This window comes from Tachysurus fulvidraco, chromosome 14 (assembly GCF_022655615.1).
Source record: "Tachysurus fulvidraco isolate hzauxx_2018 chromosome 14, HZAU_PFXX_2.0, whole genome shotgun sequence".
NCBI lineage: Eukaryota > Metazoa > Chordata > Actinopteri > Siluriformes > Bagridae > Tachysurus > Tachysurus fulvidraco.
In genome coordinates, this window is record NC_062531.1 from 10,455,232 (window position 1) to 10,599,410 (window position 144,179).

Sequence of the window (144,179 nt, forward strand, 5' to 3'; positions counted from 1 at the left end):
ATTCAAACATTTCTATGTTATTTGATATGGTTTTAAGGTAAATACAGTAGTCTCAAAAATACATATTTTTGTTTTAACACCCAAAGGTTTTTTTTCCCATTACTACCATACACAAATCAGACAAAAAATTAAAACTGTCTGTCTAATATTGTGAAGGTCTCCTTTAAGCTGCCAAAACAGCTCTGACTAGTCAGGCTCCACAAGACCTCTGAAGATGTGTTGTGGTATCTGGCACCAAAGCTTTTATCAGCAGATCCTTTAAGTCCTGTATGTTGTGAGGTAGGCTCTCAATGGATTGGTCTTGTTTGTCCAGAACATCCCACATATGCTTGATCAGACTGAGATCTGGGGAATGTGAAGCCCAAGCCAACTCTTGTCCAGACTCTCAAACCATTGTTTACAGCATGGCAGGGCACATTATCCTGCCAAAAGAGGCAACTGCTATTGAGGAATACCACTGTCGGGAAGAGGTGTGCTTAGTCTGCAGCAATGTTTAGGTAGGTGGTAGGTGTCAGAGTAACATCCACATGAATGCCAGGACATTTGGCATTTCCCAGCAGAACATTGCCCAGAGCATCAAACTGTCTCCACCAGCTTGCCCTCTGCTCACAGTGCTGATGCTATGTCATCTTAGTAAGTGATGTACATATACCTTGCTGTCCATATGACATAAAAGAAATTGAGATTTATCAGATCAGGCCACTGTATTCCATTTCTCCATGGCCCAGTTCTGATGCTCATAATACCCATTAACTGTTTCAGCAATTTGTGCTACAGTAGATCTTCTGCAGGATTGGACCAGATCAGACAGGACCAGACAGGATAGCCTTCTCTCCCCATGCACATTGGATGCCTTGGATGCCCATGATCTTGTCAACAGTTCACCAGGTGTCATTCCAGATGTACTTCCTACTATTGGTAGGTACTAATTACTGCATACTGGGAAGACTACAAAAGATCCAGCCATAACAATTTGGCCCTAGTCAGAGTTGCTCAAATCCTTATGTTTTTTCTATTTAGCCTCCAACACATAAAATTCAAGAACTGACTGTTCACTTGTTGCATTTTAAGGTTATCACTTATCTGTGAATGAAATCCTGTTCATTTACTGTTTACTGAATCACCTATTGACCGAACCGTTGATATTCAACTTGATTTAATCCTCTCACCGAGTAGGTACAATGAAAAAGGTCTAGTCAAATAAAGTTGTACTTTCAATCAACAGCTTTATATTCAAATTATGAATTCATGCATGTAACAAAATGGCAGGCTTCATTTATTCTTTTTTTTTATTTTTTATTTTTTTGCTTCTTGCTGTTACTCATCAGTGCATTCTGCTGAAATGTACTGTTTGCAATATGCAATTAATGAGTTGTTGAACGCTTTGAACGAATCCCATTCTAAATGTAATTGTCTCTGTTCCCCAGAGGCATAGGGACAAGTCTGGAGATGAAGCTGGCAGTGAAACGGGGCTGTCTTTAATCTTCATTTGATGACTTTTACTCATATTCACAAGCCATGCTATAATTTAACACAATAGAGAGGTTGGGGGGTGTGGGTGTTATTGTGTGTGTGGGGGGGGGGGGGTTAGTTTGTGCATATGTGTGAAAAAGAGTGAGGGAAGGATACAGAGTAGGCTATAACCAGGGAAGATGTTGTGTTTCAGACAGACCTACTTCTGTCAATCATGCCCCTCCTGCCTCTCACACGAGTAGTGTGGAAAGGAATGGTTCATTCTGAAAGAGACACTAACTTGTCTTTACATCATACATTATCTAGAGGTGGGATGTAGCTGAATATGATCATCATTCAGAACGATTATCCCAAACCTTTTATTAGAGGGCTTGCCTTTATGTTTCTCAGAGAACTGATTAATGCCAGAGGTGTACATCAGGTCAGGGATCCCACAGCAAAAATATAACACGTTTGTATGTTCACAAGAAAGCAGTCAGACATTTGAAGAAACTTGTGGGACAAAGAAAGACAAAGTGCACAACAAAGTGTTCACTTAGTTCCTTTATTCATCCTTAGTAACAGCCTGGTCAGACTGGTTTGTTCACATTTTTAATAATAAATTAAAGAAAATATTACTGTCAGGATACAAACAAAACTAAAAATGTGCTAGAGCAGGATTAAACAGAACAGTCCCATGTAGAGCCCTGCGCGGGACTGTTTTTATAAACCCGCACCCGCCCGCTCCCGCTGAATTTCTGACCAGGACCGCCCGCGCCCGCAAGCTGCGTGTTCCACTCCCGCCCAGGACCCGCAATGTTTGTGTCCACTCCCGCCCACTCCCACGGATTTTTTCTTGAGAGCTTGTGAAAATTTTGATTGTATACAAATGATCAGACTAATTATTAGTTCAGGCTAATGTCCAGAATAACAGAATTAAACATGATTGCATTTAAATAAGATAAATTAATACTAATGCTAATACTAATCTTCTTCTCAACGTCATGTGTTGACTCCATTATTATTAGGCTACACACCAAATCCCGCGGATCTCCCGCTAAATTTTATTTATTTTCATTTATTCCAGTGATCATTGTGCTGCAGTGTTAATTGTGCTGCAACTCTCAGACTAAAGATATGTGTTCAGTTTCTCTCTACCATTCTGTGCAAACTAGGAGGACCTAATGCTGTGTACAGTATAATAGAGAAAGAGCACAGATGAATGAGGATGTCAGTTTAATATAATATAATATTATGTAATATTAATGTTTAATATAAAATCTGTCATTTTTAAATACTCTACTCCAATAAACCATAACATTAAAACCGTCTGCCTAATATTGTGAAGATATCCCTTGTGCAGCCAAAGCAGCTCTGACCAGCCAGACCAGTATGGTGTGATAGAGAAAAAGCACGGATGAATGAGGATGTCAGGAAGGAATGTAAGGACACACTACATTCTTGTGTATCTCACTGGTAGGACCTTCATCCCTTTAAGCAAGCATTAAGACGCACACAAACAATCATATACACATACACACACATCTCCTTATCGGCACCCACACAGTTGACAGTGGTCTCACTCTTGGAGTGAATTAATAACCTCATGCAGCACAGTCACAGCATGTCGCCCATTTAATCCCAAAACTCCAAGCAGCCTTGTTGCTTATGCCTACAGCCTTCCATATCCAACCCAATGCTGATTTTATGACATTTAGATGGGGTCTGGATTCACAAGGCTTAAAAAAATACTCCAGTAAAGTAAGCATATAAATCCTGCAAAAAATATGATGAAACATAGCAATGAAATAGCTTCACATTTTGTACTGTGCCTTAGGTGCTAAGGTATAAAACTACTCTTGCATGTGAGCGACTCTGGTTCCAGCTAAAACAACTCACATGACAATAAAATGTTAGTATGTTTCACTGTGAATTACCAAAATTTCGATTAATTGTCTGGTTATTTTGGCATTCTTGTCTGCACTGTGTTTATGTTTATGCAAAAGCACAGTGACAATGCAAGCAGCTCCAAAAGCCCCCACGCTGGGAAGTGACAGGGAGAAGCAGACAGAACTTGTGAAAAGACTCTGACTATGAGACCGTGATTCATTCATGTAAGACTGAGTGGGAGACAAAAAGATGGATCTCTGCCCTCCTACTTCTGACAGTCTACAAGACCAAAGAATTAAAATTCCACCACTGGTTCTCTGAGGACAAGACTAAAAACCATTTTTATTTTGAACAAATTGCAGTGCAGTACGGTTTAATATTCTAACCCATGTACTTCTATTGATTTTTATCAGATAGTAGTTTGTAAATTTGTCACTGCACTGCAGGGGCTACCAGGTATAAATGGGTTAGAAGGGTTAAGGCTGTTCCTCTTCCTTTCATTAAATAAATAAATAAATAAATAAATAAATAAATAAATAAATAAATGCCATTCACATCATCATATTTGCTGTTAACAAATGGCTCATGGGGGATATGCTTTCATTTTGTAGAAACACACACAACACAGCCCGCAGTTGTAAAGAAAAGATACATATATGGGGCTGATTCTTTGTAGCTTAGACAGACTGCAGATTGAGCATCCTTAGGGACTAATGTATTTTAGGACACATTTGTGCCATGTCCATAATCTGTCATACACACACTTTAGGAGGAAATAACATACTAAGCACATATTGTCCAACAAATTACAACAAAGGACGAAAGAACAGTAAGTTTTGTATTGCTTAGTTTAAACGATAGATCTGGCTAATGGCAAACACAGCTTTTCTGTTTACTATGCTTGCTAATTGATAACACTGTGTTATAAGGCTCAACTCTAGCATCTACAAGTTCCCAATGTTAAATAAAATTCATTTTAGTTCGTAATACCAACCAAACTGCTTCCTTGGATATATCATTTCAATCAAAGGTTTATATTGTATGTATGAGGTACAGCAACATACACAATGAACTGCACCATACATCAGCAAATGACTGCACTGTATATCAGCCAAAAGAACAACGTGACAATTGTTTCTGTTGCATTGCTGAAGGCTTTGATTAAGCAGGCCATATAGTGTGAGTGCAATCAACAGCTCAAGGCAAACAGCCATGCAAACAGCAGATGCACTGGTGTAATGTTGACCCTACTGAACCTACAGGAAACCATTGGGCAGGGATGATACAATGTATAGCCAGAAACAGTCTGAAAGCAAACAAGTGAGAGAAAGAAAGATCCAACAAACACTTTCCCAGAGGCTGCACTGAATAACTCCCTTAATCCAATCTATCAAATTACACTCCTCAATCAATATATGTCAAGGTGTTCCTATAAAAAGACCCAATGTGCTGCCCTCTGTTCACTCCTACTTTCTGATCATTCACACAGCCTCTCTCCATAACTTTTCTCTACCTCTAGCAGAAACGACGGTAATAGACACTGACAAAACTCAGCTAAGACCTAAAGCCCTGCTCCCAGTGGGAACTGCAAAGTCTCAGGCCTGCACACAGCCACCCTGTCCCTGGGGACATGATCCACTTTTCCACTACTCCCCATCAAGGAGGGTGAAAAGTAATTGTGTTCTTTTTGTTTGTTTGTGTGTTATCTGTTTGTTATTCAGCATGGACAGTAAAGGCAGCTCTTAGAGTGAAAATGGGTTTTATGTAAGGAGTAATAACCTAAATGGATTTCCTCAGCACCAGCAAGGCCTTTGGCTATTTATCTCCCCCCTACACTAATTATTCATTACAGCTCTGCCGGAGGAAAATAGGCAAAAACCCACAGCCAGATAACGGCACAAACAGCTTGCAAAAATTACTTTCTGCTTTTGCCTCTTAAAAAGATTCGCGCACTTCAGCGCCTTTCGTTCCAGAAGAGCTTTCTCAAGGAACGCCCACAGTTGATAACTCTAACTTCTTTTCTCTACGCTGAGGGAACCAGATTTGCATTTATCACACAGACGCATAGGGGGAGAGACACAGTGCTATTCATGATCGTTACCAGTAGGCTTAATGTGAAATGCGCACATGCTAATTGCCATCAAGCAAAGAGATGATTTGTTTAACTGTGTACAAGCATCAGCCTACAGTGCAGCCTGAAGACAGTGACAGTGTGCTATCAATCTCCAACCAGAGGGTGGGGCTGCAGCTCTGCTTTCAGTGTGTTGACTTGCTCCAACAGAATGATTAACCTTCACCTGCTGGGCCAGCGTGTTACTGCTCTAACACTTATGTCTGGTTGTGTCCTTTGACCCTTATCTAACCTTTTCTGCAACCCATAGAAGGTCTGCTGTACCAGATACTGTGCTGCAGTGTTGTCAGGGTGACAAATGGACATTAAAGGCTGAGACTCGGGCACAGGTCAAAACTCTACAACGGGTTATAAGCCTACTGTATAAAGATGTGCCTTATGATTTGTCATTTATGTCAAAGTATACATTCATTCATTCATTCATTTTCTACCGCTTATTCTAAATTCAGAATTTTATTAACTGTATTTGGAGAACGTACCAGATCGTAAACATTAACATAAAAGAGCTTTATTTTTTTTTTTACTTTTTTAAAATAAAAAAAAGACAGAAGGAAACTCAATCAGTGCTCAGTCAATGACAACAGCATTGATGCCTATTCTGGCTCAAGCCTATCAAACACAAAGTGAATGATCGCATCCTGAAGTATTAAGCTGAACATTTAAAAGAAGTCTAAACAAACTGTGTTTTTAACTCGGAGAGAACTGACAACAAGAACAAGGAAAATGTTCTGACAGTCTGGGTGCTTGATCAAAGTCCATGAAGCAATGAACCACAGGTATGTTTGCTGAAAACGAGGTTGGGTTTGACCTTGTCTCAAACCTTCTCAGCCAGGATCAGTGCAGCTCTGTAGTGGATGCCGAGTCTTCAGACTGTTCTCATGTAGCAAGACTGCCATCCAGTGTTAAACAACTGACTTACAACCACAGCCAGTATGGCAGCTCTTTTTTATCTCAGTTTCTCTCAGATGCATCAAGACACATTAAATGTAATCAATATCTTTGATTTACTCATTCAAAAGTCATAACAGAAGTACATTTGGCAATATATTATTCTTCCTCTTCTGATTCACTAAAAGCCATCTGTGAAGATGTTTTCAAAAAGGTTAAGGAAATCTGAGACATTTTATATGGTCATTTCCCACATACAATTTTAATATGATTCTCTGTACTGAGAAATGAACTCAAATATTTGCGGGCAGTAGTTAAGCTAAGAGTATTTTGATGGTCTCTTATATTTTTTCCTAAGCTGCAATGAGTCTCCCTGGAAATCCTACAACATTAATCTTAAAGGAATTCAGTCAGGTTCAAATTGGCACCTTGACAGAAAGCAGACAAGGACCAGACCCAAATTTCTGGTATGGTTTAAACATTTATCTTTGAGAAAAAAATATTGTCTTTGAGAAAAATATCTCATAACTCAAAGATTAAAAATCTTATTTTCATTTTTATTGCATCTTAGTTTTTGCTGACATTTTTAAGACTCCATTTTTTTAATATGATGAAAGTCTCCATGTAATGCTCCAAAATCTAGTGGAAAGCCTTCCCAGAGGAGTGAAGGTTAATATAACATGAAAGGAAATTAAAATCTGGGCTGGGATGTTCAAAAAGCAAGTGTCCACAACTAAAATGTGTCTGAACTGTGTCTTAAATAGAACAGCCAAAGAGGAAAAAAAATCACCTCGTCCTTTTCCAGTATTCGGTTGCCCAGTTTGGGTGAGTCTGTGCCCGTGACAACCTCAGACCTTTATTCTTTGACAGGAGTGGAACTTGATGTGTTTGTTATTCGTTCCATTCAACCATGTCACAAACAAACTCTATAGACTGTGTGCAACATCAGTAGTTTCTGAAATATTCAAACCAGCTCATTTCCCATCTACAACCATGCTATGTTATCACTTTTTGACTTTGTTTCATAGTTTGATGTGAAAATTCACTAAAGCGCTTGACCTGTATCTTCCAGATTTTTTGCATTGTGCTGCTGATACACTGACTCACTCATTTTCTACCGCTTATCCGAATTACCTCGGGTTACGGGGAGCCTGTGCCTATCTCAGGCGTCATCGGGCATCAAGGCAGGATACACCCTGGACGGAGTGCCAACCCAACGCAGTGCACTCACACAATACGGACAATTTTCCAGAGATGCCAATCAACCTACCATGCATGTCTTTGGACCGGGGTAGGAAAACCCCGAGGGGGAAAACCCCGAGGCACGAACATGCAAACTCCGCAAACACAAGGCGGAGGCGGGAATCGAACCCCGACCCTGGAGGTGTGAGGCGAACGTGCTAACCAGGTGTGCCAGGTGTACAGGTGTTCCTAATAAAATGGATATTCAGGGTATATCTATTTTTTTTTTAACTGAAACTATTATCGTACATGAATTATTTTCTAAATATATTCATGGCTTCATATGTACAGAAAAAATAAGTTAGAAGAAAGTATTAAAACGTTACTTCTGTTAACCCACAGATAATGACAGTTTTCTACCAAAGACGGCAAAATTCTAAAAATTTGACATCCTGTAGCTTAAAGTACTGAGAACAAAATCAAAAAGATTGTTACACGCATAAGCCTGTCCTGGACATAAGCCTGCCCTGGATTACACAATAGCAACCGTTAATTCTACTCTTCTATTCAGAGAACGCTTTAGACTTAGAGGAATTAAGAGTTATGTGCATGGAATTACATAAGGGTTTGATTCAGTTCAACACGACCTGCCCTGAGCCCCTGGTGTAATCTATTCTATGAGCAAAATGCATCCTTTGAATTAAAAATTAAAACACTATGTTATATGCTGCTCTTACTAGGCATAAGGTTAAACAAGCACTAGACAATATTGTATGCATAGTCGATGTTTGTGTCATGGCGCATTGTGTTAAAACAATCTATTTTAAGCCTCATAGTTCCCGTTCATACACTACAGTAGCTGATACTTATGCTTTATTCTATTTCGTCCTAGCTTACAGCAGGCCTACCCTATTGCAGTCACTGATGGCAACACTGTTATTTATTCATTACTGTATTCATTGCAATCCTGCACAACAGCACTGGATTTCATTAGAAAGGCACTACAGCTCTCCGTGCACAGAACTCAATAGTGTACATTTGGATTACAGTTTAATTTAGGAAAGCCACAAGGCCTAGACACATGCTTCTGAAGGTATATGGTGCAGGCAGTAATTGAACAGCAATACAATTTTAGTTCTGTTCTACACTCCAGCACATTGTATTCTAAATGAAACAATAACTATGAAGTTAATGTGCAAAATGTCAGCTTTAAATTGAGAGTCTATATACAAAATGTGCACCGAACCTACTCTGGCTTCCAGCAGTTGATTATACAGCTCCTGAATCAAACACATCCAGCCCAAGTTCTGTTAAACGTATATCCTTTAATTTAAAACCATTTGTTTATCTTTATGTAGGGGGAAAAGTGACATTTTTATTCAATTAATTATTCATTTCAGTTTTTCCTCTCTGAATTGTGTCGGTGATCTGTGCACTACTACATGCAGTAACAGCAATGCTGATCTGAGAATGACAGCCTCTGCATAGAAGCGTATGATGTCTGCCTCCACATTTTTGTAGAGGCAGACAGAACTGTCAAGTACCTCACTGAGTTTGGAGGAGGAGACAGAAAACCGTCACAACTATGTCAATTACCAACATATTCATTCATCATGTAGGAGTAGGACACCAGGACTCCAAACTGTAAGAGTTTGTGATTCGCTGTATCTGTATCGAACCCTATTCACAGACAAATTTCACACTTAAATCGTATATTCACTTTAGCACCACAACACGGAGTCTAACTGAGTGTACAGAACAAAGAAATATCCAACTGTATGATATAATAGACTCAATAGTATGCATTCTTTTGTGGTTGTTATATGTAGCTATTATTAAGCAGCACATTATAGCAACAGAAGACAACAAATACTACAAATACTACAAATACTACAAAGTTACTACAAATAACGATGATTTCATGAGAAAATCTAACAACTTGGAATGGGAAAGTATGGTGTGGCAGGATTATGTTGGCTTTAATATAAATGAAGCTCATATTATGGAAAAGTATGAACAGTCACAGCCTAAGCCTTTATACAAACTGTTATATGAATGTTAAAATTAAAAATTGAAAACTGTACTTTTATTTTACAGTAGTACAATGTGATAATATAAATGGTTTAGTAATAATTTTGGTAAAATCTAAATAAAAAAAGTCTTCAGATGGTCAACAGAAGGTCAACAGTCTTCAGATGATTCGACAGATACACAGATTCAGCCTACTGAGAAAAAAGAAGGCTTTACTCTTTAGTAAGGTTAAAAGCTTACTAAAAGAAGTTTATCCAGAACCTTTTCTAATTGTGAAACATTTTGCTGTTTTGGTTTTCCGTCAGAGGAAAACCCAAAGTGTCCATTCGAGTTCTTGAGTGTATCTTTGTTTCTGTGTAGCAATGGGTGGCAGTTTTCTCCTCAATTTGGTTACCTGCCCATTCTCAACAACCAGCCAGCTCTCAGCTACCAACTGAGGAGACTGGGGGCTCCTCCAAGTGCTTTTCAAGTGCTTCCTCCAAGACACATAAAGCAGGCCATCTTTTCAAACTGCTGCTAATGCTATGTCACAGGGCACCTTAAGACACTCTGGGGAAGTGCGTCTACATGCAATAACAGATACCCATGCTTGGCTAGAGTAATTCTGACTGACAGAGCAACTTTGGAGATGTTGGAGAGGTAGAGTATGACAACAATAACATACACAATGCCAAATCAAAAGCTCTCTGGATTTATTCTGGTCTTTTTCTTAGTGTGCAGAGAGATGATATACAAAATGATTTCTGCTTTTTAATTTAAACACATTTATTTGTTTGTTTGTTTGTTTTTCTTCTTTCAGCTGCTCCATGTTCGGGGTCACTACAGCGGATCATGTGGTTCCCATATAAGATTTTGAACAGGTTTTATGCCAGATGCCCTTAGCGCAACCCTCCTATTTTATCCATGCTCGGGACCGGCACTGAGAGCTAACTCCACAATGGCTGGGTTAGCTCCCTGCCAGGGGATCGAACGGCAGTGAGAGCACAGAATCCTTCCGGCCCTTTTTTTGTGTAAACAAATATTATTCTTATTTATGTTCATTACATGAACTAATACTGAACATGCAGCATCACCTGTAATTGTCTATAGTGTATAGCAGATGTTGCTAGGAAATAAAGGAGGTTGATTATCTGGTGGTTTGACACGCAGATAGGAAGAATAGCATGAAAATGTTACGCTCATGGACAGCCAAATACTATCTATATAATGGTGCTAGTAAAATCACACATGAACTGTTTGGGCTATTGTGTTTTGGGAGGATAACCACTAAGCTATCAGTGTAGCAGCAAAGTTAACCGAAAACTAATTTGTACTTTGTAAATAAATTTTTATGTCAGGGATCAGATGAGGATGTAAACACAGGTACAGGTACTAAAGTTTAAGTAGTAAAAAGATGAAAATGTCTGCCTTCTGTATAATCTATAACAATGTCAATAAACAGGCAGGGGTCAGGCACTGAGCAAAGAATAGGAAACTATATGATACTATGTAGGATTACAAAATGAGAAAACTAGATCTACCTGACAGACAAACAACAATGAAAAGGTTTGGTATTGACTGGTACTAAATAACACCGAGTGTGTACATCATAATGCATGTATGAACTAAAAGTCCTTTGAAACTGTGAGCATGTGTTGTGAATTTAGTCCAGGTGTATAATCATAAATGTGGTGAGTGTGACCATGAGAGAGGTGTTGGGTGTTGTAGTCCTCTTTGGCCACGTTTTTAATGTAAGCACATCATTTTCTACATAATAACTTTCAACCATGTTCATAAGATCCTGCATTGTTATGTTGAGTGGAAAAATGCAACCTCGTTCCTACAATCACATACAAGATTTGACCAGAAATTAACACTATAGTTTATTCTCTGTTACAAAATAGTAATGAGACAGTGAGACGAGCTGAAATATGCATGTTATGTTTTGCTTGTCAATGAAAGAGTAACCCCAAAGGTATTGTCGCAAGCTATTTTAAATACTAATAAAAAGTTAACATGCTTTTAAATTTGTTTCTCATGTTTGATACATAGCACAAAAATAGATAAAAATGAATTTACATGCAGTATAACAAGCAATGCTCTGGTGTACTGTGCATTGTCTTTTATATCTTGTTTGCTCTAATCTCCAAATGCCAACCAAAGGTGAGAGATGCAGCGTGTGGCCTAGATCAAGCTAGCTTAGATCTTGCTTGTTAGCTACACTGTGAGACTTTTAGCAAGCCAAGATACCTAACCCTAACCCTAACCCTGACCCTGACCAGGGCTTCCTATGGCAGTTTGGGTGTGAGTGTTTCTCTCTCACAGAAGCTTACCAGTACCTTATTCCTCACTGAGCACAGTACTATATTTACTCATTTATCAGTAACATTATAGCAGCCATATCAGAATCAGTACAGAAAGAACTGGTACGCTAATACGTCTTGAGTGAATGTGTAGTTTAATTAAAACACTTTAACATAGAACACAACCATATATTAATAGCAAACATGCTATATTGCACACCAGCGTATTAATGCGCCTATGTATTCATGCTAAAAATCACATTCTAAAACTATGGGCATTAATAAGGAGTAATTTTTCCATGTGTTGCTATAAGAGATTAATTCTTCTGTAGTAACTCTAGGCTTTACACTAAATCTTGGAGTGTGGCTGTGGGGATTTGCTCATTCAGCCAAAAAAAAAAGCATGAGTGAGCTCAGGTGAGGAGGCTTGGTGTTCCAGTTCATCCCAAAGGGTTCAGTGGGGTTGAGGTCAGGGATCTGTGCAGGACACACAAGTTCTTCCACTCCATTGGCAAATCATGTTTTTGTGCACAGGGGCACTGCTATGTTAGAACAGGTTTGAATTAAGTGCTTCAGCTACAATGAAAGGAAACTGTAATGCTACAGCATATAAAGACTTTACAGACAACAGAAAATTTCTATTTGGTGGTAACACTGTGAGGAATATTCACAGATAAGTGTGATGTTTATTTGTCCACATGCTTTTGCCCATTTTAGTACATGCAATGGGCAACAAAACAGAAGTAGTCTGATTATAATTTCTTTGCAACAAAATGAAACCTTAACCTTTGGGATCATTTTCATTTATTGAAAGTCTCTTATATTCACTGCAGCATGTTTGGTTTGTCTTATTGATGTCACATAACTTGGTTGATGTCTTATGTTATCATCTATCATCATTTATGAAGAGTTACTAGTGACATATAAATTAAAATACTCAGTGCCGACAGTTTCGTATCTTTAGACTTATTAGCAAACTGACACACCATAAATGTGGCATTATTTGGATTGCATGCTAGCTAGCTTGCTACAGGGCTAACTGATTGACAAGATACCGCTAGCCAACCAAATGATACAAAATAAAAATAAACTTTATTGAGGTTGAGTTCATGTTTTTCCTGCTATAGAAGGATAAATCTGACACTCACTAAAAAATCTCAGTGCACAGAGCTGCAGTTCAGTTCACCTGATATATATCTGGCACAATCATGATTCATGCCCAGGAATAAAAGCTGCGTGTCGTGCTGTTGCAACAGACACAATGCTATTATTGTTAGATTATTCTTCATCTTTGAAGACGCTGTGTCCTAGCCTTAGGCAGACATGAAGTACTTGATTTCAAAAGTTTTTTACTTAAACTTGAGGAGAAAGAAAGAAAGAAAGAAAGAAAGAAAGAAAGAAAGAAAGAAAGAAAGAAAGAAAGAAAGAAAGAAAGAAAGAAAAATGTGTACAGCAGAACAAGAAGAAATACACTAATTTAAATAATCAAAGATAGAAGAGCAATACTATAAGAATAATATTAAGAACATTATTATTATTATTATTATTATTATTATTATTACTACTACTACTACTACTACTACTACTACTTTTTTGTATTCTCAAGACATCACTGGAGCTTCCTTGCATCCTTTTCTTGATATTCAGTTCATTCTTTTAATCTAATCATGTCATAGAATTAGAGCAGATTTGTAATATGGTTTTAAAAGTGTAGATCTAGCAGTTCAATTTAATTGGGAAATGACTGGCTGAAATTCTTAAATGATTCATTCATTCATTCATTTTCTACCGCTTTATCCGAACTACCTCGGGTCACGGGGAGCCTGTGCCTATCTCAGGCGTCATCGGGCATCAAGGCAGGATACACCCTGGACGGAGTGCCAACCCATCGCAGGGCACACACACACTCTCATTCACTCACGCATTCACACACTACGGACAATTTTCCAGAGATGCCAATTAACCTACCATGCATGTCTTTGGACTGGGGGAGGAAACCGGAGTACCCGGAGGAAACCCCCGAGGCACGGGGAGAACATGCAAACTCCGCACACACAAGGCGGAGGCGGGAATCGAACCCCGACCCTGGAGGTGTGAGGCGAACGTGCTACCCACTAAGCCACCGTGCCCCCCATTCTTAAATGATAACACACTATTTTTGTTTAATTACATATTGACTGCTTCATTTCAAATCCATTATATTGTTGTACATTGACAAAATTCAAAATTGTGCCACTTTATGGACCCAATTGTAAATTAACATTGCAAAAAAATGTGAGGTGAAAGTGAAAAGACAAAGGATCAGAGAGTAAAAAAACAAAATCTTTTCATAATCCATGAATCCACACACACACACACACACACACACACACACACACACACACACACACACACACACACACACACACACACACACACACACACAAACTCGCGGAAAACTTTGTTAAGTATATAGGTAGTCCAGCAGGTGGTGCTGCTACTAACAAACAGCATATTTAAGATTATGAATTAGATCCATAACAAGAGAAAAATGATTCTGTAGGCAAAAAGTCTTGGCGATCAGGATGTACTCTCTTATAATCACATGTGTAGTAATACACCTTGTAATGTTTTACAAGTTTCATTTTTTCTTTTGCCTGTTTCACTATTATTATATATTTAATGGAGTGAATCAAAAATAGATAATATTAGCCAAATTGTACCTGAATATAAACACAAAACACAAATGTACATTTCAAATTAGTATTTCAGTATTATTTCATATAATTATATTTATGGAAATAACAAAGTGATCAGACAGAATATGTAAATCTATGCTGGTCTCTAAGCTCAGTCTTCAGCTCAGCCCATGTTCTGCCAGTTTTCCCTAATTCGCAAATTTTCCAATCAATCTAAAGTTTAATAGTTGACAAAAGAAGCACCGAAGCAATAAACAAACACATGCAACTGTGTAAAGTGAAACTGCATTTATTTTAAATGAGTTTTAGGGGAATTCAGACACTAAAGTAGACACTCAAATGGAGATTATGTAGGAAAATTATATATTTTTGACAACTATGTTAAAAAAATTAAAATAAGGGCTTTGTTTGACTCACACTCATTAAAAAAGTGGAGTACTTAAAGTGAGAGCAGGATGTGAAATGTAAAGAGAAAAGTAAAACCAAGCACCAGACTATCTGTAAAGACAAAATACTTTAAGATTGCTTGTTAGTAGTCTCATGTAATTAGTACCAGCAGTTAAGGCACCTTAATTAAGCAAAACAACCTCAATGAAGGTTGTTTTAAAAAGTACCAAGCCTCATTTTTATTGCACATACAGAGTTTTTAGAGGAACAGTAATCATCTAAGGCAGATTCCGATTCATATTTTAAGATTTCATGCTTCAACAATAGCAAATCGTTGGATTTTTTTTCTTATGGACTGCAAAGAGGGCAACAGTTCTCTTCATGATCTTCTGGGATGTTGTTAAGTCGTGAATGAACCGTTGCTGTGTCCTTGGGAAAATGTATAATCACATAATCACTGTGCGTATGTGCATATGGTCAGCAACACAATAATAATTTAGAGTAGGTGTGAGTAATAGCTATCTTTCAGCACAAGGTGGCAGAATTAACAAAGAAAACCCAAGACTTACAACAGGGACACAGCTACACTCAGCTCGTATCTGATCTAAATGTTCAGGTAGGTTTATTTGTCAGTATTTTTCTATAATTACCAGCGTTTATCTCATTTAATCAGTACTACTATAGAGAAAAAAAGCAAATGAGTTTAATTGAAAAGTAAAATGATTTACTATAGAGAGCCAATGTTTTCTTCCCTCCAGAAGGGAAAACAAGTCTTTTGTGACATTGTTTAGAATATCTATAGAATACTAAAGTGGTGTAGTGTTTATTTTGTATATAGTATCATTAATGGATCACGCATTTATGAAATACTGAATTAATGAAATAGTGTGTGTGTCTGCGTGCAAAGATAAATGTATTTATATATATATATTGAATTTTGAATTTGCATTTATATATATTTATTATATTTGGATCTTAAATATTTGTATGTCACTGCTGGCTTTAGGTTCAATTTGTCAGACCATTAACTCAAGGGTCAGATATAAAAAAAAATATATATATTTTATTTTATTAAAGCCATAGCATTGTTTATGGACTGCATAAAGCATATCCTGTCAAAAAAATTAAGTCTATCTAATGTTAAATGAATAAAATAGGCCTACTTTTTTACTACTTTAATTGCTCTGGATGAAGTGTGGGTTGCAGAACCTCTCTGGTATGATAGAACTGTATATATTAAAGTAAGTGTAAGTTTTCTCGCTTATCTGCACTGAAATGTTAATTAAAATTAAGTAAGAATTATGAAATGTGCAAAAAAGTAATTACTAAAAAATAAACTCCTATGTGGTGAAATTGCCAACATTATATTTAACGAATAGGCTGTTCTTTAAAAAAAAACTTTTAAACTTTACGCTTTATTGTGCTCGGATTTACGACAATGTAGTAATAGTTATACACCGTGTTATTATTATTATTATTATTATTATTATTATTATTATTATTATTATTATTATTATTATTATTATTATTATCGTTGTTGTTGTTAATAATAACAAGTATTTATTATTGTTGTTGTTATTTATTATTATTATTGTTATTATTATTATTTATTGTTGTTGTTTAACATAATAATAACACTACTACTACTACTACTACTACTACTACTACTACTGCTAATAATAATAATAACAATAATAATAATTATTATTATTGTTATTATTATTATTATTATTATTATTATTATTATTATTATTATATTACTGTTGTTGTTGTTATCATTATTTTTATTATTTTTATTATTTTTATTATTATTATACTTTATTTTCAACAACGTTAGAATAAATTATTTAAATTAATAATGGTTTCATATATAAATAAAAACACAAGTTCAGAATCTAAGTATAAAATAACATTTATTTCTATCAAAATTCACATAGATAAATGTACAGCAGTAACAATGAAACAAGATTTCATTCACCACGAACATGTTTTTTTCCACGGTTTTCTGCGCATATGACGTTGAAATTGATGTGATATTGTTTCGGGATGTAACATATTTTTGTGTAAGTACAACATATCAACATAGCACAAAAAGAGTCAGAGAATCTACTTTAGTCAAGATCTTTAACAATAATCTTAACAGAAGTGTTTATGTCTTGGTCATTTAACATGGCACAATTTCACAGAGCGTCAGCTAAAATAATGACGTTTGAAGATCGTATAATAATATTAGTATAGTCTCTCTTTTTTAACGACGAAAAAAAATTCCTCAATTGCACCATTATCGCACTGAGACTTGATCCGTTCAGTAAATAAACTAATAGCATTGTAACAGATATATCAAGAATTCAAAATACGCAATTTACATGAAAATACTGGTTACTCTTTAAATTGAACTCCATGTGATTAGTTTGATCCAGCAAGCGAGATCTGTTTAAATTAGAGCTTTTTGTAACCATTATCAGCACAAACGGCGACATAAACCCTTAACACTAGATATGTGTTACTTTATGCCAGTCGAATAATTTCGTCACGTGAGTAAATCAGAAATCTCTATGTACAGAGAATGTCATTAGGGTAAGTATATAAGGGGTTTAAGTCTTTTTTAGACACAGAACACTTCTCTCAAAATGGGCTAAATTAGCCTTTTCACCTTTTTTTCAGTCCTGTTTTTATTCAGTGAAATAGCCGCTCACTGTTTTTCTGGAGTGTTGTTAATCAGAGGACCATAAAGTCCATTTGTGTAGCTCTGGTCCTTATGAAGGAGAGTCCTGTCTCTGATCAGGTCACTGAAAGCATAGTCCATTGGTGGCCTAAATCCCAAAGTGGGCATCAGGCCGGTTGTGGAGTAAGGAGTCATGAAGGTGAGCCCTCGGCCATGTGCCGAGTAGGCCAGGCGAAGTGGGTTAAGGCCCAGAGGAGTGCCAAGAGGGTACGTGCCAGGGTCAGCGCCAAAGTGTGGACCATTGGGCTGCAGAGGGGAGAAGGCTGACCTGTTGCTCAGCGTCATGGTTCCAGGTAACACAGGCCGTGGAGCAGTAGACAAGGGCTGTTGGACGCTCTGAAGAACCCTCTCTGCTGACCAGGTTTCTTCTGGAGGTTTGGCCTGCCCACTGTTGTTAAGGATTTGCTCGATGGCTTGGACAACATCCTTCCCACATCCCTGGAGGACAAGCTCTAGGACACTGCGCTTGTGTGTGGGGAAAACTCTGGTCAAGATGTCAATAGCATTCATGTGACGAGATGAAGCAGAGGAGGGTGATGGCTCTTGTTCATCTTTGTCTGTATCGGAGTCTGAGCCAAGTGGACTTATTGATGGTGGCGTTTCCTCGCCGTCTTTCATGGGTTTGGGAGCTGGAGAGCTGATGTATGACTCTCCGTCACCATTTTCGGACCCAGAGCCATGGTGTGCATCAGGGGATGAGATCCCAGGTACTGATTCGGTATCAGCAGATGCAGACTTTCCAGCTGTAGGCTGTGGGGTCACAGATCCTGATAGTGGAGTCTTGGTGAATAATTCAAACTTCTGCATGTTAGATTCTGGAATAGGAAAAATAAGGAAAGGGGGAAATAAAGACTGTTTAGATTTTTATACTTTACAAAACAAAATTGGGAAAAATAAAAAACTTAAACATCCATAAAAAATCTTCAGGATAATGTTGTATTATTAAGATAACTAAGGTAATGAAGCTACGATTTAGTTTTGCTTACCAGAGCTGCTGTCGTTGCTAACTTGGCTAAACACTTCGTAGTTCTGACGGGGCGGGATGATGCCGTTTGCTGCGGCCAGTGCGAGTCCCTCTGCTGTTCCATAGAGGAGCTGAAGCTCTCGGGCTTCATTTTCTTCCTGCGCCTGCTGTCTGCGCAGCGCCACTTGCGCGGCCATCACTCGTTGCCTTTCGGCTATGAGAGTGCACTTTGCGCACATGCAGTCCTTCCAGCGACAGTAGCGTTTGTGTCCTTTAAGCGCAGACACAACGCCGTGATTACGACAGCGGGCGCACTTGGGTGTGCGAGGATATTTCTCTGCAGGGCGCAGCAGCAGCGGCGGGCCTCTCAACAGACTGCTGGCCATGGACACGGGGATGGAGGCAGCTGCAGTGGCTCCGGGGTGAACCTGCGTGCCCGCCTGAGCGCCAGAAAGCTCCGGACGAAGATCCATGATCTGCCCTCTTATGGACTTGTGATTGATCGTCGAGGTTAAACAGTAGCAATCGATTTCTAAATTCGATCAAGTCGCACTTAAAAAAAATTAACTGAGCAAGCATCCGACAAGAGAGCACAAAAGTGTAAAATTAACAGTGCCCTATTTTTTTTCCAACGTGATTGAATTTTTAAAGCACCTCGGCAATTTTATGTTTGTCCCAATCAGTCCATTAGTTAAAAGTTAATAAATAACTTTTCTGCGCTTCTAGCGTATACAGAATTGTCCAGTTATTGAAAACGATTTTCTCAAACAAGTTTCCAGCTAAAGAAATACCACAGAAGATCGATCATTCTTCGAGCAGAAGAAGTGTAGTAAATGTGAGCTGAGCTTGTTCTCCCTGCTCCAGCGTGAGACACTAACTTCCTCGAGAGATCGCCAGTGGATACAGATCCCTCTCTCTCTATTGTTGCTCTCCTACGTTTTCATTAGACAAATTTGACAACAATGTGGCGCCTGTCATTGGCTAAAGGAGGACGGAGCAATCTGATTGGCTTGTCTGTTTTTCAACTGTGTCCACCTGCGTCTTTTTCTCAAATAACAAGCATCACGCAGAGCAAAGATATAAAACTTTTATCACAGAAATGCCAATACCAATAAACAGGACAGAAAAGCCAGTTGGAGGTTTTTTAGCTGCATGTACACATCAATAAATATCACAGTTTATAACTTCTCGTAAACTAGTGTTTTTTTTTAAAGAAACGAAGTCAAATTCTAACTTGAGCTTCACCCAAAGTCATCGAGCGAATCATTATACGTACATTGAACAAAGACTATTAAAAAATAATAATAATAATTACTCGATGAGCCTAAAGCTAATGACGTCAGAGTCAGAGAGAATAAGGTAAGTTGCCGTCATTATTATTTAAAGTTTGAATTTGCTCATATATCATATTTTGTTTGATTCTGGATGTTTTGCAATTTTCAAATTAAAATGAAACCATTTCTACTTACAGTTTCTTGTTCAATTTTTATCTTGATATTTCTGTGAAACAAATTAAATTACGGCGCGTTAATATGCTGGGGCATTTAACTACACTATTTTTAAAGGTTATTTTTAAATATTTAGCGTTAATACCTTTTCATTAAAATCGACTAAATAACAATAACTGTGGCAGTGGGTTGGGGTTATTGTTGCCACACCACATCATATTGTTGTCATACCACATGTGCTGACTGCACATCCATTAACGGCTTCATCCACCTCACCCTTCTTCATATTCATATTTATTTTTTATAAAAATATATTTTATTTATATTATTATATTTATTATTAAAATTGATGTGGTGGTGGAGGGGGTTGTTTCATAAATTTCCCTGTTACAATAATTGTAATAAAATAGACTAAATTAAAAAAAATGTAATATCAAAACAACACTGTAGATTTATAAATGAAAAAATGAGGGTTAACAGAATTCAGTAACTGTTGTTAATGTCAGTCTTTTTCCATGGAGAAATGAAAACTCAGGTTATATTATGGTATAAAGCGACTGCAAATTAGAAAGTATTTAACCTACGATACCGTTTTCGTCAAGCGTAATTTAGCTGAATAATATTTATAATAAATATAATGGCTTGTATTTAAATTATGGCTTAATTATTTAAAAAAAAATACATTTATGTATTAAAACGAATATAAAACGAATATATTGTTGGTCTGCTAAAACTTTACCTAGGGCGTTTTTGGAAAATTACAGATTGTGTTTGTTGCGTAAAAACTGGAAAATAAGCTTGTTTTGGTAAGAACTAAGTAGGAAGCCTTGAAGATTTTGTTGAAAAAAGTAATATTTCGCAAGCATTAATAAAAAATTATATATATTTTCTGACTCGAGTCATTCTAACTAACGTGCGATATTAAATATTTACCTGGAAGCCGAACACAGGTTGTGCTTTTGGTTGTGCAGCATCTGATGTGCAGCACTGCTTTCTTTAACAGTCTGATGAAACAGTCTGCTCAATTTCCAAAAGTTCTCCAAACAGTTCCCCCTAAATTTTTAATTACTTATTTAATTATATTCTTTGCCATTTTTTTCTTTTTCTTTTTATTAAATTGTATATTAAGTTTATTAAGCTGGTTTCGTAGAATTTTTCCTCTTGTGTATGTTTCTAGAGCTTCTTCATAGTGCATCTCAGTTTGTGCGCTCCCATGCGCCTCCACTCGCTTCTCTGTGTTTACATACGGAATCACAGTAAGCAAATGCCATCTGTCCCACCGCCACTCTCATCCACACCTTTAATTACTGAACCAGCACCACTAATAGAGACGATATTAAACTAAATCTTTTTGACATTCAAAGTAATTATCTCGGCAGCTCTCTCTCAAGGCTGAAAATAGCCATCCGAAGAAGCAATTCGGTGCTCATTACAAAAACCGCACGTAGGTGCTGACTGTTAAATTGAGTCTACCTCAAAGGCAAACTGAGGGCAGATCTGTTTACAAACACTTATTCAAACAAGAGTGTGCATGTATGTATGTATGTATGTATATATGTATGTATGTATGTATGTATGTATGTAAGTATGTATGTTTGTATGTATGTATGTATGTATGTATGTATGTATGTATGTATGTATGTATGTATGTATGTATGTATGTATGTATGTATATATGGATGGATGGATGGACGGATATGTGTATGTAAGTATGTATGTCTATGTGTCTGTATGGATGGATGGATGGATGGATATGTGTATGTAAGTATGTATGTCTATGTGTCTGTATGTATGTATGTATGTATGTATGTATGTATGTATGTATGGATGTATATGTGTATGTATGTATGTCTATGTGTATGTATGTATGTATGTATGTATGTATGTATGTATGTATGTGTGTGTGTGTGTGTGTGTGTGTGTGTGTGTGTGTGTGTGTGTGTGTGTGTGTGTGTATGTATGTATGTATGTATTTGCTTCTGAAGATTCGGATATGGGAACATTCTAAAAAAAATTAGTTACTACTACGTTTTTATTTAGTATTAAGTCATTTTACACTTTTTATTTTATTTTTTTTAATTGCATTTAATTTAGAACACCCACTGAAATTCCCTTCCCAATAACTGTAACTGTATTGCATCGAATAAATCGAGAAAATGCACGAGGATATGTAAACTCAAATAAGCATATTATTTAACAGTCTAGTTAATCAAAACCTACAAAATGTGTTATTTGGATAATTATTTTTTCCAACAAAGTACAGACAAGAAAACACTGTTTTCGGCTTCTATACAGAACCTTTAAGAATTCCCCCAATGGGACAAACAGCCCTAAAGAGTTGTACATTTTCTTATAGAGTACGTGTATGTGTATATAAGAGTCCAACTTACACACACTACTTCAAAACTCTGAACTGAATGGGTATCTTTGAATTCCAATTAAATGCCCCCGGGGCAATTAAAAGTGACTGTGAGCACTTAAGAAATTCAACATTCTTTCAAACAGTTCATCAGACCTGTGCATCAAAAACCCATACAGGCCTTTCATCCCCTTTTATAAACTCCACAGATGACTGAGTTTTACACCTTTTTGAAAGAGGCACAAAAGAGATGCTTGACCCAACATATGTAACAGCATGTCTCTGTTCCTCTAGTATCCCGGCGAGCTTTTGTAGCGACCTTTCTCACCGCCGCTGGCCGGCCCGAGCGCGCCTGGAGATGCATTGGCTCCCGAGAACTCCTGCTGAAACGGTGAGAGTGTGCGAAGCGCAGCAGAGGTTAGAGTAGCAGATCCAGGGGGTACACGAAAAACCGGTGCGCATTTACACGCTTCATCTCATCACCAAGTCCTCATTAGGTTGTTAACCTCTTGTTCACAAGAAAAAAGCAGCCGCTCCGCGCAGGCCTCTCATCCGAGCTCAGGCATCCCCCTCGAGGCACAGCACACAGCCATTAAACCTGCGCAAAATAAGCCTTTACAATGGCTAAGAAGTTAAAGAGCCTGCAAGTACTTTTTTAATGTTATTCAAAGTTTAAAAATACATTCAATTAACGACCAGATCTTTGCAATGTTTGATTTTACATAATAATAAACGGATCTGTGTGATGTAAACAACACGGTCTAAAAGCTTTATTTTAAACGCACACTGACCAGCCTAAACGTAGTAATGTACCTGCTCTGTACAGTTCTCTGTATTGATTTATTCTACGATTGTATGCTATATGAAATAGTAAAAAGTGCGGACGTTTTGAGAGTTTACTAAATTAACAGCAAGAAAGCTTCGCGCCTGCGTGCGCGCGTTTCAGGTACCAGCCAATTAAAACTGTCCAGTCCTCCACATCTGCCTCCCTTTACAAAGCGAACCGAACAGAAAAGAAGGAGCCCGGTGAAAGAACGCTCATTGAGATCACAGATGGAGTATAGGTTTTTGCTAGAAATTTGAGAAACACCATTGTCCTTAAATCCAAACTCAATGTGTTCCTTCACAATGGCTGCTGCTTTGAGCTCTGCCGACTCAATTGCCCTTGTTTTTTAAACTTGAAGTGTTCAGCACAAAGACTGGCCTCCTAAATGTCACAACCGCTCCGAGTGGGGCTCCGCTGTGCGATTCGCTGAAAAAAGGAAAAGAACACAATTATGAAGCAATAATTACTCTGCTTCAGTTCGCACGCCACTGCGTCCATTCAAACCTCTTTAGCCCCATTTAATGCTTTATCCACGCCGCCATAATCCGAATACCACAGCTTGATTTTTTCCCCTTTCCTTCCGCAGAATTTTCTTCTAAGATAAAATTGGGAAAGGAAACTGAGAGGAACTGCAAGAACTAAAGTTTCAACAGCTATTATTTTCCCGCAAATATTAAGTAGATTATATAAAGATTATATAAAAACAATCAGTAAAACTAATTGGAGGGCACCATAATAATAATAATAATAATAATAATAATAATAATAATAATAATAATAATAATAAAAATAATAATAATAATAAACATGCTTGACGTCACAGTATTTTAGGTTTACACTATGTTAATTGTTAATTTTTTCCGTATTAATCTTTTCAACTTAAAGGAAAATTCACAGCATTGAACTGATCTCTTATTTAATTAGTTACTTAATCAACTAACTGATTAATTAATTGATTATCTTTCGTTTTTTTCTGATTTCATGTAGAGTCATTAGAACAAAATGTTACTAGATACGTTTTAAATAACAATATTTTTGATACAGATTTCTGTCAGAAATCTAAATTAGGTGTTAATTTTGTAAATATATAAGAGATTTATTAAATATATAAGATATTCATTAAATAGGGCGTTTTTATAGGACAGTAAGAAATAATTACAATATTAAAATAATATTATACATTTGCCAAAATAATGACAAATGTACATGTTGTACACACATTTGATTTATTGATCATTTAAAAAGAATCCGATTGCTTCCATACTTTCCATAGTTTAAAGAATTTTAAAATAAATCGCAAAAACATCTATTTGTATTTACATTTTCTAACCTACAAAAATATTGCACACTTTAATTTGAGTTATTGACAATAAATTTAGTAAAATATTTAGTATAAAATAGAGTAGCTATAGACTGCTTTATTGATGGGAAATAGGAACATTAAAAAAGTATGAAAACGCTAAGTATTATACGCGGAATTAGGTGAATTTTTTATTTTTATTTTAATCCTGTAAATGTCTGAGTTAATAACGTATACCACATAATGTGAAACTTTGTATGCAGGGCAGGGTTAAGTGAGCTATAATGAATCACCAAACTCACCGTTCCTCTGAAGGAGCACATTATGATTGAGGTCCCAATAGTTTCTTCTTCTTCTTTTTTTTTTTTTTAATCACAAACATTTACTTAATAAGGTGCAATGTGTAAAAGGATGAGTAATTTAAGGAAGGGATTTTTCAGGACGAAGGAAATAGTGCTGCATAGTGTAAACCATGAGTAAGTTAAATGTATTTTAAAAATTTAAATAAACTGAAATGGCCAGTTACTGCTGGAATGGCCAACAACATATTTTCTATGTTTTAGTAATACAAATTTTTACAAACTGTATTATTGTGTACAGTAATTGTATACTTCTCTGTATTACCCTGGGACAACATTATACAGCTCTAGTCACTTGGCATATGTAATGTATGCAGTGATGTTCATTTGTCTAATTTGACTATTGCTTCTCTGCATATTTTAGAGGGCAGATCTGTTTACAAACAGATACTGCCTTAAAAGAGTGAATTATGTTTACTTTTACATTTTAAGGAGATTAACCATTTGAAGACATCACTGTACTTTCTATGTAATTGGTCAATGTTTTACAACAACGACGACGACGATAATAATATTAATAATAATTGTTATTATTGTTATTATTATTAATAATATTATTACTATCGTTATTATTATTATATTTTGTTGTTTATTAATTTATTAAATTATTACTTAATAATAAAATTTGTGTGATTTGCAGAACTGCACGGGCAAATCGAAACAAACAAAAACCTGGTGCCTAAAAGCTTTGTTAAAATAAAACGGGGGGAAATAATGAAACATGCTCAGTTTAACTGTAAGCATCTAGCTGTGTTTTAAGTCAAGATTTTTTTTAAACGACGCAACGCGACAGAGACATGCACCGCTTTGTGCTCTCTCGGCTGTTTAAGCCGCATAGATTCAGTTTCTTTGAGGGCTTTTTTTGAGCCAGCACGTCTGAGAAAGTAAACTTTAAGTGACCCGCCAGGTTAGTTTAGTCTGGGATTTTAGCATGGCGGCTTGCGTGGATGTGAAAGGCGCGATGCTGAGGGATCAGGAAGCCGCATGAAAGGGGGGAGAGCGCCTGCGTTAGGAATTGTGTTCTCCCACCGAGGGCCAGCATTCTTGACCCTTAAAGACTGGTTAAACATTATTGAACGCTTCCCCTTTGTCGTCGGAGCATCGCGCCGCCACCCGAGCTTTAGCAGCGCTCAGTCCATGCTGAAGGAAGCTGTAGTGTGAGACAACACTTGGTCCAGGTAGTAGGCGGGACCTAAAAATGATTGACAGGCGCCTATTCTTCACCGCTGATTGAGATGTCGAAGAGTTTTGACTGCTGATCACTTATAACATGGAACAGAAGATAAAAGGTCACCAGAGTTCAAAGACTGCTTCTCTAAAGCTTGAAGGGACTTGTTGTTCTGCCATTGTGGGTAAAAAAAAGGCAAATAGTTCACCAAGTGTAAATAAGTTTTACTTGATATTGATGGCTATAATGTGAAGCTACAGCAGGTTGTTTATCTTGTGTTAGTTGGCTGATAGCTCTGGCTTAGCACTAAACTATACACTGAAAAGGTGCAAGATCCGTTTGCAGCAGTTCATCAAACTACCGCAGTTAAAAGCTTCATGACTTGAATACATTTGTTTGGCTTTTCCAAAAGTGGCCTAAATGCTTGTTTATATACAAATGTTTTTATTTTAACCATTTCTGATCAATTCCTTGCTACCATTTACACATTAGTCAATGTAATCAGCAAAACCTGTTTACTAAGAATGTCTGGATTCTGTTTTCATTCAGTCATGATGTTCCTATATGCTCATTAAATAGCCCGTGATATGGGATTTAACATCATTAAAGTATATGAACAAATTTATGTTTAATTCTGCTTTAGTGGTTTTTAACACATCATTAAAAAGTAGATTGTGACTTTTAAGCTTATTATTAGAGGTGTGGAAATCTCTGGTCTCTTTTCACTTTGCTCAAAATGCATCCTACCTCCCTCCTTCCCAGTGCGAATAAAAAGACAAGTTGGATCAAGTTGAATGTAACATCACTTTATCCCATTATCAGTACTTCCAACCAACCCATTAAGGCTAGTGTCTGTACAAAGCCCACGTCTGCGCACATTAGTGAAACACTCAGTGATTGAAACAGTAATATAGAGATGCACAGAGACTGCACAATCAGCAATAGTGCCTCAGGTTAAAGGAGTTACCTGTCATTTCTGCACCAGTAAACATCAGTGAAAACTCATCGTGACATGCCGTGTGGCTTACATGCCAACGCCTTTCACTCTGCACGCAGACATGATACTTGGGACAGAAACTCAGGACTCCCTGTAAACCAGCACACAGGACTAACCAAGCAAAATTAGGACAAATGAGTTAAAGCTCAGCTTTTCATTATTTTCAGCATATTTGACCAAGCAAAAATCACATTTCATGCCAAAAAACTCATTCACCATTTTTCAATAGAGAGAAATGGTTATTTACAATGGTCCTCAAGCTTTTCATTCCTTTTTCATCAGATGTGTCTATTATCAGGATTTGATTTCTGCCTCAAATACTGAGAGTATGCTCTAATGCATTCACACCACATTTATAAACTATTTATAAGTTTAAACATAATGCAATTTTTGAGTTTTTCTTGCTCACCAAATATAAACTTGAGGAAAGGTTGAGACATGAGGTAAGTATGTAAAATGCAAAGTAGAAGCCTGATTCATTGAATAAATATTGAAATTCTTTGCTTGGGAACTATGGGTGGAGTTGAAGCAGCTTTGGAATGAGAAAAAAAAAGGTTTAAGAAATGTCTTCTAAATGAAGATACTATAAAAAAAATGGCCATTAGGGGAGAGCAACTAATCTAACAAAGATATTTAGGTTATGACCCAATTATTATTATTTTGCCACTATACATAGTTGCATTTTGTGTATTTTTCTATTTGAAAACATTATTCTCACAAGCCATGCTAAAGTACTGGCACCCTTGATAAGGATGAACAAATATGATGTTGAAAATAAAGTGGTAATTAATAAGAAAAAAAAGTTGTAATAAAGTTCAAATGTCTGACAAAAAAAAAAAAAAAAGCTTTGTAGCATTTCCTGAGTTCAGGTTTCACTGTGGTACAAAAACTGTTTAACATCAAATAGATTTCATCAAATAATTGTGGAAATGCTGGTTAAATTACAAAGCAAGAGCCCAGAGGCATGCTGCCTTACCTGCTGAAGGATCTGATTTTACTGATCCAAAATTAAGAATTAAAAATATATATATCTGGTCACTTAATAAATATCAACAGAGCTACATCTTCACATCCACTTCAACAGACCATTAAGAAGAATTGCCCAAAGAAAGCCTTTATTGAGAGTTACAAATAAACTAAAGTACCTTGATTGCCTAAATGCCGCTGGGACTTTTGGCTTAATGGTTGTAAATTAACATAAACTGAACTCCATTAAAAAAACCCAGACTGGTACACAAAATGATTGTTTTATAATAAATACATTTCAATATATTTGTTTTTCCTCATATTGTGAGTGTAGCTTAATCTGACACACCAGTTTTTGTTCATATTTATCAAGAGTGTCAGTAATGGCCCTTATTGTATGAATCATTTCTTGTAAAGTAGCTCCAGTGTGTAAGAAGGAGCACGCAGGATACACTACATTTTAGAACATTTACTGAACCGTGTGTTGCATGCTAAATAGAAGCATCCCAGCACACAAGCTAATGTGCAGAAGGCCCAAACATGTTTCCCAGACCTCTCTAAGCTCCACACAAGGTCGTTGAGACTGGCTGAGGACTTGAACTTCATTTCTCTCACTCAAACTTCTTCTATTTGGTTGTGTGAGGAACGGCGCTGCAGATGGTACAGTAAGCTTTTAATCTCAGAGCTGAACAGGGAAAATTAGCCTTTGTGGCAGATAATAGACAGAAGTCTGGAAAAACCCAGCTGAAAAACAAGACAATGAATCAATTTTATCCAACCATTTGTTTGACTTTCATATGGGCATATCTGTCTAAACCCTCCAGCATTATTGGGGGGGAAATAAATAAATAAATAATAATAATAAAAAAAAAAAGGGTGTAGAACTCATGTTAGTTATTCCCGATGACAGATCAGTGCAGTCACTGCAATTACAGGTCATAAATAAAACAGCCTTTACTCAAGGTTCTGCTTTATATGATAACCTAATACTTTTTTTCACCAGCTTTAAAACAGACTTATTTTTCAAAAGAAAAATACTGTTGCCTAAACTTGATGAACCAGTAAACTTGCACCTAGGAAGATAGTTGTCAGTGCAAATAGCCTGTTTAAAATACAACAAATGACTTTTGAAAAGATTTTACTTGCTCATTTCCCAAGTGACACTATTCTGATCCAAAGGTCACTGTGTAACTTATGACTGGAATCAAGTTACACAAATGACTAAGCTAAGGCACAATAAACGGCCCAGATTCTTTGCACAACTTCAGCCTCAGATGGCCTCTCAGTGCACACCTTCTTAATATTGATTGGAAGGAAACAACCTTTTTTCTGCATTTCTGAAACCCAAATTAACAGCGATCTCTAGACTCTTTTATTGTTACCAAATCCCACAGTGCCATTAAAAAAATAAGCACCATGAAATTGACATGTTCATATGTACATTTTATAATGTATCCAACTAAAACTAATACAGCATCAAACCTAAAAAGAGGATAGAAATAATGACCATGAAGGATCTTGATTTTTTTGTGTTTGTTTGTTTTAAGGAGCTGAAACCATTTCTTATCATCAGTAAAAAGGAGATGCAGCTAGCTGACTCTCCAAGACCTTGGCCAAAAAAGCAATAAACCAATGGAGTTGGGGGAGGAAAGAAATAGTCCAGAGTTCTCCATGAAACATCTCTTTGCTTGTCACATACCATCATGTTTGGGCATTTATTTATTTACTTATTTTTCTTGCACAAATCAGGTCAGCCATAGTGGATCATCCTCACCTGTGATGCTGTTCTGAGTCTCCACAACTGTAATTTTTTTCTTTTCTTTTTTTTTGGTTACCTTTTCAGTGGGTGGAGAAAAACATGACAGTTCTGTATGTGAGTGTGTCAGTATCTCTGTGCTTGTGAAAGCTTCAGTGTGAATTATAACAAAACACTCATTATTCAATGTACTGTGAGTGTGTTTGCGTGTGGCTGTTCACTGTGGACACCATGCTAAAGTTCTTCATTGTTTGTGTGATTTGTCCAAGTGCAGTCAGTCCTACTCTTTGGCCTCCAGAAAGAGAGTCTCTTGAGGGAAGAGTTTGGCATCCAACAACGTCCATGCCGGGTCTAACTGAGTTATCTGGGTAAGAAAGAAAGAAAGAAAGAAAACAAATAAACAACAACAAAAAACAAACAAACAAACAAAATAAACAATAGACAACGTTTTTCAGCAGTATTGTAAATTGTCAAGTATGCACAAATAAAGTGAATATCCATTCATTTTGGCATGGTCAACTTCTTACTTTAATAGGGAAATGTCATATGTCCGGGTAGGTGATTGCCTGCTGTGTGTGGGCTACGCTGTGCACTGTGTGGGGTCTGTGTCTCTGAAACCATGAACTAGAGTTGCGGTAATCTGATCACATCACCGTGAGCGCTGAGTGCCCCGTTTCCTTCTGAGATAGACCCTGTTTGTTATTACACATGCACCAATCCAAAACAAACACACAGCCAGATGGGGGGGCATGTGGTGGACCTATAACGGTTTAGCCTGTGCTAACCTACATGACAGCAACACTACTGTGGGGTGCCATAATCACTAGGCAAAAGAGTGAAAAGTTCTCAGAACGAGATCTCACAGAGAGAGGGAAAGAGAGAGAGAGACTGAGAGAGAGGAGTTGATTGTAGTGAGCGAATAGCGGGAGGTTCTCCTGTTACATAGGGCCTGTGTTCACACCTGTGTGTCCCAAACTGTGCGGTCACTGACAGCTCATCTCAGGGCATTAACTGCAGCCTGATTAAGACCTCTATTCCAAGCTCACCAGAACTCCTAGTCTTACCCCCACTAGTAATTAACACAGCAACCTTGGAGTGGCAAGAATGTGCAGCGAGCAAAGTGAGAAAGCTGAAGACCGAACTGTACGTTTGGTGTTACCATTCAGTCATTAGCCTCAAGCTGAACCATAAAAAAAACACTGTGTACATTCAATACTACATTAGTCTGCATTAGCAATAGTCTTACTACAGACTACTAGGCTGACTGTTACCAGAGACTTTAACGGAACACTTCACACTTGTTTTCCCAGTTTCACTTTACATTAGATGCTAGCCCTAACCCAAACCTTAAAACTAAAAGCTCTTACCGACTATAACCACAAACTAGAAATACAAATGATTATTGCTAAAAGTTCTCAGTCTGCCCATTTTTTGCAGTTCTGGTTGAAAATGAATGAATAAAGTATGAACAAATGGTTATAAAGTCTACGGGCAGCTGCTGATCTTCTTTAATAAATATTTTAAATAAAACAAAAACCATCCAGTGAGTTTCAGTATAATGTGGAAATGCCTTGTTGATAAGAGGATTGCAAGATAATAGCCAGAATGTTCGGAGCTGACCGATAATTCTTTACAACCAAAAAAGTGGACAAAACGCTGGGTGAAGACCTACCTCTTCCTGAAACGCTTGAATTAGCTCTTATTTCTTTCCTTTTTATTCTGTGTATACATTAAACCCTGAACAGAGCTTTAGGTTTATGGTATCTTAAATCAGATTTAAATCCTAAATGTAAATGTAATAATGTGCCATGTCACAAAGCACATCAGACTGGTTTCCTAAACATGAGAAGGCCAGACTTCAATGGCCAGACCAAAATTTTACAGAGCTTTGGGATGTAGTAGAATGTATAGCTAATAAATCTGTTGCAAATATGTGAAGCAATGAAGTGAAAAGTAGTTCTGCTTCATGCTTTAAAAAAAAAAAAAAAAATAGAACATTTTCTGAAAGGAAACCCTGTATGGTGGTTCTATTGAAGTACAGCCAGATAAATTAAATGATTGTGTCTCTCATTACAAGAATCTACATTTTACATAAACGTTTGCTGACTGCCCCAATAATTGTTTCTCATTGCAGGGACATGCATCAAAATTGCTGACATTATAAATCAGCTCTCTCTCACACACACACACGCACACAAACACACACACTCACTCATTAGTCTGTTGATTGTTTTCTGAACAGCAATAAAAGGAGGCATTCATGTTCATATCAAGGTGTCTCATTAGGACAGGGTTGCAAGCCCTCTGACTGAGCTGCTGTTCTGCACAGACCTGATGAATGTCGGGAAGATCAGAGAGGCTCGCCTAGCAGCTTGCATCTCTCAGGGGACATAAGTGAGGGTACACCAATAACAGCACATTTGCTTTGTTGCCCCCAAAAGTCATCTGAGTGTGTGACTTGTGTAGCTGCCCTTTGTTTCTTAGCATGACCTGAGGGCTCAGTGCGACACGAGGAGGAGGTGGCACTTGACAGCAGGAGAAGGTTGAGACAACACCAGCACAGGCTGGCAAAGAGGGAGAGATGGGTATACAAGACAGAAGAGATAGACAGCTAAGATGGTACTGCAAAAAAATGTATACATATATTTAAAAAAAAAAAAACTCCACACATTTTCTCCCTCCTCCTGCGTACCACTTCACAAATACTGCCTATGTAAATGAACCTGAAATGCTGCTATAACACCCCAGCATCAGGTAGAAGAAAATGAGGGTACAGGGTGGCACAGGTGTGGTGGTGTGTTTTGATGACTGTTCTCTTTAAGAGATGGGGGGAAAGAGAGAAACAAGGTGTCACTCTGTGGCAGGAGACAGATGCCATGGGTGATTGTTTACATTGGTATCCAATTAACAGACCATAAGAGCAGAAGCATCTGTCAACAAACAAAGCTGTTGCTTTCCTCCCCTCTATGTGTCTGGCTCTCTTCATCTCCCTCTCTCCTCTCATCACTTGTTTGTTTCTCCAGAACCTTCTGCTTGCCCTTCACCAATTATATTGGACTATTCTAGGTAACAATGATCATAGCAGGGTCACGCACCACACACACACACACACAGCTCATTTCAGGATGGGCTGATTTATCTTCTCTGTAATCCTGCGAAGGTTTATTAAAAGGAAAGAAGTGGCTGTGTGAGTGAAGAGAGTCTTGCATGGCTGCTGGCTGTTTTCTTTAGGCTCTGATGATGTTGATGGCAGGTAATCCGCCTAAACCTTTAACAAACTCATCCTGAACGGCCCCACACAGGCCAACAAAAACAAGACAGACAGTCACCCTGATGACCCAATAGGCTGAGAAAAATATCAAGGCAGAAGTAAAGACAGAAATAAAGAAGAAAAAAAACAACTAAGAGAACATGACCAGTGGCAGGTTGAATCGGAAGTATAAGATTGGGTTAAGTGCACATACACTAACTCCTACAGAGTTCAATTTACATCGACAGAGTTTAATTAGGTTCAGCCCTGCTGGAGCTAATTCAGTCCTGCTAATTTCACTGTGGAGGCTGTGAGGTTTAATGAAGGCTGTATCTAGAATCTAAACACCAGTGTTAAAAAACATCAAAGAATAAATGAGTGTGAATATTTGCTTTATGGAGAAAGGCAAACAATACACTTTTATTTTCAGGCAGTGATGTAGCTTGCGTGAGGCAGAAACAGGATTTACTACCATCGTCTGCAGCTGCCAAAGTGGCAAAATTAATTTCAGTAAAAGAATGTTTAAGGATTACCATGGAACAAACTAATTAAAATTACAATACAGCTCTTTCACAATAAAGCAGGTGGATGTTATGAAGACGAGTCTACAGAGCAAACCTACACAAGGCAGGCTGAGCAAAAAACAAACTAAATTAGAATGGCACAGTTGAAGTGCACAAAACATTTAAACTAAATTAACAATGAACTCAGCAGCTGAGCTCTCAGTGATGTAATTCTGGCTTTGTTTAGCTCTGCAGCACCACTTCAAAAGGCAGTCAGATAAATATTGCAGTTCATTAGTCTGAATCAAAAGAATTGGCCCATACACTGGAAGGAGTTAAGGGAAAATAAACAGCGCATGGGCAATATACTGGCTTCGAAACGGGGCAAAAACGTGCAGCTGAAACAACGTGTTTGTAATGAAGCCATTTAGGACCCTTCACCATTAATTAAAATCCAATAGCCAGGTCTGACTTAGCACCGTGTTGTGAAGTGTTTATTTGGCCAATTAGGAAAGCAGTGGGGGATCATTATCAGGCTGCAGGAGGGTAGCAAGGGTGTTAGCGTTAGCTGAAGTTGGTGCACGGCTAAAGCGGGGGTCACAGGCAAGAAAACTTGTTCCCTGGCAGAGTGCACAGCCATGCCTCCTGGCTAGCCTTTAGCACGGCTGCGAGAGAAGCTCTACACATCACAGGCGAAGGGCCAATCTAAACACACAAACAGAACCGCACGCCAACATCAGAGACGCCAAACTTAAAACACACATTGAATCGTGCTGGGATGGCTTCACTCTCAGACAGTGACCATAGCAGCTGAAGGCAAAAAGAGTCTGGGGAGAACCTTATGAAAGGCATTAAATAAGTCATCCTGAATGTCAAAAATGAGAACTTGTACCTGATTCTCAACATCAGCCTAGATTGCTGTGCCATGGTATTGAAGACAGTATGAATAGGGTGTGACGGCCTATGGAACTCTGGCATTGCATTAAAGAGCATATGAATAGATGCAGAATGCAGAAGCTAGTGCTAATCCCTCCTCTAGCTCTCCCCCAACGAAGGCAGGTGCTCAAAGAGAAGAAGAGAACAAACAGGACCTGACAAAAGACGAGCTCCAATGCAGCAAGGACGGATAGAGAAACAACAGCGTTCGGCTACTAGGTTCTTCCCCCACCTCACAGACCCCATCTCTGTTTGTTCACTCACTTATTGCTGGCAATTAGCTTGGTTTTTGGGTGTGGAGCCGAGGAAGAGAAAGAGGGTGAGATGAAGTTTAAACATTTGTGCTGAATTACAAATGCAATAGTGCTGCAAGCTCTAATCCTGAGGGAAGGATGGGGAGTCTGTGAAAGAGATGATTTTAATTACAGCAAGGAGAACTAGAGTGAGGGAGAGAGAAGAGGAGGATTAAACTTGGGCACTGTGTTCACAGTGAAAAACACTGCCAGTCTTTCTGCGCTCATCTCTGTAAACTCACTCCAATGCTGGATACACTTTTCGCGACACACAGCTCTCCTCTGGTTCCTAAACAAAAAGCTCATGTGATGCATGAAGTGGTGGTTTACCTTATTTATTTATTTATTTATTTAAAAATAAATATTTGCTCATGGAATATGTAGATCAATGTAAATATTTGTACTAGTGTTCATGTCATGCTATATGATTACACATGTGCCTAATGAGACTGTTTACTTTTCTTCTTTCCATTTATGTGAGTGGGTTTTATTTTCGAGGAGACCGTCCCTCCTGGTCCCCATGGGCTCGGATGGCATGCTGTCTGGGCAGGCCTGCACACTTCTCCTGATTAATGGAAAGCCCATTTCTGTTTCCATGCTGTTAATTAGTCAGGTCGTTAAGGGCAGTGCTTGTTATCTACCTGCCGCAGAGCAAGCAGACCCAGCTCTCTAATGACTGAGCATAGAAAAAAACCCACTCACACGGGAGAAATGTGCTGACTGTATCCTAAGTAGCCAGTGCGCTTTCCTGCATCAAAGACCCTAATTAATATTCTGAAAATTATGTATGCACTTGTGGATAGATGTTTTAAAAAAACATGAAAAATACTAATTAGTGACACGTGAATTTTAATTAACGTGCAGGTGTTTGAGTATTTGTAGAGTCCTACAGTAGAGAAACACATGCCCGAGCGCGCGCGCACACACTAAGGGATTAAAGTCGAGCAACAAACTCTAGCCACATGGTGGAATTAACTAGCCAATTATACACTCTGTTTTTCCTGCTGAGCTGTAACACTCACACACAATGACCCACATACACACACAAAATCTAGTGTCTGTACTTTAATTACGGCCCCACAGGTGGACAAGTATTAAAAGTGATTTAGAATTAAAATTAGACCTTCTAATATCGCCATCATGGATATTATGTATTTTAAGTGGGTTGTATGCAGACTCACGTTTCTACGGGGGAAAGTGGTGAGCAGTTTGAACTCATCTGATGGATAGCCTTTTGAGGCCACAAAGTCGAAAAGGACCTGAAGCTTGCAACTGCCCAGAAAACGCCTCTCCAGGAACTCCCCGCTGGGCGTCCGAATACGCAGTTTACTGATTGGTTCCCCTGCTTCCTCCATGGGCTCTGGCGGTAAGGTCTGCTCCAGTGAAAGACGGATGGCCTGGAGATGGCATGAAGACAAATCATAGTTACTATATACTTAAATATTGCAGCCTATTGCGCACTCAATGGTAAGTAGCCTGTACTAAATAATGTATAGTGGTTTAAACATGGTTATTTACAGCACATGCTTCAGCTGGATAGTGTGCAATTTGCTCAGCATGAAAGATACAAGTTAAGTCAGAAATTAGAGTCTTAGAAAAGGACAACACTAAATAGATGGGTAAAGATGAGAGGAAACATGAGAGTGGGTGAGATAGAGAGAATGGAAGAGGAGTGTAGTTGGGTCTCCTGTGGCTCAGAGCAAGACCTTCGGATCCCTGGGGATTTTCACCTCCAGCTTGTTGTTCCTGTTGTGACACTGGGTAGCATATGCTGTGACAACATGCGCCGCCTTTATTTACCCACCGTAATGCAATTATATTTCATCAAAGTGTACAACAGTAGCTCATTAGCAGCTGCAGGCTTTGTGTTGTGCGCGTGCCGGCCCCGCTCCCTCAGGTAGAGGCCCGCATGGTAAGGGCTCTTTGGGGGACGAGCAGCATCTCTCCCTGGATCTAACCGTGTGTGCGTTTTTGTGCGCGAGAGTGCGCGTGCGCACATATGTGTGTTGTCCACCCAACCTTACACACAAAGAGTGCTTCGGAGCATCTCTTTCAATGCACAAAACAAACAGAGCATATGTGTGTTTGTGTAGCACCTGACATAAGGCAGAATAACGACATCACCACTCCCCTCTTCTTTTTCCTTCTTTCATCCACATCGGACACAAAAGAGTCCCAATCACAGACAGCATTTCCCCTCTCTCCTGCACTACACTGTTTGCCCGAATCCATTGTCAGTGTGCACATGCAGTGAGGGGGCTGCCGTGTGCGAGAGTCCGCATTTGTGTGTGCGAGTGTGTGCCGGCAAGTTTGGAGAGACTCCAGGTGGAGAGCATCATGCTGCTTTTGTTTATTCATGCACAATGTCAAAAAAAAAAAAATGAAGCATTAGGGTAGCCAGAATGCAGACACAAAAACACAGTGCTCTTAAGCAGCTGCTGCCCACTACACGCTACACAGACTCCCTTTAATATCTTCCATCTTTATCTCTTCACAAGAGTTAAACTGAGCGGCAGAGAAACAGATTCTAACACGGCTGGTTTATTTCCATTTGGAGTGAAGCAGGTTAAATGTACACTCCTAGGAGTAGCTTTGGAGCATGTCAGTGTTCACAAGCAGGATTATGATGTCACATGAACAGGATTATGATGTTTCTTGATTATAAGGCCCAGATAGGCGAAGAACAGAAAAAGAATACATGAGATTTCACCTAGGGATTCACATAAAAAAAGCATGAAACTGATGTCATATATGCGTGACAACATGATATTTCACAGAACCTGCATAGAGAATAAATAACTACTGCAGGTGCAGGTGATTTTATCTGTGTGGGCGCACGTGTGTTTCTTCTGTGGTGTGCAGTGTAGTGAGTCCCTTAGGGTTCATTACAGACAGCAGGTGAGCAGCCTCAAAAAGCCTCTCTCATATTAAAGCACATGCACACAAATAAACACAAACAAAAAAAATGACCTGACACAATTACTCCAGTACCATCTTTGTCTACATGCTTTATACATTAAAAGCTAAATCGAAAGAAGGCATAAATCAATCTAATGCAAACCATTGTGAGGTATCATGTATCTGAAAATACACTGTTGCTTACAAGGGGTTGAATACACCATGGCAATAGAGGGAGCACTGAATGTAGAAGAAAAAGAGAGACTGAACTGGACTAAGCTAATTATAAGTCTTTGTGAAAGCCTGTTTAACTAATGTGACAAATCATCTCATATAGCAGGTTCACATCGGCAGACAACACGCTTTATATTACTGAGTAAACAGACAATAAGCAGACCATGGGGAGGGCCAGGAAGTCTGGGTTATCAGCTTTCCCTTTAAACTCAAGTCTGCTTTGTACGTGTCTGTGTGTGTTGTGTTGTGCTGCCATTGTGCAGCAGGGATTTAATATGAACCTGTGTGTTGTGCATTTCAATTCACTAAAGGGACAATAACATTTGTGTGTGCCACAAACAGTAGAATGGTGGCTTTCTTGGTCTACAAGAGCCGCTTTTCCGGCCACAAGCAATTGCCTGAAAATCCTTTTTAAAGTCCCTGCTTTAATATGTACTTTTTTAGTGCTACAGTCTTTAAAAGAAATGTAAACAACTAGAGAATCATACACATTTATGCATACAGAGAATATGCTGTCACAGTATATCCAGTCCTGTACATTTGCCGAATATTTCAATTATCCAAATGTCTCACTGGGTTGACACACACTCATCAGAAACAACTTACTTATACACAATATAAGTACAATAATTTTTTTTTCTTTGTCACCTGTTTGTATATGGTAATATACAGCAGTAGGTGAAATAAAATCGTTATGATGTAAATAGCATTTTGAGAGTCTGTCCCACATTTCCACAGACGCTCTACTTAAAAAACGAAAACACTGATTATTAATTGACCTAATCTAATCGCTATAATCTGTTGTATTAGATTCAGACATGAGTCTGAAACATATTTAGTGTGATTCTCTGACTCCAAATCTCGAAAAATACGCATCACTTAGACCATTGAACACGCTGGAAAAAAGCAGGTGATTGAGCAGAACAGGTGACGGAGCAGAAAGATAAGGGAGATGAGAGACTAATGTACATTCCTAGCAAAGATAAGAATGTGCGAGCTTCTGGAAAAATTTGGCGCCACTGCTTTAAAGATAAGTGCAATGAAAATCAATTCAAACGTATTGTGATCACCTTAATTCTGTGTTGAAATATTTCTATCCTGATTGAGCATGCTAACAATGCCACCATCCATAGAACATGAGGATGCACCAAATGATTTGATGTGAACAAAAAAAGACGATAATTATATGCAAGAGCCTTTAGAGGCACTAGATCTCAAGCCAATTGTACACATATGCGATTTGAAGCAGTGTGTTAGTCGTCACTCTCGAACATTTTCACCATGACAGCAGCTCAGGGAACACACACACACACATACACTGGAAGAAGTGTGTTCATTCCTCAAGGACGGTTCCAGAGAATCTATGCCAAGATGCACTCGTGTTGCTCAGGCAACTTGTGATGGCCAAAAACTTTACTAATACTTTAAACTGATAACTCGACAATTATCTCTGTTTCATTAAACTTCAAAATATGACATATAAATGGGAATGTGACATATAAACAATGACAAGAACATCCTGAACTATGAATCTTTATCTAAACTGCACTAAATCAGTTATCGGCACAAAAGACATTGCAGTAACCTTAATCCTGAGCAAGCCATAATTAAACCTATCTGTGTGGGATGCTATTTCTTCTATAGTGCTAGACATGTGCATCTGGACTGGCATCTTGCTTGACCCAATCGGGAAAGGTGTGAGATCAGCGAACAGAAATTAATATCTCTTATCTATCTATCTTGGTACTGTTCTTTCTTTATAAAAGCATTCCTTCTCCAAACAGAAGCAGGCTTGCTAATTAGTATCCAGTCCGTCTTGTATCCTGTCAGCTTGAACCTTTTGAGGGTCATTCATTTAGAAGGTTAAAGTTCACCTAGGTGGTGAACTCATCACAATACACAATTAACACTGCTAACAGAAGTGAATTCCTCTCCAACAGCTCCTGGTCCATAGAAAAGCACCTTAAGAAAAAAGGCCTTGAAGCCAAGCTCTCAGAACTAAACCTTATTAGAAGAACCTTGAAAAGTTTCTCAAAGTATTCTTGGGTGAATCAACAACCAAACCATGTTTAATGGGTACTGCATGGTGTACCTTATTCCATAGCAATATAATTGAGAGCTAAGATAAGATTTCTCTAAGAATGGCATCTGTGAAACTGAAGCCTGGCCTTACCTCCCGTTCCTCCTCCTGCTCTTTCTTGATTCGTTCTTGACGTACTTGTTCCGCTTCTTCACGCTCCTGTGCTTCTCTCTGTGAAAGGGTAGAATTTATTCGTAGAGTCATATAACTTACACCACCATATAACCACATTCAGATCAAATAAGCTTAACAAGTGCATTCACAAACCTTTTTGCGATCAGCCTCTAAGGACAAGCGATATGCTTCGTCCTGCTCTCGCTTTACCAGTTCTCTAGCTTCACGCTCATCCTGTGGTGAGAAAGAAGGCCTGTTATTTCAGCAAACTAGACAAATTACAGGAAATTCTAATTGTTTATTTCAACACATCACAAACAAAATCATCCCTGATGGCAGAATACATCCAAGCCATAAATTATAACCGAGGTACAAGACAGGATTCAATTGGAGCCTTTGATGTATGAAGCAGCATTGTGTGGTTGTATTGCTCACAATAGAGAAAACATCTGAGTGACAAACTGAAAAACTGAGAAAGACTGAAAGAGTATCATATGGGTTCCACGACATACACTAGAGGGCCCTTTTATTCTATTGTGTGTGTGTGTCTATTGGAAAGATTCCTGTTTGTTAGGGGCCACCCAGCTGTGCGTCGGCCTGCTGAGTTGTAAAGTAGTGGAAACTCTACTGTTGCCTTCATGCGGTCAAGCCCCTGCCATTGTTTCTGGGCTCATGAAAAGCTGGCAGATCTGCTCTTCAGGCCCGACCTTGCAGTGATATGTGAAAGAGTGTGGCTACAGAGGATTGAGAAGGAGGATGGGAGCATGCTGGGTGATCAAAGACAGGGCCAATACTTCCTGACGTTTTACTGAGAGAGTGAACCATGGCATGAGTGGGGGGTTTTTCTGGGGTAATTCAGAAGAGCAGGAGATCACATCATGGAGCAGGTATGGCATGTTGAAGGTGCTTTTTAATGAGTGTAAAATTAAATAAACCTTACTGATTAAAAACGCCCTATGAACAGCCTCAAAAAAGGTGCACGGTCAAATCACTTTTAGAGAAGTCAGTTTTTAAACAGAAGACTCGAAGTATAACTTTCCTACTCAATCACATGTCAAAACCTAGGATGGCAAGCAAGCGAAAAATCCCAAATCAAACAGACTTCAGTGCAACAAGTGAAACAGGTATGTGACCTTTTATCTCATAATAAGCTCTATAAATGGGTGTATTAGCCATTATGTTACATATGTACTGTATTCATGTACCATACTGTCTAATGTGTATCATTCTGTTTTAGGTTCCACCCATCAACACATCAAATAACCTGCTCACATCTCCTTCTCTGGATTTCCTAGTCATCCTTCAACTTCCCTTAAAAGATAAAACATTCACTCACACCACTAGAACACATCTTTTGAAGTGTCTTTTGACAGTCATTATTCACATCCTTACATTTAACCTAATGTAGAGGTTTCTCTTAAGATTGAAAAAAAAAATAGCTGCCCATTAAACTGCACTGGTTTCAAGCAAATCGTAAAATATATGTAACCTCATTTATTCGCACAGATAGTGGCATGCTACAATCGCTCACGCACATATAAACGTCGGAATGCAGTTGTGATTTTATCAGGAAAATAGACGCTGTCAGGTCATGTTTAGCTGGACCTGTTTGAAAAAGACTCTGTGTGTGTGAATATATGAAAGATGTACTTCTAGACATCCTGAGGCAGCTAAGCACCTGTTACTCATGAACACCTATAAAACTAGCTGTCTTGTATAATTAAACACAATTTCCATTTCCAAATATGTGTAGACCAATGTATTCCAACTTTTATTTATTTTACCTACTGTTAAAAGCTGTACTATTTTTCACCTAGAGCGCAAAACTGTCAGACTATAAATGTCATCAGATCACACCCATGGCACTTCAGAGTTCAACTCCCATCTGATGGTGGACTGAATGTGGCAGCTATAGAATGTGCTGGAGGACTCTGCAGTAATTACCTCAGCTCCATTACCCAGATAACACTCCAGCACCCACTCTATCACTTCGCATTCCCTTCCCAGCCAACTGAAGCCATTAATTATACCCGGAGAGACTGTGCTGAGCCTGGGCAAGTGGATCTTGGTGTTTCCATCATAAACCATTTATGTATCAATGTGTGTCGAAATCTAAATGCACTCTGAGGAAGTTCCAATGTGAGCTTTCATTGGCATTGTTGTTAATGGCTTTAATGTTAATGAAGAACATAAATAACTAACTTATTTGTGCTGTAATACTATTTTTTCAGTGTATATATTTGACAACATAACTTTAGTTAACAAAATCTAAGCATTTCAAAACTTCTCTTAGACCTGCAACATAAAGATAAACCTCTATACAAAATGTAAACCATGTAGTGAAAGAATGTAAAACTACAAGAGCAAAACCAAATGCGATTATATTGCCAAGTTTAGACATGCTGTATGATCATATGGTTATAGTTGACTTTCAAAATAACATTAAAATGCATTTCCTCTTCCAGAATGGTTTGCTGACAGCCACTTTCCATTTCAACTTCTAATGACAATGTGATAAATAGTGACAAAAAAATGGCATTGTACTGTGATAAATGTTAGAGATTTTATGGAAATATCCTTCTCAAAAATATATTTTGCTAAACGTTCTGTCACAATATACGTCATATTCTGTTGGAGAGCAAAGAAGACAGTTTTAATAGATAATTTTGTAATATTTATTTTCCTATGCGATGAACTAGAGTCCCATTCAGTGCAAACTCCTGCCTTCTGCCAAGTGTTCCTGGGCTGGGCAACGTTTCCATTTCTACTGAAAGTGGATGATTTATATTACAATACAGTAAACCTGTGTAGATTATCATACCATGAACATTTCAAACCATGTTCCTAAACTTCAGTTGTACAGAATTGGAGTCACAAAGAAAACATGGCTTATGCTACTTTTCATATTTAATGACTAAGAACTCATCCGCTGCTGAGGGGTTTAAGACCGAGAGATGTCATCACAAATCAAATCACCAAACAGCCAGAGGGCATGACTAACCCACGCTTGTCATCTGAACATTTCCCAGTAAACCACAGACAGCTCCAGTCAGCCACATGGTATGCAGTCTGAATGAAAACACCTGTGTGCTTGTGGGTGGAAGCACTTAAATGAACAAGACATTTTAAAACCCACAATGCCCATTTCCAACTGTAGAAATTATGTTTAACACTGATTTAGTATCTTATTAATATTTGCCCTTTTGCTGCATCTCAGATGACAGCAAAATGTGTTGTTGAAAGCTCAATTCTAGTAGTTAATATTGAATGAAGAGAGAAGGGTCACTTTGTAGTTCTCTCATGTGCAATAGACACAAAGGGCAAAACCGGTCCTTTAAAAGCCCTTAACACAGTTTTTTGAATGGACATCCCACACATGCACGTCTTATCTTTTTGTGCAAGTTTGTTTGAACAGTGCCATTGATTTAAAGCACGCGTTGACCATATGCAGCAAATGCATATAGAACTGACATCCTGTTCATTTTGTTAACACTACAGACCTCAACATGATACCAAAGTAGCTAATGCATTGTGCTTCTTAATACTCAGATGAAACACACACGTACGTTTTCAGAGATTGTATTCTTTCCCACTGTAGGACTGGGACAATTCAATTTCTTCAAAACGGTTGGTCTTTGTTCCAACATGTCTATAAAGCTGTCTTCTATATACGCTACTATACGCTTATACGTAAATGCAGAATAAAAGTGTCTGCCTTGTATCCTTCAGTTAAACTAACTTTAAATATAATATAGATTTGGATATATAAAACACTCATATACTATCTTTAACAGGATTTTGCAGGAAGGACATGCTGCCGTGTGTCTCACCTCATCTCGGATGTCCTCCTGCTGCTGGGCTGTGAAGATTTCCATTGCGCCCATCAGTCTCATCATCAGATCATCCACTGTAGTGTTACCTGTAAAGAGAGAGGCACGCGCACAGACACACAAACACACACACATTTAATTTAGGCAAAACTATGCAGCAGTACCATTACAGAACTGTTCAAACTGTGCTTTCCAACGGGACAGTGAGTTACAAATAGTACGTCCGGTTCTATTTCTGCCCTAGTTGAGTTTGTGTAAGTTTCCCACCACACTTCAGGTTAAGTTCTGCTTCACCTTTTACTTAAAATGTAATAAAAATGTAAAATTAATAAATTTAGAGTTTAGTAAATATGTAAACAGACATAACATGGTTGATTAAACAGAACTACAATAATAATCATATAAAACTTTCCTACCGAATATTTCTAAACTGTACTATTAAGTAGGCAGGTGATTCTAACACCAACCCTGACTCTAGAGATATAGCTTAGAAAACCTGTAGCTGTGTCATACAATTATCTCCTCAGCCAATCTTACTGTTCTGCCTGTCTGGCAGTAACAACCATGCAACAGTCTAAATCCACTGATCTCATTTATCCCCAATCCTGAATTTTGATGTGAACATTAATTGAAGCTCTTGAAATACTGTATATCTTTTGTAATATTATGCTGCTGGTACATGAATTATTGAGTGGATAAATAAACAGATGTGTAGGTGTGAACTGTGAGTGTAAGACAATATAACACAGAAAAGTTTACTCTGATGACTTTTCTTTAAATCTTTTTAAAATATTAAAATTGTTAAAAGTTTGTATCCCCTTTCCAGTTTTAAATAATTGATTTGTGCAGATATTAAACACAAGACACAACATTACACACAATTTTAATATTTTAAAAAGATTTAAACAAAAGTCATCAGAGTAAACTTTTCTGTGTTATATTGTGACATCATTGTGATACAGCATATTCTGTATCACAATGATGTCAAGTATCATCACACACACACACACACACACACACACACACACACACACACACACACACACACACATATATATATATGTGTGTGTGTGATGATACTTGACATCATTGTGATACAGAATATGCTGTATCACAATGATGTCACAATATAACACAGAAAAGTTTACTCTGATGACTTTTGTTTAAATCTTTTTAAAATATTAAAATTGTGTGTAATCAAAGAAGAGAAGTATACACACACACACATATATATATATATATATGTGTGTGTGTGTGTGTGTGTGTGTGTGTGTATACTTCTCTTCTTTGATGGAAAAGCATCTTTAGTATCCATTCTTAAATAGTTCAGTTTTATATCACATGGATAAAAATAGAAAATAATTTGCTTGTATGAGATGGCTTTCTGCATCCCCCACAGTGCATAGTTACCTTGGATAACATTTAAAACTTCATTTGATGTCCTTTTGCCCATGACTATCAGTAGCAGAGGGAACTGGTCAATTTTGTATGTCCTTATGGTCTGTGCGACGACACTTCCAAAATGCCGCGTACACATGGTAAGTAGTCTGTAAGGAAAATTGAGAAAGGAACTTGAATATAATTTTGAAATCACTCTTAGATATGTGAAATATAGACCAGCAGCTATATAGCAAGAGGAACACACACAGACACACACAAAAAAATTTTCACACATCTCAAGAAGAGGCCTCATTGTATTAAATAAAACTATTCTGGCTTTTCTCTTGAGTGACATCTCTCTTGCTCTAAATATACCACAGAGCCAAATTAGTATTCCACTCCTGCCATGTTGAATTTGATAGGCCAAGGAGGATTTCTTATTCCATTACAAAGAGAGAACTTTAAATTAACATTTCAGTGAAGAAAAAGGGTAGCGTGCAGGCTCGCAGAGCTCACAGTAAATGTCATAATATTAATGAATTGCTATAGACTGAATGCAAATATAGATTAGATTTTCTCTTCTTCCTTTAATAAGTGCAGCCTTAATAACAAGCTGATAAAATAGACTGATGGAACTGAGAAGGACGAGGGGTCAGGAAAAAACTGAGAGAACGAGCAAAGAGTACTTTATTACGGGAATGAATAGAAAGTCGCACGAAATTATTCAGCAATGCGCTGAAAGGAATTTAAGTGAGAAAAGGAAGATGAAGTGCCCAGTAATGAGGAAAGCGTATCATAAAAAAAGCATTCGATCTATCATTATCTTTCGGTTTCAGTAGGTCACAGGAATGATACTCCATACTTCTCAAACACGCACTGTATTGGTTAGATACAGTTTGTCTCAGAATTGTTTTCACATAGCTAAATAACAAGCCATTATTCAAATACACTTGCAATGTTTCCAGCCATGTCATCCAACACAAATGTTTCATTTTCATGGCAGCGGAAGAAATATGTGAGAACATAAAGAGTTTTCATAGTTCCTCAGGGTGGTGGTTCTTTTTTTTCCCAGCCCTGGCAACACCTGGCATTGTAAATGTCTCATCATGCATGACTTCCTAATGGAAATGACATATTTGTGCTCTCACATGTTCCAATTTCTCAGTTTCAGGTTTGAGTGACAACCGTGTTATGAACACGTTTCTGTATAGTTGCATGACAGGGAGAAGCCAACTGTGTTATATAAAAAAAAAAGGCTACTAATGAGATAAATCAACTGTTCAAAAACATAAGTAATACAAATATAAAACAACTTTCTAATATATCATAACAAGAATTCTGTCTCAGGAGTGTAAATAACACAGGCATACACTCAGCACATTGATGCATAATTAATCTGTGTCTTAAAAGAGACAGGTAGAGAAGCACAGCAGCCGATCATCTTGACAAAGATGAAACACTTGGCATCAGAACGCTTCTTGTATATGTGCGCGCACACACACAGACACAGACAGACACACAGACACCCACACAGACACATTTCCAACAACTGAGAACACTGCCAGGTATCAGTCAGTTAGCCTCAACTTAGGAGCGTGAGAATGTGCAAGTGTGTGTCTTAAGACGTGACTTTGAGTGTGCTAACAAAAATAAACGGTCATGTGTGTGTGTGTGTCACCGTTCCCTTCATGAATAGCCCCAGATGTTGTCCGCCTTTAATCTGCGGTAGAAAGGCTCAGCTGGGGCAAAAAGCACTAGGGGAGAGCGAGAGGAATGAAGGTAGGGGCCTACTGAAGGAGCTCCTGCAGGAGAAGGGTCACTTGCTGCCATTCGGAGACAACCTGCTCCAGGAGGAGGCCTTTGGGGTGAAGCCTAGTGGAAGGAAAAGCTTGGGCCTGCCCCCAGCAAAGCCTGCTGGGGCCAATCAAGACTCCATCTGCTGCCTGACCAGGCCCTCCCTCCCTTTACCTCTCTCACCTTCCTTCTCCTTCGTCATAGGAGAGCAAAATTCCAAAATTATAATACAAATCCGACTACAAGATTATAGAGCCAGTAGCTAGCTGTTAGACATTTAATCTATAATTTAACACTGTAAAGACATGTTTGGGGTTTTTTTAGTATTTGCTGCTAACTCTTTAGACTTTATAGTAAGAAATAAAAAAGGGGTTTTTGTAGCAAGATGTGTAAATGCTCCTTCTACAGAAATATTCCATGTGACAAGCTGGAAGAAAGGTGCGTTTTGGTGGATGTGCCAATAATCGTTTCAGCTCTCTCTCATAGACCACTGGTCTGAATTGCTTGTTGTGCACTAATGAATATAGATCATATTTCGTCTGTGTGTTAACATTCCCAACCCTTAGCTGCAAACCTTAATTTGCAACGCTCTTCCTAAAGATTTTACAACTTGTATTTCCCCCGTGCACACACAATTTATCTGAATTGTTATTTCTGAGAAAGATAAAGAGGTCTGCCATAATTTTAAACATCAAATCCTGTGAACTACACAAGTTAGCTCCTGGTATTAATTCCTGGGTGCTCATAGTGATTATTTCCAAAAACATTTCCAAGGACATATTTGCATAATGAAATATGGGTAGTGACTGTAATCTGTAAACAATTACAAAACAGTGTATCCAGTAAAAATAATGAGGTTTAGGGAACAATACCCTTCATCGACAGCCGCAAAACATTTCCAGTTACAATTTCAGATGTGTGGCGAATGAAAATAACCAAAAAAAATTCAATCATTAAAGATACCAAATCATGTCACCCTCCTCCACCTTTGCCACAATGAAGAGATTCACAGCAGTGCATTGAATAAGACCTAGAAGTATAACTGACCCTTTACTGGGGCAGATTAGTGCAGATTGCCCTGTTGGGGCCTCAGAGAGTAAACAGAAAAAGAAAAAGAAGGGAGAGAGGCGAGAGGATGGGGGAAGGGAAATGTCTCTTATTAAGAGATCATCCATTTTAGGTGTGAAAATGCTTCCGATCTCAATTTTTGAATGGGTCATCGCTTCTGAGGAAGAATGAGGGTGTTACCTGGCTTTGTTGGCTTCTTTAGTGACATCCCAGGCCCATGTGATGAAATTCTGGCTCAGATATGACACTATGGACTCTGCGCACATCATTTGGGAGCAAAAGACATTGCTGAGAACACTGTCGTCGTTGTGGAGGTAGATCGCAAGCAGCTTTCTCTGAGGAACAGAAAAAAAAAACAGAACAATAGAGATTTCTCTTTTATAACAGTCAAGGTGAAGTACTTTCATTTCACTAAAACCCAGCAGAAAGTGCCAACCAATAACAGCCAAAGTCTCAATGGGCCTACGAAGACATTGCTTTCTCTAAGCCCAGCTCAGCGTTCCTCTTATTGTAAAAAGGTTTTAAACAGCATTGCTCAGAACATGGCGCGCTAGCATCCATATGCAGACAGATAACCCCCCAGCACCCACAGAGGCCAAAGAAAGAGTCAAGCTAATACCCAAACCAAATCAAATCAACACGAGGTAAATAAAACTTTCTTCAAAGGGGCAGGCGACAAAACAAAAAGCGAACAAATCACTTTATTTGTTTTGCATCAAATGCCAATGCCCTTCCTCTGCGGCGCAGGTTAGCGAAGAGTGCTGCACACAATATTGACGGACACTGGAATCCGCACATGTTTACACCATCATGCGACAGACTGAGCAACTAATTAAAAAACAAACACCGTCTCAAACATGAAAGGTTTCCCGGGACGATGCAGGGGAATAAAAACCGCCAAATTACAAAACACTGGACGGTTTTCTCTGTCTGACCCCCTGACGTTTCTCTCACTCACCGCTGAGGGATTTCCGAGCGTCTCGGTGTGGAAAACAGGTCTAGCCGAGACACGAGGGAGTGTGAAAGGAGAAGAGAAAGTTGGGGTATACAGTGGTGTGTATGGAGCGAGGGCTAGAGAGTGCTGCTGTGTTTGCACAGCGATTAGTTCTTAGAATAAGCAGCATGGCTCCTAGTGGGAGAGAACTTGGGCCTCTTTCACTTCTTCAATTCATCACCCTGAAAAGATTAAACACTCATGCTGGGCAGACAAGCAAAAGCAGTCTGGATGGAGAGAAAGTTTTTATACACACATACACACACACCAAAAAAAAATATAAATAAATAAAATTACACACTTTGCCTCTTCTCTCACTTGCTGCCTCCAACCAAAAAGAAGTAGGTACAGAGTGTGAGAGAATGTGTTTGCTGAAGATGTTTTGAAATATTGAGACTTCTAAGATTTCCTGAGCGGAGTGAGAAATGGTATTCTCTCTAATAACAGTCTTTAGCTAGCTCCTACATTTCACACCCCACTATTAGGACTGGCCCCTCCTCGTCACTTTCATCACATTGTTGTGCCGCAATCTCCGAGCTCATCTTTTGTGGGGCTTTTCTTAACCAGCAGAAATCAGGGCTCTGTGAAAATTACTAGGTGTGTGCAAGGCTAGAAACTGACCCAAAAGCTCTCGTCCAAAGCCTGACTTCCCTGCACCTGCTCATGATGGCACAGGTAGAGGGGCTGAACGTGATAAAGGAGGGAAGAGGGAAGGAAAAGGGGAGGAGAGGAAAAGAGGAAGTAAACTGATCTGTCTTGTGAGCAGGCGAGCACTCGTTTTCACACACAGCTGCCGTCCGATAGTGTTCACTTCCCAAGGCTCCTTAATGGTGGGCACATTAGAACAGCCAGCGGCAGTTAGGCTGCTCCAAGGATTAAATCTAAAAACAAAAACTCACTGCCAGGAGACTTTGCACCTCAAACACAGCTTATTATTATCTGCAACATGAGAGTGAATTCTCCCATAACGGCACTCCGGCCAGACACATCAAGTGAGCCAGTTAATTTACAAAAAAAAGTGTTTACATGCAAAGGCATTCCAAACGTCCATAGAAAATCCTTTAAAACTTGCTTTATTGTCATTTTAGCACAAAGCTTTAGAGTCAGTCTTGGAAAAAAAAAAAAAAACCCCAAACGTATCAATTTAGCCTTAGCACTAGAAACAATAAAGGGAAAATAAACACTAAATTAAAGACTCGTTTTCACTATTTTCACTATTTTAACACACTGCACACAAGAGTTGAGTCGAGGACATTGTTAATTAGTCAGCACAGTGCAGAGGAAGAAAGTCACTGGGGGGGAAAACGATCAGCCTCTGCAGAAAAGCAAACAGTGGAAATTGAGGAGTTCGTATTACTGCCATCTCATGACCTTAGACCAGTGAGTATACTCTTCCTAATCGATCACACTTTAACAGATGCCACTTGAAGCATTGCAGGAAATTACAACAGTAGACCATTAGTCACTACAGATGCAGATATACACCTCAAAAACGTCAAAATGGTGCAAAGACGCTGTTCATACATTCTATTAATATCGCCATCAAACCAGATATTTAAAAAAACCTGTACAGAGGAATTTATTTTCCCTTCTTCTGCCCTTATAGTGCTGTGAATGCAGAATAATGTCTCAAGTATAACTGAGGCGCTGGAGGAGCAATGAATTTTGATGTGCGTCTTTGTGTAAGCGAGAGTGGGGTTACTGTGATTAGCTGGACGTTAAGGGGATTTGGGAAGAAGCCTGCCTGCTGATGGGTGGCCTGATAGAAGAGCCTTACTGCTGATCCCCAGTGCTGAACTCAAGGGCCCTCAGCATTTTCATTAAGGGCGGATTGGGAGCATCTCAGCCTCTTCAGAAACACTTCATCAAATGTAGTGTTTTACTTAGTGATTAGGTTCACCAGCTTTTGAGAGCTGGAAAAGGACACCCACACGCACAATATATCCGTTTAATGAGCAATCGGAGGAGGACATGGTCTTTTATTGGGGGTGCGGGGGCCAGGATGAAAGTTATTACTAGTTGTCGAGGGAAAGCAAAAGACTAGAGAGGAATGAGAGAGAAAACATTTAAGGATGGAAGACTGACAGGCAAAGAGAGAAAAGAAAAAAAAGGATGAATTTTAAGATATGGTGAAATGAAAAATGATATATAAAGGTTCAGAACGCAATTTTTTCCATGTCTGGTTTTAATTTCATTTACACTGTGAACAGTTTCCTCCGAGAAAGCGGTGGCCATATTGAGGGCACTGCAAGAGTTCAGCTGGGTAGCGGGCAACGCGCCAGTCTAGCCTTCCCCCTTGTGCTCCGAAACCCTCCTAACATCTTGCTGCTTCCTCCCTGTCTAATAAAACTGTAATCCACACAAGCTGTCAGTTGATACAAGCCTCCTTTTGAGACTGCAGCCAGAGAAGCAGCACTGAGCCGCTATAAATAAAGCTTCATCTGTTCAAAAGGGAAACAGGCAAGTTTTAATAGGGAATTATAGCGATGAGAGGGACTCACTGTCAATCAAACTATCAGCGATGTTTATAAACCTTAAAAGGTTAGATAACTCCATATGTGTGAAGTGTAGGGATTTAAAAAGATTTGATCTTTTTTCACTAAAGTTTGTGAAACACAGCATGTGAGTTGGTTTATTTATTTCTTTTTACGCACTCTAATCATCGCTTGACAGGTTTTCTTCATGTCACAATAGCAGAACTCACCCTAAAAATACTGTTGCTGAAAAGAGTAAGATGCCACATAAACATAAAAACTGACCCTTTTCAGTCGCTCTCTCTCTCTCTCTCTCATTGTTTATATATACACACACACACCTTTTCACTGCTAAAGAACTGTACTAATTACAAAAGACCGAACAGGGTAAATGCTGCCTCTTACTCAATATCGTAGCTACATACTGAAGCTATCATTATGTACTCACATCTCTGGCTTTGCCATAAAAGGCCTCTTGAGATGCTGCCTCCAGGGAACCAATGAAGAAGACTGGATGGCATTCTCCATATCTAACACACACACACACAGACACATGCAGACACACACGCAGACACAGACACACACCCATGAGCTTTTAGACTAAAAAAGGTTAGTGAATATAACATTCAACAATAGCGAGACAAACAATGCCTCATGGCAGAATTGTGTCAAATTCACAAGGTTATTCATCTGATATGTTAGTGTTAAATGCCATTTGTATATAATAATAGTAGAAAGTCTCAATCAGGGAGAGCTAAATGGTTTTACTAATTGGCAGCACTTTTTTTTTTTTACATAGTAAATGATGTAAAATAAAAACAAAGTAGGTTTTTAATTAGAATACAAGAAATAAATCCACAACAATAACAAACAAAATTAGATCTAATCTAAAGCTACTCCCTACATACACAAATTTGTATATTACAGCTAATTATATTATTTTTTCTACATTCATAGACATTTAATTACACTTTTTAATCAAATGTATCTGCATACAAATCAAATATTATTACCTAAAAATTTTATAAATATTAAAACAATGAAAAGAAGTCTAATTTGTCTGTTTTGGGGCATCCAAACAGTTAAAATATTGAATTCAAATAGTATCCAAATACAGCGAAATATCATGATTTTCTGAATATCACACCCTGTACAACTAGACACTATACCTCCTCTTCAACATGCTTAAACAGGAACATCAATTACATAAGTATTTTACAAAAAATGCTATCATATTTTAATGGATGCTTTAGAGCATTGAAAATTAGACAATTAAAAGTAAATAAAACAATCGAAATAGGAATAAAACCCCTGATGAAGTTCTTCTTAAATGATAGCTTTTCAAACATATACATTTTATAGCATAATAATATGAATTCATATTAGGTCTAATTTACATTTAAGTACTTGAAATGCCGCTCAATAATAACTCAGATGTTCTGTATTTAAGATCGTTTCTGTTAAACGTTCAAGTCTCCTGCAGACTCACCTTGAAGAGAACTCCGAGGTAAAGTGCAGTAAAGCATCGCCCTCATTTTCACTGTTCTCGGGCACTGACAAAACAAAACAAAAAAAGGATAATTCATCTTACTCTGAAATACATTAAACCTTCAGCACTGATGTTAATCAAAGAGGAACTGATTAATATAATTTACTCATGGGTGACTTTCGACAACTCGAGCTTCCCATGCCAAAGATCTCAGACTCATCCACTCCAAATTCAGGAGCGTCCTCAAAGTCGTCTCCTTCGCTGTCGCTGACCATGTGAACATCTGTGCACTGAAACATAAGCAGGCAATTTTTTTTGCTGTTGTATCCTGTATGCTCTAATCTATTTTAAACCATTAGAAAAAAAAGAAGCTATAATTGTAGTTCATTGACATCCAGTGGGCCACAGAGGAGGTAAATTTTTTTTTACAAGCTTTAAAACTCTTGGGGACTGTGTGTGAAGACAGTGAAACTCATCTGTGATGACATATGTTTTATGCTACCCATACATGCAGTAAACACACTTGTGTTCCCACCATCAGAACTGTGAGGCAGTCTTGGTCCAACCTATGCTAAAACTGGACAAGTTGTGAACAGGCCCATATAATTGTGGGGGGCCTCTTGTTACAGACAAATTTAGACATTCTAATAATCATTCTCTTACCGCCTGGAAATAAACAAGGTGTGATAAAGGTGCAAAAAATAAACAGCTGCTATGGGCAATACCCGTGTTTTCCCGAAGGAATACTTTTGGAACGAGTGAATAATTCTAAAAAATAAAACCAGACAGATAATATTTAACTTACTTAAGAGAGAAGTGACTGTCATCAACAATATCTGCTGCTAGTCAAGTGCCTTTTAACTAATTTCAAACTTTATATACAATGACCAACTTTCAATACCACTATCAGATATTACAAAATACACAGCTATAAAGTAATTCATTCCATCGTAATCTTGAATCTAATGGAAATTTTCACACAAATTCAACATACTCAAGCTCCAGCAATACTATTAAACACAACAGTTATAAAAAAATATGGACATTAATATTTTAAGAGAGACAAGAAAGAATGGTGTGGGTATTAATTTAAGATCTGATGAGCACAATTAATTTTGCAAAAAATATCTATGTAAAAATATGTTTTCTCGGGTAACAAAATCTAATAAACTAATAGGCCAATTATCTTGTTACCTAGCAACCAGAGACTGACTTAGTTTAAGTCAATGTTAATAGAGTAGCACACATAATGTAGTCACAAACATATACCTACTTAATATAAAGCATAGCACAAAGAATGCAAAATTCATAAAGACCACAAGTGGCAATTAGTATGTTGTCAGTGAAACACAGCAGTTAGATCTTACAAACATTTCAACAATGGAGTCACTATACATTTTTTGTTTTGCCTTAAAAATAAAGCCATTGTGCTAGATATTGCTATTATAACAGGCAATCCTGTCTTCTACTTACAATATGAATACATTTTTAAACCAATATTACCAATATACTAATGTTAGGATATGTTAGGATACTAATACTAATAGGTTTTGGTTAGTAAATCTAGTTAAGACTTTAGAAATATTTTCGTACAAAATAATTCTGTAATGTACAAACATATTTACAAAATCTATTTTATTCAACAAATATTTTATATAACAAATAAATCACCCAGTTTTCTTTATAAAAATATACACTCACTTGGCAGTTTTTAGGTACATTTATTGTCTCTTTTATCAGATTTATTTGCTAGATAGGTATATTTGTGGAAGTTTCCCCTTACTCTGTCCATTAGCGGAAAGGGACCACAATTGGACCACAGATAAATAGCATCAGTGTAAACACATCATCATCATCATCATGTGAGAAAATTAACAATCATGCCAATAATTCTAGAGCTAAGTATACAGTATATTGTGCATGCAATCAAAGGCCATATATAAACTAGGACTACCAAACGCCTGGGTGTAAAAGAAACCCAAAGTTAAAACCCAAATGAAATCAATGATGTGCTGCTGAGTGAGTGTTTTTGCATTGCACCTCCTCAGTTGGTTCCAGAGTAGTTGCTGGGGAGGATCTCCTGCACACAGTCAGCCGATGACATGGGTAGCTGATCCCAGAGGAGGCCAACGTCATCTACACACAAACACATCATCACAGTCATTAGCTACACAGAAACGCCAAAATGCATGCATAAGCAATCAAAGCACAAGCCTTGGGATTAGAGACTGGGAATACTGGGGGTAGCCAATCAATGTGTTAGATAACAGGGAGCTGACAACAGGTGGCCAGGGTCAAGTAACCAGAACCATACCCTTTAAGTGAATGTTGCTTACATGCTTGTATGCAGGCTTGGTTTTGATTGAATCGTTTGTATTTAAAACTTTCATTTATGACTGTTCTCCATGGACATGAACAGGAATGATATCTCTGATGATTTAAAGAGCAATATTTCTATCAGCTGGTCTGCCTACAGCTAGAAGATGGAGGGGTGGGGTGGAAGTCTGGTTGTCTCATTAACTCCCCATCTGCAGTGGAAATGTCAGCAGGCCCGTGCACTACAGGGACTCATTAAGACCTGTCTGCCCTGACACCTCCCCAACACTGCGAAACAGAACGCTTCATCCTCTCAGCTGACATCAGCTTTATCAACACTTACCTGCAATTATGGTTTATCGGCTTTAGTGACACTCACCTGCTCGTTTTCGGGAATCACGTCAGCTTTCTCAACACTTATGTGTCTGTGTATCGGAACTACAGAGCAAGGCTAATTAATTATATTGACTCTGAGATCAACTATGCCATTGGGCTGTCATCTAATGACCTACCTGTTCAGAAACATCCACAAACCTACATACTTGACTAAAAAGTCTATGCAATTTAAGCTTGTGGGTTTAACTAGTTAAAAGCTAGCTTAAAAGTTGACTGATTCCCATAGGGAGAGGTCAGATCCAATGGTGCAAATGAGAAAAGAAGGGATGGACCACAGACAGCATGGGGTCGTAATCAGTCCTTTTGAAAAATGGTTCAGCTAACATGGGCCAGCTGGGTACTGCTGAATCAGGAGCTAATTACAGCAAAAGCAAATTAATTGCTGGGTTTAGACTCAAAATATGTGAAATCAACATTGTGATTTAACAGTCATGACCAAAAGTCATCCAACAATACACAAATGCTTTGTATAATATTTTGTTGCTGATGTTCTACTAAGAATAAGTGTATTACCAAACATATTCTGCCATTCAGAGGAAATGTTTAATGTTTCCTGCCTTTCAAGGTAACTAGAATATGTTGCTGTACAGAGAGGTCCTAGACGGTGCAACAAGCTGAATGGGTAAAGTACATGTCTTTAGCACTTCTTTTTCGCATGATAGTCATTGTAGGTACTTGAGTTTATGCCTGAAAGATACACTAAGCAATGATTACACTTGAGTAAAACAGATACAGGGGGGTGTTGCTGTTTCCATATTAAAATTGAACAGACCTTTGCAGAGCTCCAAATGGATGACTGCTCAATAATTACTCTCCTCCCTAAGCAATCAAAAGCCCAAGAACAGTGGCTCTAGCTTCTCAATAGCCAATTCCCCTCCTGCCTTCATAAGAGTTTAAATCAAGTTTCATCACTTCACCACACAATAGGGATTGAAAGAAAGGGCAAAAGGAGCTGGGTATATTGGAGACAGAACATATGAAGTAGTGCTCCATTCCATACTTAGTGTTCCTTTCTTCCTCTTGAGATGCTGTGAGACAAGCACTGCTGCCTTGTTGTGTGCTCAGCAGCCGCAGGCTACAGAGAGAGGTCACCCTCCCACCCCTTTTCCTGAACCCCCGCTCCAGCCGCACACAATGAGCTCGGCTTCTCTTGGATTCTCTTAATTACCACTTGCATCAAAAGCTCATGCACTGGGTTGCATGCAGAAGAAGATTTCTTTCCCTCTCTCCAAACAAACCTTGCAAACTACCTAATTCTTTTACTTTTTTACTTTTCCATTCTTCTCTTTGAGTCTCTCTATCTGGCAGTAAGTATGAGATAATTGCTGTGGACAGCTGCACTTGTCTGATCTTCAGCCCCACAAACACCTCACCTCTGTGTTCTTTCAAAGGAAGGCCACAACAGACCGTGGACAGCAGAGAGAGAGAGAGAGAGAGAGAGAGAGAGAGAGAGAGAGAGAGAGAGAGAGAGAGAGAGAGAGAGAGAGAGAGAGAGAGTGAGAGAGAAAGACTGAGCAACAGGAGAAAGAATGGGTGACGCCCCACCGCAAACACCTGTTGACGCCTTTCATGTTGCCAGTTGTAAAAGCGGTTTTCTTTGATTTCGCTATGAACTAATCTAACTACATTAAGCCCTGCGACACGACTGGGAGCTTTATCTCATCCAATCTTATCAAAAGCCGTTGGCTATTCGGTAACCAGAACTGCAATATGGGCTGAAAATCAAAGCAGCTGTGGTAGATCAGAAAACTCCAGCTTGAAGCTTGGCCTCAGACACCACCACAACATGCAAAAGGACATGTAAAGCCTGTTCAAAGTCACATGGCGCAGGCAAAAAAGTGGCTGATATGGTAGAAAGAACGTGTATGAGGAAGTGTCTATCACCCTGCAGACAGCAATCTCAACTCAGAGCTCTGGGTAGATTAGCGCTGAGCCCTGTCACTAAGGCAACCAACAGGCCCAATAAGCCTCCTACTCGAGTCCACAAGGTGAAGATCCCATAAGAGGAGAGAGGCACATAACCCCTCTGAGAGCAGCCGCAGTAATACATTAGCAAACACCATGAAACACTGGATAAATGTCAGCAATTATGGTGGAAAGTACTCTAATATGGATGTACCAGAGACTGTCAATCATTCCCTCAGGTGTTTCATAAGGCTATCGGTCAGAAGTGATCAGCAGGGAAAACAGCTCAGAAACAGACCTAACCTTGGATCACATTACACTTTGACTTGAAAATGAAAGCTAAAAGTCTGTTAAAAGTGGTAATCATTAGTAGTGTCCTGGAGAAGGGTAGAAGAAAAAAAAACCCATACATTTAACCAACAAACCTTTTCTTTGAAAGAAAAAAGAAAAACCAATCACTTCTTGTTTGGAAATAGTTTGTCTTAAGAACAGCAATAATCAATGTGGCTCAATAACACTGGATTGAAAGTAAACATATGATATACTATGTTTTTCCACTGGTAACAGGCCAACAAAAATGTTTGTAATTTTAACCTATTAGATATTTGAAATAATCATCTGCTGATACATTTCCAAGAATCCAAGAATTAATCTTCACTGACAGTAAGCTAATGGACTGGATTCCTGGAGGAGGAAAAGTCTCGTATCCTATATATTACCACATGGACGTTTGCCATCCTGAAAAATCCCTCTTTTCATTCTATTCCATTTTTCTAAGTATCAACTGCAGATCAAAATTCATTCAATTAATATAACTGAATAAACAGACCAAATGAGTTCAGTTAAAGCTTTATCAAGCAAGTAAATATTTGTTGAGAAGATAAAATGGCACGAGTGCAGATTTCTCTTACTGCCAGTGAAACTTTTTGGAAAATTATCATTTACCTTAAACTTTTTTTTAGCAAGATACAAAATAATACTAAATACAATGACTAGAAAATGGCAATGTTTAAGTATCTACTATATATATATATATATATATATATATATATATATATATATATATATATATATATATATATATAAATATAAATACACACACACACACACACACACACACACACACACACACATACATATATACATATATATATATACACACACACACACACACACACACACACACACACACACACACACACACACACGTATACATATATATATAAATATATATGAGAGAGAGAGAGAGAGAGTACTGATAATCAATTTATAAACAAGTTATCTCCCACATAAGCATGAAAAATAAAGCAAAAAAGCTAGAGACTTGGCAATGGACAGTGAAAGCAAGCAACCACTATTCAGGCTTCAAGTAAATGTAATGCTAAGCCATGGCTGTGCTGTGTATTGGTGCAAATCCTGGGAGATGAGACTGGGTTAATGAGAAACGCACAGATACAGCCTGTCTGCCACACAGGAGCTTTTCATTTTACTACACGGCAGGTTATTTCAATATGAGCCTTGGCCATTATTATTTTTATTATCTTCTCCTAGTCAGTGTGGTGCAAGGTGAACCAGAGATATGGCCAAGCACAAGCCTGCCACACATAACCACTTACCAAACAGAGCTGGCATTAATGGTTAAACATGGCCTAAAGAGTATTCATGAGTGGCAGGCCTCTTCACTCAAGCCAAGCTTGTGGTCTTCAGGCCTTGACTGAGCACACTTTAGCCCCCTGAAGTGGCCAGGTTGAAGTGGGTAGCTTCTGTGGTAAGAGGGTGTATACTAAATGACCTATTTCTGCTGGGCTTTTTGCTACTTGATGACCACTTCAGACACACTTTAACAATGCACAGAAAAAAATACACAGGTAAGGTATGGTGATCGAAAGAAAGGAGATATAAAAATAAACTATTCATTCATTATCATTATTTGAGTGCAAATAAAGGGAAATTCTGAATGAAACCTCAATAAGCAGGGTGTGTTTAGTTGTTGAGCTACACTTTTTTCAGAAAGTGGAAAAATCAGACCCTAAACAAACTATACAGAAAAATGGGCATTTCTTTTTAAGCTAAAGATTAAAATGTCAATGAACTAGGCTTTGCTACATGGGTAAACTATTTATTTTACTAATTATTGTAAGTCTCTCATTTTTGCTGGTATTAAGTATTAATTTCACTGTTACTCATTAAGGCTGTTCTCTACACTTTGCTTAAGTGCAAAATACCAACTGGAACAATTAATGAGGAAAATGTTCCCATGGTGTTATATGGCTGATTGTCTTGGTTTCTCCAAATTTAATGGTAAGGCATCTTCAGATCAGAGGGATTGTTTGAAATTGAAAAGCAGGGAGCAGTGCCCAGGGTGGGAAAGGTCAGTGACACTCTACTACATGAGCTTAAATGTCCACAAGCAGAAGACAACAAGAGGGGAGAAGATCTGTGACATCTTAATTAGTCTCTGCGTTTGGAAGATGCCAAAATCAAAACAGAAAGTTAAAAATACCATTTTAAATGGCATTTTGCTTTATTTTAACAGTAAGGCATAAAATGGATTTAAATAATCTGTCTGATGCTAGTTATGATCATAAAGTCGACATACATTAATCACAAGATTAAGAAAAAAAAAGTCTTACCGAGTCGTCTGAGGCTGAAGCAGGCCAGCCGTCCCACTGCTGATGTCGTACTGGGATGTTTGTCAAATCAGAGATGTTCCTTTTAACCTGAAAATAGTAAGCACAAACAAATCATGTGAAAAATGGTTAACCAACAACAATATAGCCTGGATTGCCTACATTTTTAAACATGGTACTGCATAAGAAGCAAAAAGTAGGTCGCATCCCACAGGGAGGCATGGCATAGTTTGAAAGAAGTAAAGGATTAAATGAACCAGCATTCTGTGGATACATTGCCAAATACCTGACACCAACATCTCAATGTAAAATGGACAGTATTGCTCTTTGGTGTGTATCTGCACTTAATAACATTGCGTGCTTTTAAACAGTTCATGTCTGTTCTCGCCCCAAATGCCACTGTTGGTTTAAGACCCAATGCCAGACTGATGAGCAGTGGGTGAAGGTGATCAAAGCGTGTGTCGCTTGGATGTGGACTAGTGCAAATTTGACTGCATTCCCCCAGAGATCCCACTGTAGAAGCAGAGCAAACTGCCCATTGTGCTGAAAATCCCATGTTGCACATGACCAAATCCCAATGCAGGAACACAGCATGGACAAGGAACATTAGCCAGGACACATACTTGTGTCAGTGGAGGCAGAAAACACATATAATCACATCATGGGCTGGAAAAACAAAACATGAACCAGATTATGGAATGCAGCTGCCTGGAAAATGATCATCTCTGTGCTAACAGAGATTAAAATTTATATATATATATATATATATATATATATATATATATATATATATATATATATATATATATATATATATATATATATATATACATACATACATACACACACACACACACACACCACAGCAAAGCAAAGGCAGACTGACTTTTTATATCAACTCATAATGTACATCATATATGCTCAAAGGCATGAGTCACGAGTATGTTGGTTAGTTATATACACAAAAAGTTCTAAAATTGTGAGCAGCATCTCAAGTTAATGCTGGGCCCACTACAGACACTAAAACAACCAGCAGCCCACACACTAGGCTGTGAGCAATGCTTTATGAAGTGAGCAGAGGTCAGCCAGGTTGGCCAGTGTTATTACAGAGTGTAATATCTGTGTTTGACCAGAGGGCTACAGGGATTTGGCTGCCCAGGCCTGACCGGCAGGCAGCAGTGAACACCCGCGCTCGGCTGTAATGAAGCGTTTGGGGTCAGAGGGCAGCTCAGCCCAGGAGAAAGAAGAAACTAATGCCAAAGCAGAGGTCCTGGCTGAGAGGAGTTTAGCCGTTCAAGAACATAAATTCTCTATGGAGCTCTGCCATTTTACTGCTCACTTATCTAGACCTCTCTTTATGAGTGCTAGCCTATTGTCAATATTGCCTCTACTTCCTCTAGTACAAGCTGATCTATCACGACAAAGATCCAAATAAAAGATGTTTATTAGTGTTTGATTTACGGTTTTAACATGGACGCAGGTGTATCAGATTGCAGGATCACTATGAAAAAGCAAGCTCAAAAGATGTCCACGTGTGGCGTTGATGGCATATTGACTGACAGAGGAATTTTCCAAAGGCTGTGACTTAAAATTAAATTGAATGTGAAAGCCATCTGCCCAAATCTCAAGCTGCAATATCATTAGCTATTCATGAGCAAAGAATTCCAACCTCTTTTACTAGACGAGCGCTTTCGATATAATATAAAAAAAAAAACACGCATTACAGATCTAAATGGGAAAATCTCTTTCCACTCCCTCTTCTCTATCTATATATACAAGGAAAGATAAACAAATCTACGATATTTATTTACCACCAATTCTGAAATTAAAAAGATATCTGAATGAGATATTCTGAGTAGCTGACATTTGTATCATGTCCTAAAGCCTTTTTTTCTGCAGGCCACAATGAGGTTTGATTAAAGCAAAGCAGAAAAGATCCAGACCTATTAAATTCTAGCTGAACTGACATTTCATTTTAAATGTCAAAACAGGCTCTTCAGCAATGGGGGGGAAACACTGCCATGCATTGGGAGGGGGAAATGGATGGATAAATAAAAAAAAAAAAAGAGAGAGAAAAAGGCTGACATTATCTCATAAATACTGTGTGATCTCCTAGAGAAAGACATTTCAGCTGCCATCAAGAAATTCCCTCTTCGTGCTGCATGCAACACCAGGGATTTGTGCTGTACATGTTCACATTTCTATCATTTTAAAATGATGCACTATAAAAGATAATTAACTAAAAAACACTATGTATTCAATCAGGAAATTTTGAAACTCTCTTCAGATGTGTGTAAATGTTTGATGATAAAGTGTGAATGAAAATAGACGTTTTACTAGCATAGCCTCTTATCTTTTACTGCCCCCTAACTGACAGAAGCAAAACTACATTATTTTGTCAATCTTGTTGCACATTATTGGTTTCTTCTCTGTTCTTTATTTCAGTGGAGCAGCATGTGTGTGTAACATAATAATTAACCAAGCCCACTCAATGTACTGCTGCATATCCATATTAAGAAATATAGAATCTAAAATCTTGGAGATAAAACATGAAATTAATTCTTCTAAAAACATATAGGAACATCTAGAATTATAGAAATTCTAATTATACAAAGAGAGGAAATAGAGAAAGAGATAATAACAGTCTAAATTAGTGTACATTTTTGACTCACAGGCAAATAAATGCATCCACGCACGCACACACACACACTACACACACACACTACACACACACACACTACACACACACACTACACACACACACTACACACACACACTACACACACACACACTACACACACACACACACTACACACACACACACACACACACACACACACACACACACACACACATTAATGATCCAATCTCTCTAAATGCCAAGTACTGGTAATCCCTGGCTGGAGAGGAATCAAAGAGAAGAAAAGGTTGCCGTTAAACAGTCACAAGCTCTTCACCACCAGATGCCTTTTATTCACACTCTTTTACTCTCCATCTTTCTTTTCTTCCTCTCAGCTTGTCTCTCCAGCTGCGGGAGGCAAAAAAAAACAGTAGTGACGGAGAAATCCCTGGGATAGCTCGTCTGGTCACGGACTGTGAAGCCCGATCGCCCGGCCCTATTCTCGCCACCACTTTTCTGGCAAACATTTGCTCTGAGGCTTAGCTCGGGCCGGCACTTAGGGTTTGGGAATGCCAATCAGAGTGACTGAGAGGGGCCCGGGGACGAATGGAGGCAGGGAAAGGATGCGTTCCCTGGGAGCCACAAGGCAAAGCAAGAGCCTTTGGCAAAGACAAACAACAGGACACTCTGAGACTCTCTCTCTTGCTATTGATATGCACAAGTAGAAAAGCATCGGCTAGTCTTCAGCAAAAAACAAAAGACCAACAGAGAGAGAAAAGATGGCTCACGGGAGCCTCCATATGTAGCTGTGTTGTAGTGAATAGGCATGAGGGCAAAGCTAGGATTCAGAGAGCTCCGTGTTGCTGTTTTGTTGCTTTTTCACACAGGTCTTTATGGACAGTGACTGTAAAAAAAAAAAAAAATTCCTTCTCTCAAGAGTAACTTCTTAACATCAACAAAATGCTTAACAGGAACATTATGACACCCTGCTAAGCTTTTCTCTTTTTCCTTTTGGTGATTTATTTGTTACTCTATTTTAATTAGCATACAAACTAAATTTCAAACACTTTAATCATTAACATTAAGAGTGGAACATAATGATTGCAAAAACCTAAATCTAGGCAACCACCATAATAACATCCCAAGGCAGTATACACTTCACAGTATACATTATGTGGCCATACTTCATGGTTGCAGTTACATGACAAAAAAGGAATCATTATCACAAGTAAGTTCTGTACATACATGTCCTCTCCTACCCCCATACCTCCCAGCCCTTCTTTCAATGGGCTGCCTGAAGTCTACAGCACAACCCTGGAGCAGCCCATTTGATTTGGCTTTGTCCAGCATAGCCTGGTCCTCCTTTCGCGGCAGGCTGCCCTCCTCAGTTGTTGTAATCCCGGCAGCAACACTTAAGGTTCACAGTGGGTGCTCATCAAAACCATCTGCTGGGGGAAGGGAAGCGTTCTCCGCTCACACTTTAATCTCTTCAATTAGCACCATTACAAACCTGTCAAGTAGTCTGATTACTGCAATGGTGACCAGTACCATCAAGGCGAGCGAGAGATGCTATGAGTACAGAGAGTTTGTTTAAATCTTATAATGGGACGAACCAACACAACAAGTAAGGGCATGACAAGCTGAATCTGTATTGACCAATAGTGTCATCATTGATGTTTTTGCTTAATTATTTCATAGTTAACGCAAGTCTAATATTCTGATTCCAATATTAAAGTGTTGAACAGCAGGACATCACGGATTTAAGCAATGCTACCTACATCTGTTTCCATTTCAATGACTTCTTTAAACTTTTTGAATTTTTAAATGAATATTTGACATTTCTTTGACATTATTTCACAAGATTTCACAGACAAAAACAGCCACCTTATTATCAATATTTTCTTACCACTTCCACATACAACCAAAGCCCAGACCTGTCTCAAATGAAGTTTAACAAAACAAATGAACATCACAAATGTGTGTTTCTTTCTGGCTGCAATGTGTAGGCCCAACGTGACTCCCCCTGCACAGAAGGGGGCTAAAGCAGGCCAGTCAATCTGTGGGGAGCTTGTTACACTTGACGTAGAGCGTGCTACCTGCTGTGAATAATTAATAGAGGTACTGGCTAAGCGCGGCATGCAGGTTACTGGGGCAGGCTGGGGAGAATGTGAGGGAGCCGAGGGTGGGGCTGTGTATTTGGAATGGAGGCAGTCAGGTTTTGTGCTCCTCACACACCAACTTTAAATACTTCACTGCAGTCTGTTAAATGAAGACTATGAAAGACTGTTGTCCATACAGATCCAATGTGAGAAAGAAGGGAGTTGATTAGCCATTGGGAAAGTGGGTTTTATGGTGCGAATCCACCTCCTCCTCTAAGTAGCAGCTCTGGCAATAGCAGCCACAGTGATGAGTGAAAGGCAAACACAGAACTGGAGTGCTCCAACGTATTGATGAATATTTCATCTGCTTCCAAATCCACTGTTTAATTTCACATCGAGAAATTAAGCATCTCCCTTGCAGCCCAACTCCACAAACACATCCCCCCCCCACCCCCCCCAAATGTCTCCCCTATAGGCCAATTTGTCCTGTGATCAAACAGCTTTGGGCCATTTAGGCAGACCGTGGATGTGTGGACAGACTGGAGAGAAAAAGCTGACCAGGAGAGAATCTGCTCAGTCTTATCCACATGGCAGGCAGACATACTGTTCAGAAGTGCCAAACCAAACGAGAATCATGTAGTGACTTTTGGGGGATAAAATTAGATGGGGAGAGTTCCCAATAAAATTTAGGGTTACATTTTATAATTAAACAAAAAATTATGCAAGTCTAATATGTTTATTTGTTTAAATTACATATATATAAGACATGTGCATGATCCTGTGTGAAATAGATGTAGAGATCAGAGAAGTGTGTGTTGTTCTCTCACCTCCTGGATGGTTCTGCTGCCAGGGAAATTGAGGCTGTACTCTCTCTGCGCTTCCCGGTGGCTGATGATCAGCAGGTAGTTTTGATTTAATGACTCCTGCAGGACGCTGCACAGCAGAGGGAAACAAGAGAAAAAAGTGATAGTGAGTTAGAGTCAAGCAGAGGGACGAGTCAGGGCTCGCATACTACTTCTCCCTGCCGTGAGGAGAGCTTGCCTCCAGCTCCCAAGAGCATGTGTGCTCAGACACGCCCCAGGTACCCTGCAGCTCTCGCAACCTCACCACTACAACCACAGATACCTGCTGCCTGTCAGCCCCAGCAGGGGGGTAAAGAGCTAGGGGGCAATGCTATGCCCCAACACACCTCCATCATCAAGGCCATCTGGAGTGCCACACCATTATATTGATCTCAGTTAAGGGGCCTAAACACCTCACAGAGTGCCAAAGGGCCAGAAAGTGAGCCAGAGATTCATGGGGGACTGCTAGTGAGCTCCAACAGAGGTAGAAGGAGAGAGGGTGCACATGGCTAATCACAAACGGTGGAGGTCAAGTAGCATTTGGAGCAAACGCTCTGCTTGTGCGCATGAATATGAATCAACATCTTAAGAGACGTGGTGGCCAGCTAATCATGGTTCAAATGCAAGCAGCAAGCAGAGGAGAGTCGGGAATTAATGTGTGGCACGCACATTAATTATGCAAGCACTGCCTTAATCTGAGGAGCTTTGGACACGCTTATGTTAACAGAGGCTCACATTTACTGTAATGACAGCATATTTACATTGACTAAAACTGTGGAATCAATATGTAAATGTAATGTTTGTTGTAGCTAGCAGGGAAGATTGGAAACTGGCACAGTCAGAGGAGCAAATGCATATGTGATGATGCACAGGCTGTGTAAGAAAGAGCCAAGCGAGGGCTTTTTCAGACAAAGGTATATACCTGAATAGAGGATTTTTTTGTTTTGTTTTGTTTTTTTAAGTGACACATTATCAGGATGTGCTATCTTATAATGAGATATAAAGGGTTTAGCAGCTGATAAACCTTAAAATCATAACTGCACACAATAAAAGAAAGAAAATAATCTCAGCAAAAAAATGTTAACTTGTAACATAGTAAACACTAGGACTATAATTTCATTATTGCAGGAACAGCATATCAGGAATAAATTTGCTATACATATTACTTTGCCTAAACAGTTATAGTCAATATTCAATACATTATACTATTTAAAAAAAGCATCTGTTATACTATCAGGGCCTAAATAAAGTAATATTGAGGTATAATAACTCACTAATAATATATTGATGGAATATTAATGATGTGAAATTACTGATTAATAATTATGTCAGGTCTTTCTGAAAGAAAAAAAAAAACCTATTCAATCACGAGCCGATAAGAACTTTTTAAATTTCTTATTTTATATTTTGCTGTTATATTTTGCTGGGATATTTTGTGTAGATTCATGACCAATTAGATTATATAATATTGGACATAAAACCAATAAAGTCCATTTCAGTTTCAGGCTATAACACTTAAAATGGTGGGAAAACTTAAAAGTGTATAAATCCAAGGAGAATCTGAGGCCACTAGTCAGACAATTTTTCTCAAATCAACTGCTTCACTGTTAAAGCTGGTCTGAATTACCATAGTCTTCCTGTCAGCTCAAACCTTTCTGCTCGTTCACCTCGGACCTTTCATCGACAGGTTTCTATGTAAACTTCACTTCCTGTATTTTAAGGAATATATGAGCCATGAATATACAATACACTGGACGTGTCCTAATACAAGAAACCCACAGATACCTGTCCTAGTCTTTCAGAACTGTTTGCCATAGCGATGGTGTTATCAGATATACAGGACAATATGTTAATTTGTCTCCTCCCAAATGCTCAAGCAGCAGGTTAATCTTTTCAGGCATAACACCGTTCAGCCCTCAGAGCTCCCATTAGCACCTGGTCCTAAAAATAAATTCTACTACTCTTGAACTCTTAGCCCTTACTGTCAAAGGCAATGCTCCTCACAGACCATGCTAGAAATAAAATGTCACTGGCTGTTATAGGCAGAAAACAAAATGAGGAGCGGTCTTAACAGATTTGATTTCCAGATTAAGAGCAGAGCCAGCATCAGTGCTTAGAGTTCCACACAGGAATAGATCTCAGTAAAGCCCATGTCTCTTATTTCCCCATCACACACACTCACAACTCTCATGTACACTGGTAACTTTTTTAAATAAAAGACACAATCATATATTGCATCACATTTCATATGAATTTACCTCCTAAAACATGTCATAGTGCTTCCTTTTTGTAATAAGACAAGTCCAAATACTAACTGGTGTTAAACAGTTTATTTTGTGCCAGACCACCAGCTTGCTCTAGGCCTCCGTATCTCCAAGTTTAAAAATTGAGATAAATACCAAATGTTCAATGACCCATTTGAATAAGAAAAATCTGAAGTTCAAATTAAAATAACCTTAGACACACACATCATCTGGAAGCAACAGAAATAGATAATTTGCTTTAAATTATTCAGCAGGCTCAATTATTTATGCTCGAGATTACCGCTGTGGATAATGCTCTATTTTTTGATATGAGAAAGGGAGGTGCATGTTAGCATGGGCGGGTGTGTTCATTATGCTTGGCTCTTCACTGGATTTCTGTAACTACCTTGGACAGAGTCTCTCCTGAAAGTCTCGCAGCCGGCACTTTATTTGCATTCAAACAGAGGAGAGAAATGAGCAGGCTCATAGATGCATGGATATGTTTGATTAATCTGTTTGGTGATGGCGAACCAAGATGTGCTTTGCGGTAATTGCCTACAGTGGCTTTTATTTGTTAAGTAATGTCCCATTTTCACAGTCTGCACCAAATTATAACAGCGAGACGCCGCTCGTGATGATTAACTCTCAACAAGCTGAAAGAGTAACGGCGAACACCGCATGCCATTACTGTGGATGCGATTGTGGAACGGATAAAACTGACACAAGACGCTTAATGAAACGTATTCAAGCTCATCAACACTATTTAAGCATGTGACTTTTCAATAGGCTCTTGTCTACAAGGTATTATCTGAAAGAGTGCCAGGTAGTAAAGAAAGGCAGTCAACAGCCAGATTTTTGGGTTTAAGCTCCAGCTGCGCCATCTGCTGCCCATGGCCAGACACCCAGGAATAGGAGAAATGAATGATGTGTGTTTACTTCAATCTTTATGACACAGAAAGCTGTTCTCAATGCAGGAATATTGACATCTCAGTATTTTTTGAGTATTTTTTCCACTAGACATCGATGCAGTAGTTTGAATGCATGCTTGGGCATTCTATAAGGAAGTAAGAGCAAAATACCTTTAAAATAGTGAATAATGAGCTTTCAGCACAACATAAAAAGGCAAAACCCTTGGAAATCTTTTGCCTCCAATATACTGGATATATAAAGACCATGCATTAAATACACACATATACTAGTACAAATATTACTTTTTTCAATCACAAAAACTAGACCCAAGTCTTGTGTCAACTCAACTTTATTATGTAGGAAAGTTATGTGCTCCTTACGAATGGTAAAAGACGCAAGTTTTTACTTACACGTCTTTGAGTAAAATATACTCCCTACATAAGCGAATCTTAAAAGAATTATCTATTCAAAAAACTTCTGCAGTAAATGTAACAGAGTCGACACACTTCACCACATTTACCCAACACTCCTGGCTGATGTAATCTCATAAAACAAAAAACAAAAAATTACTTCTAAACTACATGCCTCTACAGTTCTGTACCGAGATTTCCTCACATACATTGTTGCTGCTGCTTCCTACAGCACTGATCATTTGTCAGACTTCCATATAACAACTAAGTGTATGGCAGATCACACTTGCCCACTCCTACACACACTGGGTTGCTGCAGTTCTGTTATTAAGCTGATATCCTGACAGCAATAACTATATGATTAATCTCGTATTAAACTGCAGGTGCATTACAGCCCAGCACATCATAACACCAATGACTCATCACAGATGCTCTGGTCTTAACTGGTTAGTGCCCAATGCTGCAGGTGCTGGTCTGGTGAAGCAGCAGGGGCAAAGCTCTTTCACAGCCCCAGAGGAACATCTCACAGCCTCTCTATCCGGGTGTGACAGTTATTTATAATGGCAGCTAACAGCTTGCCTGCTCACTCGGCTGGAGGTCCTTTCATCACTGTGCCACAAGGCAACACGCTTACTGGTAAGAACAGGGCCACTTACACTTCTAACTCCCGTGTGCACACATACACACAAACTTGTTCTCTCCATGTATCCGAGATCCCACCCTGACTCCACAAAAATAGCGTCTAGGAGATAATGAAGCGCTGAGGCTGGAGACATACAAGGTTGTGGTCACTTGAAAGTATGCCATTTAAAGTGAGAGCAGTGATCTATGAAGATTATGTTCTCAAACAGCTGGGAGGGAATAAAACAGGACAGGATAAGTGCTCTGGTTAACTAAGAAGTTTAAAGCAAAAAAACAACTTTTCAGCATAAGATACAGCATGAGACCAAAATGATGGTATAGAAACATTAAAACCTTAACATTTTAGTAACACTGAACACTGTTGAACCTGTTAAAATGATTTGATGACATCCTCTCAATCATAAAATCATTAAAGATTTTCACCATGTAACATTTGTTTTTGTTCCTGGATATTAAGGGTTTTTTCCCTTTAACTGCTTAAACCACAAAAATACAATGGAAACTGCTATTTTGAATTTATTGAATTTTGAACTCCCTTATTTGTATTAAATGATTTTACATCTTATTATCTACATAAACTCAGAAAAAAACAGGTAGATTTTAAATTTCATTGTAGTTGGACAATATCCCCCCCCAAACAAACAAACAAATAAATAAATCTTGCTCCGTAATCTTCAGCGGTTTCTGTATAATTGTGTACAGTACATTTTTCCATTGACATCTTGTTTATATTCATATCTTTTTTCCCTTGAATGTATGTAAATAAAAAGACAAATTCTCCTGGCTTCTCATGAAAATAAATAAACTTAAAATTTCCAGTATTCTGGTCATAATAATCATTTTCTCTACTGTTGAGGCATAAGCAATTGAAAAAGAACGCTTACTACCCAGGAACAAAAATGATGTTAGACATTAGTTAAATGCTTATTGTTCTAGTGATCTATTGAATGACAGGAAAAAAAAAATGCCACTGCATATGTATTCATACCATCGCTGTTTAACAATAAAAATGGTTTTTACTTGGTTCCGACTTTAAAACAGCATTCTGGGAATTTTTGCGTGTTTGCTGTTAGATTTTTGAAGTATATACATAGAATTCCAACAGCTTTCAAACAAAGGCTTCCAAAAGAGTCCTTCAGCGACTGGTTTGTGTGCATAATCGGGGAAAACTGGTCCAGACATTGTTGTGTTTCTTTACAGAAGAGGGGAAAAATCAAAAATCTGAAGAATTGTGGTTTGCAACAATCTTACATGAGGAAGCCTTTACTTTATCTTTTTTTGTTTGTTTGGTATGAAAGCCCCACTTATTCAACTTATTAATAAGAGTATGAATGATGAAATATGATTTTATTTCTGAATATTAAACCTAGGAAACACGGGAAACAGGCATAGACCTTTCAGTTACTGCGAAATTACTGCAGATTTTGCATGTTAACAATGTAAACATTTAATACATTATGCCTACTAATATTACAAGTAATATTCCTTGCAACAGCTACTACCCTATCGTTTTAAGTTTCTAATATGAATTCGTCAACTAGTGATGACGTCAGGCCTTACTTAATTAGAATAAATTGAAGTTGACTATTCAAACACGTTCCCATGTGTAAATCTAAATGTCTAAATGATTAGATTTAACAACCGACTAACAACCAAGCACCAATATGGGCTGCAATTAAAGTACAGCAACACTCATAAATTATGATCCTGATAGCTCAAGTTCCAACAGCATCAGGATTTAATCAAATGTTTAACACCTGACAAAAGCAGGACAATATGTGAATGCGACTCGTTGACATGTTTTAAACAGAGCATGATTATGAAAACATTATGTTAGAGCGCATTATTAACTTTTTCTCTCGTCTGTTCACACGTCGGAGTACAGTGTCCACACAAGTCGACAGAGACGCCAGTTTACACACAGCCACATGTCGCTACATCGCCAGCCTCTCCCGCTGGGACTAACAGCATCTCTAATCAACATAGATAATTAAACAGACACACGCATACAAATCTGATGTCCTTCTCACACCACTGCTTGTGCTCCTTTAAGTGGCTGGGCTGTTCGTGACGACACTCGCTATTTTCAGTTTGCAAATATTGTGTTTAATGACTGAGTTTCTAACAACTAATAACTGTGATAAATTATGTTAAGATTTTCGAATGCATAAATACCAAAGTTGGAATTTATTAGACCGTATCCGTGCCTGTGATTTATTAGAACCTGAGACTGACCTGAAGATCTGCTATAGCTGATAGATATGCAGGATTGATAAACGGTTCACTTCTAAACAAGATCAATTATTCAGAAATGAATATTTATAACACCATTCAAATTTGAAAATGTTGATAAATATGAATTAAGGGTTGTGCATATGCTATAAATATAAATATTAAATATAATAGTATATACCACAGTGCTATCAGACAGTAGTGCTTATTGGAAGTCGAAACACACATCTACGTTCACGCGCTCTTTCTAATACATCACTGTTTCTATAGTAACAGCTAACTCACAGAGACCTTCCACATAATCTGAGCCTTATAACAAACAGATTTTTGAAAAATGCCCTTGTTTAACAAAGAAAAACGTATAAAGACTGATAACGTGGAGCTTTCTGTAAGGAAATGTTGATTTAACATTTCTCAAGGAGGCTCCAGTGTCAGCGCAACACTCAAAGGTAAAGCCGTTCGTTTAAGCTTCTACTAAAGGAAAATCTTCAGCAGAGAGGACGTGGTGTCCTTTTTGTCTATAAGTAATAACAGGAGTTTCTGCATAGGAGTTTAACAACTTCATATCCGATTATATGTAACTAGATGTTCAGAACTTTTTATCTAACTAATTGTTAAATTAACTAAACTGGTAAGTTTGGCACGTATTCCATAATAAATAAAATAAATGTTTACATTCATTAGCAAACTACTCTGTATACACCACTTTGGGATATGATGATAAATAAAAATATACACTTTTGTATCACAGTATCTCGCTGTTGTATATTTTATTTATTTTTATAACTGCACGTCCTTTCGTTTTTTACAACTATATTATAGAATTTATTATAAAATAATACAAATAAATCTAAATATTTACATTTACAGCATTTGGCATACACCCTTATCCAGAGCACCTTACATGATCTCATTTTTTTTGTACAAGTGAGCAATTGAGGGTTAAGGGTCTTGCCCAGGGGCCCAAATTAGATACTACATTGTTGTATTCCTTTACAGATGAATACAAATCTAAAGCAAGGTGGTTTTCAACTCCTTTTTATCCATCAGGATTTATTTTGTTTGGTATAAAAGCCCCACATAAGTCATTATTTAAAGCACATTCAGCAACAGTAACATTCTCCACAAGGAGACGCTATTAAGACAAATAAGTTTTGTATGTTTTCATCACTGTAATGAAGAAAGCTGATATGACCCAGCAGGATATCACACGTGCAGGCTTCAAACTACCGTATATTCAATCTATACACTTCAGTTATGGAGGTCCAATAATGATGTACAATACAAGGTTGTACAATATCTAGGTGACTCATTAAACGTAAGCACATTTGTGATACTGGCCATGTTAACACCTTTGTACAAAAGGAGTCTTATCTCTTCTATTGAAGCACGTGTTCACACATCATGCTAAGAGATTTGATGTAACATGGATACAAAATGTTAGATTTAGACAATCTTGACACCGTTATACTTATACAATCTTAAACACCGTTACTAATGCAAAATAGTGAGAAAACAAATATTAAAAAACTCTGAAATTCATGTAATTATTTCTAAAATTCTACTTTTCGTTCAAGTTATAGCTGATAAAATAAAATTTAATGAAAACCTTTGCTCTGTATCGATAAAGAATGCCACACTGATGCGTTTTATTTGACATAGATAGATATAGATGTAAATAGATATATCGTAATGTTGCTTTTGATTAATGACTCCGTGTGTCCTTTTGATCAGGGACATTCTAATGAGCACAAATTCCTAGAAATATCTACATAGCTGACTATTATCTACAAACCAATATTTCCTTGGCTTTTGTCCCAGACAGTTTAGTTCAAAACAAACATGATTATGAATAACTGATGGTTCTGTTCTGTGTCTTACTGCAGAAGGAACCGTAGAAATATTCGCTGACGCAACACTGTCGGTCTCTTGCATGGGCATGGACAGAGAGTTTGCAGGATGTGTCGATACAGCACACACTATGTGACTGAGAATTACTTGAAACATTTACCAGTACTGTACCAGTCTGGCCAATTTTCTCTACTCTTCTCATCCAAAACCAATAAAACCTCAGCTGATGTGTGCTACACTTCATTAAATACAAAAAAAAAAAAAAACAGGAAAAAGGATTAGAAGATAGGAGAAAATACTGTTGGAAAGGGTTCAGTTCCTTTAAACTGAGCATCTAGTGCCATCTAGTGTTACAGCACATCCGTTCATCATCCATTGATTAGAAAAGCACATGGATAACTTGATGCTTTCTAAGGAACCACAGCAAAAATTGCAAAGTTTCAACTACATACAATTCCTTGCTTTCAAAAAAACAGGATAAGCAGCTAAGACTTAAAGGAGTCAACCGTTATCCTTAAATCTTCTTCAAATTACCATGACCAGCATCCACTGAAATACTTTTCTGGCTCTGTCAAACTGATGATGACCAAACTAAGGAAAACAATAATAAAAAATATGAATCGATAATATACTCTGACTGTATGAATTGTATTGATGCAGAATATTACTTTTTAGTCAGGTAGCACGCTGTGATCTATAGCTGTGTCATTCAGACTTAAAAGACCTCTCTGATAAACTCAACTGAACTCAACTTGTTTTTTATATTCCATTAGTAAGAAGATTGTTATACTTATTTTATTATAGTTATATTATTCTAAGGAGAAATGATGCCTCGCTGGTGGTGTTTAAGACTTTTTATGATTTTTAAAAGCGTTGTAAAAGCAGAGCAAATCCAGATGATTTGTTTAAAACAGATTGTGAAAAGACATGGAAAAAAATGTTTGTACACTGTGTATTCCTAAACAAAGTGTTATAAAATGAATAGTCCAAAAAAGTAAAATCCAAACAATATTTAAAAGCTGACTAGATTTTGGTGTGGACTTGGGTACGACAAGTTAAAAAAATTAAATAAATAAGCATTATTAACTAAAACAACAATATTGTTTAATTACACTTTTTTCTTCAAGCGAGTCTTTATCGATAGAAAACAATGTACACACAGTACATGCTTCAGTATTCACAGAAAGACTCGTGTCTATATTTTCTTCATGTTTTACCTACCCCACCATACTGCAATTACACCACACTGGCTTTGAGCAGTGTTGAGAGTGTTGCCATGGATAAGAGATAAAACTGGGGCTGCAGATGACCAGATGTAGTACAAGCACATTAGAATATTAGAACAGTGCATTATTTTCTCACATAAATCATTGTAAAAGGTGTACTGTCCAGTACGCTAATGTTTTTATATTCGTTTTAGTATACTTTTAATTGAACGTTAAATTAAGCTGCTCGGTTTTTCAAAACATTTTGCACGTCAGAAACTGTAAAGACTACCATCCCTTTGTTTCGGATAGCCAGTCACACATACTGTATACATACCTGCTCTGGCTGCTGCTGGCAGAGGGAGCTATGTCAGGAGTCAATACATAAAGGCTGTTATTCTTGGGCAGGTGTAAACTCCTCAGCACCGTCTATAAGGGCAAAAAAAGTAAACTGAAACTCACTAAGAACATCAAGAGACCAAACAGTTCTGAAAAGAATAAAGTGTGTGATAGTATAAATAAAAATCAGCATTAAAATAATCCTTAGCTCAGCTCAATGGTTTCGATCTTCATCTGAAATCTAGGTTTGTTATGAGTGGAACGGGTCGTGAACGTTATATAGTTGTATGGATTTATTTAAAAGAAACTTACGCTGTCGGACACATCCGCACTCTTCCAGCCTTTTAACTGCATTTTTGACACGGGAACCTGAAGCTCTGTCTCCAAAAATGTTTTGATCTCTCCTACAAAAAATAAGACATGAAACGGGTGTTAAGTCTCTCACATTCACAAAGAATTACACAACACAACCAGAAGAGGGCAGAGACAACCTTCATGCCTGAGTATAACAACAAAACAATCAGGATGAGCAGTGCAAAGTGTTTATATTTTAAACATGTTCAATATTTTAGATTCAAAATACATTGGTTTGAATTGTTTTACTAATAAAAGTTAATAGTAGATCATAAATAAATATGATTCTTTTAAAAGCTCTCCCCAGTTCGTGTTTATTTATAAACAATATGTGCTAAATATTTACTCTTATTAAATAGAGTTTTTTGGGTTTGAAACGGTCACCGACAAGTCTTTCTATTTTCATGTTTACTAACAGTTTTCATTAAATGATGCCAGTGTGTCGGTGGGAATAAGACCCCATTGGACTCAAAGATGCAACCTATAATTAATAATCCCCAAACACCAAATGAAAACACCCCCTTAACTTGTAATGCATAGACATCAAATTAACGGAAACCTTTTGACAGAGATCTGCCAGTATTTATGGAGTGAGGGCAAGTCGGCATAAATAAAAGAACTAAACAAAGTTGCACTTCTTGCTTTTAAATAATACATGTTGTATATAACACGTATTTACTTATAGATCGATCAACATTCAGATCCATTATTTTGTTACATTTAAAACATTAACTATACAGTTTGCTCAGTGGTGTCTCTGACAATAATAATAGAAAAACTGCATCAAGACACCTAAAAGACTGGTTGTCTTTCCTCCTAATCAGTAAGAGCCTCAAATATATATTTTAAATCAGGCCGACATTAGCGTGCAACATACACAAAGACACACAGAGACATGCTTTAAAGGTGTTTCGGGTGCTTTGAAGGAGATTTGATGCAGGCTGTGCTGTTTGCAGAAAACAGTTTGACTTAATGAGCAAATGATATTACAGTTAGATCTTTGAACGTTTGATTCACTAAAATATTGAATCTCTATTATATATTATATTAATTATATTATATTAATATAATATATTCACTAAAATATTGAAGATTTTTGAGTACCAATGACACTTAAACATTTGAATGCATCACATTTTAATTGTATTTTACAGGAAACCAGGCTCTGCTTTTTGCAGATGATGTTGTCCTGCTGGCTTCCTCAAACCAGGACCTTCAGCGTGCACTGGGACGGTTTGCAGCCGAGTGTGAAGCGGCGGGGATGACAATCAGCACCTCCAAGTCCGAGGCCATGGTTCTCAGTCGGAAAAGGGTGGCTTGCCCCCTTCAGGTTGGTGGAGAGCTCCTGCCTCAAGTGGAGGAGTTTAAGTATCTTGGGGTCTCTTTCACGAGTGAGGGAAGGATGGAGCAGGAGATCGACAGGCGGATTGGTGTATCTTCTGCAGTGATGCGGTCGATATACCGATCTGTTGTGGTGAAGAAAGAGCTGAGCCATAAGGCAAAGCTCTCTATTTACCGGTCGATCTACGTTCCTACCCTCACCTATGGTCATGAGCTTTGGGTCATGACCGAAAGGACGAGATCCCAGATACAGGCGGCCGAAATGAGTTTCCTCCGCAGGGTGGCTGGGCGCTCCCTTAGAGATAGGGTGAGGAGCTCGGTCACTCGGGAGGAGCTCAGAGTAGAGCCGCTGCTCCTCCACATCGAGAGGAGTCAGCTGAGGTGGCTAGGGCATCTGTTTAGGATGCCTCCTGGACGCCTCCCTGGGGAGGTGTTCCGGGCATGTCCAACCGGGAGGAGGCCCCGGGGAAGACCTAGGACACGCTGGAGGGACTATGTCTCTCGGCTGGCCTGGGAACACCTCAGTATTCCCCCGGGAAGAGCTGGAGGAAGTGTCTGGGGAGAGGGAAGTCTGGGCATCCCTGCTTAGACTGCTGCCCCCACAACCCCGGCCCCGGATAAGCGGTAGAAGATGGATGGATGGATGGATGGATGGAGGAAACCAGGCTTCTGATCTATCCTTATAGCAATCATCTGTGATTTCAGTGTTTGTGAAGGAATATACATGATTCATCACAATCAGTTCCTCATTCCAGCCTGTGCAATTCTCACTTAGACACTAAGTCGAATGTAGCCGTAGCCCTTGATTACTATTCACTTAATAAGAGCAATGCAGCAGTGCTTCAGTATCACTTTTCTCACTACTTTAAACCATCATACAGTAGATCACTAACTCTCCAAACCTCTGGAACAGCTACATTGTGTATACGTGTTGCATTTTAAAATCTAAGATTATAATAAGAAAAAAATATGCTTTTATATGATTTTAGGAACTAACAGCAAAACTGAACGTAATGCCTTATGTCGGAGATGGATTAAAAGTTTCCCATTAAAGGCCATTGTAGCTGCACTAGCAATGTCTCTCTGTGGCATCAGTGTGGAACGCAACCTGAAACTTCTCACAAAACAATTAAAATACGACAAAAAGCAAAAAAAACTAGAACCAGAATGACTTCTAGCACATTTTTCTATGTGGAGTCTTCAGCAGCATGTAGTTTAGTGAGTGTATTACATAGCAAACTGGGGCACAAAAACAATATCAAGTTAAAGTTGAATGAATGGCAAGTATACACCATGGGACTGATTATATTTAAATTACAGTTTTATAAATGAATTCTAAAGGATATCTAAATGCCTGAACTCAACTTTTTCAACTCAAGTGAACTCAACTCAACTCAATCCATCAGTGTTTTGCCTAAAACAAACAACAAATTTGCAGCTCAGTAGTCATTAGCAGAATGACTGTACCCTGCTGAAGTCGCTCCAATTCGGAGAAACACACACACTTTGTTGTCTCATTTCACTGTGTACTGCAACAGCTATATATGGTTGAAATGACAATAAAAGCTTGACTTGATTTGCAGTACTCAGACTCACACTAACCCAAAACAAAACTTTAGCTTTGCCAGATAAAGTGGACATGATTTTAAAAAAAGCAATAAGCACTGGATTCAAATGTGGCCACGATGCACCTTTTTTTTTTTTTTTAATCTGAATGGGCCAGAAGTCACACAGCAGTCTGGGTGATTAGTTGATGTAGAGCATCAGATTAGTAGATTTGTATCTAGTGTTGATTAACTAATACTAATGCTGCTGCTGCTACCAACTAGCACTAAATCAGTCCATAATAATCCTTCAGTGATTTCAGTGAACCTATATGCTTCTCTATAAAACCTAGAAAAGCATCACTGTATTGCTTTCTATCAGTTGCGGGATGTCTGTGAAATGTTTGCTTCCAATAAACACTCATTCACCCACCAGCATCTCTTTTTAATTCTTAACAAGCAACATGTACAATAATGAACATTACCAGTCATCCATATTATATTCCACAGCCTAGTCTATACAATACTACTTATTTTTAAATAATAAGTTATTGCTTTTGAGGTGCGAATACTTAGAAAAACCACATGGTATCTGGGTGCTTTCTGAGAATTAAAATTCATTGTATGTGCAGGAAGCCCCTGAAAGCTTTACAGGGTGCATGGACAACAAAAATACAACACGAGCTATTATATCATGAGACTGAGCTAACAGCTTGCAAGAATTTTTAAGAATTAAGAAACGGGTAACCTCAAAATGTGCATACATGCTGTTTACAAAAGGTAGATATTAATAAATATTGGGCATTAAAATGCTACATAAGAGGCTATCATTTTTAAATCATCATGCAACCACATTTGGACTATTAGATCTCAGGAATCTGTTAGATCTATCTCTGTATCTATCTCTATATACAGAGAACACTATTTAAACACATCAGTTTCTGTGTGCGTGCGTGTGTGTGTGTGTGTGTGTTCGCACAAACATTCCTTTACTCACCCACTGTGCAAGTATCCTCTAGTACCACATCTACTGAGCGTGTGCGGTACTCTACGCTGAAGTTGAGCATGCGTGGCTGCCGCTCTACAATTTGCCGGGAGGGCAGGACAGGGCAGAAGGCAGAGGAAGAAGATGATGGTGGTGAGGATGGTGCCGACATGGCTGGAGGTTCCGTGGCTGCTGACTGACTGTCAGCTCCTAACGGGCTCGTCTGAGAGCCCTCACTGCTGAAATTGCTGCAAAGCACACAATTCACATTCAATTATTTCAATGAGAAAGACATTAGTAATTAGTCATAAAAAATTTTTTAAAAATCTCAGAATCAGGTTTATTGGCCAAGTGTGCTGACACACACAAGGAATTTGGTTCCAGCTATTTGTGACTTTCAAAAGTACAGACAAATAAATAAATAACACTATACAAGATAATACAGATTATAGAAGACAATGCAGATGTGATATAATAGATATTATGAGTATTACATATGAATACAGAATATATGACTGATCAGTTATGTACATAAAGTGTGGGAAGTGCAAATTACAATATTGTGCAATATTATGCTTTTTGTACAATATATAGCAGCCGTAATGTGTGTAATATATATAGATGATGTGATGACTGACAGATCTGATAATGCAGTACTTATAGATATAAACAGTGAATATAATTATGGTGAGTTGTTAATCAGGGTGATAAGGAGCCTGTAGCTGTTTTAACCGTGCGTTGCAGTCTGTTCCTGTTCTGTTTTGTTGCTGCACCGTTTTTTTGCTGATGGATGTGCACAGGACAGATTCAATGACTGCAGTGTAGAACAGCATTTACAGCTCCTGTGGCAGACCATACATACTTCCTTAATTGATGTAGTAAGTACATCCTCTGCTGGGCCTTTCTGATGATGGAGTTTATGTTGCACTCCCATTTCAGGTCTTGGGAAATGGTGGTGCCCAGAAACTTGAAGGCCTCCACAGATGACACAGGGCTGTTGAAGGGGGAGTAGTGTTGAGGGGTCTTTCCTAAGGTCCACTATCATCTCCACAGTTTTGAGGGTGTTTAGCTCTAGACTGTTCTGACTGCACCACAGCACCAGCCGCTTCACCTCCTGCCGGTATGTAGACTCATCGCCATCTTGGATGAGACAGATGAGCATTTGTCTTAGGAGTTTATTTGTTTATTTGTTGCAGGAGTTCAGAAATTTCAGGAGTTTAACAGTTTGGTCACTTGAAGTGTAGTCATTAGTGTAGAGGGAGAATAGTAGTGGGGAGAGGACACATCCCTGAGGAGCGCCAGTGCTGATTGTCCGAATGCTGGAGGTGACACCTCCCAGTCTCACCTGTTGTTTCCTGCCTGTCAGGAAGCTGGTGATCCACTGACAGATGGAAGGGGGCATAATGAGCCTCAGGAGTTTGGTGTGGAGGATTTCCGGAATTCTTGTATTCACTTATATACAATATTCACTTAAACTCAATGGAAGCACCTGCATAAGTGCTCTTCCATGCAATTATCCAACTGCTCACTTAAGCAGAAGTACACACACATATATAACAGTGGAATAATATGTTTTAATGTTTAAATATTTCCCTACATCTAATATTTATAGCATAAATGACACGTCTGTGTGTTTCCCTTATTTGGTTTGTCATTAGACATAAAACGTCAGTAACGGACGATCGATGACGAAATGAGCAAAGAGGTATTTGAACAGTACAAAACAGGAGAAAACCACGCTGCACTGCCCCCAACTTCACAATGGCAGCAGCGCAACTATCCAAACAGTATCCAAAGTCAATGTAAACAACCTTTACTGCAACGATAATATGTGCGGGGCTCAACAGAAGCTCAATTGTTGACCATAGAGGAAATCTCTTTCTCTGCCTTTTTTTTCTTAACTCCCTTCTATTCATACTGCTTGTATCTGGAGGCACAAAACAGCTTTTTCTACCTCTCTCTTGCTCTCTCGGTGGCTGATGGTAGAATTCCCCCAAGCCCCCATCCCCCTGTAGCAGTAAATAATGTCTTTTCTGTGGCAGTGGGTAGGACAAAAGCTCTTCTCTTCTCTTCTAGGGTCAGCACATATCGCACTGAGAAAAGGAGCAGGGTGCCAGGAGCAGCTCACAAAGCATGGATTTATTCCACCTTATTATAATACCAAAGGTTAAAGACGTTAGGGTCCCAGGGCAGCCAGGGCACCAAAATATAAACCCACAACAACTGTTTTCCATTATATTAATAACGGTCTTTACATTGTTTGTGACATATTTCTACGAGCACAATTACAAATAAGGCGTCTATGTCTAAGTGTAACTTTATCCAAATCTTACTATTTTTACCATTACTTTACTAACTAGGCTGGAGAACACCGAATTTATCAGCCACTAAACAGTCTGAGAGGGAAGACTTCCAGCACACTATCCCATTTCCTCCACACTTGGCCAAGAAACATCAGCATTTACACACCATGGCCAGCGAAGCCAAGTGTGTAATAAGCGCGCAAGTGCTTGTGAACCTTTTAAACAACTGCGGCACATTCTACACCTCAGATTAGATTGATACCACTGCATCAGTTCACTTAACATCTATAGTATTATTATAGCATCAATAATTTGTACACCATACCATTAGCAGCCCATACCATTAACTGCTCAGATGCTCTTGAAACTATAAATGTTAAAGCATATTTGCTTCTTTAGACTGCATTTCTGCATTTTTCCTACATTACCATAAATAAATAAAGCTTCTGTGCAGATGCATAAGAATTGTTTTCTGCCACAATTGTTAATTCTCTATACAATTAGCAACGTGTTATAGTGAATATCATTTTATCTCAAAGCACTGCTAGCAGTATAGTACATGAGATTAAATGCAGGTTAAGAGCTTAACATTTTTCCTTCAGTCTGATGCTTGATGTGAAAACGAATATGACTGTGACTGGCAAGTTTGCTCAATATAATGTGACACAAAACCAAAACAAAAAACATCCGGTTTGTGAGCAGGGTCCAATCCTTTTAGTTAAGAACAGGAATCTGAGGCTACAGTAGGCAAAGGTTCAGCCAAGCCAGAAGATTGGAAAAACATCACCTGGTCTGAAGAATCTAGATCAACATGGTAATTTTAGGCTCAGAATTTGGCACATACAGTATTAATCCACGGACTCAAACTGCCACATGTCGACGGTTTAGGCTGCTGCTGGTGGTGGTGCTGTAAAGATACAGTGTTTTCTTGACACGGATTGTGCCTCCAGCATTGTTTGAATGCCAAGCAAAGTTGTTGACTGCACCTTTTTGTGGGCACAATTGTTTCATCTTATAATGGCATCTACCAGCATTATAATGCGTCATTTTCCAAGTCATCTTAAACTGGTTCCTGGAGAATGAGGGCCTTTAAAATGTGGCAGAACAGAAGATTCACTGAATGAAAGTGCAGCAGAGAAAGCTTCAACAAATGCATGATACATTACATAAACTCCTTGTGAAATAATTCTCAACACCTGTGGTAATAATGACCTTATTAAATTGCCCAGGCCCATATCAAGCTTGCTTATTGAACACATTTGCCAAGTGCCGGGGTTTTGATGATCCCCCTTTAGTACACTCTGTAATCCATTTTATTTATTAAAAACTGGATCCGTGTGACACTAAGGTAACACTAAGGTGCTGTTGTACTTTCAATAATGATAATCATGCCATTGAATCAGAAAACAGAACTAGAATACAACACAAGGGAACGGTTATTGATTAGATAAAGTCTTCATTATCTTGTCAGTGAGATCCGAGAGCAGAAATCTAGACCATTTTTTCCCTTTTTCTATTCTCCTATACAATAGCTATATATAATATTTTTTAATACATAATAAATATTAAAAAGCAAACCTCACAACAGGCATGATTACAGTAACCCTATTTTTCACAATTGCTTGCAATTCTTTAGATAGTGATCTTTAGTTATTGCTTCATCCACATTAATGAAGGTCAGTCATTAAGACTCATTGAGCAAAACGACAAACGTGTAGCCCATACACAGAAGTGTGATTTCCCCTAAACAGCTTTGTGATGAGTAAACAATCTCCAACTGCCCTCTGCTCAACTGCCCACTCTTGGCTTATCAAAGATTCTATGTAAACGTTTTGCCTTTTTTTTTTTTCCAAAAAAAAAAAAAAAGGAATCCCGGAACGGTTGTTCCATTGTAAGCACCTAGATGGCAGCCTACACCCACCCAACATTTGGCAGTGGAAAGCTTAGGCCTCAGAGAGTCTGGAGCCAGCTGGCAGCTTGCACCTCAATGGGGTCACTTCAGCGAGCCATGCCACCCTCCAGCCTGCAACACTGTGCCAGCCTCCAACTAAAGGAGATGGCTGGACGTCGTGCTGCCAGACTCCATTCATAATTATGGGCCTTAAAGAAAAAACATGTTCCTGTGCCCAGAGACTTTGCGCTCTCTCTTTCTCTCTCTCTCACACACACACACACACGACACACACAAATTAAACCGTCAGGCAGAGTGTGCAGTGCTTGAATATATCTGTTTTTAAAACTCGGCTGCATTCATGAGCACTGACCGTTGGAGAGAGACACAGACTGAGGACACAAGGCCCTCACACAGGCTGCTTTTGTCGCCAATAGTTTCAATTCCTGTTTGTTAGTGCCATTGTCCCTTTCTCTTCTAAAACAAAACTGTAGAGAAATGCTTATTCAGCCTCATACGAAATGCAAAACAAACTGTCAAAACGGCTAAGAAATAGCTTGTTGCATTTCTAATTTCAGGTGTCAGCGGTTATGTTGTTCACGACAGTGCCAGTGTGGGTGCTCACATAACCTTTCAGAGCACAGGGAAGAGTATACAATCATCTTGTCGAGCAACTGACAGAGCCAAGCTTAACGTTTCCACTGACGATGGCCTTGTGGTTCAACCCCAACAGTCATAATGAAAAAGGAAGAAGTTGTAGGGAGCGAATATTTAAATGCAACTGTAAGTTGTATGCTTTTATACAGGACATATTCAAGGCACAGCGGTGCAATAAGCCTTCAGCTGAACACATCCGGTCAAAGTCTGATAAAAGTCTTGCCCCTTTGTAGATCATTCCCCACCATTAACAAGCGTATCAACTAACCATCAAATAAACACCCTCAGCAAATCTGCCATGGGAGATTTCCCTTTATGTTGGTGCTGACATGTTGAAGATGAGGGCAATTAATTTCAGGCTTCTGAAAGGGAAAATGTTGACGAGTTCTGTGGCTCAGGGATAACGCTTCGATTTCCTCTCCTCTTTGCTCTCATGTTTCTGTTTTCTCTACAATATTGCCTGAACGTTTATCCACGTACTTTATATCTGCTGTGCTCGTGCACTCCTACACATGATTCATGTGTTCAAGGACCCGACATAGAGACCAACGTGGAGCTCTAACAAGCACTCTGACTTTAGATCATCTTTAAAGATAACAGCATAGAGCGTCTAGTCCAGTCACTGGAGAAATGTACAGAGTGTACAGAGAACACTGTGAAGTGACTCCTTATTTTTCGTTTAAAGCCTGCAGCTGGACGTTATTACAGTATGAGTTTAAAAAAAGAGAGCAAAAGATATAATGGCTGTCATTTCTAAGAGAAGGACAATTTTATTTCTCATGCACGCAAAATAGTAACCACCTATTTGAATGGTGAGTCACTCCATCTTCTCGTATTAAATTAAATGTTGTTTCTTGCACATTCATGCTCATGCACTGCCTTCATAAACAGACTTTAAACAGACTCTGTGTAATGAAATGGAGACTGGTGCATTAGAAAAAATGTATGATATGTGCTTCAGGATTAAACTCAACAGAATGACGTTTGTCACAGGTACCTTTGCAAGATGCCATTTTCTTGTGGTATCACACCGTTAATGGCCGCCTGTAAAGAAGAAAGAAAGGATGAAAGAAAGAGTAAAAGAATGAACGAAAAAACAATTGTTTAACAACATTGCAGTGTATTTACAGACAGTAAATAAAACATCACAGTTAATAACCAAAAGACTTACAGAATTATAATGGGAAACATTCGTGCTTAAAAACCCAAAGGATAAAATACTGTCATTAAACGCCATTTACTGGAAATTTCTGGGTAACAGAATAAAGTGGCTTTGCAACGGTTATTTGAGCGATTAGAATAAAAACACTTTGCTGCCATGATGAGATGTGCATCTACAGTAGAGAGGAAAGCTCAATACCTATACATGTCTGTTATTTGTTAACATAATTATGCATAATAACAATACTGATACTAGTCATACAGAGCAATTCCTGTGTAATATTCTGACTAATCCCAAGAGGTTCCCTATGTCTATGATGTGTGACCTCTTAAAAAAAAAAAAAAAAAAAAAAAAAAGGTAATCCAGGTCAGTCTCACACTTTGTGACAACATAAAAAAATGTATTATATGTTAATACTGCCACAATAAAAAAAAAGTAAAATAAGTTTAATAAATAAATAAATAATAACACAGCAGGTGTTCAGTTCATCAATTTGCAATTAAATGGTAGCTTTACAAGCCAATTGACTGAATTAATAAACCAAAAAACCTGCTGTTCTGTCACAAGTCTTTTTCTTCTTCCTCTTCCTCTTCTTTAACCCACAATTCCATCAACTTGTGGGTTAAATATGAGCACATTACAGAGATGTTTGCTGCTCACTTCCACCCCCAGAATAAAGGGCTTCTACAAGTGTGTCTGTGTGTGTGTGTGTTGTGTGTGTGGCTGGACAAGAGTACGTTACAAGTCATTTAATGGCAGTAAGAAGCCAGATTTTATGTACTCAGTGATGGATCACATAATATGCCTTGGTGATCCTTTTTCTGTCACAGGTTAAGTTCACTTGGGATGGATCACTCCAAATCAACATGAGGAATATCATTTGGAAGAACGTATGCTCCAGCACAGATCCAGAAATATACATTAAAAAAAAAACTTGTTTTGGCAGCTCATGGTGGCCACATTTCCAATTCCTTTAATTTGTCACTCATCTGTATCTTCATTCAAAGAACTGTTATGCATCTGTGCAATCTTAGCTTTTTCACACTTAGTAAATGCAGACTGTCACTGCTTTTCTAACCGCTATCATTATCACCTTTATTCGATCTATGGCAATAAAAGACTTCCTAATAAGAATCTTAGGCAGAAAAGAAGAAGAGAAGAGAAACCCTTGTGTTCTCAGCTACAGTCAAATCTATCACAATCACACTCACTATCTTAGGAATGAATGAAGACTAGTATTATAGGCTAATTCATCCAGAGTGCATATATAATCTGCATTAATAGCAGTCGGTAAACATGTTTACCCTTGGATCGTTCATGCTTCTTAAATATCTGAAGCATATACTGAAGGATTGTCCACAAAAATAGCTGTTTATTTTTTTTTTTTTCTGTTGAAAGAAAAAGACACGTAAATCAGACTAAACCCACAACAGGAAGTCTAAAACCTCTTTTAGACAGAGGACATCAAAGGCATGTTTAATAAACAAAACCCCTTTCTCATAGGCATTATGATGCACTATAATCTGACTGACTACACCTTTAAGATAAGCAACAATGGCACAGTCATTCATCACACTTTCAAAGAACACCTGGGTAATGTAATCCTCATCAAAACATCTGAATGATATGAGTTAGGTGTAGTTAAAAGGCTTACCAGCTTTAACTGCTCTGATATGGTTTCACACTAGCTTTAGAACATGAAAGAGGTCTTAAGCCCTACTGCCATATACCTTCTAGAAAATGACCAGTAGGAAATCACCTGAGGAGATATATATATATATATGTGTGTGTGTGTGTGTGTGTGTGTGTGTCCAGACCAGGAGTTTTTCAGTGGAGAACATTTTTACGGCCATGTAATAAAAATCAGAATCATATTAGAATTTGCAAGGATTTTCTTACAAGCACAATAATACTTTAAGATACGCATGACACATAAGACTGCAGACAGCACACAAGCCATATATATGCACATACACACAATCACAGACACCATGTCCCAAAAGTCTCCAAAAATAAGGGAAATTAACACTTTTCAGCAAAATATGTTCCAATCATTTTCCCAGAGAGCCGTTAACAATCATAATGACATGCATTACACCAGATGTGTTATCAAGAGTTCAACATGACTGGGAGAGATATCTCCTTGTGTGTTTACAAAGAAATAGCAATCATGTACAGCATGTTTGGTAACTTACATTCTGATAAAAAGTGGTCATTTCCTCTAATTTTTCAAACCCCCTGGGCATTGTATTGCATTGCGTTGTATTATCTTGTGTGTGTGTGTGTGTGTGTGTGTGTGTGTGATTATATATATATATATATATATACACACACACACACACACACACACACACATCTTTCAAAGTACCGTCACTGGAGCACATACATAGAATACAGACACACATTTTATGCATATATATATATATATATATATACATACGTCCTCCAGTGACAGTACTTTAAAAATGTGTCAGTAAAACTTACCACCATCTTAAGTATTTTAGCAGTTAAATAATGTTAATCCATTGACATTAGCCTGTTGTCAACATGTACACAGCTAGTTGAAAATGCTGATATCCTTCATGAATAAAAGGTATGGGCATGCTGGCTAAATTTCTTTTACAGCTATAATGAATTTATACTGATTTACTGCACTTCACACAACAGACTGATTTACTATAACACACTGATTTACTACACTTTACACAACAGAAATGTAGAAAATAATTTATACTCCCTTTTGTATACCTTGGGTATGTAAACTTCTAAATAAAAAAAAATGGAATAATTTAATTTAGTTTCATAATACTGGAAACACTAATTTTTAGTCCTTTTTTTATTTTAAATAATTCATCCAGTGCACAGAACACATAAATCAAACTAATGCTGTGCTAATAAACAGCAGACGGCCCTGCTCTACACTGACATCAATCCATCTTTAAACATCCCATCACACTTGAGGCATTTTAAACACTCCCCCTCCCCCCAAAATAAGTATTTGCTCTGGTACCATGAGCGTATGTATGTCTTCCTTACTGAAAGTTCCAGTACTTGTCCTATTCCTGTATACAGAAGCTCTTTTGTATTTTCCAGCAAGCTTCCGGTTCCACACACAGGAAGTCATCACATTTACAGGTGCAACTAACCACTGCAAGGGCACAGCCATGGCTGTTTAAGGCTGCCAAGAATACTGCCGGCTTGTTGCTAAATATAGTAAACTGCAACCCCCAGATTACAAGAAAAGCTATTTTGTGGTGAGAAAGCAATTTTTTTTGTCTCCCCTTATCGCGGACTCTTTAGATCTTCTGTAACATTGCACATAAATGTAGGTTAGGTGGAACAAGCAGCAGTAGTAGCGTTTCATGTTGAGTGCAGGCTGCTGAGTCACACGGTAGCAGAATCGACATTCACTTCACATCAGTCAATTTCAACCACTATAATAATTAGATGCTATTGTTAATCTGGTATCAGTGACACTTCCGAGAAACAATATTTCTACAGTGTATGTTAATCATTATGCCCCCTTCCATCTGTCACTTGATCACCAGCTTCCTGTCAGACAGGAAACAACAGGTGAGACTGGGAGGTGTCACCTCCAGCATTCGGACAATCAGCACTGGAGCTCCTCAGGGATGTGTCCTCTCCCCACTTCTATTCTCCCTCTACACTAATGACTACACTTCAAGTGCCCAAACCTGAAATTTGCAGTCTAGAGCTAAACACCCTCAAAACTGTGGAGATGATAGTGGACCTTAGGAAAGACCCCTCAACACTACTCCCCCTCCAACAGCCCCGTGTCATCTGTGGAGGCCTTCAAGTTTCTGGGCACCACCATTTCCCAAGACCTGAAATGGGAGTGCAACATAAACTCCATCATCAAAAAGGCCCAGCAGAGGATGTACTTACTACATCAATTAAGGAAGTATGTATGGTCTGCCACAGGAGCTGTAAATGCTGTTCTACACTGCAGTCATTGAATCTGTCCTGTGCACATCCATCACCATCTGGTTTGGTGCAGCAACAAAACAGGACAGATACAGACTGCAACGCACAGTTAAAACAGCAGAAAAAATAATTGGTGCCCCCCTGCCCACTCCCCAGGACTTGTACCATACAAGAACCAGAAACCGGGCAGGAAAAATCACCACTGACCCTTCACACCCTGGACACAACCTCTTTCAGCTTCTCTCTTCTGGCAGGTGCTACAGAACTTTGCCTGGGGAAAGAAACTGTTCCTGTATCTGGCAGTTTTAGCAAGCAATCACCCTGATTAACAACTCACCATAATTAGCTTAGAAATAAGTTCATAGCATAAGTACTGCATTATCAGAACTGTAAGTCATCAGATCATCCGTGTATGTTACACACACTACTGCTGCTGTATATTGTACAAAAAGCATAATATTGCACAATATTGTTATTTGCACTTCCCACATTTTATGTACATAACTGATCGGTCATATATTCTGTATTCATATGTAATACTCATAATATCTATTATATCACCTGCATTTTCTTGTATAGTCTATATTATCTTGTATAGTATAATGTTATTCATGTCTGTTGAGAGTCACAAACAGCTGGAACCAAATTCCTTGTGTGTGTCAACACACTTGGCCAATAAACCTGATTCTGATTCTACTCAATTATGGCAAATTCTACACACTACCTATATATATATATAATCCAGAAACAGACTTAGCAAAACATAAAACATTTCAGCTAACTGAACCAAGTATTCAAAAGAGTGTAGTGGTGCTAATAAACAAAGTTATCATCTTCTGCAGTTCAGCAACTCTGGTATTCTAAACTTGACCCAGCTAGACTTATTTAGCAAATCCTGTTTCACAGCTTGCACTATCACATGGATTAATGCAAATTATATAGCTAAAAGCAGTTAATTGCCCCCGAGTCTAGCTTTATTAAAAAGGGATAGTTTTCACAACGATTACTCACATATTATTCATTTTACAGACCCTCTATGTAAAATATGATTTCTATATTATTCTTAATGGATTAAATTGAAAATAGATGCATCTTAGAGTTCTAGGTGTTAATCAAAAGTGGTAACATCAAGCCACAAACTAACCACCAAGGGTTAAGTATTAAAAGATATCGAAATTTTGGTTTAATACTCCTGGCATAGACCAACCTGAAACCAATCCGTCTGTTTTCTGTAGGACTTACCCTACACGGGGACTCAGAGCACAAGGTGGGGGACACCCTGGACAGGATGACAACCCATCACAGGGGACAATCACGCACACACAACACTTTAAAGATGCCATTCAGCCTACAAAACATGTTTGTGCACTGGGGACAGAAACGGGAGGTGTGGTAAGATCGAGTCAAAAGTTGCACAAGATTTGGTTATATTTAGTGGGATTCAATTTAAGCAAGTTAAAGAATATAATATAATCATGTATCACTAGATCTTGGACAAATCCCAGTAAAAATATTTTACCCCTGCAGTAAGAATAGGGGAGACATGATTTTTGGTAATTGTCTACATTTACAGAGTATATGCCATCTGTTGTTCTGCATAACATAGGGACCACCACAGGAACACTACTGCCCAGACATTAATGACAGATAGCGAGAGAGACAGTTGACTTGACTAGAAATAAATATACACTAATCCAGAAGATGTGAAAATCAAACACACGGAATAATAATAAATGAATAGACCATGTACGAGAATTTATGCCGTCAAGTGAAAGTGTTTTATGCACTGTAAGGCAAATAGGAAACATCTCAAAAATCTGCGCTGTAAACTCAATTATCATTGTTTTACAGCAAAGACAGAGACATGTTACTGTGTGTTGCTGTAGACAGCCTGGATGAAAAGTTGTCTTTACTGAAAACTCTCTCACATGTGTATTTGAGGTCACAGCATCGTTATTCTACTTGCCTATGGTGTCTTCTGCTAGCTATATTATGACATTGTAATATTGGTGGATTGATATTTTTGGTTGTAGTGTTTTTCAACCAGTGACTAATGTCAATCCTGCTGTGACTCATTCAGGCAGCATATACAGTACCATGACCTGTCACTATCATTGCTGTGTAAAAAAAATAGCCCACAACCCGAATAATATCAACCCAGGGTTGATACTATGGTGGCCTAGTGGGGGTTTTTTTAGGAGGGGAATAAATTGTGCATAGTGATGAATAGCAGTGTGCACACGTGTGTGTGTGTGTGTGTGTCCGATTTGAAAGATCACATACAAAAAAATAAAAGTATTCCAAAAGTAGATGTGATGGTATAATATAACCAAATTGTTTATGTCTGCTATTAAAACCTGCAGCTGTGTTTTTGAAACATCAACACATCACCAGTAGATGTCAAAAAATGTGTAAGAACTTTCTGTGCTCTGACTCACAATAGATCCAACACAGTGAACTAAACACTGAGGCTTTGTTTTGCTGTAGCCCTGTTCAGATCTGGTATTAACATCTTTCTCGATAGTTCCAATCACAAGTGGACAGCAGAGATGAACAACCATTCACACCTGTGTTTCGAGAAAGTCTCTCCAAACTGCTGACCTGAACATGATTCAGAAACTTTATAGCCAAAAACCAAACAATAAGACAAAAGCCCATATTGTGCTTAAAATTCATTGTAACCTAATTAAATCAGCACGAGCTCAGATTAATTAATAAAGTATCAAAAGCATGGGTTAAAGTCTGAGGTTTACAAGTTTCGAGTCCGATTTCCGCGGATTTACTCTAGAGCAAAAAAAAAAAATCAATCCCACACTATGCAACTCTACTGAACCTGACAAGAGTGCACACAGCTAAAAACTCTAAAATATTACTAAATATCAAATGCATAATGATGTTACTGCATTTGTGTTTCTAAAACTTTCTTACCTAACACCATATTGAAGCTCATCTTTGGAGACTGATTTGTATTTTTTCAGATCATGTAATCCCTTGATGGCTTTTGGTAAGGGCCATAAGTATGTGGACACCTGAACATCACAAACCCCTGTGCTTGTTGAACATCTCTTTCCAGATCTAGTCCATGCTTTGCTATTATAATAAATTGGAAGGCTTTCTATTAGAATAGAAATTTTTGCCCATTCTGCCAACAGAACATTACTGGCACTGATGTCAAGTGAGAAAGCCTGGGGTGCAGTTGGCATAGCAGTTCCTCCTAAAGTTCTTCAGTAGGGTTGAGATCAGGGCTCTGTACATGCCACTCAAACTTCTTCCACTGCCACCTAATCAAACCATGTCTTCATAGAGCTGGCTTTGTACACAGGGGCATTGTCATGCTGGAACAGGTTTGGGCTTCTTAGTGCCATTGAAAAAAACTGTAATGCTACAGCATACAAAGATAACCTATACAATTGTATGTGACAACAGTTTGGGGAAAGACCCACATATGGACATGATGGTCAGGTGTGCACATAGATTTGGACAAAAGTTTAACTATCTAACATTTCCTATAGCAGTGCTGCCCATCAGCTAAAAATATACCACCAAACTCAATAAACATTAAAGCCTATCAAACCGTCTGAGCAAAATTATATTGAAAAGTGCCATCAAATCATTTGACTGTAATTTAATCAATAGAATTTAAGCAACACATCTAAGTTTTTTTTTCAACCTGTTATGCATGTCTAAATCATGGCTTGGTGAAGAAAACTCAATGCTGCATGGTAAACTGCAAACCTAGCAACACCAGTTCACTGTTCATAGCAGTATTTAGCGTTGGCCACTTGTGATTCAATCACCCGGGGCCTGTGATCACACATTCTCTTTGCAGAAAACATTTGTCTCACTGAAATTATTCTATATATTGAACTGGCCACAATGGAGGCATTAAATCCTAACATATTACAGTTAGTGTTGTTGAAACTTACCACCAAGTCCCAATTGTTCAGCTCTAGGAGAGTGATTGCCTCGGCAATATTGTCAATCCCGGTGCATGCCTGAAAAAACAGCAAGCAGACATGACTTCCCAAAGAACAGCAGAGGTCTATAAGAGATATTATCACTCTTAGCACAGTTTCTAGCACAACATAATGATCTACATTTAAAAACTATAATACAACAGGGGTTTCAATGTGCAAGTTTATATGAGCAAGAACTTTATATGAGCAATGCTCAGTTATAACTGCTCATTTATATAGAACCGTGTGTTTAAAAAAAAGTTAGCTGTATCCTGCCTTTTTCATCCTTTACATGGTTGTTTTTATGTGGTCACGTGACCGGGTGTCGCATTTTCAATACACTGAAACCTTGTCCAAATCTAACAAACCTACTCTGTTATTTCAGCCTCCCACACACACTAGATTTATAACTATTATTAAAGAACTATTATTCCAACCAAGCAGCAAACTCGTCTTAATTGTCCTGCTTATAAAACAGCTCTGAACGATTAAAAACAGCTGTCTTATCATGAAGTAGTGTTTAGAGCTACGCTAGCTAAAATGTCCAGTCATAGCTACGGGGCTAGTTGTAGTTACGGCTTCTTCAATCATTTACCAAAAGCTCATGAGAGACTGAGTGAAAAACAAGTGCTACTGTTAATACTGTGTTCTCCTTAAACGCTGCTGAACAATCTTTTCTGCAAAACTAGAACAACTCAGCAGCGTCAGTAGGTTCGCCGGTTGCTGTCAAAGACCAACAATGAAACAGTTAGCCATCAGCGCTAAGTACAGAGCTTTTAGCAAATCAATAATCTTAAGTATTATTACTCTGACAGTCCGAATTATCCTCTTGTTTGTCGTGTGTGGTGTTAAAGAAATCTCATAGTTGTATGAATGCTAAAAAGCCCATAGACGGTATGTCAAAGGCGTTAGCTTGATAGCTGCTAACAAATGAACTGTCAGTGACATAGCAGCTATAGCTAGCTGTCTATCTGGTCTCGTCACACCACTGTTTCTATAGTTACTGCGCGTGGAACGTTTAATAAACTTCTTGCTTTAAGTCAGGCACGAAGTTTAGTGAAGGTTTTCCGATCAGGAGAGGAAACCTACCTGAAAGTCAGCCAGAATCATCTCTCTGTCCATGTTGCTACCGCTGTCGGAGGCCATTGCAGTGACTGGCTAACGCTAGCTAGCTGTTGTTTAGTGCCGCTACAGCTGTGCTCAGCTCTGCTCCCTCTCTTCGGTCCCTTAAACGCTCTGACACGCAAAAGGATAAAACAGGGACTACAAACAACGTCGGCTCTAAATATCGAACCACATATGAATTCAGTACAACAGAGAACCCAGGAGCAAAACCAGCACTTCAGGCCCCACTTCCTAATCTGTAGTTTTTTAAAAGATTTTCTATTAGTCACTTTTTTTATCCGAAGCAACGGAAACAACATACGGCAGTCGCGAAGAGCTGTCGTAAAATGAATCGAGGCCCAAAGGCAGAGCTGTCCGAATAATCTTAGATCACGTAAGAATGCTGACGGTCCTCTGTTTCTTAAACTAATGATTCTTGTTTCGAGCATATCCTCATAACAAGCTGCTCACGTGGGTATATGTCCATTTATAACATGCATATTTGCTTTCTGTACCTGCATTTTTAAGACAGGTCAATCACTTTTATTAAAGTCGGCCTTAACCTGTCTATAAGACACTGACTACAGGGAAAAATACATTTTATGGGATTACTTTATAAAGTATTTTATACATAGCCTGCTATTCAGTGTATGGACTCCACTGTAGGTTAAGACTACAGTGGTCAAGTTCCATCTACCTATATAATAATACAGCTGGAATGATCACACATTAATCATGACCATGTAATTTTATAACATCTAATACACATGGTTATCAAATTTAAACTTGATAGTAGCTATCAAATATAATATTATTGTGCATTATCGTGAATGTGTGTATTAAAATTTTAACTACAGTACTATCATGTTAGTAAATATTTAACAAGAACTGTACAGTGATTTTACAGCATTACATTGGTAACTAAATGAATTGCATATATAACAGTGATACTGATATAGGGTTCTTTTGCTGCACTAAGCTTATTGTGTTCAATACTTATTTAACCATGATACTATAAATGCTTTTCTACAGTGCAATTATACATATTACTTTTATTGACGAGTATGTAATTAAGGCAACTATGCTTATTTTTCTATGGTGAATTTTATATATGGTGTATAGTGTATTGTTTATGATGTGTAACGGTTCATTACACGTTTATGTTATTACAAAAAAATACATTTTATATGTTACTGTAAAACAACCCGTATGTTACTTTAGCACATTACGATAACTACATTCAGCTACATATATAACCATGATAGATATTACAGTACATTTCTATATAAAACTATGTTTATTATTTATTTGATCATGATTATTATGTTTAATACAGTGCAACATACAATGTACTATCATGTTTAAATATGTAATAAATGCAGCTACCATAAATTTATTATGCCTTGAAACATAGAATTACAATAGTTTTACTGCGGTGCATAATGTTATATATATATATATATATATATATATATATATATATATATATATATATATATATATATATATACATACATACATACACCCATGGTAATTACAAGCATTTACTACAGTGTAATGTAGAATATATTACCACGTTCAATCGGTACATTACATTTTATATGTTAAAATATACTGCAATAGCTTTAGCCTGGTGTAGTATGGTAGGCTGTCTAATACATCTAAAATAAATATGTAAATATATAGTATGGTAGTCTGTCTAATACATATTTAAGTACACTACGGTACGTTTACTCTGATGTAGTATGGTACTCTGCTAATTAAAAATGTGAACATATATTTGAAATATTTGTTGCACTGTGGTACACTATTACACATTTAAATATATTACAATATTATTATTTTGCAGTGGTGGTTTAAGGGGTTGTGATCGGAAGGTCTGGGTTCAAGCTCCAGAACTGCCAAGCTGCCACTGTTGGGCAATTAAGCAAGGCCCTTAACCCTCCCTGCTCCAGGGGCACTGTATACCCTTTGATCTGACCCCAGCCTCTTGGGGATATGCGAAGAAAAGTATTCTGTGCTGCAATGTATATGTGGCCATAATAAAGGCTTCTATGCCACAATTTAATTTCATTGAAATTTCATTTTGGTGTTGTTGGGTTTTTTTTACCCAGTTGCACATTAAGTATAGTACAGTAGAGGCTTTACTTTGGCGTAGTATTGTCGTTTGTCACTCTGCTTATTTTATATATATACTTAAATATACTAGAAATGTTTTACTTGGTTGCACCATAGTACTTTGCCTAATACATTACACATTTAAGTATTCTGCAATTGTGTTACGCTGGTGTATGTAGTACTGTATGATTCTCTGATTATAGATTACATATTTAACTATGATTCTACAATATAGTAGTTTGGGGGTATATTGGTACACTGATTATTAAATATAAAATAGTTTTACTTTGGTGTTTATTATGTTTTTTAATTATACTACTTTATCTTTAGTCTGATGGAACATTGTACACCGCTTATTGTGTACAGAAATATAGTGCATTAGCTTTAGTCTGGTGTAGCTTGTGTACTCCTAAGGCTAGGCATATTTACCCAGAACACCGCTGTATTAAAAGCAGCTCATTTTGCGCGTCACACTGAATGAACGATTTGCTGCGTAAATGAGCTTCGTGTGAATTGATGTTCGATACTTTCTTCTCTTCGTAAGGCTTTGAAATGCAGCAGTAAAGTGCATCTCAACGTCTCCTTGATGTTAACACAGTACTGAGTCCCGCCTTTCCCTGCGTCTGTTAGTCAAACTGGGCGGAAGTTTCAGTCCTTTATTTCAAAAATTGAGTGATGTCAAACAACAAGAGCGCATACTCTCTCTCTCTCTCTCTCTCTCTCTCTCTCTCTCTCTCTCTCTCTCTCTCTCTCTCTCTCTCTCTCTGTCTGTCTGTCTCTCTCCAACGTCAGCTGCGTACAAAAACAGCTTGTCGACTTCAGCCACATCAGGCAAGAAGATGTTCCGTCGCCACGCCGATTCCATGTAGGTTATATGATGCTTCTGCTCCTTCAGGTGGTCGCGATACATACAGTGTGCCAGTATCGCGTATACTCCGGAATACTAACGCAGTGTGACGCAGCGTGTTACACTGACACAGGACCGTTTTCCCTCAGACCAAAGCTCGTTATCTGTGTAATTTATTGACTTGAGAGAGCTTACCTGCTCGGACGTATCGGTGAAAACTCAGAAAGTCTAAACCTAAGCGCTGCTTAAACCACTCAACCGACTGCGTCTCAGTTTGAAATGGGCGGGAAGCTGTAAGAGCTCCCAGCGCTCTCTCTTCTGACAGTCATTGGACGGCTGCAACTCGGCGCCGCACGTTGCCTCATTTGTTCTTTCATCCGATTTCAGTCGCGATTGGAAGCATCGAGGGGCTCCTTTGAACTCTAGATGACAGCAACTGGATGGCAGTTTTTGTAACAGCGTGCACCTGCATATAAGGACTATTCGAAGTGTATTTGTGACTCGCAGATCAGCTTTAGATTTCTCAGCACTTCATGTAGGGCGCCAATTTTTTCATCCGCAGCTGCGTCATGACATTTGGGTTTCATCTGAACTGATTTTTCTTCTAAAGGCTTTCCAGTATTTTATTTTATTTTTCTTAATATATTTTTTTTTATCAGCGATCAAGTGGATGCAAGACCAGCACGACTGTACTAACAAGAGCCAGGCTGCTGGCTGTGCACACGCGCGAAGCAAAGACAAGGACGCAGGACAAATCGTCATTCTGAATTTGGCTCGTGCGTAAAAACAACACATTTTCGGCCGGTGGTAACTAAAAGCCTCCTCCTTGGATAGAGATGGCGTGATATCCCTGTTTTTCCGCGCTGAGAGCGATCTCTACAGTGGGACGATATTAAGAGGTGGGCGGACCTTGGCATAGGACCATTTTTTTGTAGGGGGGCTGGAAGAAGAGGCTATTTACTACAGACCCGTGCTGATTTGCGTTAAAACTAGGATTGGGCTTAAAAAAGCAACATCACAGAGTTCTAATTGAATCGGTTACCATTTCTTTTCCTTCAGACGCTCAACATCTTGTGAAGATCATGGCCGAAGCCCCAGATGTAAACAGGTTGTCCACTGCTGCTGCAAGAGGAGACTTGAGAGAGACTGAGCAGATTCTGAAGAGCAACATGAACGTGAATGCGAAGAACATATTCGGGAGGACACCACTGCAGGTTGGAGAACATCACAAACTACTTCCACTTAGGTTTCATCATGCTTTTCTTTCTTCCTTTTTTTATTTGATCTAGGCTGTCAAACCCTTAGTATCCTGTTAAAGTTTATTTAAGCATCAGTCTATATTCGCTCGAAGCTCCACTATTTTAACTAAATAAACAGCCATCTGCTAGATTGCTCTTGATCCAACCATATATTTGAAACTAAAATTTAATATTAAGGCTAATGGAATGCATATTTTTGTGTATATGTATATTTTGGATTTTTTTATACTGCTACATTATTTGGCTATTGATTTTGTTATGACCAGATATTTACTTGTCACGTTTTATTGCAAAACAGTAGTAAATATAACATATAGGCAATATGGAATGCATATTTTTGAGAATAGGTTTATTTTTTATTTTTGAGAACTCTTTAAAGCTGCCACTACACTGTAGAATTATTAGTTCGAGGCTGCATGTTTTAGATATATCCCCAAATAATTTTTTTCAGCTGTAATTGTATGAATAAAAAATATCCAAATCTGTTATTTGGATATGATTATTGTTATTTATTTATTTGTTTGTTTGTTTTTTATTTTTTGCTTAGTTTGATTGTGGCCTAGATAAAAATGGTGTAGAAGAGCCTCTCAATAATCTCTTACACCACAGTCCTTAATATTATGACTGCCTACTCAAATTTCATTATATATATATATAACAAAAATATATTATATATATCTATACACATTTATAATATGTTTTTTTTTGCAAAAGGTAGTATAGTATAGGATCATTTGCATGTATTAGTATCAATTTAATGAAAGGTCGCACGTGCCACATATCTTATAGTGTGTTGACAAGCGCTTGTCAATATGAAATGCAGTGCTTACTCATAATTATATACTGTATTTACATAAACATTTTATTTCAGCTTCAAAATTACTAGAGGCACATATAGGGGAATCCCGCATGTCGAGCCTACGAATATGCAGCTTAGTTAGGCTAAGCTAACATTGCTAACAGCATGTATGGTCTATGGCTAATAGTTTACTTCAGATTTATTAGTTGTTTATTCACTGGTTATGTTATATAGATTTTTCTTCATATTTCTCAAGCATAAGCATTTTTTTTCTGAGGATATTTCTGAGCACTCAGGAAAACAAGCTCAGCTTTCTTAAAGCACAAATGAGAATCTTTTGTGCAGCTTTTCAAAAAACAATGAATTATTGCAATTTGAATTATTGCACTGTATTAGTGTTTTTTTAACAGAAAGTTAGCAAAGCTTTTGATTAAAATTAATATTACTGGAAAACCCCAGAAACTGTACATGTCAATACAGTTAATAATGTTGAGATAGGCCTAGCAGTATATCCAGAAAGGCCTACATATTGTAAGAAGTGCCTTTTTTTGTTCTTTTAAACAAGTCAGGACCATGAGATTTTAAGAATGGATTTTAAAAGCAGAATTATTTCTCCGTGACCCGAGGTAGTTCGGATAAGCGGTAGAAAATGAGTGAGTGAGTGAGTGAGTGAGTGAGTGAGAATTACTTATTTCCTGATGAAGTAGGTTGATCACATGTAGGCTGTTATGTTATATTTACAAATACAAACTTATGGTTACTTCAAAAAAGCGTATACATTTATTTTCGTTTTGATAAGTGAAAACATTTGCATATTGAGATTTTTTTAACCAGCATGTTTTTTTTTACAAGTCAAAAAAACACCTGCAAAAATAGATAATTTTTTGAAGTAAAAATGTCAGTAATATGCTTAAAATCATTCTTGGAAAAATGCCATTGTGTTTGTAACTTATTTTAACATTAGTGCGTGTATGTGCATGAGGTGTAACTCGAAAGTATTAGTGGGAAAGCTAATAAAAGTACTCTAGATGGGAACCGCCCCAGTCAAAAGGAGCATACAGTTTAGAAGGTTTAACCTGATAATGTAGTGTACTTAGGCCTAATTTCGTTTTTGTTGGTTTTACAGCAGTTTGTCTTAAGCGTGACGATGTTGTATTAGATTTTTATTTTTTTACAGGTGGTGAAACTTGGCTGCCCTTCTGTAGCGGAAGCCCTGCTACGCGCGGGCGCTGATCCAAACGTGCGCGACCCGTGCGGGGGACTGACGGTAACGCACGACGCGGCGCGCGACGGCCACACGGACACGCTTCAGGTGCTGTTGCGGAATGGAGCAGATGTCAATCTCCAAGACGACGCTGGTAATCTGCCGTTGCATCTGTCGGCTCGCGAGGGACATCAGAGCGCAGTGGAGCTCCTGATACCGCTTACCGAACACCCGCTTCTGCACAACCATGCGGGTTTAACGCCCATGGATCTTGCAACACACCACCATCGAGACAATACGGCACGCTGGCTAGAGAACTACCTGTTTGTGCCTTCACAATCAGATTAGGCAGAGGGCCGCCTGCTTTGTGTTGTTACAGAGGTAGTATAGAGATACATGCTGAATGCGCCTTTTGGTAGTATTAGAAAATATTCAGCTAACTACCTCCTTTTCAAATTGTGAAATTAAGAAAATGAAGTTGCAAGAAAAGAGTCTGAACGAAGGCCATTTTCAAGCACACACAAGGGCCAAACGTTTTTACAGGCCTAGGCTGCTTTCTATTAGTTTCCTGTTACATACAATAATCATTCATGAAAGTGTTTAAATTGTTTCGATTTTAAGGGACATTCAGATTAATACATTTTTAATGTCAGGTGTCATTTAAAATCGCTTCTTCCTGAGTGCCAAACCCTCCCAGAACTAAAGCTGAACTGTAATGGAAATAATGATCAAATGGTACTTTTCCTTGTTGGTGGTTGGTACCAACAAAGCTACACGTTTTGTACCGAAATGATGTATATTTATATACCCGATAAGTTCTTGCAATGTACATTTTAATTAGCTTTTTTTTTTTTTTTAAATGTACACTTTCGGCATTTAGCAGAAGCCCTTATGGTTCACAAGGTCAAGAAGAAGAATATTATCAGAATTCTCTTGGGAGGTAATATAAGTACACTATGATATAATATAATATAATAAGATAAGATAATAAAATAAAATAGTAATAATAAATTAATTAATTTAATATATATATCTTTGAAACTGGAAACCTGAATACAGTACAATCTTTGAAATTGTTTAAGAATTTGAGAAATAAAAAATGGGCCTTAATTAGTTTTTAAAGTAAAGTTTAGTTTTCTTTATATGCAAAGGTGTAAACATTTTGGATATCAACCAAATCCCCGAGGAAAAGTACCCTTTTCTTTCTGAGCGTATAGTTCTAGAGTACTAAAGACCCATTAATTATGCATCCTAAATAATTTAAAGTCATTTTGGTAATTTATAAAAAGTGTTACATCCAGTGTATCTGATGACCTAAAATATCATCACGTATAAAATATCAGAACTCAATCCTGCTTCGAGATATTTCCCTTCCCTATTTTACTAAAAATTATTGCACTAAAGGTCTCTAAAGGCCAGAAGCATTTCTAATTTGCTTTGCCCTTTTTTATTTGCTTCCCTTTGTCAAATAAATTGCACTTTTGCTTGCATTTTGATATTTGTAAAACTATAACTGTGAATGAATGTGTTTTTGTTGTAAACAAGTGGTATTTTTTCAAAATAAACCAAAGACCAGGATACACCATTTCCAAAAAGGGCAAACCTGACCTAGCTTGCCTTTAGACTCACACTATTTCTACACAATATCACTTTGTTTTATTTAACTGAGCTGATTTCCAACATAATACTACGTCACAATGCAAAAGATTAAATTAGACGAAGCATACTTGAACGTTACTAATGGTTGTATCTTTTAATTATATGAAGAAATACAATGCTCGTTTTTAAATGTGTGTTGTTTTGATTATTTATATCAGTTTAATCAATATTCATCTGTGGTGATGATTGAGTACATGTTCTGTGTACTATATTTTAGATGGATTTAACCTTGATAATCTTAGATCATAAGTAATATCCATGTTAAATGATCCAGTAATGTTCAGTTTTTATTATAACATGTTGTGTCCTGTTACCTGTATGACTGAAATCCTTTGTTTCCAGCTGTTTTGTTTTGAATGTATAATGAATCATATTACATATCTCTTTCTCGAAACGAAAACAGCCCTGAATGAGTTTGCGCGGTGTTTATTTCATTAATGCAAACTCTAATAGCATCAGAAAGATGCAGCTGTTTTCATCCTGCAGCTGTATGTTAACTCCCATACTTCATCTGAAAGCTTTATTTTACGTGCATCAATAACCTAACTTGTTTTGATATTAAAGGCTGTACATTTACATTTTACAGATTAAAAGCAGGAAAAAAACGGAGTGATTACCAAAAAAATAAATAAATACCCGACAGCTTTGTGTGAGGAAGTAAAACAAAAGCAGACTCCCGTTAGATCTGACTTCAGGAAATAGCCTTGTAGCATTAGTCTATATCCTGCTGTTCTGTGCCAAGACGTTTCTGGTGACGAGAAAATAATACCATCCGTGTTATTCTGGGATATTGATCCGATTCATACAGAGAGCACAACGAATTTGGGGGTTTTTGTTTGAGAAAGTAAAGATGAGATTGAAGGTGCTGCGCTTCCTGGTTGCGCGGCTCACGTGCTCCATTCCTTATAAACATACACAATACTAAAATACACAATACACAATATAAAGCCTATTATTAAATATCTATCTCGATAGAATTGATATATTAAAGAAACCATTCGAAGCATGGGATATCTAAATATCCTATAATAACCTAAGATGTTTGCAGCCCACAATAAAACCCCAGACATGGTTCCTTTAATAAACAGCTTTATTTTCATGACTCATCTGTAGGCAGAAACACCTGCGAGTGATGTGAAATGGTTTGTTGGCTCTTTTTCATAAATCTTTCATAAACAGGCCTGGTAAGTACATTACTTGATCAGTTTTAGGTTGATGTTATCCTAAGTCTGTAACCTAGTGATCCAGGGTTAATGTATTCATTGATAAAGACTCAAAAGCACTGGATAAGGGCGTAGGTCAAATGGCAAAAACGTCCTTCATATATTTTACACTTTCCTTTTCTTTAATATGTTCACAGCTCAGTCACCTCAAGCTTACTTTTCATAATTGTGAAATTTTATATTGTTTATTTGACATTCCTCAAATTACTAAGGCAGTAAACACATACAAGACACAAATGCACTCTATCCAGTTGTAGAGACCTAGTAATTGGTCATTTTTATTTTGGGATCAAATTTTGTATTTCTTTTTTGTGTACAATTTTAGAAAATGAGTTACTAAACTGTTCCATTCCCTGTCATTAGAGCAGCATCCTGAAATGCTTTTAGTATCTGTCTTTTTAAAAGAACGGGTATCTAGTGTGTCTTTACATCTGCACTCTAAGTAATTACAGTCTAATTACGTGCATTAATTCTTTATATTTTTTATTTTTATTTTTTTTTATATTACACTATGCATCTATTAGGGTATTCTTTGTGCTGTTGACAAATACCACCACTATATTTCCCCAAACTTGTAAACAAAACTGAAACACAGATGTGGCTGCTATTATAGATTAGTTTTTCCAATTTTGTCCTTTTCTTTAACAAAGTGTGCATGTGCATGTTGTGTCTGTGTGATGTTTTCATTCCTTATCAATAGGCAGCTAAATGTAGACTTGGGGGCTTTAAGGTTTCTTTGAAATAATCGTTCTTCTACTCTAATCATTTACCTAAACGCATTTCCTGTGTCAACCTTCACATTTATTCATGTGGCTCACTTTTTTTTTTAAACTCAGCTTTGTTTTGTTTCTTCACACAGCATGGAACATGTTGCCTTAGACTAGGATACAATTAAATAAACTAGTCCAAATTCCTATTAGGTTCTATTGTTGCAGCAATGCTTTCACTGTTATTTTGCTGGATTTGCACTGGTTGTGCATAGAAGATGGTGTACTTTTAGATATGTCTGCATAATTGCTCAACTATGTTGTTATGCCTTGTCTAATATTTACCCCATTTCAAAATCTTTACTCAAAATTCAAATTTTAGGAAAATCATGAAGGGGCCGGTAGAAAAAAAGATTAGTTTTATATAAAATACAGCTTACAGTAAGACAGTTAAAATGAATTAAGTAGTACCTTAGAAGTCTTTTGGTTAATACCTTACCTTTTAAGGCCTACAATTTATGACTTCCCCCACATCTAACAGATATGCAGTCACTTGAAAACCTTCTTTGTTTCAGAGTATGTGATATGCCAGTCAAGTACCCATGAGGTGGTGAAGCATTGCACAATTGACATAGTTATTATTCTCTAAAGACTGCAGAGACCACACATGTGCTCGCTTCTCCCAAGTTATAAGGGGAGTAGATTGTGGTCACATGATTGACAGGACACCAAGTAGTTCAAGTACCATGCTTCCTCTCTAACATACAGGCATCTGTGCAACAACGAGAGAAGCTTATGTAGTCAACATGGTAGCATTGTCAACATTGATCAATCTATCTATCTATCTATCTATCTATCTATCTATCTATCTATCTATCTATCTATCTATCTATCTATCTATCTATCTATCGATCTATCTATCTATCTATCTATCTATCTATCTATCTATCTATGTATAACATTTGATAGATAGATTGACTATATGGCCAAAAATATGTGGACAAATGAATTGTGCATGCCAAACTTGCTCCAGCATGACAACATGCTATGCACAAAGTAAGCACCATGGGGACATCATTTGCCAAAGCTAGTGTTAAAAAACACAGGTGGCCTCCACAGAACCCTGACTCCAACCCCATTGAACACCTTTGGGATGTACTGGAACACCGGGCCACCTCACATCACATTTGTACCTGGTACATAAATAATACAGCATGGGTATCAGGCATGGTGAAAGATTTTCGCTTAGGCTGAGATTAATATTACATAGAGGCATTATTTCATTCCAATTAATAACATATATGATAAGGTCACCATGGCAAAAAAAGGCCCCTGCATTGCAGATTAAGCTCTCCTGTCACCAACCCTGTAAAGGTCACAGGTCTGACAAGATAATATTGTTAATTCTGCTAGCCAAAAGATCAAATCTGATAGCTCTGATCCAGGAATAGAGGCCTAATGCAGACAGCCAGTCTAATAACAGACAGATCAGAGGTCAGATTTCTACCAACATATTTTTTCCATGCAAATTAAAAATAAGATTTCATTGCAGCTGTACTTTCAAAATGACTGAAGAAGAAAGGCAGGAAATGGATCTAAACATCAAAACATTTAGAAGAAATTAATCATCTCCATCTAGTGGATGATAAACGCTACTAAAGTTTGAGTCAAGAATTGAACACAGGTTTAAATCATAACAGAAACTGACCAATGCTGTTAGAAAGAGATGTTTACAGGAAATACACATAACTGAACAAAAATGGACTGCTTAATGTTAAATCTAGCTTAAATATATTTCAAAATGTCATTTAGATTATAAAAATATATCATTTGCATGCAACATATACAAGACACTAAATAATACAGTTAACACTTCCATATATATATTTTACTTGTATCACTGCATAAAAAACAAATTACTCTGAACTGTATTTATTGTACACACAGTGGTAGTGATGTTCATGTGCATTGTGAAAGCAAGGCAAGGTCTGTGTGGCAGTATTGTTGGTGTCACTTTTGCTCCTTTGCCCTCTTGATGCCAATCTCCAAGCTCCAGGAAAAAACACATTGCTCAACTAGTCTAAGGCAACATGTTCCATGCTTTGTGAAGAAACAAAACAAAACTAAGTTTTAAAAAAAATTAATTTTGCATAAGTGACCAACATGGATAAACGTGAAGGTTGACACAGGAAATGTATTTAGGTAAATGATTAGAGTAGAAGAAAGATTATTTCAAATAAACATTAAAGTCTACATTTAGCTGCCTATTGATAAGGAATGAAAGCATCACACAGACACAACATGCACACTTTGTTAAAGAAAAGGACAAAAATGGAAAAAACTAATCTTTAATAGCAGCCACATCTGTGTTCCGGTTTTGTTTACACGTTTGGGGAAATTTAGGGATGGTATTTGGTAACAGGACAAAGAACACCCCAATCTTAAGAGCAGAGAAACAGCACAAAAATTTGAAGTTCCACTTCCTTTAAGCATGACAATGACCATCTTTTACAGAACTGACAACACAGAGCGGAGAAAAATAGAACACTGTGGGGGTTTTTTGCGGTTCACCTTCAAACATTAGAGAGAAGAACGAAGGGTTTATATCTGAACAATAATATCAAGGGACATTTTAGATTGAAAGATGAACTGAATTTCATGTCATTGCATATCCATATCACTTAATTCATTTCACATTTGTATCTCTTTATTCTCTTTGTTTTGTTGTTGTTTTACAAGAAAAGGTCAAATGGAGACAGTATAGAGTCCAAAAAAAAGGTAATGTTTCAAGCTGCTGGCTAAACCAGAGCCATGGTGATATAAAAGTCACTTCTTTCTCAAGTTTTATAGATTTGCACTCTTTATGGTAATGCTTCATAAACTTCTAATGTCAAATGTGATTAAAATAAAAAATTACTGTCATAAAATTATCTATATGGACAATTAGATAAAACAGTAACAGAACTGTAAAGTATGTGATTTAACATGAATACAATTGCAAACAGAAGAAAAAAAATCATCACACAGACACACTGCAAATAAAAGTGGCAAGTTTATCGTGTGATAACTGAAATCATTTCCGGTTTCTGAGTCATTATGGTGTAAAGTTAAGTAGTTATGAATAACAGGATTTGGATTACACAAAAAAAAAAAAGCATCCCAGAAGTTTATTTTTAATGCACACCAGAGTGTATTATTGCACCTAGTAATCACTGACTAACAAACAACAAACTTCATACACTATTAACCAATAGTTAGAATTATTCCTAGTAAAAACATCTCATTTTTGAAGGATAATTAATGCACATAGCAAAGACAGGGCTACAGCCCATCCCCAACTTAATTACTTCACTGCTCTTACATTTAAATAAATTATTTGATTCTGGTAATAGACAAGCTGTAGCATAATTATAAGAAAAGTATACACACAAAAGAAAAAAATGTTGAGCTAATCTAACAGAGTCTTTACTGTAATCCAAAGCAATGTCATAAAAACTGTAAAAATGGATTGATCGTACAGGATTCACAGCCCGGATATATCAAGTCGTGTCGGTCCTTCAAGAGACCAAAAGAAATGAACATCTTACAAATGAAGCGTGCGATTCATAGTGATCACTATATGCTATAGCTCTTTTATCTAAAGTTCTTACAGAAATCTATCACAGTCTTTCACATGATTTTGCCTTCATTCTTTAGTAAATAAGATGCTCAGTCACACTCGGGCAAGTGATTCATCTGACCAGTAAAGAACTCTCCACCATTCGGCTCTGAAAAACGTAAACGCTTTTTTAACACCATATATCAGGACACTGTGCCATTAGGTGCTTGGTGGGATTTCTATAAACCTTTATATTGTACAGGATCTAATTTGTCCCCAAGACCAAATTCTAAGACTGCTAATAGCAGTCTGTCTTAATAAACTATATGGCCTACCAGTGAAACAGGAAATGTTTACATCTTTACAGGGTTTTTAGAGAAGCAGCAGGCAAATAAAATGGTTCAAGGACCGCATCGTATCAAATAAAAAAAAATTCATTAGCTCTTTGTTATATGACATGGCAACACCATAAATGGGTGCACAAAAAGAATATAATAATACGTGGTTTGGACCAAACACATCATGCTAGCTTTACTGCACAACCAAATGAATGCCACATCTCTGTTGTATCACATTGCTCAGGTATATAGAGGAATTTGCATTTAAATTTCACATGCAACAATGGGAATCATTTACTTATTATATCAACATTATATCAAGTGTGTGATGTATATAATGTAAAATAATGTCTAAATTAAGCTTAATTCTGAATGTGAACCGTGTTGTCTATAGTTAGCTGAATACAAGTGAGCAACATGCCATCAACTGATAAAAGCAGTGGCAGAAAGATTCTCTATATTTCTGTGAGCAAACTAGCTTCATTAGGCAAATAGGTTTGTTTCTCATTTCTCCAGGCCTCGTGTCCTTACTTGCGACAGTTCCTTAGAGGGAGGAGCTAAGAAGCAAGGAAAGGAAATGATGAGGCACAATTAAAAAAAACAATGACAATACACAGCTCATAAACTAATCCCCATCCCATTTAATCAATTCCCACTCTGCATCACTGGTAGGCCCACCTTAATGCCATGTTCCCTACTGGACACATTTTGGATCACAATAGCAAATATGTAATGTACTGGGAAAATTATTTAAACAGTAACCAGTTTGCCCAAATAGTTATTGGAATTACTCACTGTATTTAAATCCTATTAAATGGTAGGCTACTTGCTGCAGCGCTGAAACATCTACAATACCATGCTAACTGCAGAGCCTTGTCCTAATGGTGCTTTTATAATCATTTAAGTAATCCGTAACCTGTTTCCCTTAAACGGTTGCTATATATATATATATACCCCACCCAAATGACCGGCAGTCTGCACATTAAATTCATATTTTTATTTTAACTCCATGTGCCAAAACAAAAAAAGAGTCACAGTCAAGTTAGTTGGACTGCACTGTCTGTTATCACCTAAAACAATAAAAGAACATTTTTTCCAGCCTAAGGGTTCTACTTCCCAGCTTCCACCAAAGCATGTCCAACAGCAACTGGATACGGATAGTACGCTTAACAGGAAACCTAGAGGCCGGGAGCTGAATGGAATGAGTTCAAGGAGTAGTACATGCCCCTGCATGTAGAACAAGGTGCTCTGTGGGGAAAGATGTCTCTGACAAGTGCAATTTTCACTATTTGTAATTTAGGTGCAAGCACGTTTATTTTTTATTTTTTTCTCAGCTGAAATTCTGACAAGCCCTTACTGGAAAAAGAGCAGAAAGAAAAAAGAGAGAGTCACACCGCAAAGAATTACACAAGAGAGAAAGTAGGTAAAAAATACAAATTGCATTTCCCCCCGTCCATCTGTTTCTGTACTTTTTTAAACTGTTTTCTGCTTTCCAGTGTAAGGGGTGGCACAGCAGAATGGTCCTGGTTGTCAGGGTGTTGTAAAGAGTCTCACTCATGTGGATCCTGAGGTTTCCCTGTCCAGCAGGACAACCCAGGAGAGTGGTCCTGTATCCCCAAGTGCTGGAGAAAAAACTCTGACCTGTCACCTGCCTGTAGGTGGGATAACTCCAAAAGCACAAGGGCAAGGAGTGTGTGTGTGTGTGTGTGTGTGTGTGTGTGTGTGTGTGTGTGTGTGTGTGTGTGTGTGTGTGTGTGTGTGTGTGTGTGTGTGTGTGTGTGTGTGTGTGTGTGTGTGTGTGTGTGTGTGTGTGTGTGTGATTAAAGTGATTAAGTTCAGTTGGTTTCGTAGGAGGACAGAAGTGCAGCATCCACAGGCTCCATACAGGAAGGGCAGGTGAAGGAGCGCATCAGCCAGTCATCGATACAATCCATGTGGTAGATGTGCATGCATGGCAGGAACCGGATCGGATCCCCATACACAAAATCCAGCATGCAGATCACACACCTACACAGAAAGCAGGAAACACGGTAAACTCGGTGTCTTCAGTTATCATCAAGTGAAGATGTGTTTATGCATGACTTATGTTTATGTTGCAGCCTGCTCATCTCACATATCTTATAGCAAGATGTTGAAGTGTTGGACCTAAATTTATTTGTCCTGCTATTTTCTCAAATGCAACAAACAAATAAGAACCGAATGGTCATATTTTATAAAAAAAATATGTTCAAATCTATGACAGAGTTGGTGGGTCTCGAATCCCATCATTTATTTTCGTGCATAAAACACATATCCAACAAATCACAAGAGCAGCAGCTACTGACTACTTACTCTCGTATCTTCTTTTCAGTCCCATCAGTGCCGGGGTCAAAAACCCCTCTGGGCAGGTGCTGAATGAGGCCGATTCTCTGTGCGATGCGCACTTGCTCTTCTTCGGTCAGCTGTGTCGCCAACCGGGTCTGACTGGGTGTGGGATGGTAAACAGGTACATGGATCTGCTCCTAAACAAACACACACGCAAGCAAAATGTTGTACATCATATCTAACAACAAGGAATACGACTCACGTCAGTGCACTTACAATACTCCATATAGTATGCGTCTCCATATATTTTCACTGAAACCAATATGTGAAAGTGAGTAATAATTGTCATGACAATCACATTCAGTAATGAAGTGGATTTTGGTTATTACTAAGCATTTTCATATTGAGGTGAAAATTACACACTGCTCCACTAGGGGGCAATATTTCATGTAAACTCAGCCTCATCCCAAATACGGAATTGTGCTCAAAATGCATTGCAAAAGAGCCAGATGTACAATCAGCCTAATTGTAAGAGACAAAGTGCAGTCAACAGAATGGTTTCTTTCAAACAGATGCCTACTCAGCATTCTCTACAGTCAGCAGTGGGGGGAACCAAATATCTCACTCACTGCAATTTTAATTCTGCATGATGTCAATTTCAAACTCAAAAGACATAAATGCCTGGAGCTTACAGGTGTCTGAAATATGTGTCTTATTTCTAATAACACAAGCAACATGACTGTGTCCTTCCTCCATGCAAGATAGCTAAAATTGTACCCTGTATTCCACTGTCTTTTTGTATACAGTAATTACCAGATTGCCCATAAACCTGCAGGCATCATTTTTAAATAAAAAGAAATACATATTATGTGATGACTCCAAAGCTGCACTTGGGCTAAAAGAATGAAGGTCTATAGCAGCAAGCTGCATTAATGTTTTTATCCCTGCCCTGACCTTTAGTTTATGTAGGCAGTTTATGTTTGTTTATTGGGATGTATGAAAAAAAAATCCATTCTATTTGTTATGGGAAAAAATAGTATTGCATAATCTAATGGCCATTTTACTGAAGTATTGAACGACTATCACATTGATCACAGCACTAATAAAAGTGCCATACAGTACAATAGCAGGAGGGCTGTGAGGGAACTACAGTTGTCCAAAAATCAGCAATCAAATCAAAAGTCAGCGATCAGGTTCCTCACACACACGACAAAGTGACGTAACATACAGTTAAGTACGGTGACCCATACTCAGAATTTGTTATCTGCATTTAACCCATCCAAAGTGTGCACACACACAGCAGTGAACACACACACTGTGAACACACACCCGGAGCAGTGGGCAGCCATTTATGCTGCACCGCCTGGGGAGCAGTTGGGGGTTCGGTGCCTTGCTCAAGTGCACCACAGTCATGGTATTGCCGGCCCGAGACTCAAACCTTAATTAGGAGTCAAACTTTCTAACCATTAGGCCACGACTTCCCCTATACACACACACACGCACGATCACATGCTGCCACGTCAATGCCAAACAAGTTAGTCTGCCTGCTCAAACACACACTGTGTTGGTTTTACTATCTTAGTGAGGTGCTGTATTAATGTATACTAGAGGGATGTTGTAGCTTAGTGTTTAAAGTTCCAGGTCTACCAAGCTGTCACAGTTGGGCCCTGAGCAATAGTACTCAGATGTAGTAAATGAGATTGAATGTAATTCAATCTAATTCAATGAATAAGAGCATCTGCCAAATGCTGGAAATGTAATGTAAATAGCTTTTTCCGTTCTCTTTGGGAGGACCGGTCACCCGAGGTAGTCTGACAACGTTAATAATCACAAAGAATTAGGTGCCAATAGATCTGTCCCATTTTGATAGTAAACAGAAATGACTGCAGTGTTCAACAAGTACACAGAAGGAATTAGGAACATTCGATAGTTACAGCTGAATGATCAAAAACGTTATAATAAACAGATTCATCTAATTGCCACATATATGTCAAGGAAATATGAGCCATGGGCATATGTCTGTAATGAGTAATTATTACATATGTAAAATAGTCCTCACAGAGTGCTGAGGTTACAATGCATTCACAATATAGGCATTAGTAATACCATGGTGCAGTCAGAGACACAGGTTTCCCTGGTTGAGCCAGCAACTCTGACACCAAACAACTCAGCAACATCATGAGAAAGCTTTAAGCCTCATTCTCAGTGGCATTATAATCATTATAGGTTACATGCCCGTACTGGCAATTCTACACTTTTGAAACACTATGCAAGAGCCAGTGCAAGAAAGAGATGATGTAGCCTAGCTAGAGCTATGCTCATTATATTGGCTAATGAATACTTAGCTACACAACCGTAAATATATCATGGATAGAGCTTTGTATGAAAGGCAAAGCAGCTCCTATAAAAGAGTAGTACTGACAGCCTTAAAAAATATTACTCAGGCAGTATATTACTCAGTCCGGCAAATTAAAATGATAGAGAAAACCATGCAAAGCATAATCTAAGGGTACAAATAGACACTGTAAAATTAGTCTGTACATGCCAGTGTAGACCCCATGGCCTTGGAACACGTGGCAGGGTTTAGCTGAAACAGCTGGAGAGAAAAGAAAGGTCCCAGTGTCTCTTGTAGACAGTCAGGAGAATGCAGGCTGAATATTACTGACAGCTGTATGACAGGTGTGCGCACACACACACACACACACACACACACACACACACACACACACACACACACACACACACACACACACACACACACACATAGATCAGCATTCTTGCCTCACAGGTGTGTGTGTGTGTGTGTGTGTGTGTGTGTGTGTGTGTGTGTGTGTGTGTGTGAGTGAGTGTGACAGAAAGAGAGAGAGAGAGAGAGAGAGAGAGAGAGAGAGAGAGAGAGAGAGAGAGAGAGAGATAGAATAAATAAGTGGACAAACCTAAGGACTAGAATAAGAACATGATCTCTTACTGGCTTCTCACAACTGACACCTTCTTATTATTTAATCATGGAGGACGAAGGCACCAAGACCCTCCTGGGTCAAACACAAGCTCTTACTTATTTAGTTCTAAAACGAATACTATCGTTTTTTATTTCAGCTCACCTCTTGAACCTAAAATACTAGACAGCTTGTCCCACTAAGACAATGAGTGGTAGTGTGTTTGAGAATAAAGGGGGGCAGAAATGAGACAGGGTCCACATCTCTCTCAAGAGTCGTTGATCTTTCTTGTCTGGGCCGGACATGTTGGAGACAAAGACTACTGTCTTGAATACCCCCACCTCCATTTGCACTACAGCAAGACAATGAACATGACATCAGTGTGTGTGTGTGTGTGTGTGTGTGTGTGTGTGTGTGTGTGTGTGTGTGTGTGTGTGTGTGTGTGTGTGTGTGTGTGTGTGTGTGTGTTTGTCACACCAAAGCAAAGCCACTGCATGATTCAGGTTAGTCAAACAGCCATATAAGACAGACCCATATGGAAAACTGAGCTTCTTAGAAAGAGGAGTTACCTGGGAAAATGAAGCCTCAGGCTTCTTCTGAGCCATTCGCACTTGCTCATAAGTACTCATAACTGAAATCTTGCCTATAGCTCATCATATGCATAGAAAAACTATGGATGAGTAACTGATGGGTCTATAAGGAACAGGTTTGAAAACGTTTACACACGCTTACAAACGTTTACATAAATAAAATATTTGACTACTTGACATCTTCAAGGTTGTTTATTCTATTAAAAAGCAAGATCAGTCAGCTACATACTCAGTTGATGCTGATCGGCTTTTGCTTTCACTGGAACTAAGAAGCCCAAACCTTTTACAGTGTTAACAAATTTACTTCAGTTACAAAATTAACTCAATTAAAAAGATTTGCATCAACATATTTTTATACATGGCAAAACCCTGATGTCATAATATCTAAATAACTCTTAAAAATGTACTGGGACATACTTTATTGATCACAATATTAATCATATATAATCATATTACTCTTACATTTACACCAATGTAAATGAGGTTGGATGAGTCGTGCGCATTTGCATATATTAACTAAACACTATGTATTTAAACATGCAGTAGGGCTGGTATACAAACACACACGCATTATCACATCTCCGTTCTCAACATTACTGCATGATCATCATGTGCATTGATGGACTAGTTAATTCAATCTTTTAAAATAAATGAAATTACAGCAAGCTACATTTTTAATGATAGTCATGATGTTGGACTATAGTGTATTAGGATTAAGTTGCATATGCCAAATTTGCTTATGACACCGTTGTGTGTTTATTACACCATCTGACAGCTCTGTTACAGGAAACAAACTGCTGGACCAGATTACTAAAGAAAGAGATGCTAAGTAAATGAATAGGTTAGAAAGCAGCAAATCAATAATCACTAAACGTGAGCTTCAAACAGAACTGCCTTTTGGACAAGCTCCAGGAAAACTAAATACATAGCTATACCACGGGAATCGTTTATCACTGGCATATCACTTATTAAAGTTTGTTTCAAACACTGTCCATAACACGCAATGCTGAATAATTTGTAATAATGTAATAATTTGTAATAATGCAGAATAATTTGAGAAAGATGGGTCAGTGGGTTAAGATGTAAAAACTTTCAGCAGTAGTAACAATAGAAATGATTATAAGTTTGTAGTCTTGTGAGATCCACATAATTTTAAATGTATTATTACTGTTTTTAATCCAGTGCTTGTGAGAGACACATTCGGTGTGAGCTGCTGGCCGCCTTGACTGTCCACTTTTAATCAAAATATCAGAGCTGAACAGGACTGAACTTCTTATGTAAAAAACTTCTTACGCGAGTATACAGGAGTCACCATGAGTGAGAAAAAAGAAAGAAGGCCATGACATAAGGTAGTGAGCGAGAGAAAGGAAAAATAAACAAGCCTGCAGCGAGAGAGGGGTTTTTGGCTCGATTATATACACCATGCCACGCTTTAGCTGAGCTGTCTCTCACACCCACACAGCGTGTGTCCTCTGTAAAAGAGAGGAAAGGGTGAGGGAGGGACAGGCAGACAAGTGCACTGTGGTCCAATCGTAAAACAAACAGACAGCTGGAAACTGGCCAGTGAGAATGCAATCAATACGATTAGGGGAGAAGAGGGGAAAACCATTTGTAAGGCTACAGGGAAGCTCCATCAGTTCTAACAATCCTTTTGACACACATTCATGTTCTCTTTCAGACTCACAATTACACTTACCCTCCTATGCCCAGTCTGCTGAGATGAGTCAGCATTTCCAGCCAACTGCTCTCTGAATACTTCTTCCCTAACAAATCCTCCTCCCACAAAAACCTTGTCACATCAACACAGACAAGACAATACTCCTCCAGTAACAAGTCTGTCTTTTATTTGCAATTTGAGAGTGTTGGTGTGAAGCTAGAGACGAGTGTACTGAGCTGAAACAAGCCTCTATTTGCACTGCTGAACACGGCAGGATTCCTGCCTTGCTGAGTCCAGTATGAAGTCACCCACAAACACAAACTCCTTTCCTCTTGCTGCTCTGTTGTTAATGTGTTTGGGAATGGGACTGTGGGATCTGGTTCACCTTTAGAGATTCCAGACTAAATGAGAGCTCATCTGGCTGGCATTTTACTGCATTTTGACAGGTGTATAGGCTGGAAGCATCTGTCACGACAGTCTGGGGTTTCACTGGTGAGGTCATAGACTTGGCTTTGGCTGACACACAAGGAAAAAAAGGGCGATTTGTAACATTTCCCTTAACATGCTAAAATGTTCCTTTCCTATACAAGATTTATATCAGTGAAGCTAAAAAGCATGCTTGAAGCTCTAAGGGTTCCAGACAAAGGGGGGGGGGAGATCAAGCATTCTTGGCAGCTGGCACAGGAATGTGCTGAGATTGAAAACGATTTGGGTTGCAGAATTGGCCTGGGCTCCCTCTTTGTCTGCGCCACACAGTTCAAACAGACCTCCTAACGTTCGGCCAAAAAAGGCTTCTGTTGAACACTGCTGTCAGGATACTGCAAGAAGCAGCAGTCCTGACTCTATGCTGTCTACTTCCCTTCATCTTTACTCTTCAGTCTCATCCACAGCCTTTAGGTTACAAACTATTCTTCTTACACAAAGCAAGAGAGAACCTAGTGCAGAAAAACCATGAATTTATAAGGGAGTGTTGTGCAAAGCCTGAAAAACACACAGATACCTTTTGCAGTTTATTAGCTATACATGTTATAGCAAAATCGGAGTGAATCAACAGTAGTGTTGAACTCCAATCTAGAAGATCTTCTTCAACATTAAACCTTTGCACAAGCTTCAGTAATATGGTGCTACATCAGATCAGCTAAGAGCCAGAAACAGCTCAGTAACCTCAAATCATTTGTGAACCTTCTCCACATTAGAGCATATGGGGTTCTTTTCAATAAAGGCCTAATGTCATTTTCTATGAAAATGAATTTCATTTGTCTACAGGACATTCTCTCATAAGGATATTGGAGCCCTAGGGTAAGTTTGGGCAATATCCAGTCTAGCTTTTTGAAGTCACTGTGTCAGCCATGGGGTCTTTCTTTCCCCACTTTCAATCAAATGATGATGCATAGGATGAGCTGACGCCTATATATGTTTAGAAAGGGATCAAGGTGGAGAAAGCACCTTGCACCTTGATGTTACATACACTAGACACAAGAACATTAAGTCCTCTGGCTTTTGAGCGTTGAAAGTGAAAATGAAATTGCGTGAGGTATTTGGACACTGTAATACTCAGTGTCATCTATGCAAATATGAATGCACATTAAACAATGTTTACCCATACTGTAAAAAGGCAAGATTGTAGTCCTCAAAGATTATTGGAAGTAAAGACTTGAAAGAAAACATACAATCTGTTTTAAAGACAATTTTATTGTTTGGAACATTTGTCCACAGTGGATGCTTTTATAAGGCTTCTATTGTACTGTTAGTTATTTTATTGGTTTCTATTTTTCTAGCTTGTCATATTCTTAGAGAATATTCTTGGTACTAAACTAGAAAACTTGGTACCAAATATGCCGGTACTAAACTAGAGAGGCTGCACAAGTGCAATAATGAACGTGTTAAGTGATTAAACTCTTAGGACCCAAGTCAATCAAAAATATTGGCCATATCAACTGTGGGCTGAAATAGTCTCTCGGAAGCAGATATAGGACAATGACACAACTACTTTTTTTTGTATAGTGGTTAGTACAAAAGTTCTTAACACAATGGTGTATACAAGAAGAAAATACCAAACTCACTGTCACTTTATTTATTTTACAAAGATATTCAAGTTGGATCTAACAAGGGCTAACATCTACCAATGACTAATCACACCTAAATTAATGTATAATACAAATTACACCATGTTGGTCCATTTTCTTTTCATGTTTCCAACATTATTCACAATGCTTATCTACTGATATTAAAGCAACAGGGAAGTTATCGCTACTAAAAGGAACCAGGGCAAGTTTTGACTTTCATGCACAACTCTCATGTATGCGTCACATTTAGAGCACTGACAAGTCAGGCATAATGTCAGCATGACTGTTTTGTACAGCTGCATTAAATTCTTTTGGTTTTAGTACGAAACCCTTAAGCATGATATTACTGAAGAATGTTCTTCTATTACAGACCATTGTACCTGTGACATCAGTGTGACACACAACCGCTAACTCCTCACTGAAACAACAAAAACATGACACCAACCGACAACTTTAACCAGAACTATAAAACACATCCCAAACAGACTGAAACTCATACTGAGGTTGTATTATGGTGAACTTTAAAACTCACTACATTTTAGGGCATTAATACAAGTGTTATGCTTTGGAAGAGGATTAAAACTGTATAGTTCTTCTCCGCCAGTGAGTCACTCCTGGTATCTCTACTTGGTCAGATGTATATAAAAATAATAATAAAAACAATACAGGAAGCGGAGCAGAGCAGAAAGCCTATAGGTGAAGAAGCATTAGCTCCCATTCGTGTGTATTAAGTCAAAAACAAAACAGTGGCGGTGAAATAGCCGGTTTGGACATTGTGCCAAGTTTAAACACCTTCTCAGTCCGATAAAAACAATAGACAAAGAAAACTGAGTTACCTAATCTGCTTGAGCTGCTACATAGCAACACAATGTAACGTTAATATTAGTAGCTAACATGTTTCCTTCGTTGTTACACGGCTGTAACGTTGTTATACAAACAGCCCTGTGCTTGAACACAGCTGTTAACGTATCCGTTACTTCAGAGTTGTTGTATGTAGGTTCGATAAGGAACAAAGAGGCGGCTGAAGCAGCTGCTCTGCACTGCGTGTTTAAACAAACGCTTTAGTTCACAGTGAATCGACTCTCCGGATGATTCCGAGTAAAGGCCTCTTACCTGGTAAGGAGGTGGCGGTTCCAGATCCGGATCAGTGCCGTCGCCGAAACTGGCTCTGTCTGACTGCGACTCATGAAGCAAAGAGATGTCATCCGAAGTAGGAGATTTTAGACAATTTCCCATCTCCTTGCTCTCCGACTCCTTTAAACACCTCACTGTTCTGATATAATATACAAGCTTTTTATCGTCCCGATACGATTTTGTCACTTAGATGTCGATTTCTGACACTTTAACGTACGTCGAAAGCCTCATAGTGAAAGCCAGGAGAACGACTCTCTCTCTCTCTCTCTCTCTCTCTCTCTCTCTCTGTGTCTCTCTGTCTCTCTCTCTCTCTCTCTCGCTCTTTCTGTGTGTATGTCTCTCTCTCTCTCTCTCTCTCTCTCTCTCTCTCTCTCTCTCTCTCTCTCTCTGTTTCTCTGTGTCTCTCTCTCTGTCTCTCTCTTCAACAAAAACAAACCATGTCGACACAAAGAACTGGTATCAACAGCAGCCTTGTGCAGCGAAAACAGCTTAAAACCGAGGTCGCTGTCCTTAAGGAAACCTCCACAAATCAGCTAAGCGGGTTAAACGGCTTTGTTTTCGCTAGTTACTGTACATACTCCTTTTCCGTGTTGATAAATTCCATAATATAAAATGTTGTCTCTTTCTCAATGGTCATTTGGTCTTTCAGTCACAGTAAACTCCGCCCCCCGACGTCAACCAATCAAATGGCTTCTTCTTCGATCAGGAAGTCATCTGGAGATGTTCTTGACTTTCACAGATTTACAAAGTTATTATTATTATTATTATTATTATTATTATTATTATTATTATTATTATTATTATTATTATTATTATTATTATTATTATTATCATCATCAATATTATATTTGTTTTTAATAATCATTACATTATTATTATTATTATTATTATTATTATTATTACCATCATTATAAGTATTGTTTTCTAAGTAGATTATGATAAATAATAAATAATATGATAAATAATAATAATAATAATAATATTAAATATCTTTCTACACGATTAATATATTAATAACTAGATTGTCGATTAAATCCATTTTATTTCAGTTGCATAAGTTACTTACCTATTTATTGAACTATTCCACATTATGCAACTGAAATAAAATGGGTTTAATCGACATTATGTATGATGAAATCTAGAAAAAAAAAAGGTCTGTACAAATATATGTGTGAAGCAGTATCCATTATTGTTAATAGTTTAAAACTGATGTGTAAATAGGCTAGCAAGGTGATTAAGCTGTAGCTCTGTTCTGTTTGTCATCAGGAGCATCATTTACAATAGCAGCCTATCGCAGATTTGAAAGAAGTTGGTTACATATCATGTAGTTTAATATTGAAATGTTGTCTTAAGAACTGAAATAATGCAGCATCATTGCAGATTAAGTGATATGCAAATATATCAAATTATTACCTTATGAAGCAAAATAATATTCTATAGAAGACTAAGGTTTAATCCCCTGTACATTATGTTTAAATCAAGGATCTGCAATACTAATAAACAAATAGAGGCTAAATAATAAATGACATTTTCTCAAGACTCAAGAACAAATATTTGGTGGAAGAGAATGTCATCATTTAATTTTAAATTATACCAAAACATCACTGTTTCCTTGGAATGTTGATATGCAAAGGAGCCATACACAACATAAATATGCAAAGGAGCCATTCACAACCATCATCTGAAAAATCCGTGCACAGAGGAAAAATAGAACTAGACACATTTGAATCAAATTATTTCCCCCACCACCACCTTTAAGCAAATAAGAATTTTCATATTTAGTAGTTTGAATGTAAGTCCTTCATATAAAAAAAATAAGTTTATCTTAATCTCCACAGACACTAAATACCTCATCTGGGAGGCAAATCTGTTTAAATAGACTAAGTATTAACAGAAGTGCTCTAGATCTACCATAACAGTGAGACTTAACAGTAAGTTTAGTTTGGCCTGGCGTTGATTGTGTATGAAAAAACAAAACGATGACATTGCTCTTGGAGATAAAGCATGAGCATAATTTAAGCTGTAATGCAACTAATGTTAACAAACATTAAAAAAGATCTTTCTATGAGATTAATATATTAATATAACTTCTAATTAAAATACCTTTATACAGACTACATTGCTATGGTGTATATCTGACAGGATCATTAACCCAACAAAAATCCTTTTTTTTTTTGTTAATCTCTGTTAAGCTCTTTGTTATTAGTGTAAGGCTGTAGTTATTTTCAATGCATCCCTCAGCATGACTAGAGCAGAAATCCCCATCTGCTGCCTCCAATATGAAAGAATTTGCCATTTGTTTGTGCATTGATTAAGACCACATGTAGGAGATTGCCTTTCTAAAAGACACATTCAGTCATCCACTTAAACTGGGACAATTTCACAATGCCAAATCATAGACAACTAATATTAGAAATAAATACTAAAGAAACCTGAACAACTGCCAATATTGTATTTACGTGGTTGTGAATGGTATTAACTTTGATGGTGGTTCCATCCTACACAACAGTGAGAAGACAGACATAAGGCTGCTATTATACTTACATACTAGTGGAATATATTAACAATAAAATGATTCTTATGCACATGTTCCGTCTTGAGATTACACAAAAAAATGTTTAAATTAAAATAGGCTAATATAAATGCTGATGAACACTAGTACAACATGGGAACAATGATATCATTGCACAATATAATTAAAGAAATGTTAAAAATCTGATTTTTGCAATAATTGGTCAAAAAATTTACATGCACTTAAGTAAACTGATGCCGGGAAAATTCCAGGTTTACATGAATCATTAAAAAAAGTTTCTATTAGTGACATGATAGCATTGCTACAATTTATATCAAGTTGCTATCAAATTAAAGCATTTAAAAGTTTTCACTGACCGAGTTGCTGTGTGGAATTAATAAAAAAAATTTAAATCTCATAATTTCTAGTGTTATGACTTATGTTTGTGAATGATTTGAAGTTTTTGGTACTATCAATTTAAGTCATTTTACTGATAAAACATTTATTTGTGAGGTTTTTATATAAGAAAATATAATTAATATAACAATTTTAAAGCTCTGTCTATTTTGATCCATATGGCAAGGTTCTCTCTATGGTTATATTTATAAAATAAAAAAAAATAAAAAAAAGAATACAGATTACTCCTATACACTCACAAACTACTTTTTAGAAACCTCTTTACACCTGCACATTCATGCAAATATCTAGTAACTGTGATGTATGTGATTTTATCTGTGGCATGGTTGTTGGTGCCAAAGGGGCTTGTTCCGGTTTGAGTATTTTAGAATCTGCTGATTTCCTTAGATTTTCACACACTACAATAAATGGTAAATAGTTTATTTAAAAAAATCATCAGCCAACATCGGCTTTGTGGGCAAAAAACTAAGAGATATTTGAGAGATATAAATCTGAAGCTTTTGACTTGTATTGACCTGTATTATGCATGAATATATTTTTATGCCACATGATTGGCTGATTGGATAATTGCATGAATTACCAGGTGTACAGGTGTTCCTATTAACATTGGTGTTTGCACTGAATCATATTATAACATGTGCATAAAGATGAAGGCTTCATTCAAAATAAATAATAACTGATCAACGAGTATGGTCTGTTTGTTGAAGTCACAAGCTGGCCACAGTTTAGACAGTCAGCACCTCCGAGGGCTAAACCAATACAAAAACAAAATGCTGCTCAAATGCATTAGAATCATCCTTTGGTTAAGCATCTCAGCAAAATGTTTTGCCTCTTATTTGGAGATGGACTGTATCACCGCACTTCATGCATTTGCTATGTATTGTATGGTTGTCTCTGATAAATACATTTTTTGTGTAACTGTTAATGCCTGTGTGTGAGTGAGAGAGACTGAGTTTTCTCTCATCAGATGCTCAGTCCTGTTTGATTGTTGTTCAAAATTTCTGCACTTGTGCAGCCTTCACCCAGCTCCTTAGGCCTGAGCATGGCACTTGTTGACCCTATGACCTCTCTGTTACTGTGGCTGTTAAGGGCTCGAAGGTGAGCAGGGTTCGCCGTTCTCCTCTGTGGCTTGTGCTTTGTGCAGCGCAGCCTGAATCCGGAAATGAGTCCGTGACTCCATCGAGTAGTTTTTATAGTTCTGTCTAGAGAGAAAAGGAAGAGTGCTCAGGACAGGAGAATATTGAGGGGTATACATGTCATGTATCTTGGCTGCATTTTAGCGATGTAATGTGAATACACTATTCAGAATGTGGAGATAAATATATGTGTGACGTGACATACGGCTAAGTACGGTGAGCCATACTCAGAATTTGTTCTCTGCATTTAACCCATCCAAAGTGCACACACAGCAGTGAACACACACACACACACACACTGTGAACACACACCCGGAGCAGTGGGCAGCCATTTATGCTGCGGCTCCCGGGGAGCAGTTGGGGGGTTCAGTGCCTTGCTCAAGGGCACCTCAGTCGTGGCCAGCCCGAGACTCGAACCCACAACCTTCGGGTTACGAATCAGACTCTCTATCCATTATGCCTATCCATATGCATTATGCATTATCCATATGACTACAACATTCAATAGGTGGTGGACATTTTATTGGGTTTCATGGTTAAAACTTGAGGTGTGCCTAATGATTGGGATGAAAAACACACCTATGAGTCAAGTGTGAAGGTTTTTTCTTTTCTTTGAGTGTTTGAGCAAGTGTTCAGATATGAAGTTCACAGGATAAGCAAAGACCTTGAATATGTAGTGCTGCATGAAGCATTTATTTCATTAATTAATCCTTAAAACTGCCTGTTTATATTCGGGGACAGAGAGCCCTCTAAATTACTTCTGTACAAAATCTGTGCAAACAGGATTAAAAATTGGCTAGAGCTAGAATTTAAAGACTTTAAATACTTTAATATGCTGGCATATCTGGGGGTTTTCCAATGTGCCATATAACATCAAACCTATTATAAATTGTTATGGAGAAAATAAACTGAATTAAGATATCTTAATCCTTTATCAAACATGTACATCTGAGTGCAAAAGTCTTTATACACATAGTCTGTTTCCACAAATGTTAATTAAAAATGATATCAGTTCAAAATGATCACATTTGGAATTATTGTGAATGTTATATACTGTAAATATACTCTAAAAAATGCCCACACATCTTTATAGCCAGTGCCTCCTGAGCAGCCTTTAGTCCACTGTAGTCCACCTACCACACATTCTTCTGTGACATAATGAGAGGGTGATTTCAAAACACTGACTGCTTGCTCTTGCTCACTTTTGGATACTTATCTTGTAGAATATCCACACAATTCTGTCATTAACATCCCAAAATTTGTATTTGTACATTGCAGATATAGGCAACACTTTTATCCAAACAATAAAGGGGACAGCAGCTTTTGCACTCAGTTATATAGACTAGCATGTAGAAAGCTTATCAAAGTCATATATGGGATATATCTCATACATCATCACACAGGATAACATGGATAAACAGGCACAGTGTTATGAGGTATCTACTGTGGATTCATAACTTACTTGGCCATCTCCAGCAGTTTGATGGCTTCCTCTCTCCTGCCTTGTTCCAAACACAGCAGGCCATGTTCCAACAGAGCATTCGGTACGAGGTAGTGGTCAAACTTGATCTGTGTCTCACTGGGTGGAAAAAAGACGGAAAGAACACCATGTTCTAATTAACAGTGTTTGGTGGTAACACCGCACAGGAGGTCCTCATTAGCTATCATCCTTAAAACATGCGCATTGTTTTTTACTTGAAACCAGTACAGCAGAAGTAGAGGACCACATTTCACCCTTAAGCACACTTTCTAAAGAATAAGATTTAGTTCCGCATTCATGATCATTAAAAAGATAACTTAGGCATCTCATCTCAGTCAATCTAGAAAGGTATTTGGTTTCAACATGAAGTATTTGCCTCTTCACCAGTGCTATTTAACAGGGTGAATGTAACTCTTTATAAACTCTTTATAAAGTTTCAAACCTGCCAGATTTTGCTTGGACTATGAAAATGGAGTTTAATTACTATTTTTTTAATTACTGCTATGCCAATTAAGAATATTTTAAGAATTAGCTGTTTAATTTTGTCAGAAGTGCACTGAAAAAATACACGCTGGAACAGCAGTATATGCATGGCTTTTGACACACACATACACACACTAGAGGCAATAATCATATAGTCAGTCCATCTACAGGCAGATTTTAGGGAAGTGGGAGAAATCTGGATCTCAGGGGAAACCTATGCAGACATGAGGAGAACATGCAATACTGCACACAGACGGAAACATGATCTCAGCATTAAAGCAGGGATGCTGCTGTTATAAAACCTCAAAGCTGTCCAGTCTGCTATTTCCCCAGTTGAAAATTGACCTACCATTAACCATTTTCCCATAAGTATCTAATAATTCTAACAATGAATAAGAACCTCTTGGCCAACGTTCAAGAGGAAATGCTTTTCCCCTGCAACATCCACAAAGACGCTTGAAAATATCACAGAAACTATTTGAAGGTGAATAATTCACAGCCATACAGTATGTATTATATAAACCATTTGGTTGACAAGACTGCATTTTGTTACCTGCTTTATATAACCAAGAGAAAAGTCTCTTTTTTTGGCTGTGACCTCTCTTTTTAAACATGGATCATGTTGGACAGAATGACTCACTTGCACAGGATGAGAGTGAAGTAGTGCTCCGCTTCTTCTGTAAAGCCTAGCTGCTTAAGACACAGACCCTTCAGCAGACTCAGCACACACTGGTCATCTATGGAGAACTCTGTCCCTGAAGGAGAACCCACAGGATACAATCATCAACATTGTGGTCCTTGCAAAAATGGTACATAGCCTATGCCATAATTTGTGGCATTACTGGGCCATTAGAATGGAAATACAACTCATTTATTGTGTATAAGCACCAACATAATGGTCATATAAAAGTCACTAAGGCAATGCAGTCTGTACTGGACTTGGTATGGAAAGGCTGTGGGTGGTTATGTGGTCATGCACTTGGCTGAACTGAGACATTACTTGGATTCTGTTCAAGTTTCTGCTGAGCTTCCTCCAGTGTCTTTAACATGCCCTCTGTCAAGTCTTTGTGCTTCCCGATCACAGTGTAGCCATTCCAGATATACATCATCTCCTGTAAGAAAAACACTTGCTTATAAGAAGAAAACAATAGCATACAACATAGGAATTTTTTTTCGGAAGAATGGTATAACCTTTTAACTGACTCTCTCACACACACACACATACAAACACTCTCACACACGCTCGCACACACGGACGCACACACGCTCGCACACATGTTTGCACACACGCTCACAAACAAAAGGTGATTGAATCCATCTACAGACATCTTTTAAGGAGGTGGGAAGAGGATGGGGTACTGGGGAAACCTACAGTATATGGTCACAGAGAGAAAATGCAAAACTGCTCACAGACAGTAACCCGAAGCTTCAATGCTACCTAGTCTGCTTCTTCCCCTTTTGATCAGGAATTGACTCAGACACTCACCAGCGGAGGTACAGGCAAAGAAACTGGGTTGTCTGCATTATATCGGCGAGCCTTACGGATGGCAAACTTCTCAGTGGGTAAAGACTTTCCAGCAAGTTTCTGCTTTAGACCAGGCACCTGCCTGCAGAAACACAAGGACAAAAGTACACTCTGTATCAAACCAATGTGAACTCACAAAGCCATTAGAATAAGGTGTTCTTTGTAACAACATGACAGCAGGTGGTTGTACCGTTCATGCTCTCTCTTTTGTATTGTATATTGACCAAACATAAAGCCATTCCCCACATGTTCACTCCCAAGCCACACACACTCTGTAGATTGCCATTACCTGAATAATGCCACATCGCTTGTCCCAAATGGCTGACATTCCTCTGTACTCAGCATGCTAAGGTAGGCAGCTTTCATATATGCATACATGGCCTGCAAAAATAAAAATAGTGTTGTGTATGTGTATAAGAGAAATTGCAGCAAACTTACTGCTGAAATCCAAACTCACCACAACCAGTGCCATGACATCATCATCATGATGATAACTACTACATTTACATGTACATTTACGGTATCTGCCAGCCGCCCTTATACTGAGTGATGTCTAACTACTACTACTTGAACAAACTACAACTCCAGTTGTATTTATATTTTTATTCACATTAAACATAATTCTAGAGTGAAATTTCTTAAACATAAAGAGTTGCAAAAATACATTTCTGCTGCACTAAATCCCTGTGTGAAAGAGCTTCCTCAGTTTACTGTTATGAGGTTTCACCTTAGACCATGCATTCTCTTTGCTAAGCAGGTCTGCGTAGACGTAGGCCATCTTCCAGTGTCGCTTATAGGTGAAACACCACATCAGCTCCCAGTAGCACATGTGGTGAAACTGTTTCCAGACCTGCTGGACCTCACAGCACTCCTCAAAATATTTAATAGCCTGACACACACACAAACACACACGTACATACATACATACAGACAAACAGCCATAACATTTATTCCTGCATGATTAAAGTGTATGGAATGAAATGAGAACAAACAGATTATGGATTAGAGGAACTCACAGCATCTAGGTTGCCTTTGATTTCTTCTATTCGGCCAGCGAAGAATAAGAAGATAGATCCCTATAAACAGAGGAGGGCAAAGCGTGTAGTCTGATTAAAATCAAAATTAAATTTTATTAGCACAGCTCTTTGTAAGTGGCAAACCTACTTTGAAAACTGGTAGTTTTACAAAATGAATCTCACAGTGTGTGATTTTAAATATCACTCCAGCAGAGAGTTATTATAATGTTCAGTAACAGTTGATATGTCTATAAAATCAATATAAAGAAGCTTTGGCTGTACTGCATGTACCAGTATTTTATTCATAACGTGTTCTTATACCATTGATAATTATCAGCTATTAAAAATGTGTATAAAGCTATGTTTAATTTTGGGAACAGTCCACAAAACAAGTTCGTTCCTAGTACATTTTAGCTATAAAAAGTATTTCCTCAGTCATTCCCTCCACCAGACTCCATTTATTTCTCTCTCTTAAATTTAATAAGACATAAAAAATGCAGTTTGAAATGTAACTCCATGCTGAAGGCTTCAAGACATAAAACACCTTTTCCGGTGACTTACAAAAACTGCTGACTCTGATTACAAAAAAATGCTAAATAATCATCTCTTTAAAAAAAATCTATTAAAACAAGCACATTATGAATTATAAACCCATGAGATGCATTACAACGAATCAAGAAGTCAACAGTGGTATAAGGTAAAATCAAGGTTCTGTTATAATGGTTTACTTCATTGTGTTTTAAAACATTGCTCACACAATGTTCTTAAAATGGTCAAAAACCTCCAGAGAAACCTTTCGGTTGATGTTCCTACAACCAAATATTTGTAAGAACATGAAATACATAAACCGTAAAAACAGACCAAAGCAGCAAGAATAAGCAGACCTTATAATTAGTATTCCGAATAAATATTTTGTTAATGTTGCCTTAGTGTTCTCAAGAAACATTTTGTTCAGAGTTTGAATAATGACTGAAGGTTTGTTCTTTCCTTCCGATGAATCCAATACGCAAATGTTTTCATATAATCATTCTGGAGAACCTCAAGTTCTGGATTTCTCCATTTTTGCTTTAACATTTTACATATCATGGATAATATTAAACATGGACAAGGTATTAACGTATTACACAAATATTCTGACCTGCACAATGACCTTCTGGAATAAAGATTTATAAATTATATCGAATAATAAAATAAGAGTTTGCATGTGCTCATGGTTGTATATTCTGAACTTCATATATAATTTAATCTTGATATATCAATTTACCATACCTTAGGATATTGTTTAAGGTACGGCTGAAGCAGTTTTTCTGCATCCACAACATCGCCTTCTCCAGTCCCTGAATTATATCGACACAACATAATATAAAACACTTTATAATTGTTAAACCAAGACACTAAGACGGTTTGGCACACTTAAAGTTTCTGAATATTATTCCATTCTGGAATTCTGTGTTTTGTGTTGCTGTTTTTGCTATTTTTGTGTTTGTCTCACCCAGTATGAAGCTCATGAATGTGTGATAGCAAAGCAGCAGCATGTTACACAGGAAAGATCTAAATGTGCGTTCAGCAGAACCCTCCTGGAGCTGCTGCAGTCCAAACTCCTAGAACACACACACACACACACACACACACACACACACACACACACACACACACACACACACACACACACACACACACACACACACATATCCACAGTTAATACAGTGAAGACCCAATACACAAATCTCTGAACCTGATACAGGACAAGTCCCATGGAATGGTGAGTTCACCTTATTACCAGAGAATCCCACAAACTCCAGCATCCTCAGGGTCCTTGTGGGCAACAGAGAAAGCATCTGCCAGAAAACATTAAAAAATACAAGTTAAATGAAAATCTAATCCTTTCTTTATTCAAACTGTTTGCTACTTTCCAACTACAATCACCAGATTAAATGCTCCCACTCCAAGTTTTACTCCTCCCTCAAGGTGGCCATGACTTTGACCATGAACATAATCAGAGGATTTCAGGACTGTATGAAGCTCCCTGAAAGCACAAAGGACACAAAAACTCTAAGAAAAAGATCTTCAATGTTCAACCATATAATCATCATTCAAAACATTTGATAAAGTGCATTAACAGAGAAGCGCCGCATACTTGTATATTTGATAGCTGTTCCTCACTTTAATTCCTCCTTTGATAAAGCTGATCATATTTTCATCCTGCATACACAGTAGAAAAATAGTTTCTTTAGTTCTTTTGTCCTTATTATTAAATACTTATAATTATATCTAAACTTTAACAGCAAAAAAAACTTGTTTATTTTAAATGTGTTTGTATTGAAATATTTGAGATTTTGGTGTTGTTCTGTTTGAGCATTCAGATGAACAGGTTCACTTCAGACAGAGGTGAATTCCCATCAGCAGTTAAAACCAGAAAACTCAGATTTCATCATAAAATAAATATTTTGCACAACTGAAGGGCACATATAGATTATAAATATTAATAATGTATTAAGATTATACATATTCATGGATTTATATCCATTAAGCATGATATATAGAGAACTGTGGCTAACCTGTAAGAAGGTCAGTGCTGCCCTCTGGAGGAGACACTCAGCATAACACACTTCAGCATGCAGCTCCTCTGAAAAATCAACAGTCAGACTTACAGCAGCAAGGGTGTAGTAACAAAAACACCTTTTTTTTATATAGATATGTATACACACACACACACACACACACACACACACACACACACACACACACACACACACACACACACACACACACACACACACACATATATATACACAGTATACACACACACACACACACACACACACACAGTATATAGTATCATCCTGTAGCAACAAAAAAAATGATTTTACTAATATATATTTTATTAATGTAAACAGTATATCAGCATACTGTATATCTGTGACATAATTGTGAGTAGATTTCTGAAATGAATGTACAAAATGCAAAACAGACTGAACACTTACCTTCCGTATAGCTTTTACTGTTAAAGGAGGACTTCTTACGATACCTGTAATAACAGACATAACCTCATCACACCAAAATCATTTAATTGAGACATTTATGTATTCAAATTCGTATTGAATATTTAAGCACATAGTGTCTTTAAATCAAGCTAATATAGAAAATAATATTAATTATATAGTAAATTAAGCTAATGTAAACTGATGTTATATGTACGGAAATGTAGACACGGTTATATAAGAGACAGTTGCCAAAATTGTACCTCTGTAGCTATAGACTTTTTGCACATTTTTAGCTATTTGCTTTTAGCTATTTGCACACCTGCGTTACTAAAAATCATATTGTGAATCATGTTGTGGTATGCATCATACTGGGTACCTTAACCTGTACATCCTTATCTGAAATAAATATTGTTATGGTGCAATAAGTTATCTGCTGTCGGCTGGATGCTAACTGCATTTCATTGCCTCTGTATACAGTGACAATGACAAATTTCAAAGTAAGTCAAAGTTTAACTGACCCTAAACTAAAGGGAGTAAAACTATATAAAATGTCTTAATAAGATTTTGGGTTTCCACAAACGGTAGTGTGTGTGTGTGTGTGTGTGTGTGTGTGTGTGTGTGTGTGTGTGTGTGTGTGTGTGTGTGTGTGTCTAGCCACGATAAACATCACTCACTTCTATTTGGTCATAAGGACATTCCTCTTAAAAAACATACATACCACACATTTTCACACACATTCGAGCAGCTAATGTATCAGATGGTTCAGAAATTCCATCAACCCCCCTTGATTAGACGAAACCCTGTCTATATCCAATGACAAGCAGCATTTTGGGATTATATCACTAATTCCTGCTCTGATGTCGTTTAGGATTTATGCACACATGCAGTCAGTCTGTTTATTTATTCATTTCACTGTAAAACTTCTAGTAACATGTAGAAACTGGGAGTGAATTTACCGCTGACATATAGACTGAGCATCTTTCATGGTGTTTCCTGCTGACAAGATGTCCTCAGGGTCAAAGGTCATCATTGCCTGCATTTCCAGAATGGTGGCATACGTGAGCGCATGATACATACTGTCTTTAGTCCTGTCAGAGAACACATACACACACACACACACACACAAAAACAAAACAAATGTGATCTATTCATAGCACAAAAATCACATATGACTCAGCGCTTAAAAAAAATACACCCGAGACAAAACAATGAATAGATAAAGACACTGCGACTTAACAGAGAGAAGAATAAGTCCTAAACTAATAAAAAACTTCTGTTCAAAATATATATATATAAAATACAAAGCATATGGTGTAACACAATACTTTAAAAGGATCATGGCCATTGTTATGATGTGACGTGTGATAAATGTCTTTAAATATGCTATAAACTGCACATTTGCATTACAAAAATGTGGCTATTCATAAGGTAGAGCTACTGCACCATCATTACAGAGTGTTGTGTTCAGGTTTTAGAGAAACAGGCCACTGTGAATTGGAGAGAAATGTGACACTGCAGGTCCAGAATGCTCAGCAGCAGGATTACTGGCTAAGCCAGTTTAACCCGCTTTCTTTTAATGAAACAACGGAATAATGCTGGTGGGGTGAACACACAAAGGAATGATGAATGTCTGCATGGTTCACATTTCACTCCTTTTCACGAAAACCCTTTAACAAACACTGTTACAGCTTAATATAGCTTGTAAGGGATGACCCTCGGAATATACTCTCAGCAGGACATTCAGCAACAACCAGGAAACAATCCAGCATGGCTGCTGTTAACTTACTGTACTAAATATTACTAGAATCAAAAGTGTAAGCAAAATGTAAGAGAAAAATATTCTCTTGTAAGCAAAAGTAACAAAAAAAAAATTAATAAATACAAATATTTTATAGGTCACTTTTGTTGTGCATATATTGTCAGAAAAAAATGCTTTTCATGAGGAAATGTAAATAATTGTACAAAATTATTATTTACTTTATAGTGTATATTTTTATCCATGTCAATTATTATCTAAACTACAGGAGTTATCAGTTTCATAATTATATAATTAAGATTAAATTAATTTCATTCAATTTCATTAATTTTGCTCAATGCACAAACTGAGAATTGGTGTCTGAACTGGTGTCCTTGTTGCACTGGTAACCATCATAAATATGAAAAAGTGCAGGCCTGAACTCCTGACCAATGTCATCATGCTTAATCTTACTCAATTCAAATCATATGACCTACAAAACAGCACCCAGACTACAAGAGAGCTGAGTGATGCCCACCCCGCTCACTCACAAACACACACACACACAATCTGAAATCAGCTGAAATGGAGAAAGAAAAAAAACAAACAAACAAAAAAACAGGAGTCTGATGCTACAGTGTCCAGAGGTTCACCAAAATTGGAAACAACCGGAAAAAACTTAACCTGTACCGTTCAGATATCCTGTGTCTATCGTAGCTTCAGATTGCTAATCTTTGCAGCAGTAGAACCCAATGATGGCACTATCCATTAATTCATTTATTATCATTAACAATATCTTTATGAACATACTCTGCATGTTCCCACATCTTTATTAGACAAATCACTTTTCAGACCAAAATCAGATACAATTCTCACCTTAACATCCAGTCAGGTGAGTAAAAGACACAAACTCAGGACCAAATCTAGCATTCAGCATGCAAATATCATACACGGATAGCATACACATAGTATATTGCCCTTGTAAGTCAAAATAAATAATGAATAAATAAGTAAATGGAATTGTAACTGCACAAATTGCCATAAAATCAACAGACGCACACATTTACTACTCATTAACTGTTGACTGGAATGGGGAGGAGTTCGTCTGGACTGACTGGAACAAATATATTACATGAATGCATGAACTGCACCTTTCCTGGTTTAGCAAGTTTGGACAGCTAGCCCAACAAACACACGCCACTTCAGACTTCTGTACTTCTAAAAACCTCTGTTATTTCGCAACCAAAATAGGACATAAAACACTTTCGACAGTATTGACTATTTCTTAAGGATATTAGTTTTAATTCATCTTTAATCAGAATGCATTAACATTAAGCTTTGAGAAGGTCGACCAGCTACTAGGTTTAACACCACTACGGAGTTTAACGGTCATCTTCTTTTTTCGTGACTTGTTCCAACTTGTGATCTATTTTCATCTGCTTACTGTCGTGACATGATAATTTCTTCACTGTTTTCATGCATGCAGGTTCATGTGTACAAGTGCAGTTAAAAGTGTTTTAAAATCCTCTCTCCTGCCCAGACTGAATGCTGCAACACATAGCGCTTAGCTTTCAGATTGTCTCAACAAGTTCCATGTGCAAGTTTGGCAATAAGATCTGGATCTGGTTTTACTGTTGGGGAAAACCAAAAACCAAAGAGATTCCACAAAGGAGGAGAGTGGTAAACCCCACTTTATTCGTTTATTTAAAACCCCACTTGATAACCTCTATGTAGGATTTTATATTACTTACAGGGGAAGTCCACTTTCTCTTCCACAATATGTATCACTTGGAAAAAAACAGACTCAGGGTTGGTGTATATGCTAGTGAACCAGCATTAATGTATTCAGTGTTAGAGATTTAAGCACTTATGTACGTCGCTCTGGATAAGGGCGTCTGCCAAATGCTGTAAATGTAAATGTAAATGTAAATGTATTAATTTCAGAATGGAACTCTACAGTACATGCTGTTATAAAAAAGTAATAAATGATGTTGTGGTATGATGCAGCTCAGTGTGAAACAGAGTCACAGTTACCACTTTATGTGATTGTTTTCCAGTAACTGCACACCCTGAAGTGTTTATGACTTAAGTATGACTTATGATGTAACTGTTTATAGTTGGGTTAAATGCAAAGTCCTTAGGCAAGTTCTAATCAGTGATTTTCCTTAATGTCAGAGCTGTCATAGAAAATAAATCGACATCTTCGGATCAATCAGTTTCGAGATTGCAAGAGCGCTGCGGTATAACTCAACACACACACTTGCATCTCTAGACAAGTATTTTAATTATTGTCATTGCAGCTGGGTTCACGTGCTAAACAATGTGAAGATGTATGTTCTCAGGACAATCTGAGGGGAACGGCTTTTTGTGAAATTCTCTTGGACACACAGCCATGTAAAAGAACAAATCATTCATTTAATATCATTTAAATGTCAACAGCCATCCAAATAAGTCCAAGACAGCATAAATGGCCATATGCCATTAATCAGTTAAAGCAATACCAGCCACTTCTGAGCACTTTGTATTTTCTAATGAAATTCTTTATTCATACAGCATCTGTAAGTAGCTGTGAATGTAATTTTATTGACAGAGTGAGAGCGGTGTGGAACTGGGTTTCTTGAGGTCTTCACAATATGCGGAATTACAAACTTCAGGCTGTGCGGTTATTAAAAAAAAGACAGAAAAATAATCATGGCCATGACAGCCAGATTAAGGAGGATTATATTCCTATAACTGCAGGGAAGTGGTGTTTGTCATTACTGGCAAGCTGCTGACATTTCAATTATTATGTACACACTTTGTCAACAAACAAACAAACAAACAAATAAATAATACAAGACATTTTTTTATCTCTTTAAAAAGTTACATCAGAAAGTATGCCCCAAAAAGTATAAACAAGTCATCCCTCAGCTTTGCTCTCTCTTAAGACTGACAAATTTTGAAAACCCTAAAAGATTTCTAGAATCTACGGTAATATATGTAGTCTTTGATCGCTGATTTAACGAGAGTCTTTGGATTTGTGGATCAGCTTGGGAATGGTTAGCTTCCTACCTGGAAGGACGCTCATATCAGGAAACATGGAGGGGGGTGACATCTGCTGTATGCAGACTCTCCACTGGTGTCCCATAGGGCTCAGTACTTGGACTCATGGATGAATGCTCATCAGTTAAAGATCAATCCTAGCAAAACTGAACTGCTGTTTATCCCAGGTGATTCATCCCCAGGTCATGACCTTGAATTATCCCTGCACAACAATCTGACCTCCCCTTCAGCCACAGCTCGCAACCTTGGGGTAACCATGGACAATCAACTGTCCTTTTCCTCTCATGTTGCTAATGTGTCTCGCTCATGTCGCTTTCTTCTCTACAATATTCAAAGGATTCAGCCATTTTTGTCCACACAGGCTGCTCAGGTACTTGCTCAGTCTTTTGTCATTTCAAGACTGGATTACTGCAATGCACTGCTGGAAGGTCTACCTATGAACACATTCGTCCTCTGCAAATGATTCAAAATGCAGCTGCATGACTTGTTTTCAACCTGCCCAAGTTCTCGCATATCTCCCCGCTGCTGCGATCCCTCCACTGGCAGCCGGTAGCTGCACGCATCAGATTCAAAACACTGATGTTTTCAGACACTTACATGCATTGTAACATCTACGATGAGCATCAAACCAACAACCAAACCGAACCGGATGACGCATGCCCACCAGTGACTTGCTCAACACACACTGTTTTTTTTCTGTTTTTATCATCAAGGGTTCTCATAAACAAAATTAACGCTACAGATTGTTTTCGTTTGTGGTTTCATTTTCTACATGCCACAGATTGATGACATAAAACCCCGGACAAGTCTTCTTGTGTGCGTCAGATTTTGACGCGTCTTGACTGTCTTTTGACATGATGATAACTGAGATCCTACAGTGTGACATGCGGATCATGTTCGTACAGTCTGGCAAAAATCACAAAAGATTATGAAAAAAATCACTCCATGTGTGCCTGGCTCACTATAATAATAATTATACAAGAAGAAAGTTTTTGTTAACATTTTATTGGAGTTTCCAAAAACTGTTCTTGTATAAAAAGTGTGCATGTAGGCCAATACTTGTGTCATACCCAGCATTCTATAGAGTCTTTCAGTGCGAAGCATGCAGTTGTTGGCAGGACAGACTCAAATCTCCTTTCTTGCAGGGGGCTCCACACATTAAAGGTACTTTACTGAATAAAACACGATTGTATTTCACGATTGGACGTTCCTGTCCCAAAGAAGTCTACAGTGTCTTGCCTCAATGACTATCGTCCCGTTGCACTCACACCCATAGTTATGAAGTGCTTCGAGAAGCTCGTCATGAGGCACATCAAGACCCAGCTACCACCCTCACTGGACCCCCTACAGTTCGCGTATCGTCCAAACCGCTCCACAGACGATGCCATTACCACAGCCCTCCACTTAGCCCTCACCCATCTGGACAATAAGGACACTTATGTACGAATGCTGTTCATAGACTTTAGTTCAGCATTCAATACAATCATCCCTCAGCACCTGATTGGGAAGCTGAGCCTGCTGGGACTAAACACCTCCCTCTGCAACTGGATCCTGGACTTCCTGACTGGGAGACCTCAGTCAGTCCGGATCGGGAACAGCATCTCCAGCACCACCACACTGAACACTGGAGCTCCTCAAGGCTGCGTGCTCAGTCCACTGCTGTTCACTCTGCTGACTCACGACTGTGCAGCAATGCACAGATCGAATCATATTATTAAGCTCGCCGATGACACGACCGTGGTGGGTCTCATCAACAAGAACGACGAGTCAGCATACAGGGAGGAGGTGCAACAACTAACTGCCTGGTGTAGAGCCAACAACCTTTCTCTGAATGTGGACAAAACTAAAGAGATGGTTGTGGACTTCAGGAGAGCACAGAGCGAACATTCTCCGCTGAACATCGATGGATCATCTGTAGAGATCGTCAAGAGCACCAAATTTCTTGGTGTTCATTTAGCGGAGAACCTCACCTGGTCACTCAACACCAGCGCCATCACCAAGAAAGCCCAGCAGCGTCTCTACTTCCTACGAAGGCTGAGAAAGGCACATCTCCCTCCCCCCATCCTGACCATGTTCTACAGCGGGACCATTGAGAGCATCCTGAGCAGCTGCATCACTGTCTGGTTTGGGAACTGTACGATCTCAGATCGCAAAACCCTGCAGCGGATAGTGAGGACAGCGGAGAAGATCATTGGGGTCTCTCTTCCCTCTATCATGGACACTTACACCACACGCTGCGTCCGCAAAGCCAACAGTATTGTGGATGACCCCACACACCCCTCACACACACTCTTCACCCTCCTGCCGTCTGGAAAGAGGTACCGAAGCATTCGGGCCCTCACGACCAGACTATGTAACAGTTTCTGCCCACAAGCCATCAGACTTCTCAATAACCGAACTGTACTATACTGAGCACAACATACACACACATCATCTGTATGGACTGCACAGACCCTCACAAAACACACACACTGTTTTGCACACTTTTCTGCTGTTTTTGCACATATTGGACAATATCTCAGTCATCTGCTGTTTTTTGCACAACTCCATATATAATCCAAAGGACCTGCTGCTAAGAACCTGCTGCTGTTCATTCTTTTACTGCACAAAATATTGTTTGAACATTCAGTATTTACACCGGTCGGTCGGCGCTGTTTCTGTTACTGTTTATTGTCTTTTGTGTATTGCATTTTTGTACTTTTTGTATTGTCTTGTAACTTAATGTCTGCACTGTTTTTTGTCCTGCACTGTCTTTTGTCCTGCACTGTCTTGCTTGTCTTGTCCTGCACTGTTTGCACCAGGTTGCACAGTTGCACTTTATGTGGCTAAGACTACTTACATGTCCTTAGCCCTGTCTTTGTTTTATGTAGCACCTTGATCCTGGAGAAACATTGTCTCATTTCACTGTGTACTGCAACAGCTATATATGGTTGAAATGACAATAAAAAGCTTCTTGACTCTTCTCTTCTCTTGTATTTCACCTACATATACCATTCTTAAATGATGGCAATTATCACATGATGGATTAGATCACATCGCTTGTCTACTAAAAAGTATCATACACTCACCTGCACTTGAGTCTAGACAATGCCTCATCAAATTCATTATGCAGGAATAAATCCAGCGCTGCCATGCAGTCCTCCAGAGCCACCGACAGATCAGATCTTTCTGAGCTGAGAAACACACAAAGGCACATTACAAAGGATAGAATTTATGCAGAATGCTGAGTGAAATAATGAGGGTAATAGCTGCGAGTGCATGTCCCATAATATCCAGAGCACACATTGGCACTGTAGGGAATTAATAAACTGTAAACTAGATTGTGTTAGATTTGTTCTGTGCAAAACACAAACAGCTTGATGCTAATACAGTTTAGTCTTTTGTAATGCAGTGCAACTCAGCATGCACCATGTTTACCTGATATTAATAAATGTGGCTTGCATAAGTTTTCACTCCTTAACCTTTTTTGCATTTTGTAGTATTACAAACTGGAATTGCCATAAGAAGTCCCATAATTAGTTGAATGGATTCAACTGGTTTGCAGATAAAGTTTCACACTCACTATAATATATATAATAATATTACATACACCTGTTCTTGGTAGAACCCAGAGATTGCTGTAGAAAAAAACAGCATTGTGAACAAGCAAGCAGCATCAAAACAATTTCCGTAGACAGTTCTGGAAATGCATCAGTCAGGGAATGGTTATAAACAATAAATGTACCAAACACAGCATGCCATTACATTTCTTATTTTAAAAATGATATAGAATGAAAAGAACACAATACAACATTGCCTTTACCTAGAGGAGGAGCGGCGGTTATGCATCAATGTCAATGTCTGGAGGGCATGAGACAGAGTAGTAACCAAGGGCCAAGGGGAACACTCAACATGATGCTACCACTACCATTCAATTTTGGATGTATATAGAAACGTTCAAGGGGGAAAACCGGATAATTCATGTGATCCCACACTCAGAGTCAATACGGCATCTTTTGTTTGCCGGCATTTTAGGAAGCTGAAGCACATTAACTATTAGATGTAAGAGTTGTTTTTCATTACTTCCAGTCTGATCTATTATGTCCTGGACATGTATGTGTGTGTGTGTGTGTGTGTGTGTGTGTGTTTGATCCAACATGCACTACTAAGCATCCCCACTGCTTTTCCTATTAGTATGAGGGCGGAGATAACCAAATAGCCTTCTTAAACACTATCATGGAGATGTTCCCATGCAAAGGCAACTTTGGGATGCAAGTATACAACAGTACACTTGTTCACAGTGTACAAAAGGAGAACAGTGTTCTTTAACGTGTTAAGAAAAAAGGTGTATTGCAGCATAGATATATGAAAACAGTTTTTTTCTTCCAACATAAACTGCTGTGTATATTAGTGACTGTTCAGTTTGCTCCAGTATTGACCAAAAACTTGCTAATTAATGTTGGAAGTCATCGATTTTTTTTTAAATACAGTTTGTCTTCTTGGTGGAATATGAGCACTGTAGTTCGTGATGCAAAGAGGACATTGATGTGAAAAACTGCCAAACCTATTTCTATTGTTAGGTTGCTCCATAACTGTCACCAAGAAACTCCTACTTTAAAATAAAGAGCCAAAATGACTCACACTGCAAACAGCCAATGTTTTCTTTTATGCCATGGTGCTGAGAAGTCCAGAGGGAAAAAGTTGCTTTGGTAAAATTCAAATAAGTTTTAAAAAGAGATGTTATGAACCTTACTGACTAATTAGTAACACAAGTCAATTGTTGTGATAATCGTTGTGTACATTACATTATTCTTGAAAGATATATTGTATAGACTGGAAAGGCATTCTTAATGTAATTACCTTAATATATTTGAAAAAGTTAAAACAATAATTGGAAATGTTAGACAGTTTTATGAGCAAAATCAACAAACTGATTATGAAATCTTAAACCATGTCTGGTACTTTCCCTAAAATCAACAAAACCTAGCACTAATCTGTATGCTATTAAGCTGCAGATGAACTCAGTGACACAGCAATAAAACAACTCTGAAATGGCTGAAAGCAGTAAAATTAATAAGGCAGCTAACACTTTTGAGGCAACGTAAACTAAAAAAAATAGTGTGTGATAATTAATTATTCATTTGTGTGTGCTGTGTTTAAAGCATTTTCACTAGTAATTGGTTAGATAACTAATGTTTCCTGAGCATATAATAAAAACTAATAAAATTGTAGTAAAAGTTAACTTTAGTAAACGGATGCCGGTTTTGACAACTACCAAACGAGCAACATAAAAAGAAATCTAAACTGTTCCAACTCCTTCAGTAACATATGGAGAGCTAAAGAGAAAAAAACCTCCCAATTTGTACTGCTTCAGAACCAAATCATTTTACCCTGATGAATTTCTTAAATATTATCTCTTATTTGTGCTTGCATGATTATCTTTTATAGAGATTATATTAAAAAACTCATTAGACTGTCAATCAAATGCTGTAAATGTATATGCTAACATAGCTAATTCTGGCAAACATTTGGCTAACAAACCTCATGTATATCCAAGACACAAAATGACTAACTAGCTTTCAATACATGAAAACTGACTTGGGTTTGACTTCTGCTGTTAAATGAGATATAAAATAATAATAATATAAATAGAAGTGTTTCAATAATTAGCAACATAACAGATACTGTAGCAGCTGAACTAGACATGCTAGTGTAGGAATATGGCTCTTCTCTTTGTATGCAGGAATTGAGAATTAAAGGGAACGTATCAGGATAAAAAAAAAAGTGGGTGAGTGGAAGCAAGAGACTAAAACTGGAGTGTCTATGTCTATCCACTCCAGATAAACAGACCCAGTCTTTGTGCTCTCTTCTGCTCCTACAATTGCAACATATTTAATGTCTCAGGTGGCCCTCAGACCCACAGAAGAAGTTCTGTACTGCTATCATGTCTTGCTGTGCATAATCATTGGCGACAGGCTGAGGATTTCCTTTAGCTTCTAGCTAAAAAACTTTCCTTGTCTAACACATGTTGATGGTATGTTAGATATATGTGCATGTATGTGTGTATTATATATAATCTTATACACACTATATTATACTATAGACAATGATATAACTGAAAAAACTGATCTGAAACATAGTGAGTTCTTCCCTGCTAAGAACTAGATTCATACTATACTGATCATTTTAATGGAAGAACAAAGTCAATAGGACACACATTCTTCTAAATTTGCATACTATAGATACTGTGTGTGTATAGCTCAAATGATTAAAGTCTACATGCTCTCAGACAGGCCATCTGAACACTAATTACTGGAACTAACACAAACAAGCTGTGACATACAATGACATACAGGATCTCACATAAACATAGTACAAGATATTCTCTAAGTACTGTATTGTAGTTACAAAAGCTAAGATCTGCATGTCAGGATTTAAGAATGCTTTCTAGGTCATACATTAGCCTATGAACATGGAGGACATCTAATAGACAAAATTTGGACAACAATAGCTGCGAAAAACTCCTTTCTCAATTCGTAACACTGAGTGAACTCTGTCAGAAAATCTCACACTCATGCAGGACACACACACGCACACACAACGTCCCATCCATAGTGTCGCATTTCTTACCCATTTGACAGAGATTCTCCTCCCTTTGACATTTTCATCTGGCACAATATAGGATGTAAAGAAGTAAAACAGAAAAAATAGAATATGGAAGTATGAGAAGACAAATGCAGAAGAATAATTCTTATGTTCGTTTGAATTCAGGTCTTTTCAGGAGCTCCCAACAGCAGCTTCCGTCACCTCGACACACATACACATACTTGATTCAGCTCACACTCTCTCTCTATGTCTCTCTCTCTCTCACACACACACATACACACACATACGCTGTCTAATAGGAACAAGCATAGAGAGAATGCAGACCTTAATAAGATCAGGATGACTATCACATATAGAGCAACAAAACATTCACTCAGACCCTTTTCTCTCTGCCCAACTTCTCATCCACATCTTAACACACACACACAGCTCAAATCGTTTAGGCTGTTCCTCCTCTCAGCACAGCACTCATGCCACACACTGCAGTCTGGTCTTTGATTGGTCAATGCAACAGGGAAGGAGGGTCTTATTTCATCAGGAAACTAGCCAAATAATAAGCCTAGCTAATTTAATAGATATTACACAGTCAGGTGACAATATGACCACTGTGTTCAGCTCACAAGGTCCACCCTCATCCCTGGCTGTTCATCATGAGACTCAGGGCTAGAGATCTCAACTGCAGTCTGCACCATGTAAGTGTGTAAGGAAATGACATAGCCTAAAGCAACAAACTACACATAGTGTTAATGAAGGGATGAGACAGCAAGAGAGAGAGAGCGAGAGTGAGAGCGTGAGAGAGAGAGAGAGAGAGAGAGAGAGAGAGAGAGACATGGATACTCTGTGCTGTTTTACTGCAGTGATGTAGATAGAGCAGTAACTGCAGAAAAACAGCCTGATATGGCACAGAGCAAGTCTCAGTTGTCCTCCATGTATATTGAGAAAAGAATGCTGAGCATGCGAAGCTATAGAAGGAAAATAAACTGCACATGAACAAATTTAGAAAGCAAAGTAATTTTATGTGAAAGGTTTACTAGAAAAAATATGTTCATTTAATTTATTACTAATACACAATACTAAAGGCTGCTCTCAGTATAACATCAATACAACTTCAAGTGATGTTCCTCTGTGCCAAAATAAAAGAGCTACAGTTAACCAGGGACAAACGATCAGCTTCCTGATGGTCGACATGTACATACACCAAATCAAGAGGAAACAATAGTCTGTATTTGTTAATTATTATGAATACTATAGCAGAAATACAACCATTTACTATTGGGTGTTTTATGGTCATTTGCCAATTCCTAACCACTAGCGTTAGCTCTCCCTTATCACACAGCTACCAGCTGGAGAGGGTGAAGGCCTGCATGAGCTCCTTCCAAGACAAAGGAAGACAGCCAACATATCTTTTGCTGCTCATGCTACATCACATGGTAGAGTACTTCCTCAGTCCACAGTAACAGATGCCCATGATTGGTTAGTTGCTGTGATTGACAGGGGGGAGAATAATGGCATCCCTACTACTAAAAAGTAATAAATGTACTCGGACACCCAACGATGGATGACCACGGATTTGCTTGGGTTGAAGCTGGCTCTCTCACAATGATAGGTCAAAAGATTTTGTCCTTGTGCAAGTGAGGAACACTGTTTGGAATAGTAAGTTATTATAGTACAGCACTAATAGTTAACAAGTGTCATGTATATGTACTAAAATATACTGTATGTATATTAGATAACATAAGAGACTAAGATGGCAAATGACATTTTACTATTCATCTTTTCTTAGCTTAGCAGACAGTTCTGGTCTATATGGCAATATGA

General features: G+C 38.0%; 5 protein-coding genes across 16 annotated transcripts in view; 1 reads left to right on the forward strand and 4 right to left on the reverse strand.

The window, feature by feature from the left end:
• Nucleotides 1-16,863: 16,863 nt before the first annotated feature.
• Nucleotides 16,864-19,832, reverse strand: dmrta2 (DMRT-like family A2). The gene is made up of 2 exons (XM_027166584.2): nt 18,633-19,832; nt 16,864-18,461 (listed from the first exon to the last, which is right to left on the reverse strand). Exons 1-2 carry the CDS (start codon nt 19,081-19,083, stop codon nt 17,614-17,616), a joined length of 1,299 nt encoding a protein of 432 aa, XP_027022385.1. The 5' UTR covers nt 19,084-19,832; the 3' UTR covers nt 16,864-17,613.
• Nucleotides 19,833-29,382: 9,550 nt separating this feature from the next.
• faf1 (Fas (TNFRSF6) associated factor 1) lies at nt 29,383-95,297 on the reverse strand. 2 transcript variants are annotated; one of them, XM_027166454.2, is made up of 19 exons: nt 94,993-95,284; nt 93,874-93,942; nt 85,838-85,884; nt 80,002-80,237; nt 76,078-76,169; nt 75,764-75,855; nt 65,920-66,025; nt 60,377-60,463; nt 55,167-55,262; nt 53,293-53,416; nt 53,127-53,190; nt 52,086-52,167; nt 48,350-48,504; nt 45,338-45,474; nt 43,928-44,016; nt 40,251-40,331; nt 40,077-40,154; nt 35,953-36,168; nt 29,383-30,153 (listed from the first exon to the last, which is right to left on the reverse strand). In XM_027166454.2, the coding sequence occupies exons 1-19, from the start codon at nt 95,047-95,049 to the stop codon at nt 30,070-30,072; spliced, it is 1,992 nt and encodes a 663-aa protein (XP_027022255.1). In that variant the 5' UTR covers nt 95,050-95,284; the 3' UTR covers nt 29,383-30,069. The 2 variants fall into 2 exon arrangements, with proteins under 2 accessions (XP_027022255.1, XP_047679029.1); XM_047823073.1 differs by lacking the exon at nt 85,838-85,884 and having other exon boundaries at nt 94,993-95,297.
• cdkn2c (cyclin-dependent kinase inhibitor 2C (p18, inhibits CDK4)) lies at nt 95,287-103,206 on the forward strand. Of its 6 annotated transcripts, none has more exons than XM_047823074.1 (4): nt 97,838-98,507; nt 98,632-98,871; nt 99,032-99,186; nt 101,208-103,206. In XM_047823074.1, exons 3-4 carry the CDS (start codon nt 99,055-99,057, stop codon nt 101,580-101,582), a joined length of 507 nt encoding a protein of 168 aa, XP_047679030.1. In that variant the 5' UTR covers nt 97,838-98,507; nt 98,632-98,871; nt 99,032-99,054; the 3' UTR covers nt 101,583-103,206. The 6 variants fall into 6 exon arrangements, with proteins under 6 accessions (XP_027022263.1, XP_027022260.1, XP_027022262.1 ...); XM_047823075.1 differs by having other exon boundaries at nt 97,838-97,990; XM_027166462.2 differs by lacking the exons at nt 97,838-98,507; nt 98,632-98,871 and adding an exon at nt 95,287-95,401.
• A 3,949-nt stretch (nt 103,207-107,155) lies between these two features.
• On the reverse strand, nt 107,156-120,095 carry rnf11b (ring finger protein 11b). The gene is made up of 3 exons (XM_027166566.2): nt 119,426-120,095; nt 111,091-111,260; nt 107,156-110,766 (listed from the first exon to the last, which is right to left on the reverse strand). The coding sequence occupies exons 1-3, from the start codon at nt 119,546-119,548 to the stop codon at nt 110,595-110,597; spliced, it is 465 nt and encodes a 154-aa protein (XP_027022367.1). The 5' UTR covers nt 119,549-120,095; the 3' UTR covers nt 107,156-110,594.
• A 3,199-nt stretch (nt 120,096-123,294) lies between these two features.
• The window catches only part of ttc39a (tetratricopeptide repeat domain 39A), a 25,103-nt gene continuing 4,218 nt past the window's right edge, over nt 123,295-144,179 (reverse strand). For 5 of the 6 annotated variants that reach the window (XM_027166555.2, XM_027166556.2, XM_027166554.2 and 2 more), the window contains 17 exons: nt 138,845-138,949; nt 131,956-132,087; nt 131,000-131,043; nt 130,574-130,641; nt 130,153-130,217; nt 129,942-130,041; nt 129,788-129,853; nt 129,508-129,616; nt 129,285-129,352; nt 128,016-128,075; nt 127,727-127,888; nt 127,289-127,380; nt 126,961-127,081; nt 126,475-126,586; nt 126,115-126,229; nt 124,974-125,090; nt 123,295-123,577 (listed from right to left, as the gene is read on the reverse strand). In XM_027166555.2, the coding sequence (XP_027022356.2) occupies nt 123,460-123,577; nt 124,974-125,090; nt 126,115-126,229; nt 126,475-126,586; nt 126,961-127,081; nt 127,289-127,380; nt 127,727-127,888; nt 128,016-128,075; nt 129,285-129,352; nt 129,508-129,616; nt 129,788-129,853; nt 129,942-130,041; nt 130,153-130,217; nt 130,574-130,641; nt 131,000-131,043; nt 131,956-132,087; nt 138,845-138,949 (1,654 nt within the window). In that variant the 3' untranslated portion in view covers nt 123,295-123,459. Of the gene's footprint in view, nt 123,578-124,973; nt 125,091-126,114; nt 126,230-126,474; nt 126,587-126,960; nt 127,082-127,288; nt 127,381-127,726; nt 127,889-128,015; nt 128,076-129,284; nt 129,353-129,507; nt 129,617-129,787; nt 129,854-129,941; nt 130,042-130,152; nt 130,218-130,573; nt 130,642-130,999; nt 131,044-131,955; nt 132,088-138,844; nt 138,950-142,385; nt 142,424-142,685; nt 142,799-144,179 lie in introns of those variants that run through there. The other variant, XM_027166559.2, reaches the window with a different exon arrangement.

Excerpts from the sequence above, each read along its gene's own strand:
- faf1 (XM_027166454.2), bottom strand. The coding sequence starts at position 95,049 with ATGGCCTCCGACAGCGGTAGCAACATGGACAGAGAGATGATTCTGGCT. Across the intron at positions 80,238-85,837 it reads GAAAATGGCATCTTGCAAAG|CAATTTCAGCAGTGAGGGCT; the intron begins GTACCTGTGACA and ends TGTGCTTTGCAG. Across the intron at positions 52,168-53,126 it reads ACCTCGGAGTTCTCTTCAAG|ATATGGAGAATGCCATCCAG; the intron begins GTGAGTCTGCAG and ends TGTGTGTGTTAG.
- dmrta2 (XM_027166584.2), bottom strand. The coding sequence starts at position 19,083 with ATGGATCTTCGTCCGGAGCTTTCTGGCGCTCAGGCGGGCACGCAGGTT. Across the intron at positions 18,462-18,632 it reads TAGCAACGACAGCAGCTCTG|AATCTAACATGCAGAAGTTT; the intron begins GTAAGCAAAACT and ends TTCCTATTCCAG.
- rnf11b (XM_027166566.2), bottom strand. The coding sequence starts at position 119,548 with ATGGGAAATTGTCTAAAATCTCCTACTTCGGATGACATCTCTTTGCTT. Across the intron at positions 111,261-119,425 it reads AACCGCCACCTCCTTACCAG|GAGCAGATCCATGTACCTGT; the intron begins GTAAGAGGCCTT and ends GTGTTTGTTTAG. Across the intron at positions 110,767-111,090 it reads ACTGAAAAGAAGATACGAGA|GTGTGTGATCTGCATGCTGG; the intron begins GTAAGTAGTCAG and ends CTTTCTGTGTAG.
- cdkn2c (XM_027166462.2), top strand. The coding sequence starts at position 99,055 with ATGGCCGAAGCCCCAGATGTAAACAGGTTGTCCACTGCTGCTGCAAGA. Across the intron at positions 99,187-101,207 it reads TCGGGAGGACACCACTGCAG|GTGGTGAAACTTGGCTGCCC; the intron begins GTTGGAGAACAT and ends ATTTTTTTACAG.